Consider the following 144179-nt stretch of genomic DNA (forward strand, 5'->3'; position numbering starts at 1 on the left):
ATATTGAATTCCTATGGGTAATAGGTATGTGACTGATGTTAGTACTTCACATACGCCATTAGTTCATGAAGTACGGAACTGATTGACCCAAATATGTCATTACTGTCAAAGTAACATGTGATGGCTTGTGTTTCATTACAACTTAACAAGGCATGATGAGATTTGGACCGAATTATTGCTTTGAACCTTAACTGACAGACAGTACACTATTACATTATTCAAGGCCTCGAACTAGATATGTGTACATGTAGTTAAAACAATTCTATAACGATCCATTATGTTTTACGATGGAGAATTTGGAATTTGGTGAGGATGTTTATACCTACATTATCACGAGCCCTCATTGTAAATTAACAGATCATTGTTGTTTTTGTTTTAATTTAAAAGTCAAGTGAATGATGATTTCAAACATTGTCGGAAAACATGTGCCTCCAATTGGGCTCTAACCCGCATCGTTTAACTTGCGGATTTGTAATAGTCAACCTCGGCTACGGCGACACAAGACAGAACAGTATGAAATTGACAATAATTTTCAAATATTTGTATAATCTTCAAGAGGTTGAAATAGTATATGGCATGTTGCATTACAGTACACGTATATTATCAATGACAATGTTTATGTTGAAGTTAAGATAAACCTTTGTTGAAAAAAACCTAAGAAACAGACATAAATATGTATCCTTGTACAGGGCTCTAGATATTCTTAACATCTCCTTCAGAATGTTTTCCAAATGAGGACGCGATGGACAGATTACTTTAGGATCAAATGTAGTTGTAAAGAGGCTTGATCCATGCATTATAAAGATCACAACGGAGTAACCGAAGAGAACATGTGCAAAGACGATTCACACAACATAAATACACACTACAAATAGTTCTGGTTTGTTATTCAAATGTTTACCACACCACGGTGTTTTAAGTAGGGATGTATTTTAGTTTGAGAAAGTATGGAACCGCTATAACCTAGGGAACATACTCGTAACAGTCGGCTCCTGAATTAGACAATAAGACCATTCACGAACCGACAGCTTCACGCGTGTCCTCCCTACGTTCCTACCACACCACACTGATCAATATGCACCGAAGTTCGATTTACATCAGGTCTGACATGCATAGTTCTTATTTCAGTGTTAATTGATACTATTATTCATGGCAAAATCAGACCAATTATCTTCTTGTCCAATATACCTAAACGTAAATGTAACATGTTGTCCCTTGTCGACAGTCTATCATTAGACGCTTTGATTTACTTTCAACTCATTCCTTCTGATCGATATCGTACGGCTGACCGGAACAAACCACAAATCAACAGAGCATATATCTACCGAGATAGTATCCCGTTTGTGGCGCTTTTGTGTTTTGTATGTTCGTGATTAATTCTGTCCCTTTTCGATACAATAACGTTTAATCCTGCAAAATGTGAAGGAAACGTCTTTCGTCGCTGACAAACAGCCAATACAAAACGTTGTCTATGATGGTAACGTTACATGCAAGTTGAGTTATCTTTTTCCACTTGTAATTTGTTCACCAACATTCGTAATAATATAGTGTTCGAATTGGTTTATTCTTTGGATCTGAATTGCGGTTAATATTAGGTTTATTGAATTAGGGAGATTGATCTTTGCAGTATTTGTAATCTGGTGACAGTTACAACGTAGCTGAAGATATGCATGATGCAAATATAGGTAATTATTCGTAATTTAGACCATATACATTCACATAACGTTGGACTATTAACGTTACCCAGATCCATATTGCTTTGGAAGATACATTTGTTGTATTATTGAATGTGTCAGTGGCATGTTTCATAAGATAATGTTGCAGTTTAAGATTGTGTTGGGAATGTTTGTCGAAGGTAAATGTGTCTGTCGAGGCACTGTGTCAATACATCTGTAAGATGAACAAGTAAAATAAGAATAGCAGACATTCCTTTCAATTACTGTCAGCATTGGTTCACTCCCCTTTGTATACGCAAACCATTGGGAATGGGTCAGGAAAATTGCCTTATATTTCATTTCAAGTGCCACCCTTTAGCAAAGATATTTCCCAGAACATGAAACACAAAACATATAATGAATCTTCAGAATATTTGTTTGAACACGCAAGACGGAAATTATGTGTAATGTGAACAAATTTGTTAACATATAAAGGAAAAAACCTTTTCACAATCACAAGAAATATTCGCTTAAGGCAGAGCCAATTGCACGATTTCAACTCTATCATGAGCATGTCTTTATGAACAGTGATGATACCCAGTGTTCACGAAAATGTGAGCGTATCCTGCCCACCGGTGGCACAACAGACACCCTCATGGCTGTTATCTTGGGTGGACACATAAGTAAACCGTCGTATCAGAAATCTTCATTTGTCCATCACAGATTTGAGCTGTTAATATGCGCAATGCCTACAGGGGAAGGTGTTATCCAGCAGTATGCATACTATGCGCGTAGTATACTCTGTAAAGGTTCTACATGCCATCATTTTTGTTTCGATACTCTCTATCACTGCCCAAGGTCCTCACTTCATAATCCAGTTGTCAGACAACACTGAAAGCAATGTATACCTTTACATATTTGTAATTGTTTGTATATATGGCCTTTACAAGCGTAAGCAATCGTTGTAGATTTGATATGTTTCCAAGTATGACCTAAATGTGACATATGTTCTAGCATAAACTCAAAATGACCTGTACACACCTTTAAATAATTAAAACTGACATTTACATAAATTTACGTATATGTATGTCTAAACTTGCGACCTAATAAAGACCATTTATTAGTCTTTTATTATGATTTGAAAAAGGATTGCCACAAATGTTGACATTAAAATACTTTAAAGTGAGTACCAACCTCAATCCTTTGCTTCAGAATTAACCCAATGGATACAATGTTTCTCAAGAGCCCTGCGTTCATGTTGATGAATTATCTATGCGTCTTACATATAACATGCAATCATCTGACGAATGTTGAGATGTGCTGGTTGCGTCTATGCACACATTTGTAACATTCATGGAATGGCAATAATGTTAAATTCGATCCAAACAGTGATTAATGTGACTGGATTTAGACGACAATGTCCTTTGGGGATCCGCATGAATATTCCATGTGGTTCTGTCTTTAATGGTGTTTTGTTACAAACGCGAAACTCTTTAGACGTTCGCAGTCGGTATATTGAGTTGTCTGCTAGCAGTGTTTATTTGACTTTTGATTTAAACAGAACGAAATTAAATCGATTCGTCTGAACAACTCCTTCGGAATATGGCTTTCTATGATACACATATATTCAAATAACCAATAGTCCCTATATATTGCCCATGCCTATAGCAATAATGAAAAGTTGAGAGCCTACATTCAGCCAAAAGCATGATAAAAGCGGATATCTATTAGAACTGAATAATCCATAACTACTGTAATCACGGCAGCCGCTATGGATTTGTAAGAACATGCCCGTTAACTCTCCTCATTTATACAATGTTTGGGTTTACACCGATTATTATGACATGTATTATTATTCAACTAATAAGAACTGAATTTGGGCACTCTTACTTTAAAACATTATAATAAATTGAAATTAGAAAAATCAAGTTTTAATTTCTAGCAGCACATTCATGATCAGGTACATAAAAAGGCAAGAGCACCAATATAGTAATATGCACCGATTGCCTAACAAATTGACTTAACAGGAAACAGCGGTGTGGTAAGAGATGGACTCCCGGGGGTGCACTCTGTTATGGGAATGCAAAACTGTGTTCGAGCGAAAGGAGCTCTGTCACGTTTAATTCAATGGGATTGGAAGTAAATGACATATTGTTCATCTCATACAATCTGCAGAGAATACCGCACTAGTTTACTGAAGCACTAATACTCCCAAAATTGTGTTAAAGCTTTTGACGATGGGAAGTTGGCATATATTATTTATTTCCTATTTCACAGGGACATCATTATATTGTGAATACTTGATGATACGATTATTGCATGTTTTCATTACGCTACATATTGAATTAGGAAGTCATGGAGTACAAAAGAATTGACGGTTTATTACAATGATCCAAACTGTAAATCTAAATTGATGGCTTCGTGTATATTCCTATGTGATACCGCTTGTTTGTGGAATTGATTATATGATACATGCCTATTCGCCATAAGAAGCGATCAATTCGGAAATAGAAACGTTTGTAGATTGGAAGTATTTTTGGCTAAATTCAGGTGATTTCAAGTGGGTAATTGCATCAGAAAACACAAACATGAAATTGAATGTATTTTTTGTTTATCGTTGGTTCATTGTTCAGGCAAAAGCGATGAATGTGTAAAATCACTGTTTCCCAGATATCTGATTTATTTCTTATGCCCTGACATCTCTGAAAGGGATATTCATGGTTGATAAGGAGAACAAGGTAAGCATGAAATATCCCGTGAGTGCAAATTCTTGTACCAAATGCCACAATTGAGGGGAAACTAAATTCGGATGCTTTGATATGAGAGTAAATGACTTAGCAATAGACATTTAACCATGAAGCGTCGGATTAAAACATGAAAAGAAACGTTGGCGTGCACCAATCAGTTAAGCAGCAGTGGACACATACAAGGGAATTAGGTTCATAAAAGAGGAAAATGGGAATTGTGTTCATTTGTTTGACTGCCAATGGATAACATTTGATAACTTACGTTTCGATCGTGCTACCAGTGCATCGCAATAAAAAGCCATCACCAGACAACAAAAATGCATTTCCTTCCTTTAATACATGCACAAAGGAACCCTTTATACAGCGAACCGGTCGCGTGATTGCTTAACGTTGGGCTACCAGTACAGATGCAATAAGTCAAAATACTATCTTCTGATGAAAGGAACATTGCAACCTTTGTTGGTTTTATTACATCGGTAATACAATTTAGAAAGTGACACCAGTGTCATGTTAACCTTTAGTGGACGCACTTTGATACTTCCATACTCTAAAACTGTCACACATATTACCACAGTCCTTTTGTCTTACATACTGAGAAATAGCTAGTTCTAATTATCATTATTGCAAGGCTACATTAAAATGTATAATGGAATAAATAGAAGCGACAAAACCCTAAGATTTCCATGTATATCTATAAATAAAACAGCCTCGATTGTAGGAATCCGACTTTACCATTAGCATGTGTTTATGAATCACTATCAAAAGGTGGGAGTAGCCTGAGGTCGCTTTCCCCAAATGGGTACGAAATCGAAAAGTAAAATATACATTTATTGCTTTCAAAGAATGAAGGGAATATTTTATTTAGGCTTAGACTAGAGATCCTCTCTTATAATACATATGATAAGAACAGTGTTTGTGTGTCATAACTAATCGATCGGATCTGAAGAATACGTATCTTAATTGAGTCTTTAATTTTCATTTGTCTTCCGCGGTCTAATGACTTAAAATTATTTTAATTTGCAAGTAATATTTAATAAACGACATGGAGTGTAAATGGCCTGTATCTTTAACTAAATTGGTAACTGAATATTCATATGTCCTATGGGTTTGGGGACATAAAAATATTTAATATTTCAGATAACAATCATATCAACGTTTATTACAAAATGACATGTATCAAGCCTTTGATAGAGAGAGGGTCATCATTCAGTCACCGCCCGTGCGATAGTGTTGATCAGACTGTGATAACTGGAACTAGAGGGCCCTCGGCATATACACTGATCATGAGTTATCTGCTGAAATGCGTCTGACACAACACGACCGCCTTTGTAAGATTGATTATCGATGTACAATGGTACGAACCGTCGACTGACTAAGACTACATATTCATGTCAATGTCTTCAGCTGTGTCCTAAGTCAACGGTTCCACTTATTAAAATCGAAACAGTTAATATTCGTTAACGCTGCTAAAGGACGTAAAGTAGGACTGTATAGACACCGTCGCCAACGAGACGCTGATTTAGGCAGCCGATGGCAGGAGCATGATAGCCGTTGTCTGGCAGTAAACGTATGACAAAGGAATGAAAGGATAGACAACACGCGCCTTTCACTTCTCCTCATTTCCAGAAACCGAAGACGATACGACTTCTGAAAAACTCAGACACAATTTTGCTTCCGGAACCCTCACAAGTGATCAAAGTCGACCAGCGCAACAGTATTAAGGCTATACGCTGACTCATCACAATCTACCAATAGGCTTGCTCTTGTCCAACACAATCAGCGTACGTTTAAGTGAGGTTATGATATGAACAAAGCGAACATCTCCACTTGCAATAAACGTGTTGTGTCCGATCGATGAAAGTTAACCGTAAGTCGGTGTAATGTTTGACCAACCACCAAAGCCCTTCACATAAGCTGCTCAGCGATGCGACAAGTCAAATGACTTATCATTGGAACACAATTTCCAATAAAATTCGACCGGCTCATTAAACACGCTCTCTAGTTCAAAATAAAAAGCTGTTGTGAGGACCGACAAAAGCGACGCTGTGTATCAATAACGGTATTTAAAGGCTGAGAGTAAGAAATCGCATTATGACTTTACGTCATAATAGGTCATTCGAGAACGCTATTGAAAATGCTATTCCTTTCAAATTTGATGAAGTAGAAAATGAAAAAGCGCAAACACAGAAATGCCATGGCCTTTAAATTATCCGTTTGCTTTTAGGATCATATTCCTAATCTAACTAGTTTTATTATCGTTTTTATCGTCTGGAATATGTTCCGTTAATGTCACATATCGGGGAAAACCGCCGTAGGCTTTTAGGTCATCTCATTATCCCTGCTAGCCCAGTCATGGAGGATTGCGTCGAATTCGAACACAGAACACAAGATGAAAGGTTAATCCCTTATTTTTAATAAAAACAATGCACTTTTTTTAAATTCGCTCTTTTCCTAATATTGTCCATGTTATTTCAATCTACTCTTCAATTAATTCTTAGACATTCCTAACGAGTAACATATTTGTTCCAATAAATATACTGACGTACGAGTCACAATGTGTGACACATTGTGTGACTTATTTATTATTTCGAAGTATATTTTAAGAGATGAACCTAACATAAATTCGTTCATCACAAGTACAACTTTTGGGTGATTGTACAAATGTGCCATAATTTGTAGGCTTTCTGCATTAATGTGAAACGTTATTAAAGGCAGCATTTGTGCACAAATGGGCTATCCCCTACACTTGTGAGGATTTGGAACATGATAGGTCCCCATTTCCCCACATGCATGTTTGTCGCAGCGCGTTGACCATTGAGACTCGGGTGGTTACACTATATGACCAGTCAACGTGTCCAGTAACACATAACACTGCTTGACCAAGATTTGATCAGTTGAAATACTGGCGACGTTTGGGCTTAACAACATTCACTCACTCTCAGGCGTAATGCCCCCACTTGTATGCATCCATTCACCTGAGAAGCAGAGAAAGAATTTGCTCGTGTCTGGATGCTGTTACAACCACGATTCTAATGCAGTCCCGCGTAGACTGCTGCAACTGTCAGTAGTGTCACCACCGTGAACGATCTCCACTGAGTGCAAAACAATGTTGCACGAATTATCACAGGAACAAAAAGATTAGAACATATAACAACAGTCCAGCAAAACCTACATTGGATTGTAAAACTTCTGACTCTCACTCAGGCAGCAATAAATGACATTGAACCACCATGGTACCTCAAAAGTGGACACACCGACCAGCCGACTCACAGCAGCTTACTGTACCACAGACCAAGGCATGGCTTTTACTGCTGTCGCCCCATTGCTCTCGAACTCACTACCGGAGCACTTGAAAACAAAGGCAATACTGTCACACGACTCATGCCTCTTTCTTTGCGCCGCTGAAGAACTAGCCAAGCTGGTCCCCATTTTTCTTATACGTTGCAGATTATAAAATATAATGCAACAAAGAGGGTGCAGGTCTCAGAGCCCTTCATCCCTCTACATGCAGCCCAGACAGCAAATTGGTCTTCTCCCAGGAAGCCCTGCCTTGTCGAACCTACTTTTCGGAGAGTGTGAAGACTCCCCAACGCTGCAGCCTTCTGCATGACCCAGATTGACATTTCCGCATATTTACTGAATCTTTTCTGAATCTTGTCAATCACTTTAGTGGCAAAAGAGCAGATATCACAGTAATAAAAAGTCTTTCATTGGATTTATCAAAAAGGGCAGGGTCAGGTGTGTTGGCTTGGATAGGTCTGAGGCTGTATACGGGCCTATTCCAAAGAATGTTATATTTATCATTTTGCATGACGCCCTCAACGCCATGGATGGATGTATTAGTAGTAGTAGCAATAGTAGAAGTGGTAGTGGTAGTACTAGTTTTGTGGACATACATTCATACAAAAAGCTAATTCATAATAAACTGCTCTAAATATGAATAATTGGTAATATATTTTGGAGTAAGAAAATTAAACTTTTTCCCTAAAGCTACTGGTGTTTATGCTACATAGCAGTTCTGGAAGTTTTTCATGATAATGTTTAGGGCGTATGTCTCTTGTTAACACACAACATGTATTATGTGACGTCATCTCAGAGGGTCTTTCATGTTTCTCCTTTACAAGTGTATAACGATCTCAATTCTTCACTAGTCGCCACCAAAGACCCGGCTTCGATTCCCCAAATGGGTTCAATGCGCTGTTATAGTGCCGTCATAGTGGCGTTAAACCCAAATCATTCACTTTACGTCATATGTTTGAAAACCTTCCACAGTGAGAATTGCCATTAGAAATCTGGAAAATCGCGAATATGCATTCCTGAATAACCGTTGAATTGAATTCTTGAAATACGGTGTTAACTGTTTGTTTATGCTTTGATTCACATGAATCATTTCAGTGTATGACCATGTGTGACAACCAGGAAAGTCGAAGTCAAATTTAAGCCTTGGTCCATGTAGCAGTTTTGTATGGTGGTAGCCATAAATATAGTCACATTTCTTTCGTTAGGTTCAGAACAATCTGTAAATAATAAGTAAATGTATCGTGATGTTTACTGAGATGTGTGTGTGTGAAATATTGAGATAAGACATTCAGACAAGAAGTAGGTTCCCCATGGGTACCAGTTGTTCTCCCAATCTGGATGATATGTTTCTTTATGCATACGAATCAGAATTTCTAAAACTTAAGCGTCAGGTATACTGATGATTCGAAATCATTCAACAACGGTCTACAAGCCAATTCCCTTCCAACGATTTACCAATTTGAGCTAGCAGTAAACGTGATCAGTGAAAACGCCTCATCTGTTTCGCATTTAGATCCATTCATAAATAAGCAGAGCGACACAAATATCTACAAGTCTGAATATCAAGAGGGATGATTTCAACTGTTGAGGTACGAATGAGCATGCTGCTTCCTAGGGGATGTCAAAGAACGTCATACCAACCTTGACTGGCCATTGCATGTGTTTGTGACGTGAAACCGATGGGGCAGGACACGGGAACACCTCTTATTATCTTTATTTGATAGTGCTTCCAAAACACCCTCTTATAATATAGTCGGAATCGTACAATAGACTCTGTTTTTACGTGTAACAAAGAATCCCAATGATTATGGAAAGGGATTTTTACAAATAGTTAGAATAATGCTAATTCTCCCCCAAAAAGGTGATTTGACTGATCAAAATACTTCCGCCCTATTACTTGTCTGAAAACACAATACAAAATATTTGCAGGGTGTCTCACAGATATTGTGTCATCATATTGCTCATCCAATGAGATTATTTACATGGAGCAGAAAGGGATGTTGGGATTGAAAGGATCAACTACTAGTTCAGATAATTATCCTTGAAGAGACTATAACTTACCACCATAACCTCTCAATGTTCTGGATAGACTACAGAAAAGCTTATGATTCTGTACCTCACGAATGGATTTTGAAGTCACTGGAATGTATTGACCTCCCCGAGCGACCACTGCATGGAGTTTATGTGAAGTGTGTTGTAAAGGTCAGCAAGTCAGATAAAGTCGGCTAGCCTGAAAAGTGAAACAGAAGGCTTTCTGTTTGCTGTTCAGGACCAGTCACTTCCTACACGAAACCGTCAATGTGTGATTTTACATCAAAATGTAAATATGAAATGTAGATGATGCAATGAATTTAATGAGACTGTCCAACACATTGTCAGTGGATGCACAGTATCTTAAGCAACATGATGGAATGGCTCGATCCTTTTATTACCGTCTTCGCAATGGTTGTGGGTTTCAAACTGAAAATGATAAATACAAAATTCTTTGGAATAGGCCCGTATACAGCATCAGACGTATCCAGGCCAACACACCTTAACTTGTCCTTTTTGATAAATCCAATGAAATAATTTATTTTATTGAGTTTTCCGTCCCTTTTGACACTAATGTGATTGCATCCCAAGTACCAAGTTGTCCGACACCCCATTGTGCCTTATGTTTGGTGCCTCCCAATCTGTTGACTGACATTGGGAGAGTACCCGGGTTTGCTACCAGGAATACTGCCCTTCTGTCAATCTGGATAATGCAGAAGGCTGCAGTGTCGTGAAGTCTTCACATTCTCTGAAAAGTTCTGGGTGGGTTCGCTTCCTGGGAGGTCCCATTCACTGCCTGGGCTGCTAGTAGATGGGGCAAGGGCCCTGAGGTGATGATGAGCCTTACCAGCGTGACTGCCAAGATCACCCAAACCCTCTTTGCTGCATTTTGTTTTATCTGTATAATAATAATTGACACTAATGTGATTGTCAAGATTCAGGAAGAACATGGCAAGCATGCAGACCTCGCTTTTGAAATGTCACGCTTGCAGGAATGTCTTGAGAGAAATTTAGAAATGCGACCATGTTTACGAAAGCAAGCTGTGTACAATGTACAAGTACATGTATATAAATTAAAACAATATCGTTAACACTACTACATGTACGTAACCACACTTATAAGTGTGACAATTATTACGACATATATGTCATTATCATTTTGGAAGCTGAAGATTCTCAGTAACCAAACTTCCTAAATTATTTTAGATTGTATTTTTGATTTTACCAATTACTTACATGACCTTACCACAAGACATTTGTCACGACATGCCTGCACGCGTTTATTCAATACATCATTTCACAGACCATTCTTAGCGATAGGAAGAGAATTTATGGATGCCAACTTCGTTATTAAAAGCGTAATACAGAAGCTGACATCCATAAATTCTCTTCCTCATGTGTATCACTTCTAAATGCCTGACAAAGACTTCATTTTTGGTGTTATTCACATTTTTACAGTGAAAAATAGGATATGCACGTTTGTTTCTGAGCAGACATGATGTATTGTAAGATGTGCCATACATGAATTTGAATCTTTCTTCAAGGTAAGCTGTAATACACTCTCTTGATCACATACATTGATGATGAAGTCTGAACAATGTATGTGCGATTACCTTTAATGGATATTATATTACCACTTGACCCAGCTTGTACTGAAGATAATCCTCTATCAGGTTATGTTATAGGTCGGGGAAGTACAGAAAGCGACCATCTGTGTAACTGATATGTAGCAGAAACCTGCCTAAAATAACATTAGCTTAACAACTGACTCTCAATATAGGGGAGGTTCAAAGCACCGGATGTGGAGCCGCGTGATGAAGTGGCTGGAGACTGGTTCATCAGGTCTCTGATACTAATTCCCACAGAGGAAGGAGGAATATGAAGCTCCTTTAAGCAAGATTGACGAGATATCCCATTGAGGTACATGAAATACTGACTACTTTCGTTTTGCGACCGCAATTTCGTTATGAGTTTATTCATGAAGAGGATGTGCTTTGTCAATATGCAGGAAATGCGGGCAATGGCGCATTTTGCATCCGTTCTCGAATGGAATAAATGCATATGTGTAAAACGAATAAACCAAAGCATATTTAGTAAAAGTGCAAAGCGTCAACAATTCATGATCATATGTCAATTTTGAACATATTATGGGTAAATAATGTGGTGGGGTAAAAGCACGGCCAAGAATCACCAAGACAAACCTGGGATTCAAACACACGACCCGCGGATGGGGAAACAACTGAGGGCAACAATGATCAGCGAATTGCTGTCGATCCCTCATTTAGTCTAGAGGTAAGTATAACTTAATTTTAAAGCTAATACCTTCTTGAGGATAGAGATCACACGCAGAAACAACAATACATTACATTCCTGCTGATATTTGTCCTGGCTTTGCGGGACATCCTTTTCGCGAAAACCTGGTGTCATGACTCATTTTCAATGTTCCAATCATATAATTGTTACCACTATTTTGCCATTTACACTCAATGGAATATGTTTCAGCTGATAATCCAGGTTGGTTATTCTCTGGCTTAGCCGTTTTATATACATAAACGCACTCCTGTCAAGTATAACCGACATTCGACTTCTCCTTCATCACGTTCATTAATTATACGGATGACAGATTCATTAACCTAGTTGTTCTATTAACGACACAAGAACCAGGTATTCACTACTCTCCAGTACTCCTTCAGTGCATATGAGCCACATTGCAATGATACATGAACGCAGGGTTTCTCCGGTAATTAACAGCCTTGTGTCTGAAGCGTTCTACATCATTATTTCATGTCTCACATGCTGTAGATATAGATAAACTTTTCATTTGATGTATTGAAGTTATACAAATAAATATATGATGTATTGGCTACTCGGGCTGTACTCGTCTCAATAATTGGTCTGGGATTTACAGCGTGACCTGTTATATAGTCAGACCACAAAGCATACAAGACTTTCCCCAGGTGGTGAGGATGTGCAGCCCAATACATCATTTTAAAGCCTTCCTCCAGCTTCCCAGCATCGACACAATTACTTAACTCAATGTGCTGCCCACCGCCGTGATATGGTGGCAATGATGCTAAAAGTAGCATGTAATTATGTTCAATTGTTGTTATAGTAACGGTTATTCCATACATGCATGTGTACATATTTGCTGTGCATGAAACGTACCACCCGCTATTCCGCATTGTCTATAAAGCTGTAATGTAGGTGTATGAAATATGTATGTGAATATGTTACGGTGACAGCGTTGGCCCGGAGGCCCCTCAGCTGACCGGGTCTTCCCACCGTATTACCCTCGATCTGTCAGCAACATACTCGGGGGAAATCACCAAAGTGGCGAACATCTATCGTCATTTCCCCCCTACGTTAATATGACACGCCTTCATTTACATACACATATAATTGATATACTCTAACATTGTGGGGGCAAAGAGTCATCCAAACATAGAATACATTGTTAGATGATTATAAGCGACTAAACCCTTGCCACAATCATAAGAAATTTGTTCTAAAAGCAGAGTACATTATTGCCTTAAGAGGTGCTCCAGGCATCGCTATGATGAAGGTATAAATGCTTTCACATCCTGCCTGAGATGGAACCAATTCACTTGTTGCCTTGTAATGTGATACATTATCGCACAAACACTAATTGCATAACATATGCATCGTCATTAACATCATAATTTCCAAATTGGCAACAAAATATTTTGATTTGCACTAAAATTAAGTTTGTTGAAAATAAGGACATGACATATATCCTGAAATTATTGCATGAGTGCGATAGTTTGTACTATTGTACGATTCCGGCAATATCGCTAATGTGTCTGTGAATCACTATCAATTAGTGATGATTCAAGGTGTTCTCGACAAATTTATGGTATCCGTCATAAACACAAGTAAAGGCAAGTTAATTGTTTACCGGAAAAAACCCCAACGTGAACACATGATGCAAGTCAAAATACTTCAAAGTACTTCTTATAATTATGGCATTGAATCCAGTACACTCGTCAGTCCTTTACTTGTCTGTAGTAATGTAGAGTTTCTACATTCGTGTGAATCATTCATTTTATAAAAATAAATCACAGTGATGGTGTCATCGAGCTAACGACTTCAACGGACATAATATTAGATATAATTATATACATGTATTAACTTTACCTATATACATACTGTTAGTTACCGAGAAGGACGCCGTCTAATAAATGTGCTATTTCTAGGTATAAGATTGTGTTTGCTGTACCAGCGATACGTCGGGGATATTTACGCATTCATTCTCTCACTCCCACAAATACCCATCTACCCACCACACACAAATAAACCTTTCCTCCTCACACTCACGCTCCCCTCTCATACCCTACCTCTTTCACTAAATCACCCTCACTCACTCCGCACGTCTTTCCTTCCTCGGGGACGTTCTCATGAATTAATCTCTTTTAATGTTACCCGTTCATTCATTCACTCTTTATAACATGTGAATATAAAGCGTCATCAATCGCTAATAACAAGTATCGATGATCTGCCAAAACATGTTCAAAACATAAGGGCAAAACGGTGAAAGTTATATAAAGGGATCTAAGAAAATCAGTGATGACACGAGGCGTTCGCGAAAAGGATAAGCCTTTTCCGCCCTACCGGTAACACCCGCCCTCACATTTCTCTGTGTGTATGACAAGAAGTGTCAGTCATTCCTATTTTGCAAGTACTCCTGATTATCTGTGTTCGCGGAAACAGGAAGCAGGTGCAACATAGCCGGTGTTTACAAGAAACACGAGAAATATTAACCACCCACTTCAAAAGCGTGTCAATAGGTTGCTCTGGCTCATTACGAGACTCCTAAAGCTATATACATAGCGGTGGGGATGTATATGTCCATCAAATAGAACATAGAGGATTGTACAGTGTCTTCAAAACAAAGGTAAATTGGGAAGGATAACTTGGGCAGGTGTAATGGACATAGAGGGGCGTGGGCAATTATTCATTACGCATGTCAAATTAAATTCTCATGCGAGAAAACCCTATAACACATAAGCCACATAGCCTTGCTGGAAGTCAGTAAAGAATGATCAGTCCATGGCTGTACTGAGTGAGTGAGTGAGTTGGGTTTATCGCCGCTTTTAACAGTATTCCAGTTATATCGCGGCGTGTCAGCTTAATGTGGGAGGAAAGCCCGAAGTGATGCAGGTCTCAGACGTTTACCACTTCGGTGAAACCCACGAGCACGGGTATGGTGCTGACAAACCTAGAAACATAATCGGGGCGAACCGGGATTCGAACCCACGATCATAGGTTTCTGGCGTGCCCAAGGGACGCAACTCTGCAAAGCGAATCGCGGCGCCTTAGACGACTGGGCCACCCGTGCCCCCATGGCTGTACTGCAAATTCCTTACAACAGACAAGTCTAGATAAGTGGACCGCCACTTCTTTATTGGGACAACTTGTTCATATTATTTATATAATGAAGGAATTATCATTTAAACTAATGATCATTTCCTTAGATGTTAATTTACATAACACGTTGAGTTGACACGTTGATACAATCAGTTGCAACTTATAATTATGCAGTCAATTACAACCAAGACTAGTATTGATTCGTATCACTGAAATAAAATGACGAGCAAAGATAACGAGGTTTTTATAATTATTTTTATCATTATTTACAGATTAAAATAAAAAATGCAGCAAAGAGGCTTTGTGTGATCTAGCACAGTCAGGCTGGTTTGGCTCATCATCAGCTCAGGGCCCTTGCCCCCTCTACACGCAGCCCAGACAGCGAATGGGACTTTCCCAGGAAACGCTGTCTTGGCAAACCCATCCAGAACTTTTCGGAGAATGTGAAGACTCCCCAACACTTCAGCCTTCTGCATTACCCAGATTGTCAGAAGGGCTGTATTCCTGGTAGCAAATCCTGGTACTCTCCCAATGCCAGTCAACAGATTGGGAGGTACCAAACCTCCGGGACAGGGGAACAATGTGGAGTCGGAAAACTTGGCACTTGGGATGCAAGCGTGACATTTCGAAAGCGAGGTCCGCATATTTGCCATGTTTTTCCTCAATCTTGTCAATCACATTAGTGTCAAAGGGCACAGAAAAGTCAATGATATAAATGATTTCATTGGATTTATCAAAAAGGACAAGATCGGGTTATATGCCCTGGATAGGTCTGAGTCATGTAAGCGGTCCTATTCCAAAGTATTTTGTGTCTATCATTTTCCATGACGCCCTCTACATATTCCGGGTCCTACCATGGATGGACCTCTGTGTCAAAACCACAAGCATGGCGAAAACGGTAATAAAATGATCGAGCCACGTCATCATGTCGCTTAGGATACTGTGCCACACCTGGGCATCCACTCACAATGGACAGTCTCATTAAATTCATAAAATAATCTACAATTGATATTCACATTTTGATGCAAAATCACACATTGACGGTTTCGAGTGGGAAGTGACTGGTCCTGGGCAGCAAAGAGAAAGCCTTCTGTTTCACTTTTCAGGCCAGACGACTTCATCCAAGCGAAGTGACTCTGCAGGATTGCTGATCTTCTCAACACACTGCACATTAACTCAATGTGAATGGTCGTTCAGATAGCCTCTCCTTCAAAAACTGAGTTTTGGCCGACTTGATATGGCACTTCGCTTGGATGACACTCAATTCTGTACCGTCCAGCAGTACAGAACCATCAACACAATCAACACCGACATTGAGATTATGTCCCACATCCTTGGCTCGTTTTAGAAAACTGGGGAATGCTTTGTTTTCATCATGAGTCTTGACATGTTTCACAAGGGGGTCATCAGATAAATAAATGTGTGCAAAATTGCACAAAACAATTGTATCATGAAGAGCCTCAACGTTAATCAAACCACGTCCTCCCACAAAGATTGGTAAATATAAGCGATTGAGGGAAGAGCGATCGAGGGTGGTGGGATCTATTGTCTGACATGATTCTTGGTGTGAGGGTGTCAATACCCTGAATTTCTTGTTTCGTCCAATCAACAACACAAAAAGAATAGGAAAGGACGGGTACAGCATACATATTTGTGGCTTTTACTTTATTGCGAGCGTTCAGCTCTGAACTCCAGATTTTCTTCAGTCTAAATTTGTACTCTGCCCGAAGTTTTTCCTTGAGATAGGCATTCTGGAGTTTGTCCCTAATCTGCATCCCTAAGTACGTATAGGCCTGACCTTCCACGAGATGATCAATAACTCCTCCTCAAGTAAACTGACTGGTCGTCCCTCTTCTACCTTGCCACGTTTCAGATAGTTAATAGTTTCTACTGTGTGTTCAAACAAGTATTTGGGCGGAAGTTTTAAGGGTCAGTCAGATCACCTTTCTTTGGGAGAAGTGTTGTTCGCCCTTTGCAGAACCAAGGGGGAACATCCCCTGTATCCACAAGAGATTTAAAACAGTGAAGTGATGGCGTTTGGACACAAGGGAACAGTTTACCTTATATAATAATAATAATAATAATAATAATTAAAGCTGCAAGCAGCAATGGCGGGCTCCAAGTTACACTGTGCACAAACGTCCATGTTCGAATCCTTAAAGGGTTTCCTTGTACCAAATCCGTCACATGTAGGCACAACTTGCAGGGTATTGCCGCTACGAAATTGGCGTGTGCTAAGTCTGTTTTAAACCCATTTCCGACATCAAACATGTTCGAATCCTCAAAGGGTTTGTTTGTACCAACTCTGTCAAAGATAGTCACCGTTTGCAGGACATTGGCGTGTTCCAGGGGTGTCCCAAATTCTAATCAAATATTACCACCAAGTGTTGTTACTTTTTCCATGCACCCAAGAACAGAAAATAAGATGCATATGATACCTAACTTCATGTAAACTTGCAATAGTTTCTGTCAACAAGCTAACAAGATATGATCGTTAAAGTAAAATTTCGGTAATTTTTTTTATCAAAATCAAATTCCAATACAACCGCAACTAAAACAGATATCCCAAAACGGCTATGAGAGTTTGCTGTGTTGTGTGTGGAGACAATTCTCAGAAAATTTGGAAGCATTTCATGCAGTGGACTCGGAGTTGTTTACGTTTGAAGACAGGTACCCAAAAGACACTGTGAAAACCTTGAATCCAATATGGCTGCCAAACCATTTGACCAATGACCAAAGTCAAAGAACAAAATATGTCAAGCAGCTCAAGCAGCAGATACATGCAAGTTTTCAAAGTAATCTGATAAGCGGTTGCGGAGCAATAGGGCGAAATACATATTTAAAAACGTCTTGATTTTTAGTTATCTGCCCTTGGCGTTTGGGCCTACGGCCTTGGGTTTTTGGCGGGCACTAGTACCCAACGGTCTTCATACACATACAAAATTTGAACAAAATCGAGCCAGTGGTTATTTTGCTAGCTCTGGTACAAAAATCGGCGGAATAATAATAATATTAAATCAAACGCTAACACTGGGGCTCTTCAGCCTTTCGGCTTGGTGACTCTTTAACAGGCTGTAACTTCTTTGTCAGTTGGGCTCCAGTCAAACGGATTAGCGTTCTGCGTTCGTCCGGACCCCGGGTTCCTGTCGCATTGCTGAGATAAAGTGCTAAACTTGTTTCCGACATCGTTCATATTCGAATCCTCAAAGAGTTTACCTGTACCAACGCCGTCAAATGTAAGGAACCTCTTGTGAGACATCACCACTACTAAATTGACATGTGCTTGGGTGTCCCAGGATGTTTTAACCAATTTCCAACTTCGACCATGTTCGAATCCTCAAATGGTTTGCTTGTACCAACGCCATCATATGTAAGGAACCGCTTGCGAGACATCACCACACGTGTCCTTGTGGGTTCTTAACCCATGTTTGACTTCGACCATGTTCGAATCCGCATATGGTTTGCTTGTACCAACGCCATCAAATGTAATGAACCGCTGGTGAGACATCACCACACGTGTCCCAGTGTGTTCTTAACCCACGTTTGACTTCGACCATGTTCGAATCCCTAAATGGTTTGGTTGTACCAACGCCGTTAAATGTAATAAACCGCTTGTGAGACATCATGACATGTGTCCCAGTGTATTCTTAACCCATGTTTGACTTCGACCATGTTCGAATCCCGAAATGGTTTGCTTGTACCAACGCCGTTAAATGTAATAAACCGCTTGTGAGACATCATGACATGTGTCCCAGTGTATTCTTAACCAATGTTTGACTTCGACCATGTTCGAATCCGCACATGGTTTGCTTGTACCAACTCCATCAAAAGATAGTCCACGTTTGCAGGACATTGCCGCTACCAAATTGGCGTGTGCCACAGTTTCCCAGAGTGGACTAAATGCCGACCTCCATATTCTAATCCGCAAATGGTTTGCAAATGGTGTGCTTTTAACAACGCTGTCAAAAATAAGGTACCGTAGCAATTGGCAATTGAGAAATGAAGAATCAAGTCAGCGAGTCTGATCACCCAATCCGATCAGTCGCCTCCTGTGACAAGCATAGTTGCCTCTTGAGACAAGCATCGTTTGGAAAAGGCCAATTCTAACTCTGGTCGTCAAGGATAGTACACATAATATTGAACAAGGCTGTGGAGAACGCTTGGGTATCTGCAAAGCCAGTGAATGGGGGTTTATAGTAGATTTATGAGGCGCTTCCATCAGTATTTGTACTTGGGTGAATTTTTTTATCAAAATCAAAATCCAATATGACCGCAACTAAAAAAGATATAAAAAAACGGCTATGCTCATTTGTTGTGTTATGTATGGAGACAATTCTCAAAAAGTTTGAAATCATTTCATGCAGCGGATTCAGAGGAGATAGTATTTGAAGACAGGTGCCCAAAAAACCCTGTCAAAACCTTGAATCCAATATGGCTGCCAAACCACGTGATCAATGACCAAAGTCAAAGAACAAAAAATATCAAGCAACTGAAGCAGTAGATACATGCAAGGTTTGAAAGTAAACGGGCAAACGGTTGTGGAGCAGCAGGGCAAAATATATCGTCAAAAAATACTTGTTTTTCAGTTATCTGCCCTTGGCCTTTAGGCCTACGGCCTTTGGTTTTTGGCGGGCACTAGTACCCAATAGTCTACAAGCACACACAAAATATGAACAAAATCGAGTCAGTGGTTATTTTGCTAGGTCAGGTACAAAAATCGGCGGAATAATAAATAATAATAATAAATAATAATAATAATAATAAATCGAACGATTACAATAGGGCTCTACAGCCTTTCGGCTTGGAGCCCTAATAATAATATACATTTGTAAGTTCGATGTTATGACATTGGAAGTGCTCACAGGGCTCGAGTGTCTCTTCAGGCTCGCTGACTTGGTTGATGCATGTCATCGTATCCCAGATCTTAGATCGATGCTCATGATGTCAATAACTGGATTGACTGGTCCAGACTCGATTATTTACAGACCGCCGTCATATAGCTGGGATATTGCTGGGTGCGGCTTTAAACAACAAACAAACAAATCAAATGTCACTTTCACTTGGAAAAAGCAGTCGAGGATGAGAGGTGATGGAACTTGCTTGACCCATGTTATAGGTGAGGTGAAATGGGGTTTAACGTCTCGTCCATGATTATTGCACTTGTAAAGCGACGTGCATGTACGCGTATGTGTGTTTGTGTGGCTGCTTGTACTAGTCCGGACTGATGTCGATTTATTGTGCTAGCTCACTGAGATACCATGCCGCAGTTTAACATGAATACCCCACTCAGACACAGTATACTGACTCCGAGCCGACCGGTCCTTGTTTTAGCCCCTTAATGCCGAGCGCCAGACAGGGTAACAACAAGTACCATCTTTTAACGTCTTTTGGTATGACGTGGTCGGGGATCAAACCCCGAACCTTCCGCTCTCCGGGCGGACGCTCTACCACTAGACCACGGAGGCGGTCCCCTGTTATAGACGTGCCACCGGTAGAGACGTATATGCTTACTCTTTTCACGAACACCCGGTGTCATCATTTCAGTGACCAATTCACATAACAGTCATTTTCCTTTTACGCCAATTTGTGTTTTTGGCAGATAATTGAGACTCTCTTTTCTCTGGCGTTGACGTTTCATATTTATTAATCTTGTTGACATTATTAATGTTTGATACATTTATATATGCAAGTAGGATCATTGTGTTATCAACTTGGACGAATTGTTTTCAGAGGAAACCAGATCCCTCTGTGGGTCGTCATAAACCTGTCCGGCAGTCTTAGCGTGACAGATAGTGCTGATCTAATAGCCTGACAAGACAGCGGTAATGTGTATTTTGTTATCAACGTTGATTTGTCTGTACTATGTCATTTATTATTAATGAAAACTAGAAATAGATCAGACCTGGTTTCTGACACACACATAAGACAATGTTGATATATGGTTTATTTACAGACGTGCATCTATATGAATACACATTATTTAGGTTATATGTCGGAATTCGAAAGAAGGGACTGACTATGTGATTTGCGAGGAGGGCTGATATAAACTGACGAGCAAATGCATGTATTCACTTGAAAACTGGATTTGAACAAACAATTACAAACGTTATGAAACATTACTAGGCTGCAAACAGTCACCGAAACGCTGCAGACTTCGAAAAACTACCGGTTTCAAATACATCACAATCGAATAGCCCTTTCTTATTTGTTCATATTTAACCACCTTCCAACAAATCTGGCAGTTTATGATTGAAATACATAATCTGTTCCAGATAATGCTGTAAAAGAAATTTGTCAAGGTTGTGCAAATGTATATATATCGTTCCCGTAACAAGCTAGATGTTCTGAATATAACTATTCGTTGTGGGTCCGAAAAGAATTGTATAGCTCCTCCGCACTAACTAAGGAAGTGTATGTCATAGACCGCTCACTGCACGGTACTCTGTTGCAAACAAAGATCACATCCCACAATATGATCCCGAGCTCCATGCAAGTCGAATACATTGAAGATTGTGTGGTTTATGATTGTGTCTGTAATCTGGTGTATATCTCACTTGTATACAATACTACATTTGACTTTCCTGCGGTCACTGTGTTCCCTTGCCGTAATTTCCACGTTATGGTATACATGTTTCTGCAACAGCGCTGACTGCGGTTTAAAAGTATATTAAACAGTTCACGTGAGATTACTTATAACGGCATCGGCAAATACATGAAACATATGTACTTAATTTGGCAGAGATGCGTTACGCATATGTTTAGTGTGCTTTCATATGTGCTGGAAAAACTGAGGATAGGATTTGAACCTTGTATTAGACATGGTTTGATGGCATTCGTGAACAACCTGCGAAGAAATATGTTCCAATTCATCACATTTACACCGTTAGGAGCAAGGAACACACAGGTCTTTCAACGGAGAATGCAAAAGATCGTTGGTGATATTTCATGCACACAAGGCGTCAGACGGAACTTATCAAACTGTAATTTTGGATGGTTCATGCTGTGTAAGATACTTGCCGTTTTTCTGATGCATGAACTCTTTGATTTTTTTCAGTTTCATGTTTTTATGAAGCTCTATTTATTGCATCATGTAATTTTATACATCACAGCTTGTCTTGATCTCCCTTTACGTGCAACTTTATGTTTGCACTATAAACATGCTTTATGCGCGATCTATTTATCACTGCGTGAGTTGGTCTAGAACACCGTCAAAGGCTTCGTTTTACGGTTGGCATCTGGCAAACGGATTACATACGTTCTGACAATATAAATATACCAGGAAGCGTCTGCCATCCCTTGTCAAAGTAATGTGTTTTAGTGTACCTGTAGTATTGATTCGTTCTTATAACGCATTGACTTTAGAAAATAACCTGTTCAAAGAAAATATGGGTCTAGATATTTCTGTTAAACGATTGTATACATGTACACATGATTTCCATATAAAAACGATTTGACAAATTTATAAAAAGAACATTTAGTTTTCTCTACATTTCACAGCTTTAGAGGTAAAATCGTGTATGCGCTTTCTACGAAGATTTCAATTAGCATTTTGCTCATACCTTGTTTGATCAGGGTTACAACATTCAAGGACTGAGTAACGCTTTCAATTTCTTAATGGTTGACATTTCCATTTTTCGCATCAGTGACAAAAATGTTCGATGCAATTCCATATATTGATTTTTTATATGTTCTTGTGCTTTTTAGGTGTACAGCTGACTTGCTGTGAATGTGTTTGTGGCGGGTGACACTGGTGGGACAGGGTACCCCCACTTAGTATCATCACTATGTGATAGTGATTCATAAACGCATGCTCGTGATATAGTCTGAATAGTACAATGAATGCTGCGTTTAGCGGATATTTCATTTGATTAAAGAAAAGGTTTTGTCGCTTTTATTTCAGTGTTACATACTCATATTGAAATACAGAAACCGGAATCGATTATGTACTGACATGTTTTGTTACTGATCCACGTAAATATATATTAGACTACCCATTTAATTGCTTTATTTGCTTATTAATATCATTTGATATGACCCAGTACCTGAAACCATCTTGAGGAACATATATACAATAGGTATTCTGGACATTTCTAAAAAGGAAAACAATGTCATATAAAACAGATTTCCATTCGTTACATGAAGTTCAGTCAGTGGAATAAAGAAAGGATGGTTCTTTATTTACCCAGGTGTATTTAATTGTCTTGTCTCTTGTTTCGTATTTCTGGTTTGGTTTGGTTTGGTTTGTTGTTTTACGCCGCACTCAGCAATATTCCAGCTTTATGACGGCGGTCTGTATATAATCGAGTCTGGACCAGACAATCCAGTGATTGATATCATGAACATCGATCCATGCAATTTGGATCGATGACATGCATCAACCAAATCAGCGAGCCTGACCACCCGATCCCGTTAGTCGCCTTTTACGACAAGCAAAGTCGGCCTTTATGGCAAGCATGGATTGCTGAAGACCTATTCTACCCCAGAATCTTCATGGGTCTCGTATTTCTGGACTACAATCATCGATCCCAATTGCGTGGATCGATGATCATAATATCAATCACTGGAATGTCTGGTCCAGACAAGAATATTTACAGACCGCCGTCATCTAGCTGGGATATTGCTGAGTGCGGCGTTAAACAGCACACCAACCAACCAACCAAGCTGAGTGCGGCGTTAAAAAACCAACCAACCAACCAACCAACCAACCAGACTACAAATACGAATACATAAAGTATATAGTTTCCTGTGAGAAGACATTTCACTCTTTCAAAGTAATTTGGCGAACCGTCACTCTCAATCCCTAACCTGATATGACATGTCAAGTGTTTGCCTTGTGTCTAAGCTATTTTGCATATGAGACATTAAGTGATTTACTGTATAGTTCACTTAAAGGCAATGATTCGATAAAGACAGCCAGTGTGACTCTTTGATATGTCTAACCGTTCTATTTATTAAGAAATAAAGGACAGTTACTGAGTCATGTATTCACTTGCTGCCCTTAATTGATCTGAAGGAGCTCTTAATCAAGACACGTTATCAAAGTGTGTTCGGCAATTCCCCATCTCAACACATTAAAGTTTAGCTGCTTGTACTATGAGTAGTTGTTTGTTCATACATATAAATTTTAGGTGAGGTGAAATTGGGTTTAACGTCGTGTCCAAGATTATTGCACTTATATAGCGACGTGCATGCACGTGTGTGTGTGTGTGTGTGTGGCTGCTGTACTAGTACGGACTGATGCCGATTTATAGTGCTAGCCCACTGAGATATCATGCCGCAGTTTAACATGAATACCCCACTCAGACACAGTATACTGACTCCGAGCCGACCAGTCCTTGTTTTAGCCCCTTAATGCCGAGCCCCAGACAGGATATCAACAAGTACCATCTTTTAACGTCTTTTGGTATGACGCGGCCGGGGATCGAACCCCGGACCTTCCGCTCTCCGGGCGGACGCTCTACCACTAGACCACGGAGGCGGTCCTTATAAATTTTAACATCTCTTGTGTTTTAATATGGCATGTACATGTAATGTAATGGACATTTCTGATCCGAAGTTAATCATAATCAGTGAAACCAAGTATCACTTTGTGGTGACGACACAGTCTGGGAACTGCTCAGCTGTGCCTTATGCACCATGTAATAATTTGAGCATCTCCTCTGATGTTTACTGAAGTAATCACTCAAAGACTATGTGAGCAAATTGAAAAGAAAGCTCGAGTAATATATGTTATCCTCGCTCGTTGATCGGCTGCCCTTGAGGGCAAAATGGGAGCTGGCGTTCCTGGAAAGAATCATTCCGTTGACCACAACTGTCTAATGACATTGACGTTCTGAGATTGTGTCGGGCACACAAATTGCTTGACGTATAACCCGAAGCTCCCTCCCTGTAAACCGTAAATCACTCAGACACATTCAGATCATTGGGTTACTGTTCCACACGAGTTGCTGATACGCCAATTTCAGTGATAAGATTTGAAAACCCTGAAAGGTAAGTGATGCTTAAAAGGTGGAACAAATTTAGGTTTGATGACATTTTCTGAGGGATGGCGCCTACGAACATCGCTGATCCCATTCCAATGGTTTGGAATTGTCGGAATAGCTTACGGAAGATCGGTTCAAATAGTCTTCGAATTAGATTGATATGACTTTGGAAGGACTTATAGAGTATCAAAGAAATAAGTACATGTCCGACGATGGTGTATAACTGAAGAAGCACATTACCACGAACTGAACCAAATTGCCCAAATAATCCACAAACTGAACCAGCTTGAGGCATATTCTATGCAGTTATCAATAGCTTATTCTAATGTGTGAAATGCAATGATATCATTTATCTGGGATAAAAGATGGACCGTTTGCATGACATGATTATATGTAACTAATGTATAACTGACAAGTTTTCAGGCATAGTTGCCAAGCTTCTTTGGGACTTCAGTTATCTCTTTGGTATCAAATGCTGACTTTGTCAAAGGTTCATTGAATTTCTAACAGAAACAGTGGTGTTATATACGTCACCTTGTGTGTCTAATGCATGGTGCTCTCTCCACTTCGTACGTGGGTGTATTATTAACTGGAAGCAATGTTGGAAATATGTTCGCCGTGTTCTCAGAAAGATTGAAGGAATCGTTTGTCTTATCGTGACTATATAACAACATTGAAAATTATCTTGGTTGTTTTGTTGTTTAACGCCGCACTCAGCTATATTCCAGCTATATGACGGCGGTCTGTAGTGAGTGAGTGAGTATGGTTTACGCCGCTTTTAGCAATACTCCAGCAATATCACGGCGGGGGACACCGGGAATGGGCTTCACACATTGTACCCATGTCAGGAATCGAACCCTGGTCTTCGGCGTAACGAGCGAACGCTTTTACCACTAGGCTACCCGACCGCCCCCCGGCGGTCTGTAAATAATCGCCTTTTTACGGCAAGCATGGGTTGCTGAAGACCTATTCTACCCCGGCTCTTCACGGGTCGAAAAACATACTGACAAGTAAACATAGACAGTGAGCTTATGTGTATCAAATCCATTCCTACTACGACTGTTGGCAGATACATGTATCGTGTCGTAACCAATTCCTGTGATACATTTATGCCCACTGCACTGGACACCACTGAATTTTGTATCTCAGCAGAAGTGAAAGTGCTTTAGGAAAACAAATGTACAATATTGTAAAATATATTTAAATAGAAATGTTCTAATCGGGAGAAGAAAACTAAATGGTGCTGGTGATTGCAATGAACGAAGTTGAAAGCACTACATCCGAAGAGAAATGACTACGAAGACGTTTAAATTAATATTGTTGTTCAGCACTAAAATCGTAATGACAATATATATCAGACTATCGGTAGAATTGTGATCCGCACTAGGATCTCTTCTGTACATGTATGTACATTCCATGATTCCAAGGACTTCGTGTTAACGAGCAATGATTACAGTTTTTTACCCTTCGTCGCCTCACTGGATGGAAGGCGACTGTGCTTGTCGTAAAAGGCGACTATGCTTGTCGTAAGAGGCGACTAACGGGATCGGGTGATCAGGCTCGCTGACTTGGTTGATGCATGTCATCGATCCCAATTGCGTGGGGCGATGCTCATGATATCAATCACTGGATTGTCTGGTCCAGACTCATGATGGGCAAATACAATCCCATTCATTGACGTTGAACACTGATAGATTCGTGAATATGCGGGTTTGGAATTGGTCTTCAGCAACCCATGCTTGTCGTAAGAGGCTACCAACAGGATCGGATGATGAGTCTCGCAGACCTGGTTGATGCATGTCATGGTATCACATTGAGTAGATCGATCACTCAATTGTCTGGTTCAGAATCGATTATTTACAGACCGCCGCCATATAGCTGGAATATTGCTGAGTGCGGCGTTAAACAACAAACCAACCACTGGATGGTGAAGGCAAATGCAAGTAAGCTGAAGCAGTGTCACTATGTATCAGTTGAACTACATTCTGTTAAGTAAGATGACGCTTTGTAGATGCTAAAGGACATTATTCAGGTACAATAGCTTTTTACTTTCAATAATTAAGCGGACTACATTTCCTGCAACATGAGCCATGATTCGCAATCAAAATAACAAACACATATTACAGCTGTAAAACAATAACATTACAAAGATGATATTAGGATTATTGCACCGGTGCCTCTTTAATGTCATTTGGGACCTTGGTGATAATCAGTTGCACTGCAAGGGGATGTTTCCACATGGTGACAAATTTACACGACATGCTACGGGATACCAGAATTAAATATCGTTGCCATTATCATTTTCATTATGCTGTTATCTTGATATGAACTATTTGCTTTGAGAAATCATTCAAATATGTGGATAAGGAATGAGTTCGTTCATTTTGTCGGCTTTATTCACAAATTAAAGAAATCAGAAAATGATAAAAAAACAAACTATATCTCCCTTTGAAAAGGTTGTATATGTTCGACAGCAATTGAAGTGAACAAACTTGAAATTCAACAATTGAAATAAGTCCAGAATGTTTACATATATTTTGAAGAGGTTATGAGGCACACCTTTAGACAAATTAGACACTAATAACGTTTAAATGTGAACTCAATATTCATTTTCTGTGGTATTTATAAGGAGTCAGTGAGTATGGTTTTACGCCGCTTTAAGTAACATTGCAGAAATACCACGGCGGAGGACAACGAAAATGGGCCTTACACATTATACCCATGTTAGAAATCGAACTCGGATCTTCGGCGTAACGAGAGAACGCTTTAACAACTAGGCTACCCCACGGCCCCGGTACATTTAAGGAACAACACTGATGAAAAAGAATACGCAAAGTATCTTATACCTGAGGGGCGGTCGGGTAGCCTAGTGGTTAAAGCGTTCGCTCGTCACGCCGAAGACCCGGGTTCGATTCCCGACATGGGTACAATGTGTGAAGCCCATTTGTGGTGTCCCCCGCCGTGATATTGCTGGAATATTGCTAAAAGCGGCGTAAAACCATACTCACTCACTCACTCTTATACCCATAAGCATCTTATGCGTATCCAATATATATTCATTAAAACCCTATTTAACAATAAGTATATTTTTGACAAGTCGTATTTATAGTCCTGTGTTATCAGTGAGAACACGATGCAGTTAACACTGAAAACGTATATGTTGGTTTATGTTTTGCAATCGCAGTGATAGCACCCACTACAGACCACCTCGGCGTCCACATGTGTGTTAAGATTACTCCTCCACTCCTGCACGCAGTGTGTACCTTAACGCACTGAACTATACTCCCGATCTCCCAGGATCAATTACTCTGGGCCAAGCACAGACACATAAGCTTATTGCCTTTAGCTGTGTGGGGCAGTGCATGTTTTATTGTCGGGGACATGTTTTCATAACTGAACGTTATTTTGAGGGCGATCATGACTTCACAATAAGCTTTAGTAATGATACTTAAACGTTAAACTATGCTATGCATAGAAACTGAATGTGACTGAATATTGTTTCCCGTTACATCAGGACGGCTTGAGAATAATCTTGGCCATTCAACGAATGATTGTTAGCATCAGTAACGATCTACAGCGTTTGGTACGAAGACGCACAATCATTTATTTTTTTTTTTACAAACGACAATAATGAAAGGCTCATATAAGCATAAGGTATCTCTACTGAAAGCAGAGTCCTTTGTACGATTCCGACTATACAAGCATATGAAACACTGTCAAATGGATTGAGATGTACACATTTGTGTGGTGGATGTCATGGATGTACTTGCTTGAATGCCCAGCTTCCTGGTCTCTGTGACGAACATTAGACTTCTTCCAGCACAGAGACAATTCAGAATGACTTTTGAACACGCTAAAGTGGGACTTAATAATGTGAATATTATCCTGATTTAATGTGCAAGATGGAAACACTTGCACTGCCTCCTGGTAAAGAAGAAGTTTATTTCTGTTTTGTAGGCCATCGGTCTATGTACACAATTGATACAACAATATCATGGCAATGGCAATTAGGAATTATTCACAATAACTGCAGACATCTTTTTTTCATTTTTGATAATGAGGCACTTATAATTACACGAAACTAAATTGGATGTTGTATTTCGTAAAGATGCATAATGATGCTCATTATTAATTGTTGCAATTATTTTTGTGAGCTAATCATGGTGTTGTTTTTGTATTTCTCAAGATGTATATATCTCACATTGACATTGTATATATTTCCGAAAAAGCTTATGAAGAGAGCTTTCATTTGACATGCATCATGACACAATTGAAACAAAAAATGAAAAAAATCATAATCTCACATGAGTGCTTCATAGTGGCCTTGACCCTGATCTTTGGGGTCAAATTTGACCGTGTTCCACCACCACTTTTGTATATGTTCTAAATAGATAAATTCTGAGTGTAAATCAGTTGAAATCGTTTCTGTTGCAATTTGTGGTGGGTCCCTTGCTATTTTGACTGGACTAGATACCATTGTTGATGCATATTGTCACCCAGGATCAGCATGTAATATATATAGGTGTGTGAAGGTCCAAAACATAACGCCGATAAACATTGTTTGACAGTTGTTATTGAAATGAATTAATTACTGAGATGTCATGTCAAAGTGTCATCATGGATATCCGACTCAGACACTCCGAGCTGACCAATCTTTGCTATATCCCCTTAATGCTGCCAGGCAGGATAACAACAAGTTCCATTTTTTGTCGTCTTTTGGTATGACGTGACCGGTGATCGAATCACCGACTTTCCGTTCTCGCTCACTTAATCATAATTCCATATTTACTGAAAATGCGATGATGTATTTCATAAATTACACACTCATTTGTAACTCCGACTCCGACTGGGTGTCATTCTGGGAATGAACGGCTCAATATTGGTTGGTGTTTCACGAACACCTGGTATCATTTGGGACCCACTACTATGATTATGCATGTGCGTGCTAGTTCACAGAGGTCATATGATTCACATTACGTATGCGACTCTGGTCATGCCATGTATGTGATTTTGGTTTGGTTTCTTGTTTATCCCAGCTATATGTCCTTTAGCATCTACAAAGTGTCATCTTACTTAACAGAATGTAGTTCAACTGACTACATAGTGACACTGCTTCAGTTTACTTGCATTTACCTTCACCATCCAGTGGTTGGTTTGTTGTTTAACGCCGCACTCAGCAATATTCCAGCTAAACGGCGGCGGTCTGTAAATAATCTATTCTGAACCAGAGAATTGAGTGATCGATCTACTCAATGTGATACCTTGACATGCATTAACCAGATCTGCGAGCCTCATCATCCGATCCCGTTGGTAGCCTCTTACGACAAGCATGGGTTGTTGAAGACCAATTCTAACCCGCATATTCACGAATCTATCAGTGTTCAACGTCAATGAATGGGATTGTATTTGCCCATCATGAGTCTGGACCAGACAATCCAGTGATTGACAACATGAGCATCGATCCACGCAATTGGGACCGGTGACAGGCATCAACCAAGTCAGCGAGCCTGACCACCCGATCCCGTTAGTCGCCTTTTACGACAAACATAGTCGCCTTTTACGGCAAGCATGGGTTGCTGAAGACCTATTCTACCCTGGATCTTCACGGGCCTCACGTATGTGAAAGGAACGTATACTCACATTGCCTTAATGAAACCAAAGAATGTGAAATAATTTTACGGTATCGTTTTCTTCCTTCATCGGTTTGATCACCATCGCTTCCTTCGGGAGTTTATCGCATCAGTGTATTCATTTCAACATCGCCCGTTTACATCTTGAGTGTCGCTAACCACAACACCAGTGGCACTTAATTTTCTGTTAAAAAAATAGTGAAAATAGCCCTACTTAAATCTATCGATCTTCACATAACATCTTTGTTACTTCAAAACTAGAGCAGGGATTATTTGCACCGATGGTGAAGTCGTTTTAATCTAATCTCACAGTTGAAGGAGAAGCAGCCATAAAACTGTCTGCCGCCGTAACGGAATAACTCTAGAAATATTATGGCACCTCAGTAGTTCCTGAAAGTAGGAAATGGGGGTTAATTCCAGAAATCTCTTACAGTGCCACTCAGAGTCCATCAGGGGTACATGCTACGAATTATGACACCAATGGTTGGACTCTGACACACAGCCACTCTTACTGTGACCATGGGCTGGATCAGCCACTCTTACTGTGACCATGGGCTGGATTGCTGATAAAAGGTAAGGATCGAGGTTAGGAAACTACGAACAAGTTCAATCGTTTTAAAAATGAATAATTGGCGAAATGCCTTTGACGATTAACTGCAGCCATCACGCCAGAAAAAAATCATCGTTTTTCACTCGTAATTATGAAGATCTAGGGAAGTGATTAAATTTTATCAGAAATTGAATTGAATTGTTTTTAATCAATTGTCAATTTTAAGTGGAGACATATTTCACTAATATGACATCTCTCTGAAGAAGGCTGATGTCAATGCGAAATACAATATGGCCGTTAACGCAGCCATGCTAGACGATATCATAGGTCACAGGTCACCGTCCCGTAAGCTCATGGGTCCGATACATACATTGGGTACATGAACATATTTTTGCACCAACGTGATGTTTATTCTTATGCAAATCTGGCATCTTTAATATACTCATTCCACGGTACGAAATATACTAGTACTTACAACGAGCTTATTTACAGTATGAAATACACTGCGTTTTCTAAAGCATACCTAACATACGATTACTTGATATTGAAGCAAATGGAGCTAGTTTGAAAATTAAATGATGTTTTTTGGTCCAAAGTACCTAGAAATAACACAACAAATCGATAATATTCCTGGTACATGCAGTTTACCGAAACGTTTACACAGATATGTAACATAAGAGAGTACAACCTTCTTGAGCATACATGAGCGTCTTGAATGTACCACCCATTTTTTTACAGCTAAAGCGTAATTTCTACAAGATATGCCTTACTAGTCCCATATGTGAAACAAGTATAGAGAATGAATATCATTTTACTTTAGAATGTGAAAATTACAACGATATTAGACAACTGTATTAACCAACAACATTTTGCAATAATCCAAATATGCATAAATTTAAAACGCTACTGTCATCTTCGTGTAAACAATTACTTGGAAAACTATGTAAATACCTGTATTACAGCTATGAAAGAAGACGTAATTATGAAAAGCCTGTAAACCTGTAAATTTGTACCTGACATTACCTTTTTTCATGTACCACACTATTTCAAATGTATGTATTGTATATGGGCCAGTGGCCTTGGTACAAATAAAGACTTCTTCTAGACTGGGATTCTCATTTCGTGACAGAATATTTTTTCGTTCTTCCTTAATCACGTGTAATTTATTTCAATGTCAGAGGGGACAAAAATTTCAGTATCTTTCTCCTTTGGCACTAAAACGGAGCAAACTCATTCCACCCTTTTTCAGTATATGACGATTGCGTTGACGATGTCTTTCTGTAAAAACACTCTCATGTGCTATATTCGTAAAAGTAAGTTCCTCCTTTTTCAGCACAATTTCACAATGTTCGACAAAGCGTCTGCGAACAAATAAACCTATAACTTCGGAACCGTACGCATTTTAACTTTCCATAAGGACTTTTTTTAGTTTCAATTGTCTAGCCTAGCTCCAACATATAATTAGTACTGCCACTAACTTGTAATTAGTGATTCTTTTGCTTCTTTAAATTCAAAACGTCAAAGTCAGAGAATAACCAGTCGGGTTATAAGTTAGATTCCCATAAACTGCAAAATAGCTCTGAAGATTATAAGATTAGATCATACAGCTGTATAACTAAGTCAATTCTTGGGTTAAGAAGATCGGTGGAGCAGCCAAGTCCCTCATGAATTCGCTCTCCTTGCTTGTTTGCTTGTTTGTTGTTTAACGCCGCAGTCAGCAATATTCCAGCTGTATGACAACGGTCTGTAAATAATCAAGTCTGGACCAAACAATCCTGTGATTAACATCATGAACCTCGATGCGCGTAATTGGGATTCGATGACAAGCATCAACCAAGTCAGAGTGCTGATTACCCGATCTTACGACAAGCATAGTTGCCTTTTACGGTAAGCATTGGTTGCTGAAGACCTTTTCTACCCCGGATCTTCACGGTTGGCTCGCCTTGCAATTGCCAATGACCAGATTACCGGTACCACGACCCATGGTTGAAACCCGTTATTCGTATATCGCCGTGATAATGATGTGGAAAGCTGCCAGATGAAACAAAGATACATCGAAAGTGATATAAAACGACAAAACAAAATTCAAACAATATAAAGAACCTCTCTGTAAATAAAGTCATTACTCGGGCCGTATGACACACAAGTTTTCCCTCTTGGTCGGAATAAACGTATTGCTACACACACAACAGTAACGTCATGAGCAATTGTGATATGTTTGTTTGTTGTTTACCGCCACACTCAGCAATAACCCAGCTATATGACGGAGGTCTGTAAATAATCGATTCTGAACCAGAGAATTGAGTGATCGATCTACTCAGTGTGATATCATGACATGTATCAACCAGGTCTGCGAGCCTCATCATGCGATCCCGTTGGTAGCCTCTTACGACAAGCATGGGTTGCTGAAGACCAATTTTAACCCGCATATTCACGAATCTATGTGTTAAACGTCAATGAATGGGATTGTATTTGCCCATTATGAGTTACAACGTTTTAGTATAATGGAAATGTCACAAATTTCGACGAGATATTAAATACTAAAATGGGAAAAGTACATGCACCTTTAACTAACATGCACTGTACAAGTGTACCTTGTAGTATACAGACATGTCCGGCGATAAAATGATATGATCAAATTAATTGATATCGAAACTTGACGAACATAAATACACATGCTGTTCGCAATGAATTTGAACTCGTTCTTCCTAAACAAGGAATAATGTCAAAACTCAAAAACGCGATCAATCCTTACATTCTTGGAAGACAAAAAACTAAAAACAAAATAATTCATTATAAACAAAGTGAAAACAACGTAAGCACATGTTTTTGAATTATGCCTCATCAAAGTGGCAGATTGCCAACATCTTCGAAGTGTTATCAACAAGCATAACCATAATTATCTTTGGAATGGAAGGGAGAGTCAAGTGTGCTGGAGACCGACTCTCGGAGAGCCCTTCACGGTTGTGCACTATGTATATAATGAGGCTCCAATGAGGAAAACACAGACCAAAACACAAACAGTGTGATATGGATAGTGACGCCAGGCCCTATCTTCTGCTAATTCAATTCGTCTGGTGCACGTTAAAACATTTGCTTTATAACCAATCACGCATATTAGTTTTGTCAGTTTCTTGTAAAATATATTAGCAAAGCATATCGTGTCGGCCATTGTTGACAGCAGGCATCCCTCCCATCAGCGATGACTGGTTTTACAGCTTGCAGTCAGCTGGCATGGAAATAGATGGTTTCTGACTGAAGAACTGGATTCTTGCAAAGGCAATACTATCAGGTCCTAGGTGTAGCTTTCTTGCAGGTATTATCAGTTCGTCATCACTAGGAACGCAAGTGCTATCGTATTACACGTGTGTACGGTTGGTTACATATGCTTGGCACCTGACAGTGTGTATGTGACCCTAACCCTAACCCTAACCCTAACCACTAGATGAGACGGTTTATCAGCTATCAACGTGTTCTTCTCTGAAAATGTTAAACTGTTTATGGTATTTAAACAGGTTGTGACATGGTGAATTTCTTCCTTTTCTTATTAATGTTTTGTGTTCATTTCAATAAAAAGGACATTAGTGTGTAACACTATGCCATATCACGAATACAAATAATAGGGTCAAAAGCGTCAAGTCTGATCCTTCAACAAGAACCATTGTATATTCATCAAGGAAATGTGTACACTTCCTCACCACATCCACATATTTTCATTTCATAATAGTCGATTTGAGCGTTTCAGCCTCAAGGTTTCTGAAACTGACTGTAGTTGTGTACGTTTCATGCTATTTATTCTTGTATTGGCCCGAGATCAATCTTCCGTACTTTTTGTATGTTGCTGCCTTCATATGTGTACATTCCCTTGACGCCAGTCAGTCACTCAGCACTGGAAGTAAAACTGCATATATTTATGAGCAGTAACAGATACACTATGGCCTTAAGATTATCCTTAGGTTCATGTATCCTGTAAAGCGGTTATGTAGGTAGGACAGTAAAAATGTTGCACTGCACTTAAGATTTATCATCTGTTCTATGTAAACAGTTCCGACAATCGACACATTGTCTGCTATCATCAGACACATAAATAACCGAGGAAACGCCAGGCGTCTTCATCCCCGTCGTTCTAGAACGCTAATGTTATGTGTAGCTACATGTTCATTTGCATGACCCTCATAAACCTCATACATTAGGAGCCATCATGGGACAAAGGAGCCATGTGTGTTACAGATTTGCAGGAGAGTTTAGGTAATGTTTCTGGTGTCCCCCGCCGTGATATTGCTGGAATGTTGCTAAAAGCGGCGTAAAACCATACTCACTCACTCTATACACATAGACATGTATAGGAATATCAATCACAACAATACTTCTGTTAACCGTTAGCAAGCATTCTTTACACATAATGGTGAATATACCGTTATCTCACTGGTAAATACAGCATTCAATGTAAACATACTTAGTTCATTATAAATATCTGCAACAGAAAGCCATTGGTTTTAAGAAATCTTAATACCCTTTTTGAAACGCTGTTTTAATATTTTTTCTCGTATTTTCTGTTTCATAGTTAGAGTTATGACTCAACATTGTATTTGTGGATACAGGGTAGGTGTACATTATACACAGCGTCATATTGGCAGATGGGTTGTGAGCTGACGCACATAACATCCTAATAACCAACAAATCCAAGTTTTCGCCTCTTCAGAGCCGCAATCATTTCGAGCTTGTTTTAGAGGCCTTTCAATTTGTCCACACACATCGGATCGACGAATGTAAACTGACATTGCCATAACTTCTAATAAATATAATGTTACCTATAGATATGATCATGTTTTCATGACGTCTACTGAAGCGTTACAACGCCTTCTGACCGGAGAAGGTCGACTGGAATACTTGCTATTTTAGACTCCTGGTGCCAGCGTTCGTAGATAAAAGTTCTGACCTGTGACCTCAACAAATGGAACACGGACACTAGGGGAAGATGTTGATGATGTATTTACGACTGGCCTCTCACCAGTATGACGAACTAGTCTAGAGTTTTTATGAGGCGACCTACCATTTCCTTCATCAACAAAAGTGGTCTGGTCCTGGACGGGGGATGGCGTGTGTTGTTGTTCGACAAATCGATTTGGGAATTGAACCAAAGTTTTTTACATTTGTTATCAAGAAACCGCATTGTGTCAACACCATCGCCTTGTAGTAAAAAACTACAATCTTATCAGTCATGGCTTTTTTAGTAGCGTTAGACGACGTGTAGATATTTGTACATTTACATGTGGAGGACATTTCTAAATTTGACGCATCAGTGATAATGATGTCCGATACCATTCCCTATAAAGAATTGTACCATATCTTCCTGTGATTTTGTCAGGTGAACAATTGACTTGTCTTTGCATGTGTTTGTGAAGGCTGCCACCGGTGGGGCCGGATACGTTCACCAATTGGCGAACACCTGGTGTCATAACTTTGTGAAAGTAAATTAATGCTCAAGAGTCGGAATGGACAGTCGACTCTGCTTTTATCTGAGACTTCTTATGAATATGGAAAAAGTTTTGTCCCTTTTATTCTTATTTTTTTAATGGAACGAAATTTTGCCGTGACATTCAGCATTTTGATGTATCCTACATCTCTACCGAACGCGACACGAATCCATGGTTTTCCGGCTGTAAATTACATGTACTTCCACAAAACTATCTTAGCGCACACTTACCAAGAGCCTATGTTAAAGTAACGGATCACCTAAGCGCTGATATCGCGTTGTTGAACGGGACCCTGTACGTTAGAGGTTACATTAAAGTGCATTTGAGCAAATGTTGCAAAAAGTCGCCATATAAATATGTATGTATGTCTGCGTGTGTGTGTGTGCGAGTGCGCGCCTGCACTAATTAATATATGTACTAGTATGTACGTATGTATGTTAGTCACCTGAGACGCAATTAATTAGGTAACCTTTTCCTCTCGAAGGTTTTGAGTTCTGAAAATTGTTAAATGTCCATTTCCAATTTAAACCCTGATTGAATCCATAAAATCGATAATTGACATATTGCTAATAATATTAATACTTAACAACATATTGTACCTATGTGTCTGCATGCACTTGCGATGGGGATTAATAAATCAGGAATTTTAAATTTGGCTTACTTCGAAAACCATCTCAACATAATGTAAGAAGACACTAGTTCCGATTCAAAAGTGTCCCTGCGTAATATGCTGTTCAACACATATCATGTCTTCACATCACAGTGTTCGTTTTCATACAAACGAGGGTTCCTTCGTCAAAACACGTAATTATGGTCAGTAAATGTGTGTTTTGAGGGGTTGTAAACTTTGTTATATAGCAGTGTAATTTATTGTTGAACAATTGCAGTAAATGTATAGACGTTCTTTGCTTTGTATTTGGACAATGATTAGTTGTCAAGAATTAAGTACTATTTAATGAAAAAAAATGCGAGGAAGTTATTATGTTTAGATGCTTGAATTATCTGTAAACTTCCGGAAAAGCATGGATGGATGGATGTCACGCGTTAAAGAACATATGGAATATCCTGTGATGTTCTGGTGATACAGGACTGGTCAAGCACTGTGTGGAAAGTGCTGGAAGCTAGCTAGACGATGTAAGTGGAGTGGGCGCGCGCCTGACTCATCTCACATCCCATCTCACATTTCATCTTACATTACATCAAGACCAGCTTTCGTGTGAAGATCACTTTTCACGCTGGTGTTCAGCCAAGGCCTATTCCCGAAATTTTACCACTGTCGCGGCGAGGTGTTTATTGTTCTTGTCATTGTCATTTCTACTGCTCTCACATTTTATACTGCCACTGAATATTGTACTACCAACCTATTCTTTTCTGCCCAAATAATTGTTGTGCAGTTATTTGTATTGATTTGTAAATCCAGTTAATTTTGTAATACCATTGCTGATTGTATCCCATTTGTTGTTTGTGTGATGGTTTCATTCTAAATTCATGTTTCGTACAGATTTGTGGGTCAACATATTGTTTCAATTTGGAAATCGACTCGTAACAACATCAGATCACAATTGTTTCCTTTGGCAAAGTCAGACATTATCTTGTTACCGTTACATTCCTTGACACAAATGCAGTTGCGTATACAGACAGAATGGACGATTACCTTGCCGCTGTCTGATTTCATGCACGTGTGTATCCATGACCCGCTGTGTTTCCACCTCGTGCCACAATGAATTATCCGTGCGTGTGTGAAAGTGAGCGCTCGCCCTCATGTGTGTGTGCCGTTGTGCAACTTTCGTTTTACAATTAACAAACCGCAATAATAGCGTTATAAGTATCTCCAAACTCTCTCTCTCTCTCTCTCTCTCTCTCTCTCTCTCTCTCTCTCTCTCTCTCTCTCTCTCTCTCTCTCTCTCTCTCTCTCTCTCTCTCTCTCTCTCTCTCTCTCTCTCTCTCTCTCTGACCCGCTGTGTTACCTCCTCGTGCCACAATGCATTATGCGCTCGTGAACGCTCGCCCTCGTGTGTGTTTGTAACAAAGCAGCTTGCCAGGACTCCCAGAATTCACGTAATGCTTGAACCTACTCATTTCAATCAAATCTTGGCATGGTCTATAAGAGGCTTGGTGCTGATATTCTGAGCTTTCAGGCTCGCGAAAGGTTCCATTTTGTCTTGATGGTGTTAATTTAAACGTCAAGTTGAAAAGAAATGGAAAACATGGTACCCAATTTCCTGGAACCATTTGAAAGATTGGTTTACGAAACGGATGTTACCGTGTTGTATACGGTAAACATCTGTACGGTTCGTAATATATGTTGTGTAACCTACTACCGTGTCCTACCCCATAGGAAGAAAAATGAAAGTAAATACAAACGTTGATTTGAATGTATGTTTCATGTGTTTATCGATTATTGATTCGTTCTGATATACATCCATTGAGAGTTTTCGGAGCAGAATACGTGCCTGTCTTTACATGCCAATGGGTGTAGAAAACAACATGGTAAAGAACGATAAGAGTAAGTACTGGTATGACAGGACTACTACAAGCAAGCAAGCCCCCCCCCCCCCCCCCCCCCCCTCCCCCCCCCCCCCACCACCACACACACACACACACACACCACAGACACACACGTGTAGGCATGCCGGTTTATAAGTCACGACTCATTCCCCATTCCCAGTTCAATGTCATCTCATAAGCGTTGCCTTTCAAGTGTCAGCTGTAGTTCCAAGTCATTCATGTGTTCCATATTGTTCAGTTGTAGGTTATATAAAATATTTGTCTCATAAGAGTACATTCTATTTAACTGATTATCGTATAACAGTCAGACGTGCCAAAAGACCAAAGGCTCCGACTGTAGTTTACCCTGCCATAACGTACACTTTTTGAAATACAACATAATGGTCTCAAATTACCTCCCCCGTCATCTTACGGACCCTTGATAACATTGTTCAGTCATTACTGTCAAGGCGGATGACCCATCCACAGCAATTATTCATCGTAGATATAATTTCTTTAAACGTGTCGAGTTATTCAATATCATTACACAGGAAAAAATACGTGTGTGGAAAGATGATGACATCTCTCATGTCTCGGTGTGAACACAACATAATCAAACCACAAAGTTGTCGGGGTAGGGCGTTGGGGCCCTAGGAATTATAGCTGTCTCTGGAGTCTGGACGCGGGAATTAGCAATCCTTGAAAAAATTCATTGCCACGTATACACCTGTTGCACAGAGTAGGGCATTTCATTTACTGCAGCCAAACAAACCGACCGCTGTTGCTGTTTCTCCGCCGTGTTCGTACCGCGGGGACGCCATTTCAAGCCTCAATCCGTCGATTCACGTCGGTTAGGGTTTCATCTAGCGCAAACAATTCCATAAGGACACTATTGCAGACCTTGAGGTTACTGAAGTCTGCTAACATTTCTGGTGGAAACAAAGTTGAAACTTTCACGAAGTAAAACACCTCAACTCACAATAACCATTGAACATCGATGCCACAATGAATTAACCGTGCGTGTGTGAAAGTGAGCGCTCGCCTTCATGTGTGTGTGCCGTTGTGCAACTTTCGTTTTACAATTAACAAACCGCAATAATAGCGTTATGAGTATCTCCAGTATCTCTCTCTCTCTCTCTCTCTCTCTCTCTCTCTCTCTCTCTCTCTCCCGCTGTGTTACCTCCTCGTGCCACAATGCATTATGCGCTCGTGAGCGTTCGCCCTCGTGTGTGTTTGTAACATAGCAGCTTGCCAGGACTCCCAGAATTCACGTAATGCTGGTTGAAACTTTCACGAAGTAAAACACCTCAACTCACAATAACCATTGAACATCGACTATATTTATATCTGTTGCATGGGAATATGATTATGTATAATCAGAAACACAACGGATAAGCACAAGTGCTGTTTTATTATGTTTAAAACGTCGGTTGTCTCTTAACGGTAAGGTGCAGGGAAACAGCCTGTCAGTTAGCCCTGTTGGACCTTTTTCGATTTACGACACCGCTTATTACAGAATTTATCTTGAACCTATCTTTGATAAATCACAAGGTTACTGTTAACCTTGGCATCTTAGAAAAGTAATAACGTTTGCTCTCTCCCCATGTTTAGTGTAATATAGTGTAGTGTTACCCTGAACTATAATAATTAAGCGTCCGGAAGTACACAGAAACAGATTTGTCTGTCGGTATAGCGTGATCGGCTAAGACAGTATACAATGTGAACGTCCCTGGTATTCGTGTGATAGGTTTCGCCACACTGTAGTGACTTTAATTCATAGAATTACATTTTTTTCTTTTGACCAATCAATTTCTACATCACGACTAGCCGAAACTAATCTACGACCTGCCGTGCATGCTAAATAAATTTTAAATGGAACATGTTCGTAAAGATTGTATCTCTATCCCAAAAGGACATTGCTCGAAAGGAGTCCCATATCATTTTTGTTGTAATTGGCGCTGCTCATACAAGGTGACCATTTGCAATGATTGGAACAGTGTGGTAGTCGAGGTGTTCGGCCCGTATAGCGGAAGTCCTGGCTCGATATACTTCATGGGTACAATTTTAAGGCTCATTCTTTATATCCCCCACCGAGATAAGACAGGAGTTGCATCCGACACACTCACCTAAAACACTGTCAACAAAAATGTCGTCTCCATATTTCTTTGTTTCATTATATTCCTGAGACCACAGGACCAATTACAAATTTTACGTATTCCATTTAAACTGCACCAAAGGAGTTCGCACTGATAAGCATTTGTCGATATGACGAAAGTGAACATCACGAATGAGTGAAACATGACAGAATACACAGGATGGTACAGTTAAGAAGTGTGTTCAAAATACAGTGAGTGAGTGAGTTAAGATTTATAGTCACATCGGCAACATTTCAGCCATATCGTAACTAAATCAAGTTGTACAGTAATAATACATAAATATAGACTATAAGATCTGTCGTCAATGGACAGTAAAAGAACTAGAGTATGACAGCTATAAATATAAAACTAAAGTAACTATACAATTTTGACGTTCAAAATACAGAATCACTGCTAATTACATATACAACGTCAACATGGCTAATAATACACTCTCATGTAATAATTATTATTTCATAGTGTACAGCTGCAAAAATTTCTTTCCGCGCCGCTGCCAACGCCGTACACGTCGAGCCCATCGTAGTCGGTCTTGGCGATGTTATGGACCCAACACCATCCCACGGAGAGGTATGTATGCCCTAATGCCAACAACACGCAGTCGTGTTCTTACTGTGGGGCAGGTGACACGGTGACCCCATGCCGTTGCTGTCGATTCTGTGACTGCCAAGAACCGGTTGCGTAGATGCAAGGTTCGCAGATATCTATTTTCTAAGGGAGTGGTGACACGGAGTCTGCCACTCCGAGGCCTTTCAGTGGTGTGGCCAATCCTGTTGCACCGTGTGATCAGTTTGCTGTTTGTCTGACGTACACAACCGTGTGCTTTGGCAATCCTACCTTGTTGAGTCTCCATCATGACCATACCCATGACCCTCTCTGTGTCCTGTGGGGCGGTCGGGTAGCCTAGTGGTTAAAGCGTTCGCTCGTCACCCCGAAGACCCGGGCTCGATTCCCGACATGGGTGCAATGTGTGAAGCCCATTTCTGGTGTCCCCGGGCCCCGCCGTGATATTGCTGGAATATTGTTAAAAGCGGCGTAAAATCAAACTCACTCACTCACTCACTCACGAATGCTCCCTGCACCACCGAAAATGTTTTAGTCGCAGCACGTGCATCGACGGCTGCATGGTCTTGGTTCTTTGGAAACAGGTGGGCTGCGTTTGGGGCCATTGTTTGCTTCATGTTAAACACATATGACCGCATCAATTTATTTGTTATTCAAACTTTTCCAATGTAAACTTTCTTTGAAACTGATTGTTCTTTGACGTTGATGTTTTATTTAAAAAGTTATACAGATATACAAACAAATAAGAGAATCGGTCCAAACAAATCTGCCATGGATGGAATTGTGTCACATGGAACCAACCATGACAACAGGTACGGTAACGAGCAAAAGTCCATATAAAGAGCGCTACTGCTCCATGTAAATGACTTGTCACTCGAGGATGTTCAGAAGCACGTTCACGTTCAGTCAGTAACGATTGTGTTCACCTTGTGATGCAGGCCTGGTAAAACGGAGTTCTTGCAAAGATGTCGAAGGATTTGGAAGACGTCGCAAACGTTCTATTTCACCCCAGACATTTTCGATTAAAGGGATATAGCAGATAGTTAGAAAGAAAAGTGACTCATCAGCGAAGCGCACCTTTCCCAACTCACGCGGTGTTCGCCAGAAGAGTTGTTTGCAACGCTGAAGACGTCGGCATGTACTGTGGTCAAGATGAGCTGTATATGGGCGCCTAGGGGTGAATGCACTTCTGTTGTCAGACGTGTCAGGGCCATGAGAGGTGCTGTCTGGAGCCTGTGTCGAAGATGCGTGGTTCGAATCTATATGTCTTGACGGGTAATGACAGGTGCGCGGACACTCGAGGATACTGAAGTCGCCCTCACAGGTCTACCATCAAACGTTTTGAAAGCTGTTAATATACCGTCGTGATATTACTTGAACATTGCTCAAACCCACTCACTCATTTTAGTAAGGGTTTGCATGCTTTGACCCTGATACCAAACAACTATTTATACAAGTCGTATGCCGCGTTTGTCGTTTTCAACGTGATAGAAAGAGTTGTGAAATGCAGACACCAAAGTCTGCAGCTGCTGGAATATTCCGAGACTTGAAGGGAATGTTGTCTGACTATTTGAAAGTTGATTCAACCCCCTTGCCATACGGTCATACGGTCTTGGGGATATATAGTTTGTTGTCAATCTTTATACATCGTCCTCATCATTTCCAGCGAGGTGGCCTTGTTTTAGTTAATGGTGGCCTACAGCCCGTGTTTTAAAACTGTACACGTGATATTGTTATGCTCAAATATGTTTCATGAATTGTTTTTGTGTATAATGTGCTCACATATGTTTCATAAATTGTTTTTTAAATATAATTTTGCATTAATAGCCAAATTGTGAATATATTAACTTGGTCTCGTTGCTATATGGCTGAAAAATGCCGATGCGACGTTAAATTTTTAACTCGCTCACTTTATACATCGATCTAATTATGGACCAAATGACACGGTTTCCCTGGGCTATTTATTTCTATTTCCAGGTGGATAAATCAGCGGAAAAGAATTGGTTATCTGACCATTATTCAACAATATCAGATCATCGATAAACCTGAAGTTTAAGTTCAATATTTTAGCCAATTTCCTGTGTGTTGGTTATGCTAATCCGAGCAGAAATTCCGATTTCGTTTTTTTCAAGTATGTTCTATCCAGGTGGATCAGCGGAAGGCAACTGACTATTTGACCACGGCATATCGCTAGTGGAAAACTCCCACAGAAACGGACCAGGAAACCTGCGCATAGGCTAAGATATGACGTGAACGGGTTCCGATACAGTTCTACCTACGGTTCTGGACATATAAAGAATAGTGTTGTATTGACAGGGACATTTATCAGTCACAAAAGCATCGGTTAATACTGCAATATTAAGACAATACAAAGTGTAAGAGTCTACAAGAATCGGTATAGGATTTATGAAGGGTCATGTCTTGACTGTCGGACCCCGTCTCGGCTATCGGCTAGTTCTTGGCCTTCCATTCGTGAACACTAAATGACGTTACCAAGTTTGTCCCGTTCACGCGCAAAACGAGCAAATTTCAAAATAGTGAACTTCCTGTATCACATCGCTTTTGCTTTGTAAATTAAGAACATAAATTTTCTCAATGTATCATAGTCGTACGCGCATTCGGATTCGTTTATCATGTTTTCACACATAACTTATGAGGGTGGCTGCTTTTCCGGTGTTACAGTGCTAGCTCTCTAAGATATCATGCCGCAGTTTAACTTGGATACCCCACACAGACACAGTATACTGACTCCGAACCGACAAGTCTTTGTTTTATCCAATTGCTGTCTGGCAGGATAACAACAACGTGCACATTTCACGAACGTCAATTCTAAATAACAACTGAAGATCTATGTTTCCCTGCTGGGTATTAAGATTTATATGTCACAAGAACAGCAACAGAGGCCACATTAAATAGGAGCGAAACAATTTTAAGCCTACACTTATGTAATCACAAGAATGTAATCATAGTTATGAAATAAGACGTCCGGAAAATGTGTGATTTCTAATACTCTTTCCATTGTCACTGCTTTCGGGGCCGCAGTAAAGCTTAAATTGGACGTAGCAGTGACCAAATGATGTCCGATGCAATTCCCTATTTTGACCTATGCGATATGTCCCAGTTTCTTTTTCAGAACAATTGACTTCTCTTTGCATGTGTCTACGAATATCAGGTATCATAACTATTTGATAGTGATGCACAGACACACACTAGCTGCTAAATGTGTTCAGATCCTAGACACAACCTAAACACAATTCTTTCCCATAAATGTGACATGATTAGGTATGAACATGCTGAGGATTGTGGTTTACAGCTAATTGTGTTTAGCCTCTAAATGTGGGAAATAATTTACGCCGCAATCCCCCCCCCCCCCCCCCTTGAAATTCATGTTGGTTTGTTGTTTAACGCCGCACTCAGCAATATTCCAGCTATATGACGGCGGTCTGTAAATAATCGAGCCTGGACCAGACAATCCAGTGGTTGATATCATGAGCATCGATCCACGCAATTTGGATTGATGACATGCATCAACCAAGTCATCGAACCTGACCACCCGATCCCGTTAGTCGCCTCTTACGACAAGCATAGTCACCTTTTACGGCAAGCACGGGTTGCTGAAGACCTATTCTACCCCGGATCTTCACGGGTCTACTGGAAATGGGGGTTGGGTGGGGTAGTAACTAAAACAAGTTAAGGATGTACAGTTGTAATCAGTTACACTTTCGTTGTCAGATTCTCTTTATGAGAGAAATATTATTTGTCATTTATGAACACAACCATTTTCAAAACGCAGCCGGGTAAGAAACCGCAACCTCTCCTTCACTTTACCACCTGTGCTATGGAGACTGTTGACGTCACAAATGTCAATTGTCCTAGTCACTATTAACGCATCTTCTACAAGTCCAGTTTCCACCCTTGCCGAACTAGGCTGGTATTATGGAGTTACATTTTGGCTGGACTATATCCCTATGCACAGTCCAATCAAAATCACGCACCGAAATCGAAATCCGGTTCGTAAACTGTCGTGCAGATTTCGGTCGATTGAAGGATTTGCAAATCATGTACACCGCTAACTCGTGTCAGCAGATATTTTCCAAATCTTTTCATGTTTTTAATTAAGGTGCTCACGTGATTTGATGCATTTCGCGATGTAAGACCCGTTATATCACGATATAGAACTTGATTATCGATCAGATCGTCCTGACTGGGCGCCACCATTTTGTGTGAAGCAAACGCAAGTGATACCAGAGGTGGAATCTGATTGGTCCATAGGAGAGGTTTAGAAGGGACATAACTGGTAATAGCCACTGGTGGCGCTACGATCGAGCCCAGGAATTCCGGCCTATTTCGGCAAGGGTGGAAACTGGACGTTTAAAGTCAGTTAACTCTCTTGCCTCGGGAAGATGCCATTAACGTAGCGTAGTTTGTTTGAAAATGTGAATGTTAACATTGTATCAAGTTCGTTTTAAGCCCTGGTGGTGTATTTATTATTCAAGTGCCCCTGAATCTGATTTGCATCTCTAATTTCAATATAGACTCACTACGCGAATAACATACATGTTGGTTAATATATGAAAAATCACCCATATTCAAGATATATTACATTGGTTCGATGCACAAAAGAACATACTGGTCTGTTTGTGAACCGACGCTCATGAACGCAGCACATATGGCGCCATAGATCCGTGACTCAAGATGCACCTTTTGTCTCGAGCAGGATTAACGTGTAACGTTTTGAAATCACATGCAGCATATCGTCATCAGAATAAAAACATTTTGTGGTAACACTTGACTGAATGTTAGTTTTGTCATTAATTGGTGCACATTGAAAACAGCTCTTTTTAACACACATTCCTCTCCATATGTTTCTATGGTTCACGTTTCTTTTGGTAGTGAGGTTCGCGCCTCCTTTTGGTAGTGGATATATCTTAAACAATGTCATCTTATCCATATCTGACTTGGTGCCTATTAATATGATAGATTATATTAGATATGATGTCTTATGTTTAGACCCCGAACGTGTGAATAAACATGCCAAATGTATGTTCCGTTTAGTATTTAAACATTCCTAAACATGTTTAGATTTAAGTTTGTCTTGTATAATCGTGATATGGTCGGAATCGTACGACTGCCTCGACTTTAAGCAGAGGTGAGGTGAGGGGAAATGGGGTTTAACGTCGCGTTCAAGATTATTGCACTTTTATAGCGACGTGCTTTTAGCAGAGATTTCTTATGATTATGGAAATTATTTTTACGCTTTTATTTACAGCAAAACTTGAATTTTAGCATATCCAAGTGTTTCTGGATACATGTTTGGTTGTGCTTGATCCGCAAGTTGATAATGACTGCAAGCACTTTTATTCTGTTTTCGTCCCTGTTTTATTGTTAAGAATGTTTTAAGAACTTCTTTAGCAATCGTTATATAAAAAAACTTTCGCCTCCTATACAATATGGGAACACGCGCTCCGCCGATTTCGTGATTAAATGCTTTCATGGACACAGTGATTAATGTGCATATGTAATTTTTTCACGGATTTTTTAAAAGAAAATTGTTACATTAAAACATGAACAGTACGCATAATGGACTTATAGTAAATGTATACGAGGGATAACAAACAGTTTGTCTGGAGGGAGATCATAAACCTTTCATAATATGGGCAAGAACTAGACTTTATGATACATGCATATTACAGTTTTCTACAAAATTCTAACTCAATCCCTCTCAATCTAACAATTTAGATGCATGCGGCATAATCTCATTGCACTTGTTCACAACGAGGAAATAGCAGGAATTGCTGAACGATTCTTTTTCAGCTGCACTTCAGTAATTCGTTTTAATATTGGACATGTGGGTGTAGTTCATTGGAATGACGATGTGTGATAAATCATGATGGAGAATATTGTGCAAAACAGGTGGGGAAATCACGAAACAAATCCAGATTTCAAACCGGTATATATAGAATAGTACCACGGGCATCTCGGCCTTTGGAAACAAGAATGTGAGATGGTGAGAACATGAGATTTAAAAAAAATGAAATTTCAGTTTCTCTCGATTTCGTGTTTCTTTTCAGCCTAATTTTTCAAGTGGAGATTGAAATATTTTTAATCATGTCAAAATTTCGCATTACCGTTTTCTTGACATTTTAGAAATATAGTGCCACGGCACTGTAGCTCACCTGGATATCTCTTTAACAGTTAAAAATGTCAACAGAGACAGCCATTTAATAAAAATAAATATAAATATCACCTTAAGGCGAAACATGCAAGCTCCGTCAATCTGGCAATTTCAGAAATATTCCTCAGCAACATCTAGTTTCAATATTGGGATGGTATGTGTTCTATTGCACATAGCACAAGGTCCCAACATCAGGTTTAAATCAAACAACGGATGGATGAGTGAACGCTTAACTCATGACACTGAAACGCCGCAGTAGAGTAACACTGCGGGTTCATTCTCATCCAGGTCCGAATCTTTCCACCGCACCTCAAAGTTAGCCACGTGTAATAAAGCGATTCGTTGGCATTTCTACAGCCAATTTAGCTGCGTCGGGGTCCAGAAGGAATACAGGCCATACAAATAATACACACATTATTCTGGGAGGATAATGACACAATGGCCCCTTGACAATAAACCAGAATGTTCTTTTGCATTTGGTCTTTTCAGGGAGGGTCGGAAAAGATGTACAGGGACATGTTATGAGTTCAAGGTCAAGTTTCTATACTTGATGAAACATACTCGTGAATAGTTCGTTCAAAGTGGACATTCTCATTTTGAGCGTGGATACCATGCATCTTGGGATCGCCACTCTTTTTAATTCTCATCGTGCACCATAATATTAGGAACAAACTGACATTTCACAGCTTGAATTAGTTTCCTGAGAAACAACATAATTGTCCCAACGTCTTGATTGTTTGTGACATTTCCATTTTCTTTTAATAAATATGTATGACAAGGATATAATTGTAATATGCCCCGATAACAAAAGTATGTCGACAACGATATATATTCTGATACATATAATATAATGACCCTTTCACGGTGTATAGAATACATTTTTTTCATGTGAAGGATATATGACTTTTTCATTGGATGAGAGGTCGGTCATATACTGACTCAAATTAAAAACTTCACATTTTTAAAAGTAATCCAATATATGATATACAACGGACAAGTGTATCAGTGAAGGTAATTTTTAAGCCTTAATGTCCAAAGAAGGATTTTAATTAACGGTGGTAACCATAATTTGTTCCAAGCACCTACGGTATTCGGTAATAACATCAACAGTTTAAATCATAAGTCCCAAGCACGAGAATCTGATGGCACACAAGTTCAGTAGCGTGTATGGCCACCATGTGCGTTGACAACTGCCACACAACGCCTCCGCATGGACCTTGTGATGCTTGTGAACACATGATTGGGAAGACGGCGCCATTGTAGCTGCAAAATGGTGCCAAGATCTTGCAAATTCTGTGGTTGGTTCTGGAGAGACTTCTGCACAGAGCATCCCAGACATGTTCGATGGGATTGAGGTCGGGAGACCTTGACGGCCAGTCCATGACGTTGACTCCCGCATTCTGAAGGAAATTCCTTGTCCAAATTGCTGTGTGGGGTCTGGCATTGTCGTATTGGAAGATCAAACCGGGTCCATGTGCTGCCATAAAAGGCAGAAGTTCTGGTGCCAGTACCTGGTCGCGGTAAGCAGCAGCGTTGAGGTTACCACGGATGACAAGAAGCCTGGAACGTGCATTGCAACAGAAAGCACCCCACACCATGACTCTTCCGCCTCGAAATCTGTCAACTTCCTGTACACAACACTGGGCGTAACGTTCATGACGGCGCCTCCACACCCTCGCCCTACCATCGGCAAATCGAAGATTAAATCGGGATCCATCACTGAAGACGACTTGATTCCAATTCCTCTGAGTCCATCGTAAGTGTCGCTGTGCCCACAAGTGACGTTGACGTCTGTGTAATTGAGTCAGAATCGGCCCACAGTATGGCCGTCGTGCTTGAAGGTGAGCAGTTCTCAGACGGTTTCGAACAGTTTGCGCACTCAGTCTACCCCTAAACAGTTCATTTCTGGTTGATGTAGCCGTCAAAAATCGGTTACGGAGGTGACGTAAGACAATCTGACGATCCTCTGCATGTGACGTCAGACGTGGTCGACCTGGCCGAGGGCGATCAGTGGTGGTACCCGTTTGCTGTAGACGCGTCTGTAAATCATAAACAGTCCGTCGACTACAACCCATCGCCCTTGCCACTTCAGCTACGGACGTTCCCGTCTGCAACATGCCGATGGCACGTTCACGTTGCACATTTGGAAGGCGTGGCATGACAAATGGCCGTAAAGACTTTTGTTTTCTTATGTATTTTTTTTTTTTAATGACTGCTAACAAGTATGGCTGAAAACACGTGCGGTATTATGGCCACGTGACCAGTTGCACGTGAAAAACCACTTTTGCAACTATAGTGCTGTGCACATGATTGTGATCGATTCACCTGCACAAAAAACGGGTGTTGTCTGAAGACCATACGTGGCCATTACTGTTTAAATACACAATAAGGGCCCACAATGATAACTAGTCAAATGTTAAAAGTTTAGGATTGTGAAGTTTTTAATTTGGTTCAGTATAAAACAGCAAAACTGACGTTCATAAGTGTATGAATAACACATTTTGATGTTCACAAGTGTTTCACGAGACTGTATTTTTGTTTGTTTGTTTGTTTTTTATAGCCGCACTCAGCAATATTCCAGCTATATGACGATGGTCTGTAAATAATCCAGTGATTGACATTATGAGCATCGATCCACGCAGTTGGGATCGATGACATGATGGATCAACCAAGACAGCGAGCCTGACCACCCGATCCCCTTAGTCGCCTCTTACGAAAAGCATAGTCGCCTTTCACGGCAAGCATGGGCTACTGAAGACCTATTCTACCCCGGATCTTCACGGGTCGATTTTATTTTTGAAATGACGTAAACACTGACGGACTACTTCCACATTCCTGTATAATTACAGAAGCGTTGTTTCTGAAAAATTACACCCTGTTATCTTGCACTCGTCATTTTGGCATACGTTGGGAAAAGTCAAGGAGTCTGTCTGTAAGCCCGTGTTCGGATATCCTCGCTACGACCCATCCTTGTGAAGAAAATGAAGAAATGCACACCCAAGCTATCGCCTCGATCTAGACAGACAGTGCCAACATACAGTCTGTGAATTTACGTCAAAATCTATGTTACACCTCTTCAGCACCACCTTTTACTGTTCGGCCAATGTGGCAATGATGACCAACATGGCAATGACAACATGATCATTAACTTCGGAAATCTCTCACGATTATCATGTCGGCCATTTTGACGTCCTGTACTTGAAGCAAATGTATTACTACGCCGGTTTCCTTTTTCTCTAGTTAAGATAGGTAAATCAGCGGATGCCTAGTCCTCAACTAATTGTCTTTCATCCAAACGTTTCATGATTTTATCAATAATAAAGTCCAACATTTTTCAGTAAACTTCAGATGGCATGAATTATTTTGCTTTCGTTTTTGACACGTTTTCCTAACCTCTGAAGATAGAAAAGTCACTATATCCATGGTCACCACGTTTGGTGACAAATGCCCCATGGATCAAGGAATGAAGGGTTTCCTCAATTGTTCTTGGCTGGAGCATGCTGGTATCACAGCGAAGATATCGGGGACGGATGACATTTTGAAATTGATTTCCTTAACGCCCCTTAATTATAATTTTACATAATGTGTCAGGTCAGGGGCGGTGGGGTATCCAAGTGGTTAACGCGTTGACTCTGGTTTGATTCTCCAAATGGGCACGATAAGTCTGGTGTGAAACGCCTTTCTACCACCAACATAATTAGGGATATCGCATGAATATTGCGCTAAGCCATGTATAACTCATGCAGTCACGTGTTAGGGATTTTTCCTGGTTTGCACAACGTACTGTTTCGTTCTTACATCTTTAATTCTCCTTTCACTTGTACCGATTCCCTAGCCTAACAGAGTATCTTCAAGACTTCAAATATTTGTTCCTCAGATAAAATTATGAATAATTGTCAGGAATTATATGTAATCGGGTGAATGGGCTCTCTCTTTGATATAGGCTGTGTTATTAACTGCATGATACCCACTTAGTTTGTGATTAGTATCTAGCTGTTATAATCAGGCCTAATAGGTAAGTTTCCATTACGTCTAGTATCATAAATAGTTCTTGGCTTGTATATGGATTTATTCATATCATTGTTTTTCTGTGCAGTGTTGAGAAAGGATAGAATTCGAAGGACAGCAGTTTGGAAACTGAAATTGATAACGACAATTGAGTGATTTTATATATCATAATATTAATTAACCTAAATTTACAGACTTTGAACATAGTATCATCTAACGAATTTCTATCTCAGTTTCTGAGTCAATTCACTCACAGTTGCATCCCTTTGTCGTCCATTGAACCACTGGTCGTAAACTCGATTTCCAGAATCAAAGGTGTGGGTTCATGGCCTTCATCAAAACGGTCTGTGTAAGATTTGGCTTTCTCCACACATTACATTTGTGCGAATGGAAAACGATGACTTTATTAGCTAAACTATGGTCATTGACAGATAAAAGTCAGCGTCTAAAATCGATTGTAACAAAACATAATCTATGCAAAACGTCCCTCGGTGAGCCGACGGGGGTGCTCTGGACGGAACGTGGTTACTCGACACTATGTTGGCAGTCTCCCAGCGCACAACGTTTTGTATGCCCAGAAGTTGATAAATAGTGTTCGGAAAGAGAGGCATGGATGCTTTATTATTGCCCGTGTATAGAACCAAGTATTGATTTCAAGTTATTTTACCTAATTACATCTCAAGTAAGAAGATGCTTGACACATCGGCACAAGCTGATACTATTGAAAGTTGACATTAGCATAATGCGTGCAGCACAGGGAAGTCGGGGAAACGGGTGCCACTGGAGTTAAATTTATGAAGTTGTCCTTATTAAATGCATAAAACATGCTTCAAAATTGCTGTTTTTTAGAGGAAGATGACATTTTGAAGTCGGGTCTCAATGAAAATTTACACAAAGTGGTATTGTATGGACAGTTGATCCCTCGTCTACACATGTAGATGAGACAGCGTGTATTTTCAGGTAGACAATTGACTTGCATTTGCATGTGTTTGTGACGGGTGACTGGATGGGTAGCATACACTCACCCTTATGTGATCACTTGGTATCATCACTATTTGATAGTGATTCATAAAAATATATTCAAACTCGCAGAATAGACTCTGGAAACGATATTGTGTCGTTCTATTTCAATGGTGTTTTTCTTGAACAGAGATTCGTGTAACTATGAATAGCCCTGTCTCTGAAATATGTTCTGTAGTAGCAGTATTGGGTATAAATCTGGCTCCAGTGGGGTTGCGGTAGAACCATCATTGTCTATACTACTCCAACAAACAGAAAGGACACAAGAATTGACACATGTCACATGAGACGAAAAAGAATTCTTTATTTAGGGTTAATCAAAGTTTGACATCAACTACGGGACTTGATGCCAAATGTAGAAGAAATGCTTAAACTCGATTAAAGCGTGTTCTCTTCGGAACTCAATAAAGCCGTATCTCAGAAAGTGTGATGGTGTGAGATGTAAAGTTCGTCTCACCTAATCATGCAAAAATAACCGAATCCCCATTGTGACAACCCCCTTGAGGTTAATGTTCCATCAGGATGATGACGATATATAACATCACCTTTTGCCATTAGGCATCCATGAAGGGACTTGAATCTCAATGTTCTTTATTGTAAGAGGTGGATATGCGCACCAGTTAAGATCAATTTTGCAACTATCGATACCTATATTTCATACGATCATGAAACAGTCCAAGACGTACTGACATGAATAATCATGTTTAGTTTAACTTGATCGAAGGTATCTGCGCAGTCAGTTAAGCGTGCTAGAAGCCCTAGTCGTGGGTTCGATTGGAGGTTTCTATTATGTATGTCAGTGGTGTTAAACTCACTCACTCACGACGTTCACTTGAAAGGAAGTTCAAAGTAGCCACTGGAATTGTAATGTTGAATAAATATTGCATGAGTCATAACTTTCACTCAATCAATCATATTCATTGCGAACATTCACGCTCATAATATAAATATCGGGTAGTGTATATTTTAAGGTCGAGTAATACCCTATAATTTAAGGGTCATACAGTTGAGCGTTTAAAGGTTGTCTTGTGTGTAATTCATCCAAATGAACAGTTCTTCGGTATTATATGGTTTGTAGTTCAACTAAATTAACAGTTCTTTGTTATGAGAAACACATTTTCTGATTAAAACCTGAAATCAGATACTAGTCTCTATTCCAACCCTTTTCAGAGACCACCTAGATTAATCACATTCTTAAATCTCAGACAAATTCTTATTGACTACTCTCTAAGAATTTAATTTGAGTGGGTCCGAAATGGAAAATATCTGCCTCTTTGGAGATGTTTCGAAGAAGGCATAATGACCAACATCCTTCTCCAGGGTTAACAAGAAATCTCTGTTAAAAATTAAAATAGAGAGGTTTGTTAGGCATTTCGTACCCGCGAATTACAGGGAATGCCACGTAGAAGATACAATTTGACGTTGGCCAGTGGCAATGGGCTGTTACGCAAGTTGAACTAATGGATAAGATTTCATTAGTTCGCAGGGAAATGACGTCTGAAGAGGCCATCGTTTAGCACATCCAGAGTGAACATTTTCTGCCAGAGGTTTCTGTTTGGTAGTCTGCAATTAGGAGTGTTTGTAGTTAAGGTTCCTTCACGCTGACTTTCTGTTATCTTATTTAGCTTTTTCCATTCATTGATTTTCACCTTTTGAGGCAAGTTGGTGGTGTATTGATTTAGTTCTCAGAGACAATAATTTGTACGGTTTGTGAGAAGAGGAATGCCTTCTTGTTAATGTTCTTCGTTCTACCGCACATATAAAAAATATTAATTTTGACCTTTTAGTGTGTTATATTCTTTTTACCGCCCATTTGAAGAAAGATTAATTTTTGAACTTATGGTGTGTTTTTTCACCTGGCTTCCTTGTTAATGTTAGCAGTATCTGAAGCTCTTGATCTCACGATCAGCTGTGTTTTAAATGAACCCATACATACCATCCTAAGATGAGATTTCACAACCGTACGCGCATCAACTTAATCCTGTCGCCGCCATGTCCATTCCCTATAAATATTGTCTGTTTGTTTTCTAATTTAACTCACCAATTCTGGTAGTCTCCATGATCTATCACTGAATATATAAGATGCATCGTTCGTCCATTGTGTATAGCTTAAACATTAGTTGGCAGGCTCGCAGAAGTTTTCTTTATCTCATTTCTGAAAATATGTAATTACTGCTATATATTTGTTGAGGTAAAATGACCTCTGACTATCCCTGGTTAGAATTAGTCTTCAGCAACCTATGGTTGTCGTAAGGCGCCACTAACAGGATCCTTTGGTCAGGCTCGCTGACTTGGATGATGCATGTCATCGTGTCATAACTTGCGCAATTTGATGCTCATGATGTCAATCACTGGATTGTCTGGTCCAGACTCGAAAATTTACAGACCGTCGTCATAAAGCTGGAATATTATTTGCTGAGTGCGCCGTTAAACAACAAACAAAAACAAACTCAAACAAGCTCACAGCTCATTAGGCGAACATTTTAATGGAAACTTGTGGTGTGATCAAAAACATTTTTCGATGGAACCAGTCTGATATGTAACCTTTTGAAATCATATGTGAGTGTATATTATTATTTATATTTGTTCCATTAGGATTCTCTTCTGTGACCGAGATACGAGTATTCGAACGCTAAATCAAAGCTGTCTTCATCAAACACAACGCTGAGCTTAATATGGAGTTTTATGAATCGAACTAAAGACACTGACAGTTTAACACACTGTGGTAACAAATTAGTGTCACTGCACAATAGAGTTGGCGCCTAAACGTACATCACGAAACATTACACTATCAAGATACTGACACACTGATACAAAAGCGGCCGCATCTGCAGCGATCGCTGAACAGGCACTTGTTATAACCCAATATATCTGCGCGGGGAAAGTTTCCTTTTGTTAATGTCTTCGCATTAATAATAACAAAAAAACCCCTGTAAAAGTAGTTACATGTGACTGTTTAAAAGCGTTTCGCGGCAGCGTCAAGAATGAGTTAATTATCGAGTTTTCTATCAAAACGTCCAAAATCTTGAACAAAACGTTACAACATGATTGTTTATCGATGAGTAAATTCCATGTTCAAAGAGTGCTTTCAATCAGTGCACATTAGCGTTGGCGGTTTGGATTGTTCGTGTGAAAACATAACTCTTTTCGTTCATTTTCCTGTTTCCTGTCTCTTTCACACAACGTTAACGCTGTATTGCAAGTATGGTGAAGAAAAAGAAACCCCAGGAGAGCCCGTTAGACATTTTGTTCATATCGTATTATTCACGAGAAATAACACGTAGTGTTGTGGTTATTATTATTTGTCATTTTTGCCAAACAGAAAATCTGTCATTTCCTGAGCATGACTTGTAAACGAATATAGAATGTTGTAAAGTTAAAGGAACCTTTGTTTCTATTTATAACATGAATATTGCAACAAGGAAAATGCCCCAATATAATCACCACTACAAGAGGTTTGTATGGTGCCCAATACAATGCTTGAAACGTAAACATCCGGATAAAATACACTCAAGAAGATAATAAATGAGATCAAAACGTTACTAGGCTGAAAACAGTCGCCGGATCGTGGAACACTGCAAAGTCAAAGTCCAAAACACAACTACGGTTTTCTGTTTGTATAATTTTAGCCACCATCAAACATGGGTCATAAAAAAAATACTTAAAAAATTATTAGTTATTTTACACAGCGTTTTATATATATTTTGTGTTTTGGTGAACTTTTTCGTACCATCAGCAATAGCTTATCCCTTATCACAAATACCCGGCTAAAATCACCGTCTCGTTGACAGTAACATAGCCTATAAAGACATGTGTTAAAGCTTTCTTCTTTTCATATAATCATACTTGTTTGTGTTACGTTCAAAGACAGACTTTTACTTATTTTGCTTTAAGTTCCAAAGGGTTGGTAGAATCTGCTCAATATATTTGACGAGTGCATTATTTATATAGCAAGGAAACGTTAAGTCATAACACACACCCGTTGTCCTTTGATGTGTGAGATAATTAATGACGGTTCTTGGGAAAGGCTCCAGTTTTATTAATCTTGTCGTCACTTTCTTACACATTTCATCTCAATATTGTGAGAAATGGTCATCGATCGGTGTCTTCATACATCTCGTGTGTTTCATGTAATTGATTTTCTTTCATATTGTGGTTGTTTTCTCGAACGTACATGTGCTAACTTTCAATACCATGGGCTGGACAAACATATATAATGATTGTTATCGAATGATACGTCGGTAGTACAGCCATGTTTCATCAGACTCTTTCTTTGATGGTTTGCTGATCAATCTAGAAAATGTAAATGGCTTCTTTGTTTTAACAGGAGACGTGTGGCAATACCAGTATGCAAGTGAACAACTATATATTACATCCGTTCGAACAATTCTTGAACTGGTGGTCTTCAGGAATTTGAAAGTATAAATGAAGTTTCGGTGTCGCTAAGACTCACTTGCAATAACGTGTTAATCAATTAGGAGTTAAACCCACTGTGTTTTGACATTTGAGGTAGTGTCACTCTAGATACGATACCACTAATTTTGAGACTTTTAGGTGTTTCTCCATCCTGTTTTGACCATTCAGAATCAAACATTCTTCAATGTCATGGTAAAAATATCCCATTTCACACACTGTACCCATGTCGGGAATCGAACCCGGGTCTTCGGCGTGGAGAGCGAACGATTTAACCACCAGGCTACCCGACCGCCTTCCACAATATGAGATGGCCAAGTCATTGCGACCATCTTGAGGCGTATAGAGTGTTAGTACAACAACTTTTCATCAGGTATCAATGCTGATTGACATTTACCAAACTGATATCAATGTCATTTACAATTTTATTTTTACCAAATGATATTTTGATTTGGAACACATGCAAATTGAGACGGAGTTGTGCGTAACCTTCTTCAAATGTAATTTGTATATATGTGTCATATAGTCCTGTTTGTCACTACAAATAAAACCTGTCGAAAAAAACGAGAAAATAAACTTTAACGAAAATACATGTAAGCTGAAGAGGCTAAAACCAATATCATGTTTTTATGCCCATCATGAACACACACGATACGTGTACGCATGTATGTGTTTATTCTACGTTATGTAATAATGGTCGGAATTATGTGGACGGTGTCTATTTTTACTGTCAAAGAAGGAAATGTGTTATGTTTAGCAAGATACCATAACAGAACACGGAACAATGTCGACAAATACAATTTGTTGTAAACAAATCAGACACATGGCCAGTACGGAATTTCCATTGCTTTAAAAACCATTTAGTGCTAGGTTAGCCCCAACCTATTGCTGGCGCTGCACGTTTAAGTTAAAAACCTTGAAACAGCAGTTGTGGGTAAATAATTAAAATGTGGTGATATTTTAGTCGAGGGCGGTTGCCTTGTTTTTGTTCTAATCATACATCTAAACTCGACATGCCACGTTAGACAACACGACTGCAGTCAGGTTCGATCAGATAATCTCGGGGATGTCTCAATGCGCACCTCTCATAAAGTTCATCGCATCTTGTAGGAAGGAAACAAACTTGACGTAATGTTAACAACACCCACATCTAAACGAAACCAGTACACAACTGAGAGTTGGCGAGAGCTCGTGGTATTGAAACAGGCGCACCATACGCCCTCAATGTGTACACCATATATCAGATAGAGATACGCTCAATAAGGCTCAAAGGAACAATAAGTTCACGTTTCACTGTACGTTGCCACCATCATCGCTGCCAAACTTCAATACTCATTCCAGAACCTTATCCTGTAAACATGGATATTATACGAATGCATCAGGTCTTGTATTGCACCACAAAAAGAAGAAGTCATAGATATGGTAAGGAGGCTAGGTATGGATCGGGTTTATACATAACGATTCCAAAGTCAACAAACTCTGCTGGGTGATCGCTGTCATCCTTCTCCAGGGCGTATTTATTTTCGAAACTGTCTACACGGTCAGTCCACTACGTGTACCGAAAAGGCTTTGCTGGCTATTAATTCATATAAACCCAGTCTGTCTGCGACCGATGCAGTTTGACGCCAGATTAACATTGACCTGAACGTTCAGCGTCTCTGACTCCATCCAACAACAAAGGGACGCTTCATCTGAACTGGAAATGAGCGGTGACCTGTAAAATTAAAGCCTTCTTAAGAGAGTTAAGTGAGTTTTTACCCACTTTGGATTCTGATTTTCGCCAGATCTTGATTAACATTCCTCTTTGCCATGATAAAATTGTCAATAAATCCTGGTTATAGCAGAGACAGATTGTCATGACCTTCTCAAAGAAAACGTTTTGAGTCTTAGTGCAATATCGATATCAACAAAGGCATGTAAAAACATTAATTGAAAATTTTAGAAGTTTCGTTAATGAATAGGGTCGTTGTGAAGGGCGGTGTGTATTTTTGTCAATCCTTACAAAGACTATGTTTTCTTTATTCTTCAAAAATATTGGCCCTGGAATTTGAAGCCCCGGATAGAAATCATCCGAAGAAAACCCAAACGAATTAGGTAGTCAATTATTACTACGCAAATTCAACCAGCTCTTCTACCATTTTTCGATTGCGTCAAACATTTAGCGATAGAATAACCAATTAAACTACTGTCTGGAAGTGCCCCTTACGCATCAAGAAAACAAGATGTAATTGTAACAGGAAATGGTTCTTCTGAAGAGTTGATTCCAACGGATTCTTGCTTGTTTCATTTTCAGCCGGCAACAAAGAATGAGTGTATATTTCTTTTGCCCGGCTGTAAATATATATATTATAAACAAGATTCACCTGTGACGTTTTTAACAAGGTTCGGCTGCTTGTAATACGCATTTTGAGATCATGTCAGACGTTCTGGAGTCCGAAGTGCTAACTTTAAGGTGAGGTGAGGTGAGGTGAAAGTGGGTTTAACGTCGCGTCCAAGATTATTGCACTTATATAGCGACGTGCATGCACGTGTGTGTGTGGCTGCTTGTACTAGTCCGGACTGATGCCGATTTACAGTGCTAGCTCACTGAGATACCATGCCGCAGTTAACATGAATACCCCACTCAGACACAGTATACTGACTTAGAGCCGACCAGTCTTTGTTTTAGCCCCTTAATGTCGAGCGCCAGACTGGGTAACAACAAGTACCATCTTTTAACGTCTTTTGGTATGACGCGGCCGGGGATCAAACCCCGGACCTTCCGCTTTCCGGGCGGACGCTCTACCACAAGACCACGGAGGCGGCGCTAACTTTAAGGACGCATGAATAGAGATTTAAACTCCCTGGGTTACTCTAGATCATAACGACACTGTATTACGTTAGTAAAACCATGGGCCCTTGTGTCCTTGCTTAGATATCTCTGGATCAATCACGAGTGTCAGAAATGCACAATCCTATTATACCTTTCCACAAGGCCAGACACTCCGTACGGCTTTCGGTCGATATTATTTCATAGCTATGAAGAATTGGGGGATGTCATGTGTTGGAATCGATAAAAAATATCTCCCTAGACAAGGTAGATATGAAGTTTTTGTGCCTGAATTGCGATTTGTTATAGCAATGTCTTATATCTGATATATAAGCTGACATACCTATCCCTTATAGGTAATAGGTGAGGTGAAATGGGGTTTAACGTCGCGCCCAAGATTATTGTACTTATATAGCGACGTGCATGTACGTGTGTGTGTTTGTGTGGCTGCTTGTACTAGTCCGGACTGATGCCGATTTATAGTGCTAGCTCACTGAGATACCATGCCGCAGTTTAACATGAATACCCCACTCAGACACAGTATACTGACTCCGAGCCGACCAGTCCTTGTTTAAGCCCCTTAATGCTGAGCGCCAGACAGGGTAACAACAAGTACCATCTTTTAACATCTTTTGGTATGACGCGGCCGGGGATCGAACCCCGGACCTCCCGCTCTCCGGGCGGACGCTCTACCACTAGACCACGGAGGCGGTCTTATAGGTTATAAATATAAGCATACACTTTAACAAAAACAGACAAAGCAGGAGTTAATATTTTAGTTTCGTACCCGTTGTTTCGTACACATGTGTTTGTAACTACTGGTTGTTAAGTTTGTATAATGGACAGATGTCCCCATAATGACTGATTCTTTCTCGCTGCATGATTACAATAACGAAGAAAAGATATTTAGAGAGTATAAAAAAAGATCACACAATATTTATTCACGTTGATCAGGAGGAAGATACTTCAGAAATCATAAAATAATCCATATTTCAGAAAGCTGTACATTGAATGGATGGGATATTGAAAATGAAATCTCACCTATGTGTGTGTGCGTGTGTGTCTCGCTGCTTGTACGAGTCCGGACTAATGCCGATTTTATAATGCTAGCCCACTGAGATACCATGCCGCAGTTTAACATGACTACCCAAATCAGACACAGTATACTGACTCCGACCCGACCAGTCCAATGCTTCGGCCTTTTAATGCCGAGCACCAGACAGGGTAACAATAAGTACCATCTTTAACGTCTTTTGGTATGACGTTGCTGGGTTACGAACGCCGGACCTTCCGCTCTCCAGGACCGACGCTCTACAACGGATGCGGCCGATCTTTCAGAAGAGTACTTAAAACATGAGAACGTGCTATATTTTAACGATCTCTAATTTTCACACTTTTTGAATATTTAGCTCAAGGGGAAAGGTCGACATTGCAATAACTTAAAGGTCCTTTACAACCGGAGCTGGAAGGTTTACTGCCCCATCTCATCCTACCGGATACGACCCGTGAAGATCCGGGGTAGAATAGGTCTTCAGCAACCCATGCTTGCCGTTAAAGGCGACCATGCTTGTCGTAAACGGCGACTAACGGGATCGTTGGTCAGGCTCGTTGACTTGGTTTGATGCACGGTCGTCGATCCCAATTGCGTGGATCGATGCTTATGATCTCAGTCACTGGATTGTCTGGTCCATGCTCGATTATTTACAGACCGCCGTCATACAGCTGGAATATTGCTGAGTGTGGCGTTAAACAACAAACCAACCAACCTACCTACCGGATGCCTATTCATTACTATCTGAAAGATGGTGTATTTCTAAAAAGGTCATTTGCCTTAGACTTCACTCGTAACATGTGAGTGCGAAAGAGAGTTGAGGTTAATACCATTTTGGAGAGTGAATTAGTCATACTAAGGCTGTGACCCAAAGGAGTGAAAGCGTTGACTGATATTGTGCCGGCAAACTAAGGACCCTCGTTAGTCCGAATATGGGGTTTGGAAACCAAGATCAGCCGATCCTGGTGAGTCTGATCTCACAATAAATATTTCATACAGTCGCATGTTGGCACGGCAATTCATCAATGTATGTTTAAAAACGTTTGCGAAATGAAGTTCATCTGAAGCAGTTTAACTCCAAAAGGATGTCTGAAAGTGTATATAACATATGTGATATTCAGTAGTATCTAACTTTGTAGAACTAAATTAAAATAATTTTAAGTCGTGTACATTTCGGTACAGTGCCATTTTGTGTCACGTAAGCTATATGCCATGGGTTTCGTGGCGAACAAAAATGGTTTCATAACAATAGCGTGAGAACATCGTAACCATACGACTCTTGCTCAGCAGTTGTTTGATCAAGGTTACAACATTCAATGCTTCGGTTTGATCAAGGTTACAACATTCAATGCTTCGGTTTGATCAAGGTTACAACATTCAATGCTTCGGTAAAGCTTTCAAAAAATGGTTTTCCTATGCAATTCACTATTGACACATGACCATATGTTCCCGTGTTGTTTCAGGTGAACGATTGACTTCCCCTTGCATGTGTTTGTGACGGGTGCAACTGGTAGGGCAGGATAACGTGAACACCTGGTATCATCACTATTTGATAATGATTCATAAACACATGCTCATTGTTGAGTCGGAATCGTACAATCGACTCGAGATTTATATTGAATAGGGTGTTTTCGCTTATATATACACGTGTAATTGCAATACTCTCAGGAGAGTGTGTTGGGAGTTCTAGCCTTCGATTTGACTCCTACAGAATAAAAAACTGAATTACACGAAGCAGCAATAATACTAAAATGAAGTTTCACCCGAATGTGTAAACAAGATAATCGCGGTTCATAAAACATTTAATTTTTCATTTAGATAGGACTTTAAAATTACGTCTTTCTCGAAAACAGCATTGTTAAAGCAGGCTCTATTAACAGCTGATAACGAGAGAACATTTGAGTTCAATTTCCTGTGCATCCACAAGGTCAACCTCATGAATGTAGCGTCAGTAATCCCATCCGCTCTTTCATTTCCCCACGGTCCTTGTATTCAGGTCATATCAACTGTCAATGGTGCCTTCTTTGTGCGGATTTGTCAAGCATCTTAAATGCAATGGAAGATTAAAATATATGCAACGCTTTGTTCTTTATTCTTATTATTTAACGTGGCCTCCAGCCAATTCTTTTAATATTATTTTGCATTTAGCAATTTCTGCATGTTTACTGACCGTCTACTAATCACGTTCCTTCCAGGGAATTAATTGTATCAGCTCACCGAGGGGCGCCTTGCATATAGTCATCGTTTTGTTGCAATCGATTTTAGGCGCTAACAGTTATCTCACAATGATCTTAGTTAGCTAATAAAACATCGTTTTCTATTTGCTCAAGCCACACATTTTCAAATTGTTAAGTATTAGTGTATTTATTGGGATAGTGAGAGAGCTATAAAAGCGTATGAGCATCTGCATGGGACGAAAGAAAAAATGGCACTGGCAGTAGAATTTTCCCAATCCCATGTGTCACGTCTTTGCTCGAGTTAATCATTTCAGAATATAAAACTTGGTCCAAAAAACGTGTTCCTTAACGTGAAAATGGTACTAGTTTCTTAAAGTAATTTACAAATTGGTTTGTACTGAGTAACCTAGATATATATAATGTATATCACTTACTTATCATTCTGAACTGACGGCAGATATTTGAAGATAGAAGCACATCTGTGTACTGCCTGTCGTAAGAGGCGACTTACGGGATCAGGTGGTCAGGCTCGCTGACTTGGTTGATGCATGTCATCGTATCCCAATTCCGTGGATCGATGTTCATGATGTCAATCACTGGATTGTCTGGTCCAGATTCGATTATTTACAGACAGCCGTCATACAGCTGGAATACTGCTGAGTGCGGTGTTAAATAACAAGCAAACAAACAAAAAATATCTGTGTACAATGTCTTGCCTGTACAATGAAGTCCTCCTGTACTTGACCTCCTGTGATTGCACACAATTTATTCACTAATTCGTTTCCACATGCACGTAGTTCCGCATTATCATTACAGCAAATATTTCTCTCCTTATGCCAATCAAGTACTACATGTATATATCACACGAAACCAGGCATGGGCTTCACAAACTGTATTCACGTGGAGACTCCAAATCGGCTCTTTGGCGTCTCCACCAGCTTGCATATCCCTCTGCTTCTGACCTGACATGTGAAACATGTAATAATATTGGGCGTTAAGAAAATCAGTTTCACAGCACTTACATCTTCTGTTCGTGATGCCTTCGCTAAGGAAGGATTTTGTTTGTTTGTTTGTTGTTTTACGCCGCACTCAGCAATATTCCAACTATATGACGGCGGTCTGTAAATAATCGAGTTCTGGACCAGACAATCCAGTGATTGATATCACTAGCATCGATCCACCCAATTAGGATCGATGACATACATCAACCAAGTCAGCGAGCCTGACCACCCGATCCCGTTAGTCGCCTCTTACGACAAGCATAGTCGCCTTTCACGGCAAGCATGGGTTGCTGAAGACCTATTCTATCCCGGATCTTCACGGGTCCGCTAAGGAAGGAACGAAATAATGCACTGCATCATACCACTTTACGAACTGCAAATGCAAACGACGAATTCCGGCTAAGAAATAACTTCTATTAGTTTATACCTCGGTAATAGTTGTTAAATAAGGGGTGCGTAGTGATACAACAAACCGAAATTTAAAAAAATGACACAAAACCCTTTCCATAATCGAAATATTCTTCGGTTAAAATGTTATGACAATCTTTAATCTTGGTTCCCAAATGAGTGTTACATTTATCATTGATTTAATCCTGCAAACCCGATTTCGCAAATAAAGTTTTGACCCGGAACAGAGATGGCATAAGTACATCCCCGTGTAGTAGAAGTACTAATAGACATGTTTATGAAACGTAATAAAGTTACTTGCCCTTTCCGTGATGAACGTCTGACAAATAGAACTGACACGACGGACAGAACATGGCCCACGAGACGAAATTATTTCATTTGTTTAGGGTTAATCAACGTTTGACATACTTCTGGACATGTATCAATGATACACATTCTTCAAACTCAAGCCCAAAAGATTCCAATATAATATCGAGTAGTGTTCGTCATAAGGTCAAGAAATGTCACTTCAATATAAGGTTTGAAACGTTTAGACTGTTATAGGTTAAATCTTGCGGTTTTTAATAAATCCAATGGAAATCCATTTTCTGATTAAAACCTGGATTTAGATATCTATTCCAGACCATTACATATCTCACGTAGATTAATCCGAAATCGCGGACAAATTGGAATGGTCTAAAATCTTAGAATTTAATTTCAGTGAGCCCGAAACAGAAAATCTACCTCTTTGGGGATATATTTTAGGAGACATAATGACAAACACCGTCCTCCAGGGTTGACAAGAAATCTCCTCATTTGAGGAAAAAGCGAAGTAGAGAGGAGTTTTTTGTGTATTTCTTACACACGACTACCAGGGAATGCTACGTAGAAGATACAATTTGACGTCACCCAGTGGCAATGAGCTGATACGCAGGTTGTAAAATGGATTAGATTCTATTAGTGCGCAGTGAAATGGTGTCTGAAAAGACGATCGTTTAGCAAATACAGAGTAAATTTGTGGCTTAAGTTTGTTTAGAAATCAGCCATGAGCAGTGTGTTTGTTTTATAGAATTTGTTCCAAGTTTATAACCTTTTGTGGCAAGTTGTTATCATTTAGTCTCATAGACAATCGAGACGGTCGGGTAGCCTAGTGGTTAAAGCGTTCGCTCGTCACGCCGAGGACCCGGTTTCGATTCCCGACTATGTGTGAAGCCCATTTCTGGTGTTCCCCGTCGTGATATTGCTGGAATATTGCTAAAAGCGGCGTAAAGCTCACTCACTCATAGACAATCATCTGTGTGGTTTATAAGAAGTGTATATCCTTCTTTTTACCTATATGTTGTTCCTGTTACCGCGTATATGAACAATATCAATTTTGACCTTTTAACGTAACAATTTCTAACATGGCTTCTTTGGGCACGCTGTAAATGCATCTCAGTCAGCAGTCTTGTATAGATATCATTATCTTTCTAGTAAAATGTTTTACAGTAGTCCTGAATCATGTCGCCGTCGTGTGCATTTCATGTATTCGTAATACTTACCAGTATCAGAGGTCAGAGTACAACAATATGCATTTTTATGCATGAATTCCTGTTTCTGATAACTGCAATGTTTGGAACAGAGAACGGCGTCCTATGTGAGTATTTTACCCCTCAATTTCATTTTCATTGTCTCATCGGGCGGTGGTGTAGTGGTTAAGGCGTTCGCTCATCACGCCGAAGACCCGGGTTTGTTTCCCCACATGGGTACAATGTGTGAAGCCCATTTCTGTTGTCCCCTGCCCTGATATTGCTGGAATATTGATAAAAGCGGCGTAAAACAATACTCATTCACTCATAATCTCACCAATGCAACGTACAGGTAAGCGCATCGGAAAGACCCTATTAAATCTTTGAGCTAATGAATGCGTTTTACACAACACCCATCCCTATACTAGCAATGTCACGGATGAGGGGAGTTCATTAAGGCAAGACAAATCAAGGGTTGATCACACTATTGGGGTAGGACGGCACTCGGTCAGTCTGGCAACACCAGACCGCTCCTAACCTTTTGTAGATATCTTATCCAGCACGCTTGGGGTACGGGAAACTTTCTCCACAACGAAATGCCCTTGCATCAATTACTTATTCAAGTGGAATATTGAATTATAGTTAAACAGCACATCACGATATCAACTGAACTGTTTCAGCGTTATTCAACGCTCGCCAGAGTTCCGGCTGCAAACTGCAAATTAAGCACGACGTCTTCTACCTTTGTAAAATATTCAGTTTGTTGTTATAGTCTCTTTTTTTAAACTTTTAGGATAAAGCAGATGAACCGTGTGTCTGTCCCATCTAAAATCAAATGGAATATAATGTACGAATCTTTGAAGCTACTACTACACGGGCTGTTTCCATGAATGAAATCATTCATCATTTTCGTTCATGAGCAACATGTCCACATTGATAGCATGATGGCATATTTCTTGTCCTTTTCTTTTCAGTTGCACAAAAAAAATGCACATGACTCACTGGAACAGAGTTTGTTTCCTTTGTTCCACCACGTCTGCCTTTATCTAAGAAAACAGGAATTCATGCATTAGAAAATATATTAGTATTAATACCTTATTTATTGTTTTGTTTGTTGCTTAACGCCACACTGAGCAATATTCCAGCTTTATGACGGCGGTCTGTAAATAATCGACTATATAATCCAGTGATCGATAGCAAGAACATCGATCCACGCAGTTAGGATATGATGACATGCATCAACCAAGTCAGCGAGCCTAACCACCCGAAACCCATAGTCACCTCTAGATTTTACAAGCATCGGATGCGGAAGACCAGTTCTAACCCGGATCTTCACCTGTCGAGTTTAATGGTAAGACGCGATGTAATTTGATAGACTCTTTTTCCTATTGAATCAGTGTAATAGTTGTGATTAAGCATTGTGTTTGAATCCTTCATGTGACATCACCGCCTCCATGTTCACATGGATAGAGTATCTGCCAGGATAGCGAAACGACGGTGGTTCGATCCCCGGCCGCATTATGCCAAAAGACTTTAAGTCACTCGGCATTAAGAGGCAAGGACTGGTCGGCTCAGAGTCAGTATACTGTGTATGTTAAACTGCGGCATGGTATCTCAGTTGGCTAGCTTTACACACACACCCCACCACAAATCACGTGGCAGCGATAACAGATGTGGTGGCTCCAATCATAATACATTGTCATCATTATGTATCATTCACACCGCTGCATGTCATGCATTAGGACAACTCAACCATACCGCCACTTAAGCACTCCATACATGTATACATGTGTGCATTATTATCAAGTCACAGTCATGCCGGCGCAAACGTTACATTACACCAGTTACACGCACACATATTTCATGTAAATAAAGAGAGTAAGAGAATATTGCTTTACATATGATCTTAAAACCTTTTTTAAAAGGAAATTGTTTCATATTTATTGAATGCCAAAGTATGACATAAAATCAACTTCAATGTTTAATAACAAAAATACAATAAAACTAATCTATTTGCAAATGATACGATAAACATGAGTGTCCACGTGTTATCCTAACTGGAATAACAAGATACACGAGGACGTTATATATATCAAAACTGTTTCAAAATACAGAACATTTACATGTGATTGTTTAAAAAAGACTTTCGCAGCAGCAGCCAAAAATTTGACAGTTACCAAACTGAGCGAAATCTCCACGAACACTATGTTACAACGTCATTGTTTATCGATGTATCACTTTTCGTGTTCACAGAGTTCCTGGCAATTAGTACACATTAGCGTTGGCGGTTAAATGGTTCGTGTTAAAACATAACTCATTTTCCTTAGTTCATTTACCTGTTTCCTGTCTGTTTCACACGACATTAACGCTGTATTTTAAGTAAGGTTGAAGGAAGACACACCAGTCGAGCCTGTTCTTGTTGTTTTAGCGAGTACATGCAGTGAAAGATGTGGCTTTGTAGAATAATAATATAACACGTAATTGCTGAATATATTTACAATAAGTATATTTTGCAGGGAGAATGGTAAAAATGGTGCCTTTTCTTGTTCAATGTTTTAAAGCAATGGCTCTTTTGTCTTTGATTCCTTTGTCTTACAGACGTTACGATATGGCTGAAATATGTGACGTAAAGCATAAACTCACTCACTCACTTGTCTTACTGATTTGCTAGTGACAGAACACTGCGTTATGGTATTTTACTCAAACATTTACCATGATGGTAAAACAATTTGATCAAAACAGTAAGTCTTCAGTGGTAGTCGAACAAATATGGAAATGGAAGAAATTCTGTGAAATTATCACTTGAAATTTTACTTAGCAACTCAAAGGAATTGCTTGAATGTTTGCAATCTCACAAAAGAACCGATTTTAATTTTGTCAACACATTCGATTTTTCAACATTGTACACACTGTCCCCCACACAATACTTCATTCCTTGATCGATGGGGCATTTGTCGCTATGTGAATGCTGGACTTCCTCACTGAAGACAATTATGTAAACTTTCGGGGTAAGGCATGTTGGCAAGAAGTAGGCATCCCAATGGGCACAAACTGCGCTTCGATTCTTGCTGGTCTGTTTCTTTGGCATAAAGATCGGAATTACTGATCGGATTGGCAAAATCACAAGGCAATTTGGCCAAGAAGTTTAAGTTAAGGGTCAGGTATATCGATGATCTGATATCGTACATTAGCGATCAAATAGCCAATTCCCTTCCACTGATGTACCCACCTTTACTTGAAATAAACCATACAAGTGAAACCGCCTCATCTGCTATGTAATTAGATCTATGCATAAAGAGGTAGAGTGACAAAACACTATCCACAAGATTGTATGTAAAGAGGGATGACTTCCCACAAGATTGTATGTAAAGAGGAATGACTTCCCACAATATTGTATGTAAAGAGGAATGACTTCCCACAAGATTGTATGTAAAGAGGGATGACTTCCCACAAGATTGTATGTAAAGAGGGATGACTTCCCACAAGATTGTATGTAAAGAGAGATGACTTCCCACAAGATTGTACGACAAGAGGGATGACTTCCCACAAGATTGTATGTAAAGAGGAATGACTTCCCACAAGATTGTATGTAAAGAGGGATGACTTCCCACAAGATTGTATGTAAAGAGGGATGACTTCCCACAAGATTGTATGTAAAGAGAGATGACTTCCCACAAGATTGTACGACAAGAGGGATGACTTCCCACAAGATTGTATGTAAAGAGGAATGACTTCCCACAAGATTGTATGTAAAGAGAAATGACTTCCCACAAGATTGTACGACAAGAGGGATGACTTCCCACAAGATTGTATGTAAAGAGGGATGACTTCCCACAAGATTGTACGACAAGAGGGATGACTTCCCACAAGATTGTATGTAAAGAGGAATGACTTCCCACAAGATTGTATGTAAAGAGGGATGACTTCCCACAAGATTGTATGTAAAGAGGGATGACTTCCCACAAGATTGTATGTAAAGAGGAATGACTTCCCACAAGATTGTATGTAAAGTGGGATGACTTCCCACAAGATTGTATGTAAAGAGGGATGACTTCCCACAAGATTGTATGACAAGAGGGATGACTTCCCACAAGATTGAATGTAAAGAGAGATGACTTCCCACAAGATTGTACGACAAGAGGGATGACTTCCCACAAGATTGTATGTAAAGAGGGATGACTTCCCACAAGATTGTACGACAAGAGGGATGACTTCCCACAAGATTGTACGTAAAGAGGAATGACTTCCCACAAGATTGTATGTAAAGAGGGATGACTTCCCACAAGATTGTATGTAAAGAGGGATGACTTCCCACAAGATTGTATGTAAAGAGGGATGACTTCCCACAAGATTGTATGACAAGAGGGATGACTTCCCACAAGATTGAATGTAAAGAGAGATGACTTCCCACAAGATTGTATGACAACAGGGATGACTTCCCACAAGATTGTATGTAAAGAGGAATGACTTCCCACAAGATTGTATGTAAAGAGGGATGACTTCCCACAAGATTGTATGTAAGAGGAATGACTTCCCACAAGATTGTATGTAAAGAGGGATGACTTCCCACAAGATTGTATGACAAGAGGGATGACTTCCCACAAGATTGTATGTAAAGAGGGATGACTTCCCACAAGATTGCTTGTAAAGAGGGATGACTTCCCACAAGATTGTATTTAAAGAGGAATGACTTCCCACAAGATTGTATGTAAAGAGGGATGACTTCCCACAAGATTGCATGTAAAGAGGAATGACTTCCCACAAGATTGTATGTAAAGAGGGATGACTTCCCACAAGATTGTATGTAAAGAGGGATGACTTCCCACAAGATTGCATGTAAAGAGGGATGACTTCCCACAAGATTGTATTTAAAGAGGGATGACTTCCCACAAGATTGCATGTAAAGAGGGATGACTTCCCACAAGATTGTATGACAAGAGGGATGCCTTCCCAATAGATGACTTTCAGTGTCAGTATCGAGCAATATTCCAGCAACGTAAGCCTTTGGTGTCTACATATCACAGTTTGTGAAGTACTATCGAGCCCGTTCTTTCTTCCAGAATTTCAAAGAATGTCAGACAAATCGCTCAAAAAATGTCTGATCAAGGTCACACGATTCAAGGCCCCGGTTATTTTTTTAACAAGTACCATGGTAGACAAATGGAGGACATTTCCAAATTTGACACATAATTGACAAAACTGATGTGGGATGCATTTTGCTAGTTTGACTTGTTCCATACCTTTCTGTGTGTTTTAGATGAACAATTGACTTGCCTGTAGATGTGTTTGTGACAGGTGTCCCCGGTAAGGCAGGACACTCTCACCTTTTTTGCGAACACCTGGTATCATCACTATTTGATAGTGCTTCACATAGTCAGAATCGTTCAATCGACTCCGTTTTAACACAGTTTTTTTTATGAGTATGGAATGGTTTTGTCTCTTTTGATTACATGAAGATTGAAAGTTAATCCGAGTATTAATATGAGTATGTGTGATGTATTATGAACTCTATACAACATCCGTATGATTTGAATTGAAAAGTTAAAGACAGTATTCTTTGCTTCATCAGGGCTATATGAGTTCATAATAGGTCTGTTATTTTTAGGTAGGCCAAACATATGCGACCCATGAAGACCCGGGGAGGAATAGGCCTTCAGCAACCCATGCTTGCCGTAAAAGGCAACTATGCTTGTCATAAGAGGCGACTAACGGGATCGGGTGGTCAGATGTAAGTAGAATGTGCAAACGCAACTTATGGTATGGATGTACCTAAATATATCACGCAATAGTATTATAGTGATGTAAAGTTAGTCTAGTGTGTTACACCGCTAGAATATTAGAACGGTTAAGTTAACATTAATCTACAAGCGTGATCTCCTGTATCGGACTTTTCAACTAAACTAAAATAAGGAATCTGTACAAGGTAATTTTAAATAAGGTTTAGCTGCGACGTTTGCTCAACAAGGATAGGCTGCTTTATAACATAGATATTTGTCGTTGAACCTTAGAGATGCCTGGGGTTTAATGCCTCTAGGAGAATAAAGGTTTTCAGCTTACAAGAACAATCAACCAATCAATACCTTTATTCATCTTGGACAGTGTGATAAATTCTTGTAGGACAATACGGGATAGAAAATGCTTGAGATCACGAATACTGTACAAAGCAGTTCGAGAAATCACAAACAATTCCACAATTCAGGAATCCGTAATTTAAATGCCCTAATGATTTTGGAAAATGAAATCTCGTGCTGTCGCGATTTCTTTTTTGTTTTACCTACTTTGATAATCCGAGGGTGAGAGTGAGACTGGCTTTATGTCCAAATGTCGCATTCTCTATTCTCGCGTTTTAAATAAAGTACTTAAAACATGAGAACGCGAGATTTTGGCCAAATGTCTCTTCTCGTGATCTCCCATGCTCTCACCTTTTGCACATTTAACTGGTGTCGTAAAGCTGAACTCGCGATAACATGATCAGGATAGTATGTAGCCCATAGCAGGGCTACTATCAGTCGATTTCAACCAATGTTGGCAGCGGAAAGTATCTGAACATAGATGAGAGACTGCCTGACTCCTGAGACCAGTGAAGATTCGGGGTAGAATAGATCTTCAGCAACCCATGCTTGACGTAAAAGGCGACTATGCCTGTCGTAAGAGGCGACTAACGGGATCGGTGATTTGGTTGATGCATGTCATCATATCCCATTTGCGTAGATATCGAATATCGAAAACCAAAAGCCTGACTCTTGAAACTAACATTTCTCAATACCGTAACGCTGTAAGGGAGAATCTTCTCATCCTATCGGATACCCGTTCACTGCTATCTGAACAGAGATATTTTTCGAAGGTGCTTTGCCTAAGACTTCACGCGTAACATGTGGGTTGGGGTTAAAGTGCACGTAAAGTCAACATAGCTATTCTGCAGATTTTAATGCTTTAGGGAATACGTGATCTCAAATGCTTGACCAAATATTTATTTTTTTTTTAAACGGAAATAGCGTAAAACAGACGATTAAAAAATGAAAACGTCCGCCACTGAGGGAATTTCCCTTACTGGGATTAAAACGGGTTCCCAGTGTGTGACCTGCTGCGCAAATTCAAGGATCATGATGACGCTCAGTTTGCCTGCTTCTGCCTCGGATTCTTTTATATATTACGTCCTATTTCTGACCGTTCATCCATTTGAGTACCGTTTCCACAACTTATGTCACTTGAGTAACAACAATGAAGAAGCCTTCAGTTGTTTACTCAGGGGATTAATTCCTGACGGACTTTTATTATGGGGAATAGGGCCGGGGGCAGCTGGTGTTTTATTACCCAAAAAGGACCGATTGAAATTGACTAAATGTACGAAGGAACAATGGTATTCGCACCAAAGTCATTTGACGCCATTTGAAAGAGTAAATAAGTTATGACAATTATGACTGTGCCAAAAACCCTGAGTGGTTCAGGCCGTAGACATTTACCACTGATATGGTGCCTTCCGTCATTTGCCCAAATATGAATTTGATCAGCTGATCCTGGTGAAACTGATCACTTAGAAAATAGTTTATACATCATGTTGGCTTGGCAGTTCAGGATCTAGGATCTATTCAGCAGTGGTGTTTGCAGATATGTGACATTCAATATTATCTAAATTATTAGGATTAAATTCATAGCATTTCAAATCGGTTTTCGTTTCAGCACGATATATGTACAGTGCTATTATGTGTAACATAAGCGATGTTTCTTTGGATTATTACTGAATAAAATGGTTCCATCATTTTAATAGCTTGAGACCATCGCATAATAATGAATTACATGTGTTATTGCAAATACTCAGTTCTCTCAGTTAAGCGTAATTGTTGTTCTAGCCCTCGATTGTAATCTGTATTCTGTAACACATCTCCTGCAGCAAGAAAGTAAATTACATGAAGTTGCACTAATACAACTAAAATGGAGTTTCATCTGAATGTGTACACAGGTCAATCGCGGTTCATTAAACATTTCTTGTGTAAATTTCATTTAGACTTTAAACTTACGTCTTTCTCGAAAACTGCAATCTTTAAGCAGGCTCTATTAACAGTTGATAACATATGGGTGTACTTTCCTGTGCATCCACAAGGTCATCCTCATGAATGTAGTGTCAGTTATCCCATTCGTCTTTAGTTTTCCCCATGATCCACGTGCTTTGCTTGTATCAACTCCTAATGGCGTCTTCTTGTGCGAATTTGTGAAGCATTTTCATATCTGAGATGTAATTACACGTAGATTAAAATATCTGCCAAATTCTCTAAGCTGATTGTTTATTGTGGCCTCCGGGGAAATTCTAATTCTATTTTAAGCAAATTTCTACATTTATGAGAAAAACAGTGTGTGCAGTTTTTAAAGGGAAACTGCCCCACAGAAGTTGCAGGATATTGACATATACACATCATTTTTCGTCCAGAGATTTCATCGTTTAGGCTCACCAAGGCAAGCCTTGCATATGGTCATGTTTTTGTTACAATCGATTTAAGCCACAATGACCATAGTGTAGCTCACATGTTTTTCAATTTGCACGAGCCCCACATTTTCAAATAATATAGATTGAGTGTATTTTGGGGGATAGTGAGTGGGCTGGGCTTGAAACAGTATTTCAGCTGTATCACAGCGTATGATCAGAGTGGGAACAAAGTCACAAGTGACACACTCCGTAGCTTTTTATATTGCTTTTGTGGAAGCCACGAGCACATACATGGAATCGTGATTTCGAACCTACGACCAGCGGCTCCTGGGACGACAATGGGACGCAATTCCAAACAGCGAATTGACACGCCTTGATCAAGGTCATAGCTGAGATGATTAATATAACCTGATAAGAAGTGACAGATGACTCAATTACAAAGCATTCCACAAGATCTTCCCAGTGTATATAAATAAAAGTATATAAAATTGTATGAAAATAAACAAAAGCGACAAAATCATTCCATATTCAAAAAAAATCTCTGCAAACAGCGTGTATCGCGTCGTTGCTCGAACCAGTCATGTCAGAGTTCAAAATAGTACAGGCAAAGCAAAGACAAATCTGGACAAAAACATGTTTATGCCACACATTAATCAATGCAATTTGAACTACTCAACGTCAAAATAGTACTCGTTTCTTAAAGTAATTTTCGAATGAGATTACTATTGATTACTATTCCCTAATTCTGTCATGTGGGATGTGATTTTGACAGATTTAACCTTGGTTCTTTTCTCAGACTGCAAATGTTCAAGCAAATCCTTGGAGTTTTTGAGAATCCACATGGTATTGATTCCATATAATATATACAATTTAAAGAAAGTCCTTCATTGATTATTTTAAGGATTGTGGTTAATATGTTAGACAGGTATTTGGTGGTGCATTTTCTGGATTCTGCAATATATATATCTTTGAAATCCAGTACAAAAGAGGAAAGTTAAAAGTCCAAAAATTGATAAAATTTAATATGGTGTCTTAAGATCAGATATTAAACTCTTTAAGAAAATATTAATTTCATAATCAAAATACTCTTCGTTTAAACTGTTGTGTCAATATTTAATCTTAGCTCTTGAAAGTTGTTTTTTTACATTTATCATTGATTTAATCGAGCAAAATCCTTAGACATCGCCCGACACTACACAGCAAAAATGAAAACAGGAATAGAAACATTCAGGTCCTGCCATGGCCCTCCAGGTCTCCAGATTAAAACCCAATCGAAATTGTATATGATGCACAGATCAACGACTGCGAGCACGCCAGCAACAACCACAGAACCTCCAACATTTCACAAGCACTGAAGTGAGAGTGGCTGAACATTCCCCAGGCCACAATTCGGGATCTGATTGCTTCCATAGGATGACGATGCTAGTCTGTTTTGGAGGCCAAACATGATATTGAGAACAGATGACCATCATCTTGAAAATCTTCTGTTCCATGTGTGTCATGTGGAACCTGTCAACAACAATCATGTGTGCCAATTGTGAACAATCGATTACCATCTGTTGATTATTTATGTGATATAGAAAATATACATTAAATTTTAAAATAACTTTTTTTTGCAGAGTATATCAAAGCTCTTGCCGAATTCTCAATCAGTATGGTTTTAAAGATAACATTATCATTCTAATAAAACGTTTTTCAGTATACCTTAAACTAATCATGTTGACGCCATGAGAATGTAAAGTAATATCATATAATGTCAGAAAACAACAATATCTTTTATGCGTGAATTCGTGCAACGTTTGGAACAGAGAGAGGTGTTCTGTGTGGGACGTCTCAATTTCATAAGAACGGCGTCTGTTTTCATGGTCCTACCAATACAACATATACGTCAGAGCATCAGAAAGCCCATACTGTTCTTTGAACAAATGAATCCATTATTTGCTCTACCCCCTAGCACAGTGTAATAAAGGATAGTTTTGCCCTGAACTATTTTATAGTAAGGATACGATTTACGCAAGTGATCACTTGCTTTATAACGGTGCTAGAACCTACACCGAAACGTCGCTCTTAATTGTAATAAAGCAGTTGTTAATTCATAAATCTTACCCTTACTTAGTACTCCAACAACTAAATGCATATCAAAGAAACTGACCTATTGCAGTTAAAGCACGAGGCCGCTTGCTAACACATGTAAACATAGACGACGTTTGTTGTCGCTGGTTATTATGAGTGACCTATACTTTGTTAGCATGGTGAAGCATCTGCAAGCCACGAAATACTGTGCTCACCGATTTGGCTGCATGATACCGTAACCGACGTGATATGACGTCGCCGTAAGACGTGATATGACGTCGCCGTAGGACGAACACGGTGGATGAAGAGCAACGGCGGTCGTCCCATTTGACTGCAGTATGTTGCTTAATGACCGACGCTGAGCAACAGGTACAAGCCTGTGTCCATACAGACATTATTCCCAGTGGTTTGAATGCGTTTGGGATAATCCCGCGGCATGAGAGATGGTTATCATCATCTTGCCATAGTTCTTCCCAGGTAATAACATTCAATTATTCGACAAGTTTAAGAAAACTATTTCGCCGATAATTGATGTAGCTTAGCCATCTTGCTTGACAGTAATGAAAGAACGATGTTACCAAGGATACGTCAGATCGCGCAGGAGATAATTTGAACAGCGGCTTGAAGTCAGCCAATTATTACGTAATTAAACAAAAGTACTTTATCGTTGGAAAGAGAACAATCTACGCCTTTGATCTTTTAGCGAAGCATCTTTGAAGAACAAGTAACACATTCCTATCATTAAACAGCTACACCAGACTGTTTTCGCCTTCTTGTACCAGAGGGTGGATTTAGATTTTTCACAACACCCACCAATATAACAGTAATATCACGGATGACTGATGTTTATAGAGGCCAGACAAATCAAGAGTTGATGGATACATTGTTAGAAACTATACAAACCACTTACAACCGTGTGTTGGTCTTCAATCGAGTAGGAACAGATTACTGGGATCTTTCTCCACAACGAAATGTCCAGTGCACCAATTAATTATTCAAGTGGAAAATTGAATGACGGTTAAACGGAACATCACCATATCAACTAAGCTGTTTCGACGGTATTCAGCGTTCGCCATAGTTCCGGCTGCAACCTGATAATTAAGCACGACGTCTTCTACCTTTGTAAAATATTCAGTTAGTTGTTTTTGTCTCATGTTCTGAAAGGATAAGGTAGATGAACCCGTCTGTTTGTGACAGCGTCCCATCTCAAATCAAAAGGAACGTAATGTACGAATCTTGGAAGCTACTACATATCCACATATGTATTCAGTTGTGAGGTAAGGTGTGTTTGTGTGGCTGCTTGTACATGTACTTGTCCGGACTGATGCCGATTTATAGTTCTAGCTCACTGAGATAATCGAACCCCGAACATACCGCTCTCTGGGCGGACGCTCTGCCACTAGACCACGGAGGCGGTCGTATTGAGTTGTGAGTGAGTGAGTTGGGTTTAACGCCGCTTTTAACAGTATTCCAGTTATATCGCGGCGTGTCAGCTTAATGGGGGAGGAAAGCCCGAAGTGATGCAGGTCTCAGACGTTTACCACTTCGGTGAAACCCACGAGCACGGGTATGGTGCTGACAAACCTAGAAACATGATCGGGGCGAACCGGGATTCGAACCTACAATCATAGGTTTCTGGTGTGCCTAAGAGACGCAACTCTGCACAGCGAATGACGGCGCCTTAGACGACTGGACCACCCGTGCCCCCGTATTCAGTAGTAGTTAAACGGGATGTTTCAATGTAACAAATCATTGTCGTTCAAGCAGGATGATGGAATATTCCCTGTCCTGTTTGTGTCAACTACACGCAAAAGGACAGTGTTTGATGATAACACGCGAGGTAATCTCTGTGTGTGCATGTTCTTCACAGTCTAAATTGAGCACAACGGTCAGGAAATGCAGGGACTAATGCACAATGTTTATGGGAAAAGCTATCTGACAATTACAGGAAGCGAAATGGCACAATAGCATTCCCACCTCTCTCCCTCACCAGAAATATTGTTCACACATGTACCCAAGAGGTGATTCGGCCCCATGCATTCAGCGTGACGAGTACTTTAACAACTAAGCTACTCCATAGTCCCTTTCACAAGTTGCGGGAATGTGTTACAAATTAAGATGAGATTGAAATGGAGTTTAACGTCGCATTCAAGATTATTGCACTCTGACTCTCTCTCTCTCTCTCTCTCTCTCTCTCTCTCTCTCTCTGTTCACCAATCAATGATTATATGGTGTTTATCCTAATTGGAATGACAGGATGCACGACAACGCTAGCTAATTATTATAAAACCATTTCACGATACAGGGCATTTACAGGTGATTGTCAAAATGACTTTCTTAAAAACATTATGTAACAACGTGATTGTTTATCGTTGTATCACTTTTCATGTTCAAAGAGTCCCTTCAATCAGTACACATTAGCGTTGGCGGTTTGAATTGTTAATGTGGAAACATAACTCTTTACGTTCATTACCTTGTTTCCTGTCTGTTTTACACAACATTTCGCGTTACATGAGACAATTATGCTGTAGATGTTTGTGTTATATTTAGTAGCCTATATTTTTAAAAGTAATCCCATATATGATATACATCGTACAAATGTATCAGAGAAGGTAATTTTTAATCATTAATGTCCAAAGAAGGATTTTAATTAACGGTGGTAACCAAAATTTGTTCCAAGCACCTACGGTATTCGGTAATAATATCAACAGTTAAAATCATAAGTCCCAAGCACGAGAATATGATGGCACACAAGTTCAGTAGCGTGTATGGCCACTATGTGCGTTGACAACTGCCACACAACGCCTCCGCATGGACCCTGTGATGCTTGTGAACACATGATTGGGAAGACTACGCCATTGTTGCTGCAAAATGGTGCCAAGATCTTGCAAATTCTGTGGTTGGTTCTGGAGAGTGCGCAGACTTCTGCCAAGAGCATCCCAGACATGTTCGATGGGATAGAGGCCGGGAGAACTTGACGGCCAGTCCATGACGTTGACTCCCGCATTCTGAAGGATATTCCTTGTCAAAATTGCTGTGTGGGGTCTGGCATTGTCGTATTGGAAGATCACACCGGGTCCATGTGCTGCCATAAAAAGGCAGACGTTCCGGTGCCAGTACCTGGTCGCAGTAAGCAGCAGCGTTAAGGTTGCCACGGATGACAAGAAGCCTGGAACGTGCATTGCCACAGAAAGCACCCCACACAATGACACTTCCGCCTCGAAATCTGTCAACTTTCTGTACACAACACAGGGCGTAACGTTCATGACGGCGTCTCTACACCCTCGCCCTACCATCAGCAAATCGAAGATCAAATCGGGATTCATCACTGAAGACGACTTGATTCCAATTCCTCTGAGTCCATCGTAACTGTCGCTGTGCCCACAATTGACGTTGACGTCTGTGTAATTGAGTCAGAATCGGCCCGCAGTATGGCGGTCATGCTTGAAGGTGAGCATTTCTCAGACGTTTTCGAACAGTTTGCGCAATCAGTCTACCCCTAAACAGTTCATTTCTGGTTGATGTAGCCGTCAAAAATCGGTTACGGAGGTGACGTAAGACAATCTTACGATCCTCTGCATGTGACGACACACTTGGTCGACCTGGCCGAGGGCGATCAGCGGTGGTACCCGTTTGCTGTAGACGCGTCTGTAAATCAAAAACAGTCCGTCGACTACAACTCATTGCGACTTCAGCTACGGACGTTCCCGTCTCCAACATGCCGATGGCACGTTCACGTTGCACATTTGAAAGGCGTGGCATGACAAATGGCCATAAAGACTTTTGTTTTCTTGTGTTTTTCTTTTTTTGTTAATGACTGCTAACAAGTATGGCTGAAAACACTCGCGGTATTATGGCCACGTGACCAGTTGCACGTGAAAAACCACTTTTGCCACTATAGTGCTGTGCACATGATTTTGATCGATTCACCTGCACAAAAACGGGTGTTATCTGAAGACAATGCGTGGCCACTACTGTTTAAATACACAATAAGGGCCTGCAATGATAACTGGTCAAAATGTTAAAATTTTAAGATTGTGAAGTTTTTAATTTTGTTCAGTATACATTCAAAACACGTGTGATTTGCTGACTCTTCTTTTAAAGAAAGGAAAAGATAGAAATGGAATCTCGTGAAATGTTCAGGAGATTAAGTCTTATCGCAGAATGACATTGATCCTTTTAATACAGTTGACAAAACAATGTTATTGGAACAATACCAGGTGCCTAGATGCAACGAATGTTGGCCATGACTAAATACGTTATCTGGAGCACTCGAACCATTTCTTATCGTTGAAATGGTTTGTTAAGATCATCGGCGCTGGGAATTCCAAAACGTCTGGATCAGGAAAGCTTAGATAATTCAGGGCAAAACTTGAATTCATGTTAACTGCATTATGAATGAAACTGTCCTCGTACATCCAATTGTCATTACGATGAAGATTTTCAGATTCTGCATTTGTGGTTCACGCCATAGGGGTGGCTTTTGGTTGTAATGGACATTGACACCATGTCTCACCCAGGAATTCCAGGTTATGATCGTACCCAGCAACCATGGCAATCAGAGGAGACAAAACTCGGTGACATGCGTTTATTTACTGGACGCTGCTCATAATATCAATCACTGGTTTAGTGTCCAGAGCGGCGTTAAACAAAATTTTAAAAAAGCATGCAAAGTAACTATTAAATTACTATTGCAGCAACACAAATGATCCCAAATAATCACCACTTCCAGACGTCAGTATAGTGCCAAAAACATCTCATGATATACGTATTTAAATATATCATGCGATTGTATCAAAGCATTGTAGCCTGGTTGACCTAACAAGAATAAAAAAGGTTAATCATTTAACTGTGTCACATATTAAACACGGTCCGACGCTGAGTCCCCAATAATCTGCAAGCGTGAGTTGATAATGTGAATCTCTGTCACGTACCGTTGTATCCAATGTGTGGATTATTTATTAAGATTTATCACTGTCGGCTCCACATTTCAGTACATGCTTACGCTTTTCGCGAACACGGATTTTTAAGAGGTCCATTCATATAATTTCCACAGGTAATTTCCCTTTATGCCCCCTTCACATACACGGATTTTTCTTACTAGTCCTTACGGATCGCACAAATTCACGGATCCTTACGATTTGGCCACTTTTGCGACCGATTTAACAGTTGTTACGCGTTATTACGAGCTATTTACGGTTTATTACGGATTATTGCGAGTTTTTACGATGCATTTACGCAAAATTCCACGATTTGTTACGAGTTGTCACGGATAACTACGAGCAACTTCAGGGCATTTTACGAGCAACTTACGGATTGTTACGAGTATATTACGGAATGTTACTAATCATCGAAGCTTTTACGTGTTAGTTACGACCTGTTTACGTGTTGTTACGATTAGTTACGAGTATTTACGAGTCCTTACGATTTTTTGCCAAAAAATATATAAATCCCGCAAATCTCAATGGGTCATCATTCGACAACTGACATCCAGAGGGACAACATGGCATATGAGAGAAACAGATTGCAGTTATATATTTCGAAGAGCAGGAGACTTCTTGTTGACTGCCTTTTCTTTGGAGCCATGCATGTAGATATTGTAGAGTAGATATGCAGAGACTTCTATGACTTCTTAATAACAAATGAAAATGAAGTGTTCGATTTTGCAGTCTTTATACTTTTCCCAAAATCGTAAACAATACGTAAGAATACGTAAACTATACGTATCTATTCGTAAAGTACTCGTAATAACTCATAACAATCCCTAAAGCCATAATAACACGACCCAAATGAAATCGTAAACAACACGTAAGCACTCGTAATAATCCGTAAATAATCCGTAAACAAATCGTAAAATAACCGTAACAAATAGTAAAAGAATTGTTACGAGTCATTTACGGATTCTTGCGAGCAGTTTACGGATGGTTTCGTGTTGGTGCGAGCGGTTTACGATACTTACGGATTGTTACGAGTTATTTACGAAAACATTAATCCGTGGATAATCGTAAGATGAATTTTGACGTGTCAAAAAACTCTCTCCTTTCACGGATCCTTAAGAGTGTCTGCGAGTTGTTACGAGTTGTGACGAGTTATTTACGGATACCAGCGAGTTATTTACGGAATAATAAATTCGATGCTTGCGACTGACTACGAGTTGGCGATCCGTAAGGACTCGTAAGAAAAATGCGTGTATGTGAAGGGGGCATTACGCCAAGTGGAATCTGTTTCGGCAGAAAATCTAGGCTGGTTATACTCTTGCATTGACAATTTCTATTGTCATCCCCATTAGTAAAACATTCTTGGATTTAAATATGCAATATGTGTGTACATATTAACCCTGCTTTAATAAAAAAATATCCCTTTTACTGAGAAGACCTATATCTCACTCTCAATACGAGTTTATTAAGGAGTAAGAAAAATGACATGATATTTAACTCCAAAGTTTTGCGCGTCCAGACCTCGAAAATTTCAACAATCCTGTTTTTTGAGCGAAATGAAAACGAGTTCCAAACTCGTGTTCAAATATTCCACATTTCAATACAGTCCATTCCGCTTTATCAAATAAAAAAATACAATTTCGAGACTTTATGTTCCCCTCTACGGGTTGAGCTATCTGGCCCGGTACGGCAAGGCAATACATATGACCAACAGGGCAATTGAAAATTGATTTCCGTCTCGCGCTGTTAGCGCTGCATTGAGGTGCAAATAGCAAACACGTCTTCGTGATATTGCCTTGTCCAAAACTTGTATTTGGATTTATTAGGATATAATCTACAGCCTTGCAAGATGATGAAACCTCTCAACACCGACCTGACACAACGTTACGTGGACAGTTCTCGAAATAAACCTGACACTGAGTGATCAAGGTATGTATACATTGACTAACAGACCAGTGTTTTCACTTCGTGATATAATAATAAGATAAAGCAATAGAATGAGGTTTACCTAACGTTATCATTCAAGTGATAACATATTTATCGATGAATAATAGCATCGGGAACTTCGGTTGGTTGGTTGTTTTACGCCGCAATATTCCAGCTACATGACGGCGGTCTGTAAATAATCGAGTATGGACCAGACAATCCAGTGACTGATATCATAACATCGATCAACGCAATTGGGATCGATGACATGCATCAACCAGGTCAGCAAGCCTGACCACCCGATCCTTTTAGTCGCCTCTTACGACAAGTATAGTCGCCTTTAACGGTAGGCATGGGTTGCTGAAGACCTATCCTACCCCGGATCTTCACGGGTCTCGGGAACTTCGGCGGGATGAGACAACGCTTTTACAACAAGGCGTCAGAGATTTTGAAATAAATATTTTCTACACTGAAATAATTTGTGGCGGTCGGGTAGCCTAGTGGTTAAAGCGTTCGCTCGTCACGCCGAAGACCCGGGTTCGAATCCCGACATGGGTACATTGTGTGAAGCCCATTTCTGGTATCCCCCGCCGTGATATTGCTGGAATATTGCTAAAAGCGGCGTAAAACCAAACTCATTCACTCACTCACTGAAATAATTTACACGTTTTAAAGGTCTTGGCAGTTCAGAAACCTATCCTGGGCCGGAGTAGTTTTGCTTACCCCTTGCAGACCCCATTAATATAGATAGATGTATCATTATTTGATGATTTGAATGAATCAATTCACCTTCCTGTGAGGAAGCAAGTCGCTAACAATGCCCATTGAAGAGAGTGTGATTGTGCACATTGCCACCTGATTCCGTCGTTCGCGATAAGGTCAAAGCGGCTGGAGGCTCTCCTAATCTTCAATTAATCCCTCAATCCAGACAGATTATACTAAATGTCTACGGGAATTGTTCTTGTGACGTTCCTAAAAGTCGCCGTGGCTCTGCACAGGCTCATTATAGCCAAGCACGCGACCGTTCAAGAGGAATCATCTCAAACCAAAAAAAATAACGAAAATTTGTTCAAAACTCAAATGACGTCATCGCTCAATAGGAGTCAAGGTTTTTTTGGATATGCGCCCAATGCTATATTCCGCATTAGTGATATACAAATTAAACATGACGCTACATAACGGGATTTGCTCTTCGTTCAGCAAGTTAACTCTATGGGGATTCCGATACAGAATGGGTGTTGTAAATTTATGATTTTCATGAACGGCTTTGGTAGCACAGACTTCTTAGCATAGAATCTCTGGACTGAACGGATCAGCTATGCAGGATTGATTTTGTGCCTTCGTATCCATCGTTTGGCGGTGCTCATAATATCAGTCACTGTTTTTTTCGGTCCAGACTATACTTTATTATTCTGCAGAGGAATCCCCAGAAGTATCGCTTTTCAAACACTACTATAGTCAGTATTATTTCACGAAATTCACCGTTGTGGACATTGTCACGGTGCATATATATAGTGTGGGCACATTACTTGTGTGTGCTTTAGAACTAGACGTTGCCAGGTACTTGCTAGGCCATTATAAATTTGTGTAGTATCTTTGATGGGTAAAGTTGGTTGGTTGGTTTGTTGTTTAACGCCGCACTCAGCAATATTCCAGCTATATGGCGGCGGTCTGTAAATAATCGAGTCTGGACCAGAGAATCCAGTGATTAATATCATGAGCATCGATCCACGCAATTGGGATCGATGACATGCATCAACCAAGTCAGCGAGCCTGACCACCCGATCCCGTTAGTCGCCTTTAACGACAAGCAGAGTCGATGTTTTCGCATTTTTGGTGATTTGTGACAGCTACCCAGGTGTATCGATGATCTAATATCGTTCAATGGTGGTCAAATAGCTAATTCCCTTCCACAATTTACCCACCTGAGCTTGAAGTAAAAGAGACCAGTGAGACCGCCTCATCTATTTCACATTCAGATAGTTATAAAGATTCAGAGTATCAACAAGTATGTATGAAAAGAGGGATGACTTCAACTTTCCAAAAGTCATTTTCCCTTTATGCCGGACTCGTGAAGATTCCGGGGTAGAATAGGTCTTCAGCAACCCATGCTTGCCGTAAAAGGCGACTATGCTTGTCGTAAAAGGCGACTAACGGGATCAGGTGGTCAGGCTCGTTGACTTGGTTGATGCATGTCATCGATCCCAATTGCGTGGATCGATGATAATGATTTCAATCACTGGATTGTCTGGTCCAGACTCGATTATTTACAAACCGCCGTCATATAGCTGGAATATTGCTGAGTGTGGCGTTAAACATCAAACCAACCAACCAACCCTTTATGCCGAGGAATATTTCATCAGCTCCAGCATTTTGGGTCTACATTTTACAGCTTTTGAGATACAGCCGGTCATGCTCTTTCTACGAAGATTTACACGAGCGTCATACGATTCTTGCTCAAAGGATGTTTGATCAGGGTTACATCATTTGAAGCCTCAGTAAGGCTTTGAAAAGGTTTTATGATAGACATGTGGATTCCATGTCTAAATTGAACTCATCACTGACAAAATGATATCTGATACAATTCCCTATTTGACTTGTGCCATAATTCCTTCTTCGTGGATTTATTAAGGTGAAGACATGGCCTTTTCGCGAACACCTGATATCATCACAATTTAAAAGTGATTTATAGACACATGCTCATCATGCTCATGATATAGTCAGAATCGTACAATGGACAATGGATATATCTTATGAATATGGAAAGATTAGATGAAATGGGGTTTAAGGTCGGGTTCAAGATTGTTGCACTTACATTGCTACATGTACGTGCATGTACGTGTGTGAATGTATGTGTGTGGCTGCTTGTAGTACCCCGGACTAATGCCGGTTACATAGTGCAAGTCAAATCATATAGTATGAAGCGGCCTGGGATCGAACAACCGACCATCCACTCTCCCGGCGAATTCTTTATCCAGTATGCCACGGATTATGGAAAGGGACCCGGTATTGTTACTTTGTTTAATTATATTGGGTAAAACGATCAATCGTGGGTATTTCTACCCCGAATTCCGCCATCACAACTAATTTAAAATGCATTGATGCTGAGGCCGAGACATAGGTCCCCTGACTCGGTTGATGCATGTCGTGTTCCAATTGCGTCGATCGATGCTCGTTACGTCAATCACTGGTTTGTCTGGTCCAGAGACGATCATTTACAGACCACCGTCATACAGCTGGAATATTGCTGAGTGCGGCGTTAAAAACAAACGAACAAACAAACAGATAAATTCATGGAAACCAATATTCAGTAATACTTTCAATTCAGAAAACGCACAATTTTAAATTTAAATGTTTTCAGTTATATAGAGTTGGTGTCATTTAACTTTCCATTTCTAAATCCATTGTTTCAGAAAACACGCATTTGTTTCAACGTTCCATCGATCATTCTTCTACCACGATACCACTTGTCTGATAAATAAATGTAAGATTCTTTACGGCTATAAAATGGTAATTCGTATGAACGAGATGTAAAGACTTGAATATGTCCGTGGCAAAGCTTTCTCCTCTACTGCAAGTGAAGCGGTAAGCTATTTTTCTCTAACAGTCTTCTAAAGAGATAACGGAAATTGAAAGTGTTTTCAGCCATGGCTCTAATTCATGGTGATAGGTAGTATGTCTGAAAGATTATCTTTACGGTTCAACTTTGACATATATTGTCTTCAGACCGATTTCCGGCATGTACCGTTCTATTTCCCCAGGGTAAAAAGACCACAAGATTATTCATATACATAATGGAATTGTTAGCGATGTTGAGGGTGTGTAGGGATTGTCCTACATGTATCATTTAAAAGTGAGAAATCTGTAATTCTTTAATGGGGCGTGTATGTGCAGAGTTGCCTCCTTTAAGCACGCCAAAACTTATACTTGCCTTTATCCAGCAGTTTATTTCAAGGTATGACAGCATCATAACTATGCTTTTGAGTCTCACCAATGCCTAAGACCGTCATAAATTCATTACAAATTCCCATAACAAGCTGTTGCACCGTGATAGCACTGAAATACTGTTTAAGGCGGCGATCGATAGACTCACTGTGGATCTCATGGGAAACCTGGGAAAATATATAAGCATGATGATTCTGTTCTGCGGATTACCATGTTAAATCTTTAAATACATTTTCAAATCATGAAATTGATACAATATTTAAGTTTGAAAACGTAGGGTAAAAGCAAAAGAAACTTATTTGGAAACATAATGAAGTCAGATTTCTGTTTCTCAAAATAAAAATATACGATGACTAAACAACCGTTTACCTATCTTTCTGAGGCTACAACAGGATGCGTGAATACTGTGAAACCCTGTAAATCCGAACTCTGTGGACGTCGACGAATTTCCGGAATCGTGACTCAGGGATACATAATTATATCTTCTTGTACACACACAAAAATGGATGCTCATAAAAGCAATGACACGGGCGTCACATAGTTCACTTTATTACTGTCAGTAATCGAAATCACAGTGTTCCTTGATCATTTTCATTTTTTTACACGTTATTTAATTTACCATTCGCAGAGAAGAGGTAACCTCAAAAATACATCAAAGCCTTTTATGAGCAGTAACCTTTTCTGCTTTCCGACGACTTTACAGTCGTAACATTAGTCTTTGTCATCCAATCAATGTCGGTTGTCTAGAATCAAATGACAGTTACCCCTTGCAAAACTTCTATCTTGATCCTTGATCAATGACGATAACGACCAAGTCGTAGACGTTTGCTAAGTTGATGAAACTACCAGTACAGGTAATGTGCTGACGAAGCAAGAATGAAGTCAGGCGATCACGAAGCAACAAAGAGATGAACCTATACACATCGAAGGGATCGTAGCCCTGGACAATGAAACACGTCGTCTTAGACCACACGATGTTCCTTATCGACAACGAACATATACTCAATCAAGATTTAACAATTTAATATTCATTTTAATACATATTACGTTTTTATTAAAGCATTACTATATAGAACGTCGTTAACTTGTACACAACGTGAGAAGGTATGCTTTTATGGACGCTTTCCTAATGGTCGGTACACAGTGATTCTTCTGAGATAATGATATACATTAGAAGGACTGTGATAATGCTTACTGATGGTTCCTGAAATCAGTACAAAGTACAACACAAAAACAGTTCCCTGTTTTTGAAAATATGCACAAGATTCTGTTATATTATTGATATAACGAAACGACGTGAGCATAATGTAAAACATTGCTCAACCTTGTGTTAATGTTGACACGAAACTTGTATGGTTAACAACTTCCGTCTTAAATGTGATATTTATTGTTACAAGCATAGTCACGGCAAGCATGGGTTGCTGAAGACCTATTCTACCCCGGAATCTTCACGGGTCTTTGACCACTTTCTAAATGGCATTGTGTGTTCATAACTTCTGTATTGTCTGTGATAACATTTCAGGGCTACGTGCTGAGTAAGCGTATTAAGTTAATATATACACACAGATTATTTATTAAAGTCGCACTTTATGTTCAACATAATAACATTAAAATAACACAGTTGAATTAAAATGCATATGCCATTCCTTATGGAAGTATGGGAAACTGTAGAAAAAGGAAACTATATAGAAATACTATAATCATTAATTATAACCGCAGGGATAAAACATGTTTCTCTGTCGTTGTAGAAGAAAGCAGGTTTTGGTTAGATATTTTTGTAGATTTTCACTGGACATTGCAAGGCATGGCTGCTCTAACTTTTAAATGAACTTAAAAATAACAGGCATTTTACAAAAGATTAAAACGCAGTTCATCATTAAAAGAACCATTCAATAAAACATGGACTTCGTCTTCTGTCACACAGTTATAGCGAAAGGGGCATATACGTTGATCGACAGGAACGTTCTCATGTATACATGTATGTGAGTTGGATTGAACACTGCTTTGATCCGGGTTTTGTGTGTTATGTCATGTCGGAGTGAGTGAGTGAGTTTAAGTTTAACGTCACATCGGCAGTATTTCAGCCATATCGTGACGAAACAAAATTTGATATGAACAATATATATTAAACTATATAAAATTCTGCTGACAAAGAGCAGTACAATAACTAGAACATCACAGAATTTCGTAAAACTAGTTTGAGAACAAGTAAAACTTGAGAACTAACTAATCATTTAACAACACATTATAAAAACAGGCTATAGATCGCCACCAACTGAAGGTTGATCACCGCGCTGGGGACCATGGGGACTTACAGTACTTTTGCTACCTGCATGGACCCCAGTCGGATTTACATCATCCCTTCAGTTGTTGACGACGAGTGACAAATTTAGCCAAACAGTAAAATAACACATATACTACTATTAAAAGCGTGGAAGAAATAAATATACCTTGAAAGATGTGGTCTTACATACCCTCTAAGGGGGACAATAATTTTACACTACTTTAACCCCCTTCGAGGATATAGCCACTAACAATCTCAGTTATTGATTAGTTCAACCAATTATAAGATGCATTTATTTATTTACAAAACAGAACAATCAAAACTTATGGAGCAATTCAATTTCCTTTAAAAAAGCAATAATTAAATGAGAACTAATAGTGTTAAAAAGATCCTTCATAGATTTAACCTTGAAATAGTTATCCCTTGTGATGGAAAAATCAACACAGTCAAGCAGGACATGCCTGACTGTGATTCTTTCATCACAAGGGATGCAGAATGGAGGATCTTCACCTTTTAAAATATATTCATGAGTGTAACGGGAATGACCAATACGACATCGTCTTAAAATGACCTCTTCAAATCTGGACTGACAACCCAAGTAGGTATAACCGATATTCGCTTTTATTGCATGTAATTTATTTATACCAACTTGGGTGTCCCACTTCTTCTGCATTAGATCTTTGATGTAAGATCTAATGACAGGTTTATAATCACTGTATGGTATCAGAAGTGGTGTCACAGATTTGTTGAGTGCTGCTTTTGCAGCAGCATCAGCCAGTGTGTTACCAACAATTCCAACATGACTGGGTAACCAACAAAAGACGATGTCATATTGGCCAGTCGCAAGGTTATTATGTAGTTCTATGATATCGAGTAAAATGGGATGCTGACACGAATTATTTCTAATAGCCTGAAGACAGGACAAGGAGTCTGAAAATATAATGAATTCTTTATGTTTAGATTGTTTATTTATATATTGTAAAGCAGTTAATATTGCTTTTGATTCAGCTGTAAAAATTGAAGATTCATCCGGTAATCTAGTTGATATAGTTCTGGATCCAATGACGGTGGCGCTGGCAACAGCATCACCGTCCTTGGATCCATCAGTAAAAATAGATTTATAAGTATCATAGTCACACCTTAACTGATTGTATTCTTGTTGATATTGTAATTGATTAGTGTCAGACTTCTTTAGTTTAGATAAGGTAATATCCACCTGTGGCTTTACCAATTGCCAAGGAGGAGACGAAAGCTGGCGGAAAGGAGATATAATTTCAAGTTTAATATCGGCAGCAGAAATGAAAGGTTTTATTCTTATTCCGAGAGGCGGAAGAGAGGACTTCTTACCGTACAGATCCTCATAAAGAGGATTAAATACACAACTGTATGCAGGGTTAGACTGATTAGAATATAATTTTGTGATGTACTGTAGACATAGTTTGATACGGCGTTGTTTCAGGGATGGCTCATCGGCCTCAACATATAGACTGTCAATCGGAGAAGTTCTGAAAGATCCAAGGCAAAGCCTCAGACCCTGATGATGTATGGGATCAAGTAATTTAAGATTACTTTTACAGGCTCCACCATAGATGATGGAGCCATAATCGAGCTTAGAACGGACAAGTGATCTATATAAGTGAAGGAGGGTCGTTTGATCACCTCCCCACTTGGAATTAGAAACAACCTTTAATAAATCTAGTGCCTTCAGACATTTAGCTTTCAAATATTTAATATGTGGTAAAAAGGTAAGATGACAACTTTAATTGGTGTTCCAGCTAGATGTAAATCAGGGTCCTTATGCGGTTTATATTTTCGACAGAAATGAATACAATTTGTTTTTGATTTAGAAAACTTGAATCCGTTCTGCTCTGCCCAAACATTGATTTTATTCAGACAAAGTTGCAATTGTCTCTCAATCGTGTGCATATTTTTACCTCGACATGATACATTAAAATCGTCAACAAACAAAAACCCGTCAATAGAGTCATTTAAAACCTTAGCTAAACTGTTAATTTTTATGCTAAACAACGTTACTGATAATATGCTACCTTGTGGGACACCTTGATCTTGATCGTAAAAATCAGACAAGGTGGATCCCACACGAACCTGGAAATTTCTAATTGTTAAAAATTGAGACACAAAATTGGGCAAACGCCCTCTCAAACCCATGTCATAAAGATCTTTTAAAATTCCATGTTTCCAGGTGGTATCATACGCTTTTTCTAGATCGAAAAATATTGATACCGCATGTTGTTTATTTATTAAAGCATTTTTCACAAATGTTTCCAGTCTAACCAAATGGTCAACTGTACTTCTATTTTTTCTAAAACCACATTGAATATTTGTTAAAAGATTATTAGTTTCTAAATACCATATAAGTCGGTTATTTACAATTCTTTCCATGGTCTTACAGACACAGCTAGTAAGCGATATCGGCCTATAATTGGAAGGATCAGTATGATCACGGCCCGGTTTTGGAATTGGAATAACGACGGCATTTCGCCAAGATGAAGGGAAATTCCCAGTTGTCCAGATGTGATCAAAAATAGTCAATAAAGTTTCTAATCATGACTCGGGTAAATGTTTGAGTAACTGATAATGAATATTATCAGCACCCGTGGCAGTATCATGAGCTTGCCCAAGGGCGGTATGCAGCTCATGGACGGAGAAAACTTCGTTGTAATCCTCACCATTATTAGTATGAAAATTAATTTTCTTTTTTTCTTGTTGGTCTTTAAATTTTTGAAAATTCGGTGCATAATTTGATGAGGAAGAATGTTGAGCAAGAGTTTCTCCCAATTTATTCGCTATATCTCTTTTATCGGTTAATAATGTGTCACCCTCCTTAAGATGATGAACACTAGATTTTGAACCTTTGCCCTTAATCCTTTGTACCATATTCCAAACCTTAGATATTGGAGTACGGGAATTTATTTTCGAGACATAGCGTTGCCAAGATTGGCGTTTATTCTGTTTAAATGCTCGACGAGCTTTCGCATTTAACATTTTAAATTTATTTAAATTATGGACAGTAGGGTGGCGTCGAAAATATTTCTCTGCCTTTTTCCTCGCTTTTCTAGCCTGTTTACATTCGATGTTAAACCATGGTTTGCGTATATGTGGAATTGTAGAGGATTTAGGTATGCATTCATCAGCAATTTTATTTAACACGTCAGAAAAATCCTGAATAGGATCATTAGCATCAGTAAAACATTCGGGTTGTATTTTAGTTAGGCACATTGTTTGAAACAAAGACCAGTTTGCCTTTGTAAAATTCCATCTTGTAGAAGGTGGAACATCAGTCGGATTAACAGTTGATAGAATAGTTGGGAAGTGGTCACTTCCACAAAGATCATTATGGACAGACCAATCGAAATCGTTTAGAAGATTAGAATCAGTGAGGGACAAATCCAAAGAAGAGTAAGTGCCGCTTGCAGGATGCAGATACGTATGGGAGTCATCATTAAAGATACACAGATCATTATTAGATATAAAATCTTCAAGTATTTTACCTTTGGTATTTGTAGTTGTACCACCCCAGAGTGGGTTGTGGCCATTCAAATCACCCATGATTACACAGGGCTTAGGGAGCTGATCGTAGAGAGTCTGAAGATCAGACTGCTGGAGAGCTGATGACGGCGGAATATACAGAGAACACAATGTAAATGCAACGTGTAAAGTAAGTCGCACTGCAACGGCTTGCAGATTAGTGTTGAGAACAACAGGACTGTGTATAACGTTCTGTCGCACAATGATGGAAGATCCTCCAGTGGCCCTATCCCCTGGAGGAGAAAACGAATGATATGCACTGAACTGACGTAAATTAAAATTGTCTGTCTGCTTTAAATAGGTTTCTTGTAAGCAGAATGCTGATGGATTAAGATCCTGGACTAATAGATGTAGTTCATTAAAATTAGTCTTTAATCCTCTACAATTCAACTGTACTAAATTTGTTGAAGACACTATCTTTTAGGGGGATTGACTGGGGACCTACCCCTCACCTTCCTTGAGGGCGACAAGCTATGTGCCCTGTGATGGCTCATGTCGGACACATCCATGTCCTCAAGAGATCCGAACTTATTAAAAAGTTGGATCTGGTTATTAGCCCCCTTTGAGGCTCTTCCACTTTGATACTTTTTACTTTGTTCTGTTTTTGGTCTAGATTTGTACTGTGCATGTTGTTTGACAGGGATTTCTGATTTAGACTGTTCAGATACTTTAGGTGATGACGTCGACTGATCCTGAGATGAAGCTGCAACTTCATCACAAGATGCCATTGACTTACTCAATACTGGTGATGTTTGAGAGCTGGAGTTCTCCTGTGGGTGTCTCATCTGGGCTGCTGCAGATAATAAAGTAGGACCAGATGTTTTGGTCCACGTATAATCGGTCTGGCAACCTGTGGAATGAGAGGTAACATGTTTGGTCTTGGAAACCTGCAGTGAAGCGGAAACAGCAGAAGCAAAAGATGGCCCTGGTTGTTCCTCAGCAAGAACAGCCTTCTTTGCTTCGAAAAAGGATATGTTTCGCTCAAATTTTACCCTTGAAATTTTTGATTGAAGTTTCCAAGTAGGACATTCCTTGGATGAAGACGGATGGTTACCAGCACAGTTGACACAGTGAGGAGTTTTGCTACAGAGGGCACTGTCTACGCATGTTCCAGCACATCTATGACATGCAGCTGGATCATGGCATGACTTTGAGCCATGTCCATACTTTTGACACTTGTAACATCTCAAAGGATTAGGGATAAAAGTATCCACCCTTAAACTGCAGTAACCAGCTTTAAGGGATTCTGGACGCAGTGGGAGACAGAATGTAAACAAATATGTGTTTGTTTTTATCACCTCATTATTTCTCTTTGCTGTAAAACGTTTGACAGCAGTTACTCCTTGGGAGTGTAACTCTGTCACGATTTCCAGTTCCGTCATATCAGAAAGGCATCGTCCCATATCACGAACGATGCCTTTACTACTGTTCAGTGACCTGTGAGGGGATACCTCCACAGGAACAGTAGCTAGTGATTTCGTCGAGAGAAGAATTTGTGATTGGATTTGTTTATTGCATTGGATCAGGAGAGAGCCAGATCGTAACTTTTTGATTTCCTTAACTTGGCCAACTAAACCTTCAATACCCTTTGATATAGCAAAGGGGTTAAGTTTAAGTGGATCACCATTTGGAGCATTCATCACTAGAAAACGAGACCATGCCTCAGGATTGACTAGAGGTTGAGGAGAATCTTCATCCCCAGAAGAGAGCGAATCATCTGATTCGTGTGAGCGTTTTTTGAGTGGGGGTGCCATGGTAGTTTTAAATGTGATTCGCCCTCCTAGCTCCCCACCCACCATGGAGTGTCTACATAGACGATGCCACACGTCTGTGGATCTCCAGCAGACGGCACCAGGGATACCAGGAGGGTATACTCAAGCAGAAGAACCGATCGAAGATCAATAAATCCACCGGATTGGCCCATGAGCCACCGCCTTCTGGCACTGGCATCTAGGCAAATTTTGAATTTATAAAGTATTGCAAAATTCAATAATCATGTATATTCAAACAATTCAATGACAGATATAAATTTCCAAGCCGGAATAGTGAGTGAGTGTGAGCAAAAAAAGTAAGGTGCTCAGGGCTTGGCATGACCAGCCGATTGATAAGACCGGGCCCATCTTACCACCCGTCTAGGCGAAGTAAGGGTCAAAGTGGTGTATTGGGCAAAGGAACACTATTCCTGGAACCAGTGCCCTCAACCACCAGACTCCCGTCCTCCGCCGACACAGGGACGCAACCCACGGCAAACGGGCTGCCCACTTTGGTCGCCTCCTACGACCAGCAATGGGAGGCTGTGGAAATATTCTACCCCGGTTCCACACGGGGGAAGAGCGATTAGCGTTACCCAGCACTCACCACGAGGAGGTTGCTCTTCACGAGTGCCATGTCATGTCGGAGGCAGGCCCACAGTGAAACCCGTCATAGACGTTAATCACATCGGGAAAACTACCAGCACGAGTAAGATGTACGGTGGATGACATTTGTTACAAATTAAAATGCAATATTGACTTTAGGGTAGTGTGGGGCTAAAAGTCGCCATAATTCGCAGCGAGAAGTCTGGTCGGCTGATCTGCTGGTCGTCTGTTGACAGGATCTGCTGGTCGTCTGTTGACAGGATCCACTGGTCGTCTGTTGACAGGATCTGCTGGTCGTCTGTTGACAGGATCTGCTGGTCGTCTATTGACAGGATCTGCTGGTCGTCTGTTGACAGGATCTGCTGGTCGTCTGTTGACAGGATCTACTGGTCGTCTGTTGACAGGATCTGCTGGTCGTCTGTTGACAGGATCTGCTGGTCGTCTGTTGACAGTATCTGCTGTTCGTCTGTTGACAGGATCTGCTGTTCGTCTGTTGACAGGATCTGCTGGTCGTCTGTTGACAGGATCTGCTGTTCGTCTGTTGACATGATCTGCTGGTCGTCTGTTGACAGGATCTGCTGTTCGTCTGTTGACAGGATCTGCTGGTCGTCTGTTGACAGGATCCGATGGTCGTCTGTTGACAGGATCCGCTGGTCGTCTGTTGACAGGATCTGCTGGTCGTCTGTTGACAGGATCTGCTGGTCGTCTGTTGACAGGATCTGCTGGTCGTCTGTTGACAGGATCTGCTGGTCGTCTGTTGACAGGATCTGCTGGTCGTCTGTTGACAGGATCCACTGGTCGTCTGTTGACAGGATCTGCTGGTCGTCTGTTGACAGGATCTGCTGGTCGTCTGTTGACAGGATCTGCTGGCCGTCTGTTGACAGGATCTGCTGGTCGTCTGTTGACAGGATCTGCTGGCCGTCTGTTGACAGGATCCACTGGTCGTCTGTTGACAGGATCTGCTGTTCGTCTGTTAACAGGATCCACTGGTCGTCTGTTGACAGGATCTGCTGGCCGTCTGTTGACAGGAACTGCTGGCCGTCTGTTGACAGGATCTGCTGGCCGTCTGTTAACAGGATCCACTGGTCGTCTGTTGACAGGATCTGCTGGCCGTCTGTTGACAGGATCTGCTGGTCGTTTGTTGACAGGATCTGCTGGTCGTCTGTTGACAGGATCTGCTGGTCGTCTGTTGACAGGATCTGCTGGTCGCCCTGGGACATGATCCGCTTGTCTTATGTTGACAGGATCAACTGGCCGTCTGTTGACAGAATCCATTTTTCGTCTGTTCACCTAGAATTTGAGTGACCGTGAGTTTAACACTTACATTAAACCGAGAAAATAAATATATGTAAATAAGTAAAAACAAAATGTTGCGAGGGTCATTAACACCAAACGACTCATTATAACATCATTGATCCTGCCCAATCCGATATGTTTTTAGCTTCAATCAATGTTCAAAGATATGGAGTACACTATGAGATTATTTATTGTTAATCGCGAGAGTACACAGCAGGAAATAGGTTTCCACCAAGTATAACATGTGAAGTCCCTTTCGAACTCTTCTTTGTGCTCATGTAAATGGCAGACATATCTCTAACCAGATAAATGTTTTTCAGTTCATTTTATGTCAGCTTGCAAAGTTTGTTGTCTGGCACAAACCGCATCAACCGACATTCTATTAACCGTTGATAGTCATGCTGTTGGGCTTGTCGTCCCGTGGACTTCCGATGCGCAAAAACTGGATAATCTGAACAGACGATGGCTGACATTGTGAAATCTCAGTGCGTGATGGGGCACAAATGTCCTGACAATTGTCAGATATAAATGAATCGTCGAGAGAGGGAAATGCCTAAATGAAAAAGGCTCGCTGCGAAATATCAGTAGTGATGGTATAAAACCAGCTTATCTGCTGCCAGTTGTTTGCAAGGAATGCAGGGAATTGAATCTTCTTGTGTATTTATCATATCTCAGACGACAAGGACATATCACAAGTGAACAAAATAAATATTTGAACTCAATGCATTTTAAAGTTATTGTTCCTATAGAACCATGACAACTTAAATCTATTACAATCTGTAACAGCACTAACGTTCGTAACCAGAATTCTTTATATTTTATTATGTTATATAATGGCAGGGCTAAATATAAATGTTAATATATGAGGTAGCTGAAACCACTGCTACACTGAAGTAATTTTAATAATGTTATCCAAATATCCACGTCTTTGAATGACGTTATGGACAATCCTGCACGCATCGTTTATTAATACATTTCACCCATCTCTGAAACTGCTTTAACTGAACATTCGGTTTCCCAAATACACTTTGCCACCGTGAGAGAGAGAGAGAGAGAGAGAGAGAGAGAGAGAGATGGGGAGAGAGAGAGAGAGATGGGGAGAGAGAGAGAGAGAGAGAGAGAGAGAGAGAGAGAGAGAGAGAGAGAGAGAGAGAGAGAAATAATTCATTTTCTGCTTCAAATATAGATACTTTATCTTGATAGTTTTTCACAAGAGTACTTGTACAACACATGTCGAAGTCAACTTTTATCGGTGATTGTTATAGGATTTGAATACACGTGAATGCCACGGTGTGCCTCTTCTCAGAAAGGGTCATTCTTGAAACATAATTCCCATAATGTACCGGCAATGTGTTACCCTGATCAATGACAGATACATGAAATCAGATTTACGACATGCAGGTGTTGAAGATGTACATGTTATTTGCGAGCTTGATACATGTACTTGGCATCGATGAACGCTACAGCTTGTCAATCAATCAATATCGATAAACTCAGAAGATGTTACAATATAGGACGCTTCTGTGTAAGTAAACTAGAAAAATAACGGTGCGAATGTTGTCTCTAGACTGTTGGCGTTGTAAAAAGAATACTTAAAGCGATTGAATACACATTATGACCTTGGACGATAACGATAATGAATACATGTGTTTGGAGAAATTATAATACCCATACCATAAGGTTTATCATTACTGTTGTTAGAATAACGTTACAAGCGCGCGTCATAGTTGACGTTTGTTTTGTTTTTTTGTTGTTTAACGCTGCACTCAGCATTATTCCAGCTATATGACGGCGGTCTGTAAATAAACGAGTATGGACCAGACAATCAAGTGATTGACATAAGTATCGATCCACGCAGTTTGGATACGATGACATGCATCATCCAAGTCAACGAGCCTTACCACTCGATCCCGTTGGTCGCCTCTTACGACAAGCATAGTCGCCTCTTACGGAAAGCATGGGTTGCTGAAGACCTATTCTACCCCGGATCTTCACGGGTATCATAGTTGACGTAATGTAGTCACTGGTAATATACATGCATGTTGTTCTTTGACGCCGCACTATGACGTCGGCCTGTAAAACCAGGCCTGTCGTAACCAGTGATTCGTAATCTTATCAAAGATCCGCGCCGACTGGACACGTGATCATTCAAGGCAGAGATATTGGCCACTTGATCCATTCTGGTATAATTTGCTGGGGCCTACTCCAATCAAGAATATTTCAATACCATCATTATATAGATATTGATATAGGCTTCTCGGCACCAAAAATGATTCTCAGCCACTCTCCCCCACTACAGCAATGTATGAAGTGTGAATGACAAAGAGATAATTCAATTCATGTGGGTATATTTGGATGTGTTTTATGATAGAAAGCGTCCATGTGAAATATATGGATAGGATATTTAGGCACGAAGTAGGCATCCCCCTGGACACCAATTGTGTTCGCGTCATAGCTAACATGTTTCTGTATCCAGACGAGTCAGAAGTTCTCGATATGACATAATCACCATGGACATTTGGGAAAGACGTTTAAATTAAATCTATGGGAATATCGATGATCAGACATATTTTAGTAATCGTCAAATAGCCAATTCCCTTCTAATGATTTATCCACCCGAGTCTAGTGAAACCACCTCGCCTGTTACTTTTTAGATCTTTTCATACAGATTCAGAGTGGCAACACACTTCTCCACAAGGCTGTATGACAAATAGGTTGATCTTTTCCTCGAGCAATTTTCTAGCAGCTTCCAGTCTTTGGTGTCTAATTTCATAAAGTTTGAGGTACCATCGAGCATGCTGTTTCTACTAAGATGTCAAAGAGCATCTTTTTGACTCTTGCTCAAGCGTTGTTTGATCACGGTTACAACATTCTAGGCCTTATAAAGGATTAAAAATGTTGTATGTTTGATATGTGGAGGAATTTCCAAATATGACACATGAGTGACAAAAACTATGCACTTTCTTATTTTTTACTTTTAACATTGTGTTCCCGTGTTTCTTCAAGCGCAAAATGTTACTTGCCTTTGCATGTGTTTGTGACGGGTGACAACGGCGAGGCGGGATACGTTCATCTTTTCGCGAATATTTGGTATCATCACTGTTTGATAGTGATTCATAAACACATGCTTTTGATATACTAGGAATCATGCAATGGACCCTGCTTTTAACAGAGCTTTCGTATAATTATGGAAAAAGTTTCGTGGCTTTTCTTACACCCTCACAGCCTAGTAACAAATAAGCTGAGATTTGTACAAACATTGCGTGAAGAATTAAAGTGAGGATAATGACGTATACCCTTTTGTAAAATGCGAAAAAATCACCCCTCAACCCTGAACAAAAGACGGTAGAGGAGACAGGACAGGCTTTCATCTGCTTCTCGTTTCCTGTTTCAACACCAAATAAAGACTGGTCGTTGTCCTCTGTAGCCTACTACCTAATCCCACTCCAGCCATCACTTCCTTACACTCATTCGCTGTTTCTTGTAAATGGTGTATGTATGAACCTTGTTTTCTTTGAGTAAGGAAGATATTGTTATTACGTACCAATCATTGATTGATTTGGATATTTCGCCGATATTGCGAAAGATGGGCATTCAGTGAGTGAGTGAGTTGGGTTTAACGCCGCTTTTAACAGTATTCCAGTTATATCTCGGCGTGTCAGCTTAATGTGGGAGGAAAGACCGAAGTGATGCAGGTCTCAGACATTTACCACTTCGGTGAAACCGACGAGCACGGGTATGGTGCTGACAAACCTAGAGACATAATCGGGGCGAACCGGGATTCGAACCCACAATCATAGGCTTGGTGTGCCCAAGGGACGCAACTCTGCACAGCGAATCGCGGCGCCTTAGACGACTGGGCCACCCGTGCCCCCAAGTGGAATCAGACATGTACATTGTGGAAATAAGCGATTGTAATAACGTTGTTCCTGTGTGATTCATACATGTGTACATGAGCGTCGGTTCACACAGCATACCAGTATGTTCGTTTGTGCATCGAACCAATCTGAAATCTCTTGAATATGAGTAATTCTTCATAATGAATATGTACCAACCTTTTGGCGGTGATCAGTATAAATTAGCTCAACTTAAACTTATATTAACGTTGGCTAAAACTATTAAAGATGCCAAGGTATGGATATCGATGAATGGTTTTTTTATATAATCCCGAAAGAAGGTAGACTGTTTACAATGTGTAATTTACAGTTTATAGAAGACGAGTGTCACTTTGTGCTCATTTACTCATTGTATCAATGTCTACGCTGTATTATACCTGGATCCGTGTTTGTACCAACCTCGAAATATCTATAAGTTTAATGAAGTAATGTCGTCAGTGTATATAAATGTATTAATGTCCTTAACATCTATATATTTCATGCATTAAAATTGAGAAATGATAAAACACGGGATATAAACAATATATCTTCTGGAATATCTTATACACACCAATTTCTACCATAGGCCTGAGGCCTTTCAGTATGTCTGTATTACAAAACTATCAATGTGTTCGTGAAAAGATAAGACTTAAGTACATATACACTCTTATAATGGAATCTTTTCAAGAGATTTAAAATATCAATTCATATGTCAACATAGAGATCCATTTAGATCCACATGTGCAAATGGATGATAAACTCCGTCAACAAGCCGTAACGGAAAGTATGTCATATGAAATCCATGTTTTGTTGGTTTAGTTTGTTAGTTGTTTAACGCCGCTTTCAGCAATATTCCAGCTGTATGACGGCGGTCTGTACATAATCGAGTCTGGACCAGACAATCCAGTGATTGGGATCGATTACATGCATCAACCAAGTCAGCGAGTCTGACCACCCGATCCTGTTAGTCGCCTCTAACGGGTCGAAATCCATTGAAATTACTCCATGCTGCATATGTACATGGATGTCGGCCTCGTTAAAGCTAAATGGCAAGAAAACTGAAGCTATGTTAGTAGGAACAAAATACCAACTACTGAATGGAGGCAATGTGACCATTGGACACTCATCCATCAACTTCTGTGTAATTCGACCCACAACTGACCATGGAGCTCCAGATAGACGAGCTGTCCACGTCTTTCCGTTTGGCTGGTACAATGTGGTTTTCTTATTTTCTTCTAAAAATTTAACACCTTTCCACCACACAGGAATAAACATTTTGTTTTGATGGAGTAGACAAGTGTCTGAACATCCGTCGGCCAAGAAACAAATCACTGTTGTCAATAGTGTGGGAAACCAGATTAATGGACAAGACATAGTTTTTTTTCCAAAAGGAAGTAAATATATGTAATTAGAATTTGTCTGTGACAGCAGCAATATAACGAATGTTTCTCGGATGAAATACAACCTTTGATGTTGGAAGAAATACTGGCAATTTGTAGATATATGGATTGGGTGCTGACTAAACCAGGGACAAACAAGTCTTTCTATCATTTTTATGGTGTTTACAAAGCCGTAAGGATTATCCTGTCTGGCGGAGTTAAACATCACAGGGGTGTAATAAAACATGCCTATCTCAGTCAACACAATGCTGATACTAACGATGAACTACCTTGTCTGTTGAATGGTGTGAATGTGCAGGGCCTGAAGGATTCATATCAATGTTAGGAACACGGTTACCCACTGACTTAGGGACCCGCCCAGCGTATATATGGATGCAATAATGAAACTTGACACAAGAACGTCATTTCGAGTGAGTGAGTGATTTGGGTTTAACGCCGCTTTGAACAGTATTCCAGTTATATCACGGCGAGTCAGCTTAGTGTTGGGGGGAAGCCCGAAGGGATGCACGTCAAAGGACGGGTATGGTACTGACAAATCTAGAAACATAAATGGGGCGAACCAGGATTCGAACCCACGACCATAGGTTTCTGGCGTGCCTAAAGGACGCAACACTGCACAACAAATTGCAACTCGATAGACGACTGTGCCACCGTGCTCTCATTTTGAGTGAAAGGTTTTCACTACCCAGATGACCTATAATTTCAGTCGATGTTAACAGATATTTTCGACATTTAGTAGCTAGTCATCGTTCCTTTTTAGACTTATTTTTAGAGACAAATATTCTACGAAATAATTAAGACTACCGCCGAGCTAATGACTGAGCCTGCTTTGGCGCTGCTTTGAAAACTTCTTCTGTTATAGCAAGATTGTCAGTTTGTCGTGTCGATATTGCAGCCATACGGCGACATGAACAAATAATACTATCATAAAGAACACGCACAGTAAAACGGTGATGGTAATATCACAGATTCAATAGAAACAAATAAGGTTGATAAAAGTAAAACACATCTTCACAACTATATGAACCACCATTAACATCCTACATACAGCATGTAATTGAACTTTATTATATAGGTTAATTAAAAAAACCATTCCGTTAGATTTTGCAGCTTTATCACTTACGAATCTCATGCGATTGCGAAATGAACAACAGACTCAAACATCATGAAGGGCAAAAGATCGGAGGTCCTTCCTCTTGATCAATGGTAAGTAGAATCTTCATGAGCAGACCAACTGTCACCAAGTCGACATCGTCCTGCAATGACTCGACTGTAGGAATGACCGATTCTTGGTTTAGATTCAAAATATTTTACTCATGCCTCCTTTGGTGTCTCATCTTTCTTGCTTGGAATCACCAACAAATGTAATTACAAAACTTGGATGGGTCCAGAAGTGGAGAACATGGTTTTTTACCCGCTATGGCAACCGTTTTTGAACAACCAACAAAACGCGGACAGATCATAAACTTTTCTAAACTATATTGAAACACGGGATGGTATGGTCCGAACTCGGTTAATTACAGACCGTCTTCAAATAGCTGGATCATCAAACAAACAACGAAACAAACGGCATGGATGAATCAAGGTCACTCTTACATGTGTGTGGAGCCATGACAAAGGATCTGTAAAAAGGATTATTTTTACATGTATTTTGTTGTTATCGGAGCTGCATAGCACGGCTTTGGCTTTTGCGATATCAAAACAAACAGCCTTAGCTATTATCTGGGATTCCGGAAAAAAAACCAGTTTTGGATCCAATTGTAGCATTAATGTTGCCACTATCATTGGACCCTTGAATAAAACTAGATTTATGTGAATGATATTTGGCTTGTAACTGAATGACAGTGAAATCTACTTATGGCTTCACCAAGTGCGAAGAAGACAAATATCGATTCTGTGATACGATGTTAGGATCAATATTATGCTTTGGTTTGTGAATCAAAGTGGTTGAGAATCAGCTTTGGTTTACTATAAACCAAGTCATCATTGTGAGGATTTAAAACGTAATCGAAGTTTGGTTTCGTCGGATGTGACTGCGATTAGGTGATGTATAATAGAGATAATTTAATTCTGCGTTGGTTGAGAGAAATTTCACGAACATACTTTTAACATGTGTGGTGGCGGTCGGGTAGCCTAGTAGTTAAAGCGTTCGCTCGTCACGCCGAAGACCCGAGTTCGATTCCCGAGATGGGTACAATGTGTGAAGCCCATTTCAGGTGTTCCCCGCCGTGATATTGCTGGAATATTGCTAAAAGCGTCGAAAACCATACTCACTCAGTCACTAAATTTAACACGTGGTGCCTAAAACGTTCCAAGACAGACCATTAAGCCTTGATGCTATAATTTTCACGGTAGACACACCGCACTGGTCATTTATATTTTCCAAACACATTTGAAAACCTACAAGTATGGGTGTGATTCTGATAGACCTAGAATACTATTTAGTACAAATGTGGGATTCGAGCCACCTTAATATGATTACACGCCGTCAATAACCAGTGTGCCCTTGCCAACACATATATCACTGACATTGCCATTCTACGATTGTTCTCGTCATTGCACTACTTCTTGGTGTTACGAACCTTCTTGCAGACCCTGATACCAGATTGATAAATAACTGACACTGCCCTTGTTTTTGAATGAAAAGGTTTTCAATCATTGGTTATCTCACTTACACATTAGTGTCAAGGACATATTGGATAAATATGCTCAATACCAAGTCAAAGTGGCATATCTCATGGGTATTTCCAACGTAAGAATCACATGTAGTTACAAGATACAAAGCGATTTCTTTTTCATTTCAAACACTGATAGTTTCGAACGACAACAGTATCAATACTATCAGAATCCCGACATTCAATCATATTAGCCAACATGTACAAATGTTATTAAAAACACATTGCTGCTTTCAACCAACACAATGTTAAACTTGTGATGTCCTTTAATAAAAGGCATTAGTTTATTATGAAGCGCAATACTAACATTTATCAACCAATAAATATGCTTTTGAACTTCCTTAACAGATTTGGCCTTGTTTAAAACGTAATACTCATTACAGTATTGCTACAAATACAATCATATGTTGCTGATATATTGGAGTGCCCCATAGCTTAACAATTTTGTCTACAACATTACATTTAGCATTTTTATGACCACAGGGAGAAGGGCAATTGTACACACCCTATCCATGGCAATCGCACTGGTTTTCCTGCCCTGCAGGTGTAAAATGTCTGTCGTATGTAATTTGTAAGAAACAAAATGTTACATGTATCACTTGATACAGTTTGTAAGGAAGTTATAATGCTAGTATCGAAACATGTGATTTGATCCTTATATCTTGTACTGGGTCCAACGTTTAACTAACAAAATGCCACAGTGACTGCATTTGCGTTATAAATTGTTATCTTTATTCTTTCTTTACCAGTAAATAAGGTACTAGGCAAGGGGATACCTTTTATCGCCTAATTTATTGTCCCCGTTTCTAGCATCACGTTCTGGTAAATATAATGAGACATTAAGATAATAAGGAGGGAGCATTTCTAAGCAATGAAACATATAGGCTAAGACAATATGCTTATGACAACAAATAGATCCCTGATTGGTCAGGAGAATTATTGTATTCTGTTCATTACTATGACAACCTTCTACAAAACATCAAGCCTGATACCTTTGGTCATTTGGATCTGATCAATATATCACAAAAACAACGTCTGTGTTAGATTAACACCAGAAGCTTTGAGGCTCGTGTACTGGCAATCACCCGAAATACAAAAGTATTAGATTCATAGATCGTGAATATTTGATACACTACACATTTTGTTGAAAACCTTGGAAGTATGTTTCCGATAAGAAAGACAAACAGGTAGTTAATACAGTTATTGTAATCATATATTTTATAAAGATATGCTGCATGTTATCTTGAATAAACAAAACTTAAACTATGAAAAAAGTAGTTAAAGAGTTATTTATGGAGTCTTTTATCTTAGTAATGTCATATGCGACATAAAATTGAATATGTTTTTTTATGGAATGGAATATCTACTTAGTACTATAAAAGTAAAGCGGCGAAAATTTCAACAGAGCATGGACAATATAAAAGAAAATTACAAAATAAAAAAATAGAATATCGTGGTATCTATACATCTTTTGTGAGCTTGTATATCTGTATTGCAATCATGCAAGGAATGTTTGTTTAAATCTTTGTTGTAAATTTCTTCAGAAGCGATTTCTTATGAATTTGAAAAGCGTTTTACACCTTTATCTCGATTGAAAGCTGATGCACAGATTATAGTTTACAGATCATGCAATTTAGTTGCCATATGACCGTAACTCTCTTATACTGGAGAGCAAAATATTTATTTATTTAACCTGCATTAAGTATGGTAAAATATCAATACTAAATGTTTTAGACATTTCCATTGCAAACAAAATTATATTATCATAAGCATTCTGACTACAACAGAATAAAACTAACCATTACTGTGATCGAGAATTTTTAAAACGAATAGTGGCTTGTTTTTAAAAGATGAAAGTTGATTCAAAGATCAAAACTAAAGTGTAATTGTAACTCAGTTATATTCATGCCCTTCACCGGATTTACACCACCGTTGGCACTCACACAAGCTGGCATCAAATCCAAACATATCCGTTCAACAAAAGGATTACAAAACAACTTGAGGGTGTAATTACGAGAGCCGAAAGCCTGACTCATTGGATCATGATTGGCAATCCATTCAACCTTGAAGTATCATTTCCATACTCGATACCTTAGTTTCCCGACATTGTCACACAAATTGTCACTGCCAGAGAATAACCAGTCTAGATCACTCTCCAAACAGATTTTATTTGGCGTAAAGTGCAAAATAGATGTGACATTGGCCACTGAGTGAGTGAGTGAGTGAGTTGGGTTTAACGCCGCTTTTAACAGTATTCCAGTTATAATTATCACGGCGTGTCAGCTTATTGTGGGAGGAAAGCCCGAAGTGATGCAGGTCTCTGACGTTTACCACTTCGGTGAAACCCACGAGCACGGGTATGGTGCTGACAAACCTAGAAACATAATCGGGGCGAACCGGAATTCGAACCCACAATCATAGGTTTCTGGCGTACCCAAGGGACGCAACTCTGCACAGCGAATCGCGGCGCCTTAGACGACTGGGCCACCCGTGCTCGTGGGTTTCACCGGAGTGGTAAACGTCTGAGATCTGCATCACTTCGGGCTTTCCTCCCACATTAAGCTGGCACGCCGTGATATAACTGGAATACTGTTAAAAGCGGCGTTAAACCCAACTCACTCACTCACTCATATTGAGCGTAGCCTTCCTTCGACCTATACAACTGCTTTGCGTTCAGAGAGTCTTCGGTTTATGCCTGTATCGCAAGTCTATTTAGCTTTGGTCATTATATTCACAATATAACACTCCTGTAAAGAGGACTGCTCGTATTCATCACCCGATTTCGCTCGTTAGAAATACTTTCAAATACACTACTCATTCTAATGAAAACGCTAAACTGAGACTGTATCGTAATCCTTACGTTGCCAATTGTATTTAATCAACCCATGCTGAAGGTTCATATTTAGATAATGATACTTCATCAGTCATGCCATTTAACATTCAATCATGTAGCTAACGATTGTTTTCATAATGGAGCTGGGTGTCTAGAGCCTAGGGCGCCGCAATTCGCTGTGCGAAGTTGCGTACCTTGGGCAGGCTAGATATGTATGGTTGAGGGTTCGAATCCAGGTTAGCTCTGATTATGTTTCTATCTTTGTCAGAACCATACCCGTGCTCGTGCTCATACCGGTACGCGTTTGAGACCCGCATTACTTCGGTCTGAAACGCCGCAATATAACTGACATATTGTTCAAGTCAACTCTCTCACTCACTCATGGTCTTCAGCAACCCATGCTTGCCGTAAAAGGCGACTGTGCTTGTCGTAAAAGGCGACTAACGGGATCGGGTACTTAGGCTCGCTGACTTGGTTGATACATGTCATCGGTCCGGATTGCGTGGATCGATGCTCATGATATTAATCACTGGATTGTCTGGTCCAGACTCGATTATTTACAGACCGCCGTCATATAGCTGGAATATTGCTGAGTGCGGCGTAAAACAAACCAACCAACCAACCAACCAAATCACTCACTCATGCATGTAGCTCACGGTTATTTTCGCACTCTTATGTAAACATCTGATGGATGGATGCAAGCATATTTGATAGAATGTTTGTCTCTATGATGTGTTTGTTGTCATCAGTCTGTACTACTAACATAATGTTAACTGTTTAATTTTATTTCATGTATACATGTATGAATTAACCTGAAATTTGCGTTTTGATTTAATATGAAATGAAATCTTGCTTGTGATTGTTGCAGATAACGTGGATTATATAACGCAAAAGCGTTCACTACTTTCTGTCCTGATATCACTGAACAGTTTTCCGCTTTGTCAAAAATGCAGGAGGGTTAGGATCGTTCTAAGTTCGATAAACCCACTTTGCGATAAAATCCCTAAATGACAATAAAAATGACATTCATTATTGATTTCACTTGATGGTATGAGGTATTCACTGCACCAATGTCTGTTGGCTTTACAGCTTCAGTGAGTGAGTGAGTGAGTTGGGTTTAACGCCAAAGCTAAATAGACTTGCGATACAGGCATAAACCGAAGACTCTCTGAACGCAAAGCAGTTGTATAAGTAGAAGGAAGGCTACGCTCAATATGAGTGAGTGAGTGAGTTGGGTTTAACGCCGCTTTTAACAGTATTCCAGTTATATCACGGCGTGCCAGCTTAATGTGGGAGGAAAGCCTGAAGTGATGCAGGTCTGCGACGTTTACCATTTCGGTGAAACCCACGAGCACGGGTATGGTGCTGACAAACCTAGAAACATAATCGGGGCAAACCAGGATTCGAATCCACAATCATAGGTTTGGGCGTGCCCAAGGGACGAAACTCTGCGCAGCGAATTGCGGCGCCTTAGACGACTGGGCCACCCGTGCCCCACTTCACAGCGTCAATTATTATGATTCACAGATTAAAATATTTATAATTAGTCTAAAGATTTCCCAACACTGCAGTTTTCTGCATTACCCAGATTGTCAGAAGAGATGTCACCCTGGCAGCAAACTCGGGTACTTTACCCATGCAAGTCAAGAGATAGAAAGCTTAAGGTACCGAACGTTAGCCACAGAGAACAATGGGGGAGTCTAACAACTTGGTACATGGGAAGCAAGCATGACATTTCGTAAGCGAGCTCAGCATATTTGCCATGTTTTCCCTGATTCTTATCGTTCACATTATTATATTATTATTGTTGTTAATAATTATACTTTTTCGTTTTCTCTCAGATGTTCAATCAAACACTAACTGTACTTCCTGTTAACGTAAAAGTGTGTATGAAATGACGCTCGGAATGATGCGTGGTAAAAGATGATAATGGAAATTGAGCATCTGGTGCGTGTTTGAAACGTGCTGTTACCAAACACATCAAACATAACAAAATTAATTGCAAACTCATCACATGTGCGCCTCTCCATACATGTTATTTACCATCGCATTAAAAGCATCTGTCACTTCGCTCGGACGAAACAAACGACACAAGCTCATGTAATATCAGATAACAGAATACAGAAGAGTAATAAAAGGGGTTGGTTCTTTCACTATCTCCTTTCCCTCATGGGGATTTCGTGTTAGAATATGTCCCCAGCAACCTATTTTTTTGTCAGACGAGACGATTTAAAGTGCCGAGTGCGTGGTGCTCAGGTTCGGTGATTTGTCAACGTATCCCTACGTCGTGGCTCGTTGTCATAATATCAATCACCGGTTTGTCTTGTCTGTTATCAGCGATGTACAAGCCTCATAGATTATAGCTTGACTAAGGTCGAGTACGGCTTTAAATAAACAAATTTGATGTTTATTTTGAAAAGTTTATGTATATCTATATAATTGATAGCAGATACTATACGATACATTGCTTCAGATAATGTACATTTAAGTAGGTTGGTTTGTTTCGTTGGTGCTAAACATCGCACCGCACGTTTTCCCGTTATAAGAAGACGGTCTGGATTCTGGACCAGATAATCAAGTGATTGGGATACGATGCCATTCATCAAGCCTGACCAATCGATCCCGTTTATTAATATCGCCTCATACGTGTATGTGTTGGTGAAGAACAATTCTAACTCGGATCTTCACGGGTAATACGTAGGCAATTGAAACAAAACGTTTTTTATCCAACCCGACGCTCAATCATTACATTACTTCCAAGTCTAATTTGTTCTGTCATCAGGATCGACATGCGAGGCTCATGCTGGTAACAGATGTCGAAGGTGACACATTGCAACATACCAAGTAAACATCATTTCCGTGTGTTCTCAGATCAGAAATCAATGATGCTGGCCTCCTTAAAGGCCCAAATACCAGACAGATCATTAGCCATTGTTGCAACTGTGTCTGAGGGATAAGGGCGCCTTTCACCTCCCGCACCTTGGTCATAGACGAGATCTGACTTAGACATCATTATGGAAGAGATGTAGGTTTTGAACAGAAATTGAAATGTGAAATGTCAGACAGGGCAATCATGGCAGGGTTATACAATATCTCTCATTTTTATGTCCATTATTTTTTTCCAACCGATACAGAACAAGGGCCCACACATACGTTTATATGTGTTTGCGAAAAGACGTCAATACATTGTTAGCTTTTAATTTACAGAATCAATACATAATAAGGTACAAATTCCCCACAGCAGTATTTAGGGAACGCCTGCGCATGTATAGTAACGGAGATAAAGAATTCTGATGCAATATGTCTCAGGAGGTAATGCATATCTGAGATGAAATGTGCACGTTACCCCCAATAATCACAAGTCTGACTTCATCATAACCATGAGTTTATGAATCCCCATTAATGATAATAGGTGAGAGAGATTATTATAGTCACATGTTATATATACTTCATAAGTCATACATCAGAATAAGATAATTAAAAAATATACCTACACAATGTTTAATGTTAGGAAACGCACACACAAACACACACCAACACACACACACAATCACACACACACACACACACACGCAAATGAGAGAGTATCCTGTCCTAACGGGGGCGCCCGTCACAAATACATTAAAGGGTAGTCAGTTGTTCGCCTCAAATCAACACGAACAAAAAAACAGTAGCATTCCAACAGCCGCTCAAGTAATCGGACTGAAACGACATGATCATTGCTTCCTAGAGTGTGTTTCGATGTCAGAGTACAACAACACTTATTAAGTCAGTCCCTGCTAAACGGTAGTCCTGGTAGTCAAGGGTTTCAGGTTCGAAAAGGTCCCTAGCAGCCTATGGTTATCATAAATCGGTGGGAAGGCACGATTAGTAACTGCGTGCCATCTTAACCCTACGGCGTGGAACGTTACTATTATAATTAATGATTTGAATTGTCGGATCCAAATTCGATTATTTACTAACCATCTTCAATTGCAATATTGTTTCTGTGTGGTATCAAAGAAACAAATGAACAAATGCAAGAAATGTCCCTACACCGTAGCCAGTGCGACCATCCAATTTGGTTCCATTTCGTGTCTATCCTGAGTTATAGTAATTAATGCTAAATTTGTATCTATGATGCTGAATTGAAAATACAAAACGTGCAAAGAGAAGATGTTAACAGGACATGGCAAACACATTCATAACGCTGAAAGTGTGCTGTACTGCACATGCACATTGACCATACAGTCGTTCGATAATCTCTCAACGTAGCGAGATGCTGTCAAATCAAGCAGAAATATATAATAAAGCATTTTAGACAATGGATGAAAGGTCGTTTAATTTCTGGACTGTGAGTTACAAGCTGTGTCGTGTGAAGACTGGGATCATTGAGGTATGACTGCTGCGATACATCATTATCTCAAAGACACGACGATATGTTCTTTGATATCATCCCATAACACAGCTATTTACATTATTGATAGAAATCAGACGTTCAAGCGGAATATTCAGATGAAAGTTAATGATGAATATTACAAGCTAGGATGTTGGTTATGAATCTCAATAATTGCAGTGAGAAGAGCTAATTCCTGTTGTTGAAGATGCTGCGTTTTCTTTTTCATAAAGCATATGCATGGATCCATGAATAATCGAGTTAATGGAGACACACTGGTTGTTCTCTATATCAGCCTCAGATTACATTAGGCACATTTTTTATGGTTGATATTATTTTTGGAGCACTGAAGATTAATTTTCCAAAAAGCTTGACTTGCATCGAAGAAAGAGTTTTTTGGTTAAAAAGTAATTTCACTATTGTCAAGACTGAATTAAAATTGTCAGATGACACATTGGACTGCCTAATATCTTCAACTACAAGTTAATATCTGAGGCAATATCGTAGGTTTCATTAAAGTGTCGAACGTTACACTTCTTCACAGCTGGCATATGGTAATATAACTGAAAAACTGGCCCCTTTTTATTCATTCACTACATCATATCCGTACTTGTAATCATTTCATTATGTGTTAGATTGTTGTTCGATTTTAGTTCCTGATAGTTTGTAACATATTAATTTGAAGTATTGGTTGTGAAATAGTTATGCAAACGGTATGCATTTTCCCATTGTATGGTAGCGCCACCGTAGGCTCCTTGATCACCTGGAAGTTCAAGCAGTCAGGAGTGAGTGAGTGAGTGAGTGAATTGGGTTTAACGCCGCGTTTAACAGTTTACCACTTCGGTGAAACCCACGAGCACGGGTATGGTACTGACAAACCTAGAAACATAATTGGGGTGAACCGGGATTCGAACCCACAATCATAGGTTTCTGGCGTGCCCAAGGGACGCAACTCTGCACAGCGAATCGCGGCGCCTTAGACAACTGGGCCACCCGTGCCCCCAAAGCAGTCAGGAAACACACAGAGGAGCGGAAGATTGGTAGCTCGATCACCTGGCCACGTCATACCAAAATATGCTAAACTATGGCACTGTCCTTCCTGGTGCTCGGAATTAAGTATATAAACAAATATTTCAAATAATCAAACGCCAACGTCAGAGAATAAACAGTCTCGATTATCCGACGTTACAGACTTTATTGGAGACAAAAGGCAAAGCGGTAGTGAAAACCGCATGAATGGTCCAACGAAATTCAGCAGTGACACTAGGTGTTTGCGAATAAAAACATAGCAGCCGGAGTCTATGACACAACCTGTGTCAGAAAAAAATATGTGTCTGCTGCCCCACGCCACACAACAGTTGGTTTGTTGGTTGGTCGGTTGTTTTACGCTGCACTAACGGCGGTCTGTAAATAATCGAGTCTGGACCAGACAATCCAGTGATTAATATCATGAGCATCGATCCACACAATTGGGTTCGATGACATGCATCAACCAAGTCAGCGAGCCTGACCACCCGATCCTGTTAGTCGCCTTCTACACAAGCATGGGTTGCTGAAGACCTATTCTACTCCGGATCTTCACGGGTGTGCACAACAGTACTCTTGCCACGTTAAGGCGGCATGTAAAGAAACCAGGCGATCAAGCGATGAACCAGAAATCCAGTCACGCAAAAGCGCATTTACTGATTTTGTTGAAACTAAACACGATATGTTAATTTTGAATTACGTCTGCTGTGAATAAATACAATGATTCTGCTGCTCATAGATAAAGTAAACACCTTCACAAATGGCTATTTTTGCAACACAGTGTGGGCAGTGTTAATGCCGAGGCCCAAAGAATTCATTTGTGGTTGACTCATCATCACTAACAATTCTACTGAGCTTTTGATGAAGCTTGGAGACTTCAGACCACGAGCAAAGACATCGACCCAGTACAAACACGCGCGCATGTGCACGTATATGCGCGTAAACTCAATTTTACCTCACCTATGTATGCATTAGGTTGGTATATGGCATTGTCATTTATTGTTAAACAATGTTGTAATATTTGTAGTACATTGTTTTTGCTGAGATTCAGTGGAAGCTCACAGCATTGTGTTTTCACAATGGTTAGTTGTCAAGAATGTAGTACTATCTTATGTAAGCAGTGGTGTGGAAGTTTCTATTTTTTATGCATTTGACGTCATTCGTGACCAACTCGTGTTATTCCGGGACAAGCCGAATAGCGACTCGTGCCCCTCTCGTGGCCATTTTTGCGACCGGGTTCCGTCTTAGCGCAAACGGGCATACCTAAAACAATTGTCAACTCTTTGCGTAATGGTTCACACATTTTCCACATATATTATATACATTTCAGATGCAAATTAAAGCATATCGGGACGTGCGGAATTATACAGTATGATTGAACACATTTAACTGTGTCTATGGTATACTAGTATATTTAGATGCAAGACATATGTAAAATCAAAAATTATTTCTGAGGTTTTCTTTGAAGAAGAACTTGGAATCATACGCGCATTCTGATTGGTTTGTCGTATTTTCGCACATAACATTCATCGATAGGGGGACGAGTCTTCTTGCAGGTTACGGAAAGGGGAGAGTGGTGACGAATGATAACATTCATCGATAGGGGGACGAGTCTTCTTGCAGGTTACGGAAAGGGTGGAGTGGTGACGAATGCATTTGACGTCAGCAGGTCTAGAAGTATTTAGACTATTTATATGCGGGGCAAACGCATGCACATCAGCTCATATTACATCAAGACCAGCGTTTGTGTGAAAAACCACTTTTCACCCTGGATATCCAGCCTAGGCCTATTTTGGAAGCTTGACGACTGTTGCAAGGTGAACAATATTATCACTGACTTTTTGCCGTCACCTCTCCTTTTGCATTTTATACTGCCATTGAAGTTTGTACTGTCACTCTATTGTGTACTGAAGACCGCCTCCGTGGTCTAATGGTAGAGCGTCCGCCCGACCAAAAGACGTTAAAAGATGGTACTTGTTGTTACCCTGTCTGACTAAAACAAGGACTGGTCGGCTCGGAGTCAGTATACTGTGTCATTTTAAACTGCGGCATGGTATCTCAGTCAGCTAGCACTATAAATCGGCATCAGTCCGGACTAGTACAAGCAGCCACACAAACACACACGCGTACATGCACGTCGCTATATAAGTGAAATATTCTTGGACGCGCCGTTAAACCCAATTTCACCTCACCTCACTATTGTGTACTGCCAATGTAATCACTGTGCAGTAATTTGTATTGGTTTGTAAATGTGGTTTATTTTATAATACAATTGTTACTTTATACCAATTCTTTATTGTTTGTTGGTTTCACACTGGATTCTTTTACGTATAGATTTCTGGGTTAACTTATTGTTTCAGTTTGGAAGTCGACACGTAACGCATAACATATACTAGTATATGTATGAAAGTAATTTCATTGTGCGTATGTATAAACCATGTCAAGCATAAAGATGTTTGGGAAATATGTTGAAAGTTGACTACTTTCACTTAACATTAAACAGTTGTTGATAGTTACAGATGCACGTACACGATAATTCTCTCTCCATTTCTACTTCGCCTTTACATATCATATTAGTGAACCAGTTTGGAATTCGACTAAAATGTGTATTACGTGCAGTCTAATCCCAATTTATCAGTCTACCCTACATGTACGCGAACTCCCTGAATAAGCCAGAGACCGGATGTGTTCCTCGAGGCAGAATAAACTTGACTTTTAACTGGATTACTCTTTGTTTGACATCCACTTAGAAGCACACCCTCATTGTATGACAGAGGAGTCAAGAGAACCATTGTCACGTTGATTCTTGTTAAGTCGACTTAATACTAGAGGATATCCTGAGAAGCCCGTCCTCTACTCCGTCTAAACCAAGCACTGCATCTGGGATTTAACATGAACCGCTGTTTCGTAATGCCATTTCAAAAACGTCATTAAAGTCCCTTAAAGGGGAAGGACACAGATCTTAGTTTTATCATTTTGAACCCACGTAGAGAGAACATGATGAGCCACATAATTCTGTCATTAACTGTGAAGGTTAACCACATATACTAACGGACACAAAGTAACTGTTCTACATATACAATGGACCCGTGAAGATTCCGGGGTAGAATAGGTCTTCAGAAACCCATGCTTGCCCTAAAAGGCGACTATGCTTGTCGTAAAAGGCGACTAACGGGATCAGGGGGGCAGGCTCGCTGACTTGGTTGATACATGTCATCGATCCCAAATGCGTGGATCGATGCTCATGATATTAATCACTGGATTGTCGGGTCCAGACTCGATTATTTACAGACCGCCGTAATATAGCTTGAATATTGCTGAATGCGGCGTTAAACAGCAAACCAACCACCAAATCATATACAATGGTGTTAAGTGTAACAACTAATTCATTGACAAAACCCATACCTGGTAACATGAGACAGAGAGATACGCCCTAAAAGAGGGGTGGTGTAACAGCTGAAGTAGCAATGCCAATATCAGGAGTATTTGCGTTAAAACATGCGAGGCAGCGGCGGCGAAATGAAGACACCAGGTGATTGAACACAACCTGCGAGATGTTGTTCCAAATGTTAACCAACGATTGGCTCATCATGAGCTCAGGGCCCTTGCCCCCTGGGACTTCTCCCAGGAAGCGCTGCCTGGACAAACTCACCCAGATCTTTTCGGAGAATGTGAAGACTCCTCAACACTGCAGCCTTCTGCATTACCTGGTAGCAAATCCGGGTACTCTCCCAATGTCAGTCAACAGATTGGGTACCAAACCTCCAAGACAGGGGAACAATGGGGATTCGGACATTTCATATTCACATTTTATTATTATTACTTTTAACAGATTAAAATAAAAAATGCAGCAAAGAGGGTTTGGGTGATCCTAGTACAGTCAGGCTGGTTAGGCAGGTCATCATCAGCTCAGGGGCCTTGCCCTCTCTACACGCAGCCCAGACAGCGAATGGGACTTCTCCCAGGAAGCGCTGCCTAGTCAAACCCACCCAGAATTTTTCGGATAATGTGAAGACTCCCCAACACTTCAGCCTTCTGCATTACCCAGATTGTCAGAAGGGCTGTATTCCTGGTAGCAAACCCGGGTACTCTCCTAATGTCAGTCATCAGCTGCGGAGGTCAGTCAACAGATTGGAAGGTACCAAACCTAAGGCATCGAGAGCAATGGGTAGTCGGATAACTTGGTACTTGGGAAGCAAGTGTGACATTTTGAAAGCGAGGTCTGTATATTTGCCATGTTTTTCCTCAATCTTGTCAATCACATTACTGTCTAAAGGGACAGAAAATTTAATGATATAAATGATTTCTTTGGATTTATCAAAAAGAACAACGTCAGGTTTGATGACCTGGATATGTCTGAGGCTGTAAACGGGCCTATTCCAAAGGATTTTGTATTTATCCTTTTCAATGACGCCCTCTACATATTGGTATATATCGTACCATGGATAGACACGCGTTGCGAAGACGGTAATAAAATGATCGAGCCACCCCATCATGTCGCTTAAGATACTGTGTCTGTGCCAAAGCTTGTCATCCACTGACAATGTGTTGGACAGTCTCATTAAATTCATTACATAACCTATATTTCATATTCACATTTTGATGCAAAATCACACATTCACGGTTTCGAGTGGGAAGTGACTGGTCCTAAGCAGCAAACAGAAAGCCTTCTGTTTCACTTTTCAGGCCAAATAACTCCATCCAAGCGAAGGACTCTGCAGGATTGCTGATCTTCTCAGCACACTGCACATTAACTCGATGCAGTGGTCGTTCAGATAGCCTTTCCTTTAAAAACTGAGTCTGGGCCGACTTGATATGACACTTCGCTTGGTTGACACATCCTTGGCTCGTTTTAGAAAACTGTGGAATGCCTTGTTTTCATCATGAGTCTTGACAAGCTTCACAAGAGAATCATCAGACAAATACATGTGTGCAAAAGTGTACAAAACAATTCTATCATGAAGAGCCCCAACGTTAATCAAACCACGTCCTCCAACAATGATTGGCAAATATAAGCGATTGAGGGAAGAGCGAGGGTGGTCGGACCTATTGTCTGACATGCTTCTTCGTGTGAGTGTGTCAATACCCTGAATTTCAACAACACCAAAAGAATATGAAAGGACGGGTACAGCATAAGTATTTGTGGCTGTTACTTTATTGCGAGCGTTCAGCTCTGAACTTCAGATTTTCTTGAGCATTTGTACTCTGCTCGAAGTTTTTCCTTGATATGGGCATTCTGGAGTGTGTCCCTAATCTGCATCCCTAAGTACGTATAGGCCTGACCTTCCACGAGATGGTCAATAACACCTCCATTGCACATCAACTCGATGCAGTGGTCGTTCAGAAAGCCTCTCCTTGAAAAACTTAGTCTGGGCCGACTTGATATGGCACTTCGCTTGGTTGACACTCAATTCTCTACCGGCCAGCAGTACTATTAACTACAACTACTACTACTACTACTACTACTACTACTACTACTACTACTACTACTACTGCGAATTTACATAAAATGTATGAAAATTATTAACCAAAAGTTTGGTTCAGATCGAATCTACCAACTTCTACTGTAAAATATTAATTTGTCTGGCATAAACCATGTCTCAATGCGATCCGGATGATATATAGAACCACTGTACGCATAAACGCATATATATATATATGCGTATACCCATTGTGAATCTTTGTTGTTGCTGAGCAATGATGTTAGAATTTGTCTGCGGCACTGATACATTATGAGTGTTTTCCAAAGAAGAAAACCTTTCATGACACGAAAAGGTCAACATTCCGTACACAAACATAATATAATGCTTGGACGAGAACATTTAGAAAGATAGCTTTTTTTCATCATGTTTCTTATGTTTACACAACTGTAAGGATTATCTAGTCTGACCGAGACGGTATCATGGAAATGTGGTAGACCACGCAGGACTCGTCATTGTCACAAAAGATATTCCTGTATCCGTCGCTATAGAACTATATATATTAATGTCCACCTCATTTGCAAGCTCAAAAGAAAATGTGCAACGCTTGAAGTGGAAGGCGTCGTATCAATATATGTCTGGTGATCTCGCTTATTACTTGTATACAATCTTCAAAGGCTTCAAAGATGTTGATGTCAAGGGACGTTAGAGATTCGAAAGTTAGATGTGTCCAATTAAAACGAACTCAACGGATAAAAGGTTTATATACTACTACTACTAAAGAAGTTAAAGAACATCCGTTTCTTTCATGTCAATACAACCACAGTAATATGAAAGAATCGGGTGTTCTGTAACGTCTTTTGAGTAGTATATTATCTATATGAACGAACAAATACCTTGCCGTGTATTTTAGGGACTTAAAACAATGGGATTTTTATAACCTCGACAACGTTTGTCAACATGTTTACAGCGGCAAAATATAATAAAATCATATACAGGTCGCGTTAACTCCATATATATTGAATTATCAGTTGTTACACAACAGTTGAGTGCCCACAGCGATTCTTCCTTGAACATGAAAGGCATCACGTTAACCGATAAAACGACGACTGGAATCACTGTGTGGAAAAATACCATGTGCCCAAGTACTAAGTGAATGAAGGTGTGTACATGCACATGTACACTGCTGTACAAATCTATAAATTTTCAAACAAAAATAGTGAATCAAATAAAACCAGCACATGTTCGATCCTACCCTTGAACAGTGTACATACATACATATCATCTGAATGAGTTGTGCATTCTGAAATAAAGAATTTTGCAATGATACAATCACAGGTAAAAAAACATCTGGGATATTGTTCGATTCGATTGATCACAACTCGTTAGTTTTGCTTTACGGGTCGATATCCACTACAATGCCCCTCTGTCATTACATCGGGCCTCATCGAAGCAAGATACATGTAAAATGAAGCATTGAATTGTTATGAAGTCATTTTGGTGTGTGATAAAAGGTTGTCTTATTATGCGATAGGGGATTCACATGTCTTGTACGAATTTTAGTTCGAAACATACTGATCTTCCATTTTGTTCGAATTTGACTGCTCAGAGGAACTATCTTCATCTCTGCTCCTAACCAACGCCATGAAAGGATGAGTCGATTCGCCAGTAACCATGGCATTAGTATCTCATCAGTTTATAATTACATGCCCTTGTGACCATCCGTTGTTCGCAAGTTAACTTTTGACTTTATCCCAATCGCATGAAGGGATAACCTGAAACTCATTTTATGAAGACTCACGAAAAATCTTCTAACAATATTTGAGAATCTGCATGACACAACAATGTGACACAGGATCGGCATGGTGATCACGTGAAGAGTTCTTCTTGCCTGCCACAAAAAGCAATTATTTGTATAAAATGAATGTGTTAAGTGAAAATGCAAACACGCAAAATACTTTTTCCGAAAAATCAAATGGCCAAGAAAGTTCAAACTGTATAACATGTGCAGGGCCATATTGTAATTGGAATTTATGGATGTTATAGAACCGAACGTTTTGTCTTTTGATAGAACAAACGATTCTACAAAGTTTAAGGCATCATATTGTCAGAAAAGAGAAGACTACTCATGACAGAGATATTATTCTGGGAGGACATGAAGTAGTACAAGTTCTGGTCATGACATTTAGATAAAGATTTAAACATTTTGTCTAAAGTTTGGCTCACTTAGGTTCAGGCGATCATGACAATAACAACTTTCTTTTAGTCACTATCTTTAAATCAATTATCGAAGACGTGGCGATAATAGAATGCCTCCGTTACATTTCGAACTGCTCTTCAGATTCCGGTGATACTTATATTTGTTAGTAAACCAAACCAATGTTCTTTACAGTTGAATAATGTGACGTCAAGATGGTTCTCAGCGTCTTCTCTCTCACACTACATAGACACATCAGACACGTACAGGAATGAGGAACTATGAATGTAAAGAATGAGGTGAAGTGCCTCACCGCTGTTGTTTCAACTTGATCGTTGACATCAAGTGTTTGGCAAATGACTTGCAACATGTAAACGTTCGCCTGTAGAATGGAACATAACACAAATAAGCTTCACTGTTGGTTGGTTTGTTATTTTACGCCGCACTTAGCAATATTCCAATATGAGGGCGGTCTGTAAATATTCGATTCTCGACGAGACAATCCAGTGATTGATATGAGCATCTATCCACGCAATTGAGATACAATGACAAGCATCAACCAAATCAGCGAGCCGTAGCTTCAAAGTAGCTTCTGTTTAAATCAGTATATAATCGTCCCTGCACATATACGTTATATACATGTAAATAGTACACAGAAAGCGAGACCTATGGTACGAGGGCTGGTAAAAAAGTTCTAAGACTACCAAACAAAACCAACAATTGTGAAAGTGTTATTTTAGTTTTTCTTCAACATAATCTCCCTGCTTTTCAATAAACGTCGATAATGAAGCTTTTCAATCCAGTCAGGGAGAAGTTTTCTGAAACCACCCTAAAAAACCCATTCACGGCAACTTTGAGGTCATCGTTGTTGTCATAGTGCTTTCCACGAGGGTGTTTCCAGGTGGAAATCACTTGGTGCTAGGTCTGTCGAGTATGGAGGGTGCGACCTTTGCAAGTCGAGAGGTATAAGAAGAGGCATTGTCATGAAGTAGTGGACCTCAAGCAGTCAGCATTCCTCGCCACATTTCTTTGATATAATCTCCCAGGCAATGAAGCATATCAGCATAGTTGCCACCGGTAATCGTCTTTTGACTTTCTAAATAGTCAACAAGGATTGCACCTTTTGCATCCCCGAATACAGTGGCCATAACTTTCTTCACTGATGTTGAATTTCTTTTGCGGTGCCATTGCATGGATTGACGTTTTGACGCGGGATCATAGTGGCAGATCCACGATTCATCACCCGTTACTAATCTCTTTTATATTTTGACGTAATCCTTCTCAATTAGCTCTAACGTTTTTCTGGCAATGTCAGTTCTTTTTTCCTTATGATAAGAATTTAAAAACTTTGGCACTCAACAAGTAGATATCTTATTCACCTGTAAATGTTCGTGAATAATAGTTTCTGTGGATCCATGGCTTACACCTCTGTCTTCCTCGTGTTCAACAATGGTAATACGTCTATCTGACACTATAAGTATTTCATTCTCCTTGATAGAATCTTCACTTCACTTTGTTATAGCCCATAGTTGAAAGCTAGTCAGGCTTATAACTTTTTAACAGCCCTCGTAAGTCGTGTTTAGCAAGACATCAGGAACACATCCGTAACGTGATTGACAATACATTGATGGCAAGGTATCCAATCAATAGCATCCACGCTTCAGTATGATTAGCAGCGACAGATTAAACAAAATGAAAAGCAATTATATAATATTAATCATTTTCTGTCCATCGCTTTTTATTTAAATCACTTCTTGCTTGGAGACATACATGGTTATTCGATCAGGAAACGGTCATAATTTGACCGTTGCAACGTATTCAGAACACAACCAGGAAGAACACGCGTGTTAAAATATGATGAATACGTACTTACTTAGAGTACTGAGTACTGACAATGTCATTACATCAACACTGTTTGGGCTGCCAGTCTACAGAACATGGTGATGAATGTAGTCTTGCTTCATTTTATACAGGGAGAACCGTTGATAAAATGCTTACGTGGTATCTGCGCTAAATTATTTAATGATCTTATATGGAGGTAATGTATTAAGGTGACTGTTATTGTTTGTGTATGTGAAAGCAAACTTCTGCTATTTAATCGTATCCCTGAATGGGCCTGCTAATGTAACTCAAAGAGAACAATCTATGTGACGACATAAGATAGTCTTGTAAACACGACGTCACTTTTTCAACACGACGTAACGTCGCCTCTCCTACGCATTGGCGGTATTACAAAATAAGTGTAATTTTTGATGAATAGGAAAGACATTTCATTTGAAGCGGAATTTTCAACATATGATAAGTACTATAATATGTAGGCAAAACATTCACACATCTATATAGCATGCTTGGTTCGCAAAACATTCCGTCGGTATACAAATACATGTCGGTATCTTTTGCGACGTGATGCGTCGTGTTTGTTCCGATGAACTGCTACACCTAATTCCTTCTCAAATTAATTGTCAACGTGGTCAATAGCTCACAGTTGACTCTCGGCCAGGCAAAGCAATGATTGAGGGCTATGATCAACACCAAAGGAATTCAATGGCATGCAATCAGCCGACGCTGGCCATTCGATCCTGTATTATCCATTGGGTTAGAAATAACCGAGTTCATAAGAATCGTGTGTGCACCAGTGCAAATATCAATTCACACACGCCAGTGTATTGTTTACGTCACCCGGATGGCATTATTGGCGTCGCGCGATTCTTATTGTAACGTAATATTGAAATGACGCCACACTAGAAACGACGTCAAAACTAAATATTATTGACGTCATTTTAGTTTTCTGACGATGACTACGGTCGTATTCAGTGCATATTTCCAAAGAGAAGCTCGAGGGAATTAAAAAGTAATAGGGCAGAAGGACATCTCGTCGGGAAATATAAGAATTCTGACACGTAAAATCAGTATGGCACACATAAAAATATCTATTTATTTGTCTGGCACTTGAACTTGCATGCGGTGATTGGACCTTTTCTGCTTAAGGCCTCGTTCCTCAAAGCAATCTGTGAGGTGAAGCTGTCGTAAACCAATGATAAGTTTGGGAGTTACAACCGTCTCGTTTTGTGACACTGGACACAGGACTTCTACTTTGGGAACTTGATGGAGGTTAACAAGACCTGTATCTATGACGCAAGATGTAAGTACTTCCTTATTACAAAGATTGATAGATATAATGTTATTTTGCATTTCATTTTGTTTAATACACACGAGTACATGTATAAATACTAACAGTAATGATTAGAGTACTGGCGAGATACTCACATTTTATCGGCTCGATAAATTACCGTCAGAAAGCAGGTAAAGAAATGATGTTGCTACGACAGTTAGCTCTTGTTCACAGTGTCGTTTACTGAATAATACCTGCTCCCGTGCTTTGACTGCCGTTACACACTACCGAAAGTTACGATCCAAGAATATTAAACACTTTTATCTGCGCCCTGCGGGACTGATGATATTATATGTTTTCTTCCGCTGCCTGGCATAGTAAATGAACCATTTTTCTCAATCACTATGATAGTTTTATGACTGGCGTTGGCTAAGTGAACCAAATTCGGCACTGATAGCGCGAGGTTAGTCTCCATAATCAATTACGTGCCTCTCCACAAACATGTTTAGTAAACGACACTTGAGACATAAATTTGTGTTTGCTGTGAGTTGTTATGTGTTTCGCAAGTGTGAACGCAAATGGCATATGGTTCATTCAGGGGAAGAATACTTTCGATTTCATGTCAACATTCACTGGAAGAAATAGCTTTCTTTCACATCTCCAAACTTTTCAACCTTGGAAATATCTGATGTTGAAGCTTGGAACGATCTTATTTTTATGCATTGAAATGTTTGGCAAGTTGTGGAAATGCTTGGAGAGTTTTGAACGGTACGGATTTTCTGGGAATAATGAAGTTATGTTAGAGTCCCTTTTATTTCACTTTCTGTGCTGTATGAAAACTGTTAGCCATATAAAGTGTTACTTGTCGACTTCCAAATTGAAAGAATGAGATATCCCAGACACCTTTACGCAACAGAATGCTGTAAGAATAAAGAACAACAGTGGCAAAGCCTCCAAATAGGACAGGCCGGACATCCAGGGTGCAAACAATGATCTTACCACAACAGATCATCAGACAAATATATGTGTGAAACGTGCACAAAAGAATTTTATCATGAAGAGCCTCCACGTCAATAAAACCACGCCCTCCCATTATGATTCGTAAATATAAGCGATTGAGGTAAGAGCGAGGGTGGATGGATCTATAGTGATTCTTCGTGTGAGGGTGTCAATATCCTGAATTTCTGGTTTCGTCCAATCAACAACACCAAAAGAATGCGAAAGGACGGGTACAGCCTAAGCATATGTGGCCTTTTGTTCAGCTCTATAAACTCTCCTCGATGTTTTCGTGCTGTCGTCATTCCGTAGTGTGTCCCTAAACTACATTACTTCGTCCGTATATTCCTGACCTTCCAAGAGACGGTTAAAAACTCCCAGAAGTAAACTGACTGATCCTCCCTCTTCTACGTTGCCACGTTTCAAACAAAAAATGTTGCATTTGTCGAGTCCAAAGGACATGCCGATTTCATTATAGAAGGGCTCGACAATGAGGATCTGGTTTGATCCTTCATTGGCAATAAGTTCAAGGTCCTCCATGTAAAGGAGTTGAGAAAGGGGTTGGGTGATCCTGGCACAGTCCGGCTGGTTAAGCTCATCATCAGTTCAGGTTCCTTGTCTCCTCTTTACGCAGCCCAGACAGCGATGAGGATTTCTCCCGGGAAGCGCTGCCCAGTCAAACCCATCCAGAACTATTCGGAAAATGTAAAGACTCCCCAACACTGCAGCCTTCTCCATTACCCAGATTGTCAGAATGGCTGTATTCCTGGTAGCAAACCCGGGTACTCTCACAGTGTCAGACAACAGATTAGGAGGTACCAAACCTAAGGCACCGAGAACAATAGGGAGTCAGACAACTTGGTATTTGGAATGCAAGCGTGACATTTCGAAAGCGAGGTCTGCATATTTGCCATGTTTTTCCTGAATCCTGTCCATCACATTAGTGTCAAAAGGGACAGAAAATTCAATCAATAAACACCAAATGGATATGGTACAACGATTACAATTAACATGTTCTGACAATGATGATATTTATTTGGCTTGATATTGTTATGTAAAAGGTTGTTCTTCAAAGAAGGTTCCATAATATCTGCACAGTGAGAAAAGACATGAATAATCAGTCACACAAAACATCCAATTTTCTTTAATTTTCAAAGGACGTCAGTCATATAATTCATTATATACCACGCCAACAATACTTATTGAACAGTTCTTTAAGATTTGTAACAAAAACATTCAGAAATGTAGAAAATAGAAAGTGTTGTTATCTAATCTATCAATTCTCGGACATATTTTTAGATGTCGCCTGAAGGAAAGCTATGAATAAATTATTCCCAGATAATATCAACTTTTCTTTACTTTTCAAACTTCAATTCACTATGTAACACGCTAACAATTACTTTCTGATTTTCTTTTAACGTGTTGTCTTAGAATTTGTGAAAAATAACAATTTGAAATTTACACAAGTAGCCATTGTAGAATCAGGTGTATTAAATGTCAAAATTGGATGTCAATGTAGTCTTATCTTGTAACATCATTCAAACTATCACGGACTTCACGGAAATCTTATTTTGATATTCAAACTAAATACTGACACTCAAAATAACCTAATTCATCACATTCAAAAAGCAATATTTTTTTCTATTGCAGACAGTGATTGACAGGTGTTATTTCATTTTTGAATACTCTTAAGAAGGTCGTCATAGAAATACTGAAAGCAGTACACTGCAATTACCTGCTTTGACATGTAAGCAAATCAAGTATTACATGATGCATTGCTGTCAATAAACAGTTTCACCTAAAACAACGTTATCGTGTTGTGGATCTGTTTTATTAGCATGAGTTGAAAACAATTTACCGTTGTTCAATTTTCAATGAAACGATTGTATATTTATTTATATCTCGTTGCATTTCTAGCCTAATCGTGGTACATGTTGCAAAGTGGTCGCAATTCGTTTCTCAGTCGCAAGAGAACCAGGCGATTAAGAAATCAAATCGTGATTCGCCTCGAAATGAGAATCTTTGTCTGTCAGCACAATCCTCGTGCTCGTGAGTTTAAGTAAAGTACTTTCCTATAAGCATAAGCTTTTACCCCTCGCGATTAAAAAGCATGGTATAAAGTGATACAATGATGAAAGTAGTGCGGTGCTTACACTACAGGTCTGTATGACTGTATGCGCATGTACACACGAGGCAAGCTTTGTCCCACTATGATAAACGTGCTTGTGGGTTTACCGATGTGGAAGAAATAAATGACCTTTTCACTTTGGCTTTCCTCCAACCATAAGCCATCGTCGCGATTTACCTCAATACGACGCTAGCATACACTCGTTCACCATGACGGCCGATCGCGTACGGCATCAATCACGTTTGAATATTTCTAACACTTTCTCGATTAGGTCATCTAACCACACATTTGTGAGTTGGATTCGTAAGGTCATAGGACTAGGAGGGATCTATCCAGTCCATTAGTAGGACGACACTGACACTATTATGAGATGTGCCAGGATATCGCCACCTGTACAAATCCATGGACGCAATCTTTGGGTTACAGGGGCAACAAATTCCAAGGAACATAGGGTCACGGGAGTTGACCCTTAGATGTGCAAGAATCCTATAATTCGCCCTAATTATGCTTCTACGTTTGTCAGTATCATACAAGACACAGTTCTCGAGGATTTATAAAAATGGTTGACACGCCATAACTGAATTTTCTTTTCGAAGCGGTGTTGAACTACACTCACTCACTCGGTGTGCATAATTAATGTTGCTCACGAAACGGGGGAGCACCCTTATTATCGAAGGCCGAGGGCGACACATAATATTCTCCAGATTCCTAACATTAGCATCAAAGACTTCTCCGGGTTACGTTGATGTCCACGACATAGGCTTTAAAAAGAAATTTCGTTTGGAAGAAACGATTTACAATCGACATGATACCATAAAATCTGCACAGGAACTACCCCAACCAAAACCGTTGTAATCAAATTGTTTTCCAGCTGTTGGTCTTGCCAAGCAACAAGCATCAGCTATTTTATCAGATGATCATTTTACGATGAGATTGGAATATTGCGATGTTGTCAGCTCCGAGCCGTGATATAACGTTCGTATAAGAGATTACATGAAGCCAACACATTGCATCATGAAATAATATCATGCTCTAAATGCACTCTGGTTTGAGTGTATCATCACATCACACATTACCAACACATTGAATAATTCATATCTTATCATATCAGCGTTATAAGTCAAAGGCTGGCGTTTATACTAGATGTCCCTTAAACCTGTTGGACTTGAAAACCCCAAGACCATCCCCAAATATATCGTTATCCATAACATGTCATCGATCCCAATTGCGTGGATCGATGCTCATGATATCAATTACTGGATTGTCTGGTCCAGTCTCGATTATTTACAGACCGCCGTCATATACTGGAATATTGCTGAGTGCGGCGTTAAACAACAAACCAACCAACCAACGTTATACATACTTCGAGACAAGTGACATTCAAATGTTACACAAGGGAACCGGAACAGAAACAATATGGACCATGAAGTAGTGTCGTCTTAAACGATACACCGTGGTAAAGGAGGTCTTGATAACGAGGTTTTTTTCGCACTTTCAACGACATGTGAATCTAAGTCTTGTGTATTTCGCAAGAGTAAGAAATAAATTCAGGCCCGTGCTCATTAACCAGTCAAGGAATACTAATATCACTCCTAACAATGTTTCAATGTGCATTAAACTGAACGTACACGAGGAAAGTGGCCAGCTTGCTACATTCGCTTCAGTTGTCACAAATTGCGATCCATTTCATGAAATATCCCTGTTGATCACTTAGCGCCATGGTGCTACTATAGGAAATGGCATGACGTTACGGCAGTTTGCTCCAGCTAATAGTGTCGTTTACCTTGCGGTAACCGCTCCAGTGCTTTGATTACCATTGCCCATTACTGAGAGTTACAACCTGGGAATATCGAACACAGTTTATCTACGCTTGCACGATTCCATCTAACTGTGTTAGCATCCTTGGGTCTGTCTGGTATATTGCGCCATTTTTACAATTATGGCAGTAGGTTTATGGCTTCGGGTTTGTAAATAATCGGTGAGTTGTTGAATGAGGCTATACATCATTGTCAGCCTTATAGCATCGGTTTACACCGGGCCGGCGTTGGGAAAGAGTTGCCTTCAGAGCCGGAACGATCCACATGATCTCACACACGTGTCGACATATAATGTAGCCTTCCATTTGCGTCCCGAGGGCACAGGTGGCCACGTAGTATAAATCATCGCAATTCACTTTGCAGAGTTGCGTCGCTTATGCGTTGCAGAATCCGCTGAATCAAAATTTAACCCGATTACTTTCCATGGTCCAGTAGCACCACCGACAGCAACGTTCCTGCAGCAGTAGCATTGTGTCTGCAATGGTAAACTTATCTATGATTGGGGTACGTACGATGACACGCAATTCGCGGACTCATCGGAATCTGACCCATCTTATCTTGTGCATGAAGAACGATTTTGTGTGTTTTGCTTTCGGTATCGCCAGATGGGTTGACAACTTTCCTTGTCGTCGAAGCGCACGTGCTACATGCCCATAATTATAATAGACATTAATTTAACGCAGTTCCAGGTGGCGGTACCAGATGGCGGAGTCTGACTCGTTAAAGTGGTATTCTACCTCCAGCTAAAGGAACATATATTTGAATGGAATAAATATCTGTCAGCGAAGGACAGTGAGTGAGCAACATGTTTCGTTTCACGCCACACTTAGTGATATTGCTGTCATCTGGTCTATCATTAACAGATTAATAATAATGATAATAATAATAATAAAATAATAATAATGTTAATGATAATAAGCACAAATGTAGACTTAAGTAAATCTGGAGTTTAGAGCTGAACGCTCGCAATAAAGTTGAAGCCACAAATACTTATGCTGCATCCGTCCTTTCATATTCTTTTGGTGTTGTTGATTGGACGAAACAAGAAATTCAGGGTATTGACACCCTCACACGAAGAATCATGTCTCACAATAGATCCCACCACCCTCGCTCTTACCTCAATCGCTTATATTTACGAATCATAATGAGGGCGTGGTTTGATCAAAGTTGGGGCTCTTCATGATAGAATTGTTTTGTGCACTTTTGCGCACATGTATTTGTCTAATGATTCTCTTGTGAAGCATGCCAAGATTCATGATGAAAACAAGGCATTCCACAGTTTTAGTAAACGAGCCAAGGATGTGAGACATAATCTCAATGTCAATGTTGATTTTGTTGATGGTTCTGTATTGCTGGACAGTACGGAAATGAGTGTCAACCAAGCGAAGTCCCATATCAAATCGGCCCAGTTTTTCAGGGTTAGGCTATCTGAACGACCACTGCATCGAGTTTATGTGCAGTGTGTTGAGAAGATCTCAGACATATCCAGGCAAACAAACCTCATCGTGTCCTTTTGAAAAAGAAGTCCTGTTCGCTGCCTGTGCTGCGTGTAGAGGGGTGAAGGGCTCTGAGCTGATGATGAGCCTAACCAGCCTGAGTGTCAGGATCACCCAAACCCTCTTTGCTGCATTTTTTAAATTTAATCTGTAAGTAAGTAAGTAATAATAAGAAGAAGAAGAATAAGAAGTGCATTTTGCCAAGTGAATGCTGATGGCAATACATTATTATAATCCCTCACAATGGATCAGTATACACTAGATTTGCATTCACAGCTCCCTGGGGAGTATACAACCAAAGGTGCTTGAAGGTTTACAGTTGTATTACCATCCTATCCTACTCATTCATTGCTTAGTGAACAGAGGTATATTACGAACACGTGCTACGTGTACTGCGGTGTGTGGCAGGACCGAAACCCTAGAAACCCCCGGGAGACAAGCTGGACAAAGCAAACCTTTGGAGTTCATGTGGGAACTCCGCCACACTCTGGAAACGCACACCTGGTTTCATGTGGGGACTCCGCTGCAGGATGCTCGTGATATCGATCACTGGATTGTCTGGTCCAAACTCGATTATTTACAGACCGCTGTCATATAGCTGGAATATTTCTGAGTGCAGCGTTAAACAACAAACAAACAAACTCCGCTACAGTCTGGAAACACACCAGGCTTCATGTGGGGGACTCCTCTACACAATCTGGACACACACTTAGTTTCATGTGGGGGACTCCTCTACACAATCTTGGAACACACACCAGGTTTCAACTGCTTGACACGCCTGGTTCAGAAACATTGTGAAAGGTCAATACACAATCACAAATTAGATGGATGTGTCATTTTCAAACATGTAGTTTAGCGTTTATTACCACATTTACGTCTTTTACCGTTGATTATGGCCGCTCCTTAATAATATAAAAACCCTGTCACTTTGAAAGCCCGAGGATCAGATTTGTTCAAATTGATGTCTTATGACAACCGGGTTTCTATAAAAGGTCTCTCTTTCAGGCATGTCTATTGCCATGCGACATTGCAACTCGTCATTTTGAGGATTCGCGGTCGTTACTCTAGCCAAATCCATATGCATTTAAAACCAACGACACGTTAATGCTGTTGGTGATAAAATGCTCTCTCGAGGACCCATCCTTAGTTTCCTCATGAATCTTAACTCACCAAAACGAGCAGCTTTTTGACAGTCAAATGACAAAGTTTCACACATCATTGACTCGTACATTTCACGACCAATGTAATGGAAACCTGGATATATGACATCGCTGCTACATGCAAGGGTGCGTATCAAATTTAATGTAAACCATCCTGTAGGAAAGAAGCAAAACCCTGCATGTTGTGCGAAGTCCAGCGTACATTAAACTTTATCTGAAACTGCACACAATCAAATCCATTAATCATTTCTAATCTCCACATCGGATCTCTGTACATTTGTAAGAAAAGTAATCATGTGCACGTGACGGATAACGTACATAGATCATTTTTTTTACAAGTTTATTACCCTTGAGATAACCCACATTATTCGTGACAACATTTGTTGACGCACCGTGGACACAAGAGGGACTACTACACAGTTAAGGTCAAAGGTTCGTAAAATTTGAATAGGATTCCATGAATTGACAGGCTATTGTGGGTGATTGATGGACACCTGTCTACTTAAGCGTTAAAATGGAAAGACATTAGATCAAACAAATGTATGACTTGATAGATGAAATTATCTCGACTCGAGATGAATTATGTTTAATAGACATCCATATGTTGGAATGGACACTTGGAAACATAATTTTCTTGAACAGATATCTAAGCGCATGCATCGTGCATTATTGTTTATGGGGAGGAATTGACCCTCGCAGTAAAATGTATGATTAAAACATATTTTATTTCAAATTTAAATTGAAACAGAACATGTAATAAAGCGATAAAATTATTTTTCAATAATCATTGAAATTCACGTCGAAAGTAGATTCAGACTATATAACAAAGCATGTGTTTGTGCATCAGTACATAAATCAAATAGTGATGATATCAGGTGTTATGATGTCAGATGATATCAGTGGCACCCGTCACAAACACACGCAAAGCAAGGCAAGTGTTCACCTGTACAAATACGGGAACATAATGGTTCAAGTCAAAATAGGGAATAGCATCGGCGTCAAATGAGGGAATCGCTTCCACATGTATACAACAAAGTTTTTTGAAATGGTACTAAGGCCTTGAATGTTGTAACCCCGATGAAACAAATTTTGAGTAGTTGTATGATGCTCTTTGAAAGCTCCGTAGATTGTACATAAAAAAATGTTGTTGTTTTTCCTCAAAAGATGTGAAACGTAGACACCCAAAGCTCGATCCGAGTTTTGTTCGACATTTACTGAAAGTTGTCTATTGAGCAAGCTAATGTGTCAACACCTCTCCCTAAATAAATTGTCTATTCGGCTGAAGCGGGAAATGCTGTGATATAAAGTTCAATTAATCTTCATGACAGAGTATTGTCACCCTGGTTTATAAATCTGTGTGCATCATTCCTGACGACCGGTGCAACGATTAGTACTGTCAACACCTGATGATTTGAACAGTTGAACAGTTACGTATTTCTTCATTGTAACACACTGAGTCGACATATACGTAAGGTGTGTCGGCATACCCTGTTCCTGCGTCTGTTCATTTGGGTATTCTGTGGAGAGTGTCATGATTCAATGGTACTCTAATAATGTTCACACAACAATTATCACAGGTTTCTGCAACAATGTACTTCATGTATATTCGATCAAGTGTATTCCATCAAGTCTATTACATCAAGTATATTCTATCAAGTGGCTTACCAAAATATAGACAAATATAACAAATGAACGATATGCCGATTTGTGTCTACGTATATGAACATATGTAAATAGAATATGACAGTGTGTGTGTGTGTGTGTGTGTGCCTGTGTGTCTGTGTGTATGTTTATCTGTGTGGGGTGTGTCTGCATGATTAAACAGTACAGTGCAGAACATATACAGACAGACACACACGCACACAAAGACGCACACAAGGACACACACATACACATACAGACACAAACAAGCACACAGACACACACTGATACAATCACAAGCGCACAAACAGACACAGACAAACACAGACACACAGGCACACACAGAGGCGAACAGACACCTACATACACAAACCTACATACATACACACTCACAGACACGCACACACAGACAAAGTGTAAATTTGTGATTATTCACCAACTATGACAGCAAATTAAATTATATCTGTCAAGTAAAAATGGATATACATTGAGTGTCTGCATGGAGTGCATGCTTATTGTCCGGACAATCCAAGCCTGTGGTTATCAGTAGCGCCAGATAGACTTAATCCCAAGCTGAGTCGCTCTTCATTAATGGTTGTCAGCGCTTTAGATGTGACTTCCCTAGGTGATTGAAATGTTTCCTAACTCTTGACATCGCCGATTTGTCCATGTCAGTTGAATTCCACAGACATTTGTGCCCCAGCACGCTCCGGGCCTCCTCGATGTCACCTATCGTCTGCTCTGATCTTACCCTTGCCAATCTGTTACAAACCGGAAGTCACCTGGACGCCATTTTCTTTATTCATGTGGGAGTGTGTGTTATATGGTTTTCTGACAAGATATATCCTCTGCCGTAGGAACGGAAATAACAAATCGATTTTAGTCTGTCGTTACACATTTTCGAACATGTATGTGACAATAAATATCATAGGTTGTTCTCAAACATGAATTTATAGATAATATATCGTACAAACAGACTAGATTAGTTCTCATTGTGTTTAAGACCCATTTTGTTAAAAGCGCGGATATAACTTTTTAGAAAAGGTGGGAGGAGGGAGCACTTAAAATTAATAGACAGAAATGGAAATAATCCGAAAATTAATTTGAGTTTGGTAGCCAAAAATAATAAAGTAACCGTTATTGACTTATGTATATGTTTTTATTAAGTCAACATGCATAATCACTATGGTCAAAAAAGGGTCGGTTCCCCTTTGTGTGTGTGTGTGTGTGTGGGGGGGGGGGGGGGGGGGGGGGGGGGGGGTGGCGTTGGGGGTGGGAGATGGGGGGTAGTGTGTGCTAGACATAACAGTAATCACTCAATACTGATTTTATCATATACGGCTACTTCTCAAATAAATAGGGCGGTCGGGTAGCATAGTGGTTAAAGCGTTCGCTCGTCACGCCGAAGAACCGGGTTCGATTCCCGACATGGGCACAATGTGTGAAGCCCATTTCTGGTGTCCCCCGCCGTGATATTGCTGGAATATTGATAAAAGCGGCGTAAAACCATACTCACTCACTCACTCACTCAAATAAATACATCGGATACGATTGAATACATGTATGTGCATTGATATAATTATTTTACAGCATGTTAATCTAAATTCTAATTGTCTTAAGTATTTTTGAACACGAGCGCAATATTTTATGTAAATGTAAACAGATATGTATCATGTTGTATAATATATATCCACTTATAATCAATCAGCTCATCGATTGTTGATAAATGTATGTGTGTAGTGAAGATTTTAAATTTATAGTTTGTATTTGTTTAGAGTGATGCTTTAATAAGCGCTGGTGTCTGCTTGTCGTAATGGCATCCAGCTAGCAGTCGATTTGACTGGATACTTTTACATGCATCACGAACACCTGGCTTCATGACTATTTGAGGGGGCACGGGTGGCCGCGATTCGCTGTGCAGAGTTGCGTCCCTTGGGCACGCCAAAAACCTAATAGTATGATTGTGGGTTCGAATCCCGGTTCGCCGCGATTATGTTTCTAGGTTTGTCAGCACCAAACCCGTGCTCGTGGGTTTCACCGAAATGGTAAACGTCTGAAACCTGCAGGCTCAGGCTTTCCTCCCACATTAAGCTGACACGCCGTGATATGACTGGAATACTGTTAAAAGCGGCGTTAAACCCCACTCACTCACTCACTCACTCACTACTCATGACTATTTGACAGTAATTCATAAACACATGCTCATGATAAAGTTCGAATCGTACAATGGACTATACTTTTAGCAGAGATTTCTTATGATTTTCGAAAGGGTTTTGTCACTTTTACTTAGATATAGTTTTCGCCATGTACCATTTACTCCTCAGCATCAATCTTGTTAGCAAAGTGTCCATACATTTACATTAACTAATCCGTCAGGCATGGGGTACGGCTGGCCTTAATTCCAACATATATCCACGGGGAAGACCCAAGAATGAAACACCAAGAAAACAGTGAGAAACTGAAACGGGTTCTTCGGCGAGTCTGGACAGTTGGCCTTGTTGCTTAAGCTTTCGCTCGTCATACCAAAAGCTCAAGATGGTTTTCCAGCATCAGTAAATGCGTTGTTTTGTCACTGGATTTTTCTGGTTCATCACTTGATTGTCTGGTTTATTCGCAAGCCGCTGTCAAAATACAGGAGTGCTGCAGCTTCAGGCGGAGGTATGGCAAGAAACAAACACTAACGTTTTTATGCAAATTGTGTGAGTGTCGGGGAAGGACATCCATACCCTTTTCGCGAACACCTGGTGTCATCACTGAATGTCAGTGATCCCGTTATCGGTTTCACGCTGGTTTGTCTTTTACACCCTGTGGAATCTGTTTCGTCGGGCAATCGAGACTAGTTACATTTTCTTTTATGATTTTTATAACATTCATTTTGTATTCCGGTGAAGGGTTGTTACAATTTGTAACCTGACTGATGCTCTGTTTTTGTATCCCGACGTAGTGGATTGTTTCTCTGGCTATCAACCACTGTCTGTTTTGTCCAGAAGCGCCTTTCTGCAGACGGCCGTAATATAATTAAAATATTGAACACGATGGCGTAACACAACATGCCTTCAATTCATTCAGTCACAGTGAGATGTGTATTTATGAGTTATTTACGTGCGTTAGGATCCGCTAATCGTGTGTTCCAATCCACGATTTATCCAGATTATGGTCCGTGGTATTTAAAAATCACGTCCATTGTCATCGGCGCCTTAACCGTCCGTGCCCACTTTAACCAATTAACCACACGCATTATTATCATTAGACAACTGGATTAGAGTTTATTAGCTTCAGGAACATATGCTAATATTCAATGAAACCTTCTCATTGCAGTAAATATTAATTAAAATACAATATATCTATATCTATAACTACATACAGGTACAATTAACCATTGCGAAAAACAATTTTAGACAACCCAAAGATTTTGCAGCTAGCGCGTAGAGGACGCAGTGTGATTTTGCTAGGAAAGTGTTAAACGCTGCATCAATCAATATTCACAACCATGTGAAATATATTTAATTCCGCTTTCAACAGTGCTTCACACATATCAGATGTGTCTATATATGGTTCTGCGTAAGTTATCTTAAGAAACTGTTGTAGTAATATTTGTAGTTATTATCAGTGGCAGCCAATGATTGAACTACTAGTAAATACCATCATGATCAAGTGCTGTCGTTGCCAGATTTGAACAGCAGTCAACACCAGCGATGGCGCTCTTCAGGACGACTCTGAACTGGAACTAGAGTTATTGATTGCAAACCTAAAACCATGTGTTTAAATATAATTTATTTTCTGATTTCACAATTTAGCTGTGCCTAACAAGATCTATGTTAACCAATGTGGAAATCAACTCGTGACATTATAGCATTTAGTAGAGATGAATACTGAATGCAAAATGTACATTAACAAAATATATGAATACATGTACATATTATATTCCATGTACGTGTATGGTCACGATTTGGTTCTTCACACACATATACAGCATTCAGTAGAGACCAGAATGGATGACTATCTGCATTACAATGCACTCTTTGTTAGGGTTCTGCCAATTGAGATTTGTAATAATCAGACCGTATATACAATATCGAAGCTGTTAATTAGAATAGAAGTGTTGTAAATGATACATGTAAGGACTTCTCTTGTAAAAATACAAATAGCCGTTTCACGGCTACAACAGCCTTTGTACGTTCTGCAGTCTGGACGTGTTACGCTTTATGGAACAAGGGGGGCAACTCGTGTCGGTTTGATAGCCTTACCAAGTATTTCTGAAACTGCACAATTTCGATCTGTGAAATGACGGCTACGAACAAAACACGTCCACGAATGCAATGGTTTCAAAAGTATGTGACATGCTGTTTGAATAAAGGTGATGTTGTTTCGTAAATTGTATCATTCAAGAATACAGTGCGTTGTTGCACAACACACACTGCCCAATCTTTGAGGTGGATATGCATTTTTATCAATGTGTATATTTTTTACATATAATCGGTAACCGTAACCCCCCCCCCCCCCCCCCCTTAGTGATTATGCATGTTGACTTAATAAATGCATTTATCATGTAATGGGTAGATTTCTCAGCAGGATAAAGCCAACGGATTAAAACGATATCCGTTGGGGTCATATGCGGATAGAGATGCAAATATCAAAGGTCAAGTAGGGACTACTTTCACTGTTTATAAACAAACATGGCGTCGCTCTCGTCATTCGGCGATCGAGTCAGAATTAACCATCGGGAATCTGGATAAACTACAGGGATAATTGCTATCATTATCAAAAGAACAGTCTAATATACTGAAAATCAGTGTCAAACTGTGTCGTAGCTAAGGCATTTTACAAGTCTTGGCAACATTGGAGATATAAATTTCGAAACAATTTTACGAGGGCACGAGGCCTAGCCAAGCGGGATGAGTAGTCATTACTGTGCTTGTCGACCTCTGCGGCTTGAAACCTTCTCCACAAATTAAAATAGTTGGATTTGGCCGAAATATGTTTGAATTGTTACCTTGTTTCGTTTTGTCGCTGTGTGTACATCTGACTACACTTCTTAACGTTATGACAGGACAGACCGACTGTCAACAACGTCTGAGCGTGGCCGTGACGTCTCATAGACTAGGATAAGAGTAGCTTCCCTTTGACAAAGGGCAGTTACTCAAGCAGACAGACCGATGGATTGCCGCGAAAAGCAATTAAAAACAACAATTATTGTTGTTTTGCGTATATGTTGCTTCGCCACTGTATAAGAAATGATTTCAGTTGGAACTATATTGGCTACTGTCACTGTCCGACTGACACATCACTTATCCTGTGACGTAATGAACATTAATGCGCGCATTCCAGGAAAACTCACAATGTTTCGGTAATGTTTGTGAGAGAGGGAAAGCGATTTCGAAGCACAGAATTAAAGAATGACATTATATGATAAAGAGGTTATCAAGCTTGTGTGTTTGGGGATGGTAAATATCCTGTATTAGGAATAAACACTATGTATTTAGCTCGCCAAGGCTCGCTAAATACAATGTTTATTCCTAATGCAGGATATTTACCATCCCAAAACACACTCGCGTGATAACCTCTCTCTATGTAGGTGCTAGGATAGGAACGTGATATACCCCATGGTGTATCGTATCAGTGATTGATTTAGTTTACATTAGTTTGTAAATGAGGAATGAGGAATAACCACCCACCATGATGTTAGCACTGTAATGCTATATATATATAAATATATACAATAATAAAGTCCACGTTAGTCAATCGTCTTCTTTATATCAGTTTCAGACATAGTACTGTCGCTGTCTCATGACAGCTCTTCAGTGTATATATATATATATTCTTAATCAGCATCTAATATCATTGAACCTTAATTTTAATGTAAGAAAAGGAACGGGGTCGAATGTATTATGTTTTTAGATACTGTTTTAATTACATATGCGACTTAATTGTTTGTACGACTTTTTTCTCAAAACCAGGCTCGGTAGCAGAAACAGAAGCGGAACTGCGCAAATGATATTGAGAAAATACAGAAATATACGGTAATACAGAAAGTTTGATCACAATGATATCACATCCATGCGAAGAATAGTAAAACCACCTGCATAAAACCACTCTTGTAGATGGGGTGGGTGGACAATTTCAAACATATAGACGCTGTTTCGTTAATCCCGGCAGCTACTTACCCTCCAAGATTTAGCTTTATTTACTCTGTTTTATTGATGAAATTACTAGACAAACATTTTTTATCTTTAAGTTGCATTTAGAAGGTGCGGTATCATGTTGCCAGAGCTGACTTTTTATCCGTTTATTTATCCTTTCAATGCGACTTTAGGGACGGGTGCTGGTCTTTTAATCTAGCACGCTGATAGCCAGATAGCGACTGTTCAGAAGCGTCTATTCATACATTTGTTAATTGTGGGGTGGTAGGAAATGTAAACTAAATGATGAAACATTCTGGGGGACAATACCCCAGGCATTATTCACATTAGTCATAATAACTGTATGTGCGCATTAATTTGTTAAAAAGAACTAATCATGACTTTACCAGGTGTTACATGTTTTATCCACATTTATTACAAAAGGGGGCAAGGGTGGCCCAGTCGTCGAAGGCGCCGCGATTCGCTGTGAAGAGTTGCGTCCCTTGCGCACGCCACAAACCTATGATTGTGGGTTCGAATCCCGATTCGCCCCGATTATAATTCTAGGTTTGTCAGCACCATACCCGTGCTCGTGGGTTTCACCGAAGTGGTAAATGTCTGAGACCTGCATCACTTTGGGCTTTCCTCCCATATTAAGCTGACACGCCGTGATATAATTGGAATACTGTTTAAGTGGCGTTAAATCCAACCCACTCACTCATTTATTACAATATCGTTGATTGTGCCTGATAAAGTAACTAACACCAGTTACGTCACATTGAAATGAGAAAGAAGTTGTAACCGTGTCAATTCTCCCTTCATTGTTACAGACCACATTTGTTGGGGGTACTGTTGTTCGACGCCAAATGAGAAACAATCACATTGCAAAGGTGTATGAGTGGTTGTGCTACCGGTAGGGCAGGACTTGCTGACCCTTTTCGCGATCACATGGTTTCATTGATCCATACATATAATCTTCACCACTATCTTGCCTTTTACGCCTAGTGGAATTTGTGTCTGTGGATAATGGAGCCTAGTTTTGCTCTGGCGGTGATGTTTTATCTTATGAATTGGAGAATTGATCAGGTATTACGGGTTATGCATGCTTAATAAATCAGTCCCGTCTACTCAAGGCTGAGAAAAGTTTTTCCAAAGTAATAGCAAATCTTTTCCAAATGATTCGGGGAGCAGAGTTGAAAAGAAGAACACACGGATTTCTGTTTTTATCTTAAGATTGTGAGAATAATCCTGTTTACAAATAGGTGAACAATAACACCGACACAACGCAACTTGAGTAATTAAGCAACGCCTTCACTGAAACAAACTAACGGCCTATATTTCTTACTTTTGGTATTTTTATCACTTTATTGAATTACTTAAAATTACTATTTTTCTATAATTTAAACTGTTATTAATTTCAAATTAAAATTTATACAGAATAATACAATTCAGTATGTTTGTTAACAAGTTTACGATTACTCAAATAATTGGTAACATATTTCACTTTGTAAATGTATGGTTCTACGTCGTCTTTAGCAACATTCCAGAAATATTACGTCGAGGACGCCAGAAATGGGCTTCCTACATTGTACCCATGTGGGGAATCGAGCCCTGGTCTTCGGCGCGACGGGCGAACGCTTTGACCACAAGGCTACCCCTTCGCCCAGTTTGTAGGATTGGTCAAGGTGTATTGATGCAAACAATGGACAACATTCTGGACAAACATGTTGATGCCTTATCCCACTATATAACATTTACACACAGACATTGTGTGACTACAGGAATAATTTCCCTTGACTCGTTTACGTCAGTGTAAATGTATGTCCAGGGTAGGAGAAATCCCGTGTCACGTGTTTAAAAAACTAGTTTTTTGAAGATTTCGAAATTAAGTCATAAACAGTAAATATTTTTTCAGTAATAGTCATTCTATCTACTCATGATAGATATGAAATTTAATCTACTTTTTATCGGATTTTCCCTTTTTCATTATCAAAACAGACATTTTGTCAATCTATCAAATGAAACATGAGATGGCATGAATGTTTTTTGTTCCCATCGTTTCATCCATTTTGTAATGCTGCATCCCCAAGCGTCAATCCATAAATGCGCACTGTGTGCTCTTCCATGTGCAGACACGTTTCTTTCCCAAGCATCTAATATTTTACACGTTCCACATGTATGATTCGTGGCACCGTCGTTAACAATTAATCATTAAGATAATTGAAAATTACATTATTCTTCCCGTGCATGGAAAATCCCTCAGTGTATGTCAACAATAGATATAACTAGCTCCATCAAAGCTGTTCAAACGATTGAACATAATTATTTATACAAGAACACTTACACCCCCATACGTAAACCCTAGTTTAAATAGATATATTGACCTCTGCTGTCAATGACTGATAATTGAAGGATATCCAAATGGAAATCGACAAATACATTTTCATAATCCTAAGATATTTCTACTGAAAGATGGGTCCAATGTAAGATTCCGACTATATTATAGCATGTGTTTATGAATCACTGTCAAATAGTGATCGCGTGTTCCCAACAGTTCAGCTATTGTGGACAGGCTAGTCGTGACGTCAAGTGAAAGACGTGTCCTTCACCTTGGCCCGACTCCGTTTTGTTTCCACGAACTAAATGATGAACACTATAACTGAAACATAACAGTTAGCATCTGCGTGGCAATCTAACTTGCAAGGCATTAATCTTTACCGAATGTTTGGGGTCTTCAGGCCATCATCACAAGCAACACAGAGGTACGAACACAAGACGTTTACTTGGCGAAGACAACATCAAGACCGATTACCATCGAAATCGGATCACGCGTCACCACTTTTAGGAACCGTTGCGTTTCGGCGAACACCGGGAACAACCTCACATCCCTCCCCTCTCAAGAAAGGTCTGGCACGACTTGATCAACACTTACGACGACTGTTCCTCTCGATGAACGGCCTGATGACCTGACTTGCAGGAACTCACCATAACACTTGGATACCACAAATCCAGAATTGAAATGTTGTTTCTTGAACTTTAAACATTAAACATCCATGAAACTCTTTCAGATGACCGTTCTTGACGATGTAATTTAGCTGACGTATGAGATTCGACACACTTATTCCATAACTCTATACAGCCATCCATATCCTCCCCCACAGAAGAAAAATCGTCTGACACTAACTGGTGAATCAAACTGTTACGACCAACCATAACAAAATACGGAGCAAAAACAGTGGTGCGATTTAACAACGAATTATGTGCTAATAAAATTTCTGGCAAAAATGCGTCCCATGTTTTCTCACACAAGTTTCGATTGGGTTAGCTTGTGGTCTAGCAACTGGAGTATAACTACATCTAACTGCCCAATTTTAAGTAAACATACTAAACTCTTATGATGTAGGGACAGTACCATTGTCAATATGTAAAAAACTGGGCGGACCAAATAAGGAAAACAGACGTTCCATTTTAACAGCAATCGATTGTTGCTTGTGACGTTCACACAACAACGTGTTATCCTTATCGACCTTGTGGCAGCAGTACTGTACACCCACGTGCAACCACAAAGTATGGAAGTAATTTAATAGGAACCTTTTTGTTTACTGTATCAACAGTTCGCTTTGTTTCTGAATTCCCATTTAAATCATAGAATCATGATCAGTTGCGAAAAGCAACCCCATTGTGTACTGTTTGGGCAATAATAAATATTATATACGAAACGTACTTAATCACCAAACGAGGGGTATGGACCAATGAGAGTTTGTTATTTTACAAACACGTAGTTAAGTTATTTCATGCCGATGAAAAATGCTATTTTTCACTCACATTCTATAGTTAGGATGTTTTGCCAGTGTGGATACAGAACACCTTAATTACATTCCTATTACATTCAGCACATCAGCAAGCTATAGGGGCACATTCCCATCACTTTCTTATAATTGCATTGTAGAAATAGTTTTCTAGGACCATCAATGTACTGGTATAATTCTGGGTGCCAGGGATTTTTGTGTTTGAAGCTTCATATATGTCTTCAAGACATACAATGTGTTTTTGTAAGCATTTGTGGGAAGAGGTGAGGAGAAATGGGGTTTAACGTCGCGTCCAAGATTATTGCGCTTATATAGCGACGTGCATGTACGTGTGTGTGTTTGTGTGGCTGCTTGTACTAGTCCGGACTGATGCCGATTTATAGTGCTAGCTCACTGAGATACCATGCCGCAGTTTGACATGAATACCCCACTCAGACACAGTATACTGACTCCGAGCCGACCAGTCCTTGTTTTAGCCCCTTAATGCCGAGCGCCAGACAGGGTAACAACAAGTACCATCTTTTTACGTCTTTTGGTATGACGCGGCCGGGAATCGAACCCCGGACCTTCCGCTCTCCGGGCGGACGCTCTACCACTAGACCACGGAGGGGGTCATTTGCGGGAAGAGATTATTTTGAGGGCTCTTCAAAGGAATATCAAATGGTCAGCGCCTTGCAATAAAACTACACGGGCACCCGTCTTCGTATTCGCTGCAGGGGCGCCAATATGTGTTCATATATCAAAAAATAATAAATGCAACCCCTTTCAATAATCATCAGGAACCTCTTCTAAAAGCAGTG

This window comes from Haliotis rufescens, unplaced genomic scaffold (assembly GCF_023055435.1).
Source record: "Haliotis rufescens isolate VD_foot unplaced genomic scaffold, xgHalRufe1.0.p SCAF_32, whole genome shotgun sequence".
In the NCBI taxonomy this organism is placed as follows: domain Eukaryota; kingdom Metazoa; phylum Mollusca; class Gastropoda; order Lepetellida; family Haliotidae; genus Haliotis; species Haliotis rufescens.